General features: G+C 43.1%; 1 protein-coding gene and 1 pseudogene across 1 annotated transcript; one reads left to right on the forward strand and one right to left on the reverse strand.

Annotated features, from left to right (window-relative positions):
* The first annotated feature begins 29,026 nt into the window (after window positions 1–29,026).
* Window positions 29,027–97,454, forward strand: LOC124619693. Its single transcript, XM_047146244.1, has 7 exons — window positions 29,027–29,127; window positions 39,007–39,150; window positions 52,875–53,371; window positions 68,247–68,346; window positions 74,469–74,582; window positions 90,335–90,490; window positions 95,160–97,454. The coding sequence occupies exons 1-7, from the start codon at window positions 29,044–29,046 to the stop codon at window positions 95,217–95,219; spliced, it is 1,155 nt and encodes a 384-aa protein (XP_047002200.1). The 5' UTR covers window positions 29,027–29,043; the 3' UTR covers window positions 95,220–97,454.
* LOC124620421 lies at window positions 76,195–76,312 on the reverse strand (annotated as a pseudogene).
* Window positions 97,455–144,179: the final 46,725 nt, after the last annotated feature.

A 144,179-nucleotide genomic window follows, 5' to 3' on the forward strand; every position in this document is an offset into this window, starting at 1 on the left:
GACCGTAGCGGTCACGCGGTTCCAGACTGAAGGGCCTAGAACCGCACTGCCACAACGGCCGGCAGACTCATCAGGCAGGAGACTTATTGGTCACTGGTTTGTTCTGCAGCAGGAAAATTTTTAATGTTTCTAAATTGTGCAGAAGGTATGTCAATATAAAAGAGAAATGTGGAGAATGAAGGCTGTAATTTGACCACGTCAGTTCGAATCCTGCCTCGGTCATGGATGTGTGTGACGTCCTTAGGTTAGTTACGCTTAAGTACTTCTAAGTTCTAGGGGACTGATGACCTCAGATGGTGAGTCCCATAGTGCTCAGAGCCATTTGAACCATTTTTTGCAAAAAACGTTACAAAACATTGCATCTACACTCCTGGAAATGGAAAAAAGAACACATTGACACCGGTGTGTCAGACCCACCATACTTGCTCCGGACTCTGCGAGAGGGCTGTACAAGCAATGATCACACGCACGTCACAGAGGACACACCAGCAACCGCGGTGTTGGCCGTCGAATGGCGCTAACTGCGCAGCATTTGTGCACCGCCGCCGTCAGTGTCAGCCAGTTTGCCGTGGCATACGGAGCTCCATCGCAGTCTTTAACACTGGTAGCATGCCGCGACAGCGTGGACGTGAACCGTATGTGCAGTTGACGGACTTTGAGCGAGGGCGTATAGTGGGCATGCGGGAGGCCGGGTGGACGTACCGCCGAATTGCTCAACACGTGGGGCGTGAGGTCTCCACAGTACATCGATATTGTCGCCAGTGGTCGGCGAAAGGTGCACGTGCCCGTCGACCTGGGACCGGACCGCAGCGACGCACGGATGCACGCCGAGACCGTAGGATCCTACGCAGTGCCGTAGGGGACCGCACCGCCACTTCCCAGCAAATTAGGGACACTGTTGCTCCTGGGGTATCGGTGAGGACCATTCGCAACCGTCTCCATGACTCTGGGCTACGGTCCCGCACACCGTTAGGCCGTCTTCCGCTCACGCCCCAACATCGTGCAGCCCGCCTCCAGTGGTGTCGCGACAGGCGTGAATGGAGGGACGAATGGAGACGTGTCGTCTTCAGCGATGAGAGTCGCTTCTGCCTTGGTGCCAATGATGGTCGTATGCGTGTTTGGCGCCGTGCAGGTGAGCGCCACAATCAGGACTGCATACGACCGAGGCACACAGGGCCAACACCCGGCATCATGGTGTGGGGAGCGATCTCCTACACTGGCCGTACACCACTTGTGATCGTCGAGGGGACACTGAATAGTGCACGGTACATCCAAACCGTCATCGAACCCATCGTTCTACCATTCCTAGACCGGCACGGGAACTTGCTGTTCCAACAGGACAATGCACGTCCGCATGTATCCCGTGCCACCCAACGTGCTCTAGAAGGTGTAAGTCAACTACCCTGGCCAGCAAGATCTCCGGATCTGTCCCCCATTGAGCATGTTTGGGACTGGATGAAGCGTCGTCTCACGCGGTCTGCACGTCCAGCACGAACGCTGGTCCAACTGAGGCGCCAGGTGGAAATGGCATGGCAAGCCGTTCCACAGGACTACATCCAGCATCTCTACGATCGTCTCCATGGGAGAATAGCAGCCTGCATTGCTGCGAAAGGTGGATATACACTGTACTAGTGCCGACATTGTGCACGCTCTGTTGCCTGTGTCTATGTGCCTGTGGTTCTGTCAGTGTGATCATGTGATGTATCTGACCCCAGGAATGTGTCAATAAAGTTTCCCCTTCCTGGGACAATGAATTCACGGTGTTCTTATTTCAATTTCCAGGAGTGTAGAATGACAAACAGTTTTTGCAGCAGTTCAGAGGGAAAAAGGTGGATACTTTGAAGAGACTAAAATCTGAACTGTGTTGTATTATACTTAATGATGAACGATGGAAATACTTATTTTGTTGCTCAATTTAGTTTGTAAGATGTGTTTTTACATTGAAGTATTGAAGTAAAGTTTCTATTATTAGTGATCGAAAACTTTTGACTTGTGATCCACCTACAACGCCTGACAACATGCGTCAGCGTATTGTCAATGCATGTGCGAACACTACGGAAGGCGAACTACTCGCTGTTGAGAGTAATGTCGTTACACATATTTCCAAATGCAATGAGGTTGACGGACAAACATTTTGAGCATTAATTGCATTAATGTGGTATTTACAGGTAATCACGCTGTAACAGCATGCGTTATCAGAAATGAGAAGTTCACAAAGGTACATGTATCACATTGGAGCAACCAAATAAAATGTTCAAACGTCCCTAAGATCTGTATTTTGGTTTAAAAAACCTACCTGTTACCAACTGTTCGTCTAAAATCGTGAGACATATGTTTGTGACTATTACAGCGCCATCTATCACAAAGCGAAAAAAGTGGTCCAACTAAAACATTTATATTTCTTTACGTACTACACGAATATGTAATAAAAAATGGGGGTTCCTATTTTTAAAAAATGCAGTTGATATCCGTTTGACCTATAGCAGGGCCATGTAGCGGGCCAACCGTAGCGTCATCTGGTTTCCCTCTTCAAGCTAGACAAGTTTCGTCTTTGTAGTTTTTTCGTTTGATGCTTATCTCGTGAGATACTTGGGCCGGTCACTATCAATGGACCACCCTGTATAGATATGTTGTGCAACTTATATAGAATATGAATAAAATTACATTATTACATTATTTTGGGAACTGTGTTTCAGCTTGTTCGTTCTTCATCTTCCACTGACGAAGTTCTCTGCATGAAAATGGAAACATACTTTGTATTACAATGGTCTATCGGAAAGTTTATTTCAAGTTTTTGGCAAATTTATCTTTACTATACCGTCTTGAGATAAAATACTAGCAGAGAATTTCAGTGTACGTGAATGCTTGTATAAAAATTCTTCAATCTTGAATCCAGTTATCTAAATTTAAAATAACGCATTAGGTATCATTACTATAAAATTACATATTATAACCCAGGTGAACAATAAATTACAACGTGATAGTAATATTTTATTATTAATAAGCCAGTTTCAGTAGTATGATTTTTTTTTTGGAAATCGGTAAAGCTGAAGACCGATAACGTAATTTACAAGGACTATAATTGTACTGAACGATGACAAAGAGCACTGCGGTGACATAAACATTCAGTTTGTTCTATTGCTATTCCTACAATATCAGAAACATGTTCCCTTCTAACGGAACAACAGCCTTTCGCGCATTTCCTCGTAATATTCAACAACCTGTGGAACACGTTTGGCTTCCCCACAGTGCGCTATTGCGAGATCTGCTACCAACTGTGCATCTATGGAACATAGTGTAACGTTATCTTGTCTGGTTCGCTCTACCAGCAAAAATATAGACCAAACTGGAAATACCGTGGAACGGTTAGACACATCACAAGACACCATGAAACACAACTGTGATTATTTCTATATACGACTGCAAGTACGAATTGTCAACAGAGGACCTACAGAAGATAAAAAGATACCCGAAATTTGTATAAGGCAGTGTCTCCATAGGTGATTGATTACATACAGCTTGGGTCTTGTATGATATACAAATAAAAGTACATTCTTTTGCGAACATTGCTTCAGACTGTTAACCCACGTATGTTATATTCTGATAATGATTCACACAGAAACGGAAATTCTTTTTTCAAAGCTGCAAGACTCTTGACAGAAATTGAGGATGGTTCATGATATTGATGCGTTTGGGAATCCTGTGGTCTACCACCGACAGTTTTGAGTCTTCGTTTGATTGTTCTGGATCATAGCACGCATGGCATTCATGACTACGGAACTTCATTACCACTTGTACAACTTCCTCGCCGATTTGGAAAACTCTCAAAATACCATATATTTTTGGATATGTTCGTGGTGCCTAACACTACACGACATCCAAAATCCTTCCTTACACTGCTTTATGGATAGTGTGTGGTGAGGTGGTTCCCGAGATATAAATTGATAACATGTTTTTTGGTGATGATCACGAAGTCTTAAAGAGAGAGAACTTCTGCAAAAGGCGGTAAAATGGGAGAAGGCACAATTATTGTACATGCTGAATATTTCAGTTTTAAGTAAAGACAGACTTACTGAATTCACCTCCTAAAGAATGGAAATTAAATGCAAGCCCAAGTGGCCATTCGGTTTGCGGCACTGTAGGTGACAAATAGCCGTGAACGTAGTTATTATTCATACAAAGGAAATTATTTTGTAGTAAGTCAATCAGCCTTTGTATAAAGGAGTAGGTTTGATTTTCAAAAGATAAAATAACAAACGGTAGAGCGCTTATGGTGGTCAATCATGGTGTCGTATATTATCCGCCCTGTGAATTTTCCGCCCTGTGAAATTTCCGCCCAGAAAAGGTCGAGGTAGGGCCCACTAATCCCCTGGAGACGCGAGCTAGCATGCTCAAGTCGTACGGTAATAGCCATACTATATGTTGCATGTAACAATTTCAGTGTTATTAGTTCTGATACGTATCTGTTTTTACGTTATTGATTGAAAGTAAAAAAAAAAGATTGTATTAATTTATGCAGAAATTTGGTTTAGAGCACATACACGGTGACGTTGCCCAAGTGGGGCACAAAATACGCAAATGAATAAATAAACAAATAAATAGCGGTCAGGTTTTTGAAGGGCCATTTGTTGGCTGGTTCAACGCTGAAATTTGTTAAACTTATGTCAGAGAAGCAGTCGACTCAAAGGACATGAAAGAAGGCGCAAAAATATTGTAGTTCAAGAGTGCATTTATAGAGGATAAAAAAATTGACGACTCAACAAAAATTAAGAACCTATTAAGGAGGTGGTTCTTGGTAAAACTGAAGGACTTAAAGAAAACGTAGAAAATATTGCACATAACTGTCATGCGAAAGAAAACAGTGCATTAGTTGAAGAAATAGCAAATGAAGAAGAACCCAATAATAGTAGTAGTAATATTTGCTTTTCTGACATCTGTCGGTGACCTCGTCTGTCTTAGAAATCTAACAGTTGAATCATCAAACTAGTAAGTGACAAAAAATTTAAAAACAAACATTCCTCATTCGTTTTTGTGTAACAGACAATGAGACAAAAAAAAAAGCGTTAACCATCAGTTAACGTCTGACTCCTTCTCTATCAGCCACAGCCCGAGAATGTTTTAAGAACTTGGATGGCACATTCAACTACAAATCATAGTTTGTACTATTCTTGTTGTAGTTTCTTTACCACAGGCACGAGTTTGAACAACGCATATAAATTTGTTAAAAGTTTTCTAGCGTGGTTGAATTTGTAAACCTTAAAACCTTAGGACCAACTGTATATAGAAATACCTTACACCTTACCTAGACAGCACCTCAAAAGGGAGATTGTTGCTATCGGAATTAGTAAATAAATAAATGATTTTGTGAGGATGATAATTGGTGAGGATGACAGAAGTCCACGTTGGGTTCCAAAATACGTAGCTAATCCACTGCGTAAACGTCAGTCTGAATCAGAACAAAATATTCGACGTGTAGGTAACAAAATAGGAAATTAATACAGTTCTGTGTGAGCTCGAAACTGATCACGGCAACTATCGCCAAGTCATTCAATAACTTAATATTTAAATAGCTCAGGAATCTCATCTTTGCAACGTTAGTGCGCGTCTTTCTAAAGTGAATGGGAACTCACAAAAAGCAAGTTTACATTCCAAAGATATGCTTAATTTTAGCTCAGTATATGATCATTCATCATTACAACCTAGAGAAAACCAATTTTGCGTTTGGTGTATCATGTCACGTCCACAGTTGTAGTCATTAGAAATTTAGATTTCGCTCGGATTGTTGGTTAGGGGAGAGGTGTGGGTGGTGGGGGGGGGGGGGGGAGGTTGAGGCTGGGGGGTGGAAGCTACCATGACCTCTTTAAGGAACCTTCACAGCATTTGCGTAAACAAGGAAAACCAAATACAGTAGACTGTGGACTGCCAGATGATTGAGCCCTGGTTAGCCATTGCGCTAACCTCGCTTGGTACGATAAACAACAAATAGACAGTAGATAGAACAAAATGAGACTTCACACAGACTTTAGAATATTACAGTACATAAAGAAGATCCGGTTCTTTTACAGCACCAGACAGCAGTCATTGTCAGTAGATATATTTTCATAAAAGTGCACTTATTAAATACACGGAAATATTATGTGGCATTATGTTCACACACGTGCAGTGTGGCTTAATTTTAACTCTTAATTTGTAAACACTTCTAAGGCATGGGACTAGTGTCGCTTTGGGCTTAGATCCGTTGTAAATCACATACCTGCACTTTCAAAAATAATCTGATTCCCGTCGCACTTTATCCAGGCTTTGAACTGGCCAAATGGCAACAGTAATTTTATTGTTATTTAGGCGTGTTTAAAATCAGCTTATAAGTTTGTCAATTTTTTTATCTTTTTTGTTTTTGTTTAATTTCTTTTGTTCTTTTTTTATTTTTTTAAGTTTGCTATTTACATTTCACATCTTTTTTATTTCTATATGTATTCCGATACATTGTTTTGTCAATGTTTTGAAGGTAGGAGATAGCCTTCAAGAAAGCCCTTATATCACCATCCTCCTCGTACTTTTTCAATATTTTCTCTCGCCTTCGTCCCGTTTCATGTACACTATTTTCTTTCTTTTACCTTCCATAATCAGCTCTGTTCTCATTAAGCGCACACTGAATTTTCTGCTTCTGTTTTCATGCAAGTAATTACATCACTAATTTTAGGTTTTGGTTTGGGAAGCATATTATTAATTTAGTTCAGAGTTGGTTGTTCGATGGAGTCGTTTGTAGCAGCTCCAAAGGCTGACAGGATTTTCTTCATTTTCAGTCCATCTCCCTACAAAATAATCGAAAAGTTAGAAAGCCTAGGAACATCCGGAGCCTGTGAATGTATTTCCAGCCAGCCATAACATTCGTCCTCAGGCCGTAGAAACGCCATCACAGCACACATGCGAATTTGTTGTCTCACTTCTTCATTTTCTTTATATTCGCGAGTGAGTCCAAGATCCTGTACTTTCCCCCAAAAAGACATTCTCACGTGGAAATAGTATCCATCCTCTGAGGAAGTTGGTAACATTTGTATAATTACAGAAATCGCCGCTGACTCAAAATCTAGAGTCACCCTTGCAGGGTTCTATTCTGGAATATTTTCCAGCACATTTCTGAAAAGTCGGACGTGTGCCCTTTCCTTTTATTTGGTAATAATTCAAATGCAACTGGGTATATATTAGTCTCATTTTTATTACTTCCAAAATCTGCATTTATTGTATATATCTGTGAAAACTGTTTGCTACCACACTTGAACGTACCATCCACAAAAAAGTCTCGTTTACTTCTTAGAGCCTCTCTACCTGCTCTTCCACTAAAAACTATTATCCTGTCTCCTGATTTATCGTCGCTTAACAGGAAACTGCTGCCATCATCCACAGTTAATAGCTCTGCTTTAATTTCAGTCTCTTCTGTTGTCTCTGGATCCCTCTCACTTCCCTGCGACTTTGCCCTTTGCTTGTATAACGTCCTCTTCGTTGTTCGCTGCTCTGGTATTTCTGTCACAGTACCTTCGATTATGCAAGCTACCTAGCTCCTCTGAATAGATTTTGGAAATAGACGTATTTTCCTCTTCGTGCCCTCTTCTTTGCCTGGTTCAGAGTCCTCTGTACTTCCAACTTTGCCTCATCCGGAGCTCCACATTGATGATCGTGCGAAAAGAGCTCTGTAGAATCCTTGGTTTTAAACTTTCCTCGGCAATGCTTCTCTTTCTGTTTTGAACAGCGCCAAATCACAGTCCCGCTTCCTTTATTTTCCTATACAAGTAAGAATAACCTTCATTAGCGGCAGCAATGCTTACCACGAATTGTCGTAATTGGTAATATCCAAGTGGCACGATGTGTAGTCTACGAAAACTAGAGCGATACTAACAGGCAGACGGGACTGTGCGGGCGGGGTTCGGCAGAGTCCAGGGAACAAGTAGAGCAAGGTGATTAGGACGGCCTGGCTGCAGGTAGGACGGGACACAATGTACACAGTTACGAGGCGGAGATTTCGCAGATTTCTAGTGGGGCGGAAAGTTCGCAGGGCGGAGAATTCATACATTCGTCAATGATTGCGTTGTCAAGCATGTCGTTCCTATCTTGAATTAAATGAGCAAAAAATCACTTGTTACATAGAATCAATAAATCAGAAACGAAAGACTGTAAGTTTCACAAAATAAAACCAATTTTTTGAAAGAAAGTGCTCTAGTTATTTCTAGCAAAATGTCTACATGAATGCTCTTACGACTGTATCGCGTAGTGCCAAAAAGAGGAAGATGGAAACAAATAACAGGCGCTTTTTACATCTAGAGAAAAATTATAACTTCGTAGACAAAGAGTAGCGTTCCATAAGAGATTTACAGATTATAATGTTTATAACGTCTTTGTCATCTTTGGCTTGATACCGTTTATTTAGAGTAACTGGCGTAAGTCTGCAAACACCTTACCTGAAATGATATCAGAAGCTATTATGCTGAAGTCCATAAGCAGAAATACTGCTTCGCTGTTTCATGAAAATGTGCGTTATAGTTGGTTGACAGAAAAAAATATGATAAGTATATCTAACATCAAGTGAGGACGATGTGGGTAGCTATCGTCAGGAATCTATTTTCAGTATGACGATAATGTCTGTGTTTTAGCTACGCCCTATATTTTAATAATAATAATTATAATAATAATACTGTACAAAATCGTATTTATTTCAGTACATCAAATTATATGTCAACGTAAACAGAGAAAATAAGTAGTAAGAAATTTTCAATTACTTTCAGAAACCATACAAAGAAATAAGGAAGACACTATTATATTCCCCAGTCTTTTAGCTAAAACAACCTATTTTCAACATAATCTCTGTTCAATGCGACGGCATTACGCCACCTTACTGGGAGGCTTATATGCCAGCATGGTACCCCTCTACTGGTGAACGTCAGCGTCAGCATCTTGCTACATCAACGACCTCCCCATCATACATGAACCGCTTCCTTCATTGGGTCAAACAGATGGATGTCCATGTCTATGTCTACGTTGTGTGTGTGAATTCTTATGGGACTTAACTGCTAAGATCATCAGTCCCTAAGCTTACACACTACTTAACCTACATAATCATAAGGACAAACACACACACCCATGCCCGAGGGAGGACTCGAACCTCCGCCGGGACCTGCCGCACAGTCCACGACTGCAGCGCCATAGACCGCTCGGCTAATCCCGCGCGGCGTCTATGTCTACGTCATACTCCGCAAGCAACATAATAGGATGTGGCAGAGGGTACTTTTCGTACCACTAACTCAGCCCTCCAACACTGTTCCACTCGGGAACAGCAAGCGGGAACAATGATTGTCGGTAAGCCTGTGTATTGTCTCTAATTTCTCGAATTTTCTCCTCACGGTCATTACGTGAGAGGTATGTGGGGGGATGTAATATGCTGCTCGACTCTTCCCAGAAAGTGCTCTATCGAAATTTGAATAGTAAATCTCTTCGTGATGCTTAACATCTCTCTTGTTACGTCTGCCAATAGAGTTTGTTGAGCATTTCCGAAGCGCTCTCGCTACGGTTAAACCGTCCCTTGACGAAACGTGCCGTTCTTCGTTGGATCCTCTCTATCTCTTGTATCATACCTCCATGGTAGGGATTCGAGACTGTTGAAGAATACTCAAGGATCGGACGAACAAGCGCCTTATAAGCCACTTCTTTCGTGAATAGCCTACATTTCTTTAAAATTCTTCCTATGAATCTGAGTCTGGCATCTGCTTATCTCACTATTTGTTTTATGTGGTTATTCCACTTCAATGTCGCTGTAGACAGCTACTCCTAGATATTTTACGGTAGATACTGTTTCCAGCGGTTTGTCATCGATAGCGTAGCTGTACACTAGTGGATTCCTTTCACTATGTTTGCACAATATGTTATATTTATTTCCGTTCAGGGTTAACTGCTAGAGCCTGCACCATTCGTCATTTCTCTGGCGGTCATTCTGCAAATCGTCACTGTGTCCTGGCGTTTGTTATATGCAACCGCATCATTCTCTAACAGCCTTGAAGAGCATCCCACGCTTTCTACCGGATCATCTATAACTGTATTGCAAATAGTAACGGTCCTATCACACTTCCCTGCGGTACTCCGGAAATTACGTTTACATCTGCCGTTTATATTCCGTTAAGAGCGACGTGTTGAGTTCTACTGTACCTGCAAGGGAGACCTGAATCAAGTCGAATATCTGCTCCGATCCTCGGTAAGCTCGAATTTTTGTCACTAAACAGCAGTGCGGGACTGTGCCAAATGCCTTCCCGAAGTGAAAGAACATGGCATCAACCAGAGCGCCATTGTCTACGGCGCTGTGGAACTCATGGAGGAATATAGTGAACTCACTTTCATGTTGATCTTTGTAGACGAGATTTTCATTCTCCTAAAAAGTCATAATTTTTTAGCATAAAACATGTTCCATACTTCTACAAGAGATTGACATCAACGTTTTAGGGCTATAATTCTGTGCATCTGTCCTGCTGCACTTCTTGAAACCGAGAATGACCTACGCATTTTTCCAGTCGTTAGGTATCTATCGTTGCTCAAGTGCTCTACGATATATTACTGCTAGAAGAGGAGCAAGTTCTTTCACATAATCTTTTTAGAATCTTATAGGTATCTCATCTGGTCAGGACTCCTTTCCACTACTAAGCGATTATAGTTGCATTTCTGTGCCGGACGCTGTGGGCGAGCGGTTCTAGGCGCTTCAGTCCGGAACCGCGCAGCTGCTACGGTGCAGGTTCGAATCCTGCCTCGGGCATGGATGTGTGTGATGTCCTTAGGTTAGTTAGGTTTAAGTAGTTCTAAGTCTAGGGGAGTGACGACCTCGGATGTTAAGTCCCGTAGTGATTAGAGCCATTTGAACCATTTCGCATTTCTGTTCCAGGGTCGGTTATTCAGCGTCGGCCATTTTGACGTTCGTACGACGAATGAAAGGAAGGACCGTGTTATGATCTGCGGGGAAGCAATTTCGGAAGACCGAATTCAGTATTTCAGCCTCCTCTCTGTTCCATTTCGGTACCAGTATGGTCACTGAGTGAATTAGTAGATGATTTTGACACTGATCTTCCATACGACCAGAACCTCTTAAAACACGGCTATTAAACCATGGTATGAGATCCAGGCCTTAGAGAGGATGAGGAAGAGCAGTTCCATGAAGTTCAGTGAGCCCCTCTTGTGTGCGCAGACTTGCGTGAGACCTTACATTGTTACGGTGAAGGAGGTGTTCCTTTGCATTTTGGTGGCGACGAACACAATGCGGGAGCAACAGCTGCTTGCGGCCGGCAGTCACGGGGGAGATCGACATCTTGGCGTGACCTTCTTGCGGTGATGACAGACCGCCTCGCCCAACGACTGAACGTCCATTTCTTGACTGCCAGGTCTCCGCAGGCATTCTGCAAGAGCCTATGACTATCTGCGATGCTCTGGTTTTCCGCCAAAAGAAACTCAATGACAGATGTCTTCGTGGACCGCACCTCCGATACTGAAATCATGAAGCCTACGTTAGCGCAGTCACCTATTGGAACTTCATGAAAGTATTGGGGCTGAAGTGGGCATATTCCACCACGTCCCACAACAAATTCAAAATTTTTTCAACAGAAACTAGCACAGAAGAAATTATGTTTCATTGCTTACTGAACGACCCTCTCATTATAAAAGTGTATGTACGTATGTTCCACATCGCTGGTCGATTTCAACCACACGTGGTAACGTACCACTTACTGCCTGGAAACAACCGCGTTGGTAGTAAGAACCATCTGCCTATCTGTCTGTGAAAAGGCTGTCGCGTGGGGTGGGGGGGGGGGGGGGGCAGGGGGGTGTGAAAAAGAGGAGTAGCCCACGACCCGTGAATACCCAGAATTTATTAATCCAGTATCTGAGGAAGAGAGCTCTTTGCATCTTCTCTACTTCTTGCCATTGAGACTTGTAGCCAAATTTTGGGTGAATACTAAAGACGTAGTAAAACATCACTGATATCATTCGATGTAATACCTTTTATAATGCATCAGTTGAAAAGTATCGAGTATAAAAATATGTGTGTAGGGATGTAGGCATTCAGTACGAAGATGTAGGGACGCTTTTCCGTGTCCCTACCTGTGGGTCTCACACACAGTGGTGCAGAGACGGATCCATTCATTATGAAGTACGAGAAGTCTAATTTGCACCACGAAAGGAGGAACAATGTGCCACAATAGGAGACTTCCAGTTTCTTTGTAGAATGATTCTCATCGTACATTACTGATTCACATCGTAAATTGGTCTGAAGAGTAGTGGTATCAAGTAGTGTCGCAGAAATATCATGGATGCAGACCAGATGGGTGATGGTGGCGTCCAGATGTGGAGAGTCATATGGAGTTTCATACTTTCGTTGATGGCCAAAGATATATCTCCAACAGAGTTGGTGAAGTACAGGATCCGGGCTCTGTGGCCGAGCGGTTCTAGGCGCTTCAGTCTGAAACCGCGCTCCCGCTACGGTCGCAGGTTCGAATCCTGCCTCGGACATGGATATGTGTGATCTCCTTAGGTTGGTTAGGTTTACGTAGTTCTAAGTTCTAGGGGACTCATGGCCTCAGATGTTAAGTTCCATAGTGCTTAGAGCCATTTGAACCATTTTTGAAGTACAGCATGCGCGGCTTTTCAAAAATTGAATTATGCCAGACGTCCTCCACATGAACGAGAATATTCGTGTAACGCAGGTTGACCTGCACCGTATGTGCAGGAAGTGCGTGATGTAACGAACGTCTCCCAGCTTGCTACCATTGACTGCTGCGTCGCTGCCGTGTATGTGCAGTAGGGAAAATCGCATCCTTTCAGAACTATTTTTTTTCTTATATGTTTCCAGGATTGTTGCTTTCCTCTTTAAAAGGATTATTTATGATTCCAGATACATTTAGACTGAATGCTTTGGAACCTGTGTTATAGAATAAATGGCTTTTGATTGAGCTACATCTTGATGTCTATCGTTTAAAAGCTCCCTGTTCAGGATACACGCTTTTATATCTTTAACTCTTGGAAGGCAGCTTGACCGATTATGAAGGGTATGAAACAGAGAAGTTGTGTGAGTGTTTGAGATCTTAAAAGTGATCTTCCACTAGTACATCTTTAAAGAATCGAATCCCTTGTATGCCGGCCGCGGTGGTCTCGCGGTTCTAGGCGCTCAGTCCGGAACTGCGCGACTGCTACGGTCGCAGGTTCGAATCTTGCCTCGGGCATGGATGTGTGTGATGTCCTTAGGTTAGTTAGGTTTGATTAGTTCTAAGTTCTGGGGGACTGATGACCTAAGATGTTAAGTCCCATAGTGCTCAGAACCATTTTGAATCCCTTGTATATAACGCCATATCTTGCGAATTGTGTGTCGTATAACGATATAATTTTGAAGGTGCATTTAATTCTATATGTAGATGCTGACTGAAAAAGTGTAGCGAATACAGATAGTAACAAAGAACTAATATTTTAAAACGTCGTGCCTGATGCTCGAGTTTCACTGCACGAACAGCGAAAATTGAGTAAGCGATATTCTTCATTATTTTGGGTGCAGTGTAAGCGAGAAAAACTTTCGAAAGATTTAAAAATACGTGTAAAATTTGTTGGATGTCGATAAGTGCTTTAATTCTCTAAAGCTGGACGACTCATCAAAGACTAATTAATGAAGACAATGAGATCTCGGGAATACATTTATCTGGCTAACGTATTTGAGTTCTTATCAATGCAAGTTCACAGGTTAATGTGACAAGCTGGTGCATTAATAAACGGGGTAACCGCCAGAATGTTGAATGCAAGCATGAAAACATCCATGCCGGAGGTCAGTTTGTGGGATGGGGTTCCATTCCGGTCGCACTTGGTTGGTCAATACAAGAACGGTTATTACTGGTTGTGGATGATGCTGGAGTTGTCATCTGATGACGCCGCATGGATGCTCGACTGGAGATAGATCTGGTGTTCGAGGAGGCCAAGGCAATATGTGGACACTCTATAGAGCATGCTGGATTACAATAGCGGTATGTGGGCGAGCGTTATTCTGATACCTCCTGAAGCGCTGTTCGTAATTGGAGGAACAACAGGCTGAATCACAAGACTGATGTTCAGTTTTGCAGTCGCGGTGTACGGGATAACCACGAGAGCGCTCTTGCTGTCATACGAAATCGTACACCAGACCATAACTCAAGACGCAGGTCCAATGTGGCTAGCACAGACAGGTTGGTTGCAGGTCCTAAACTAGCCTCTTTATAACCAACAAACTGCCATCACTGGCATCTAGGCAGAATCAGCTTTCATCTCAAAGCACAACAGACCTCCGCCCTGCCCTCCATTGAGCTCCCGCTTGACACCAACGAAGTAGCAAAAGGTGTTAGTTTGGAGTCAGTGGGATGAACGCTGCAGGCCTTCTCGCAGGGCGCTGTCCTTGAACTAACCGATTGTTAACAGTTCTACGTGTCACTGTGGTGAGAACTGCTGCTCAAATTCCTGTTGCAGACGCCATACGATGCAACAGAACCAGACGCCGACCACGATAGTCTTCCCTTCCGGTAGTGCCTCGTGGCCATCCGGATTCCGGTCTTCTTGCATCAGTACATTTCCGTGACCGTCGCTGCCAACTGTCATATATAGTGGCTGCATTCCTGCCAACCCTTTCTGCAATACCGCGGAAGAAAAACCCAGTTTCTCGTAGCCCTATTACATGACCTCGTTCCAATTCAGTGAAGTGTTGATAACGGCGTCTTTGTCGCCTTGATGGCGCTCTTGAGTAACATCACTCACCATGTATAATCTCAAGGATGATGATGATGTTCGGTTTGTGGGACGCTCAACTGCTTGGTCATCAGCGCCAGACATAATCTCAATTTTTACACAGTCTAATTTTTCACGCAATCCAATCGAGCCACTGTCACGAAGTATGATGATGATGATATGACGAGGACAACACAAACAACAAGTCCCAGGTTAGATTAAATCCCCAACCCGGCCCGGAACCGAACCCGGGACCCCTTGATCCAGAGGCAGCAATGTTAGTCACTAGACCATGAGTTGCAGACATCTCAAGGATATCTGACGTTCACGACTGTTACAATGTTGAAGCAAACCTGATATGCATTCTCATAGTTCCGGTACTAGCACTACTCTTAAGCAACAGGCGAGAAACTGGAACAGACATCACCTTTCAGAGCAGAAACAGCTTCCTATCAATGTACACACATATTTAGTAAATATAATACTTGTGTTCCTGTGCTGAACTTTACATAAGATTATACCCCTTTATGAGTACACCATGACAGCATTTTAAACTTTTATATTCAGTCAATAACCCTACCAACCTTTGAACATGAAATTTTTGCTTATCTGGTATCCGCTAGATGTGCATCCTGCAACTGGCACCATGTACCGAGTTCACCATTTGGTCAAAAACCCTAATTCAGAAACCCTAATTCAGAATGACCCACATCATAAGAGTCAAAATCGTGGCACCGTGTACCGAGTTAACCATTTGGTCAAAAAACCCTAATTCAGAAACCCTAATTCAGAATGACCCACATCATAAGAGTCAAAATCATGGCACCGTGTACTGAGTTAACCATTTGGTCACAAAACCCTAATTCAGAAACCCTAATTCAGAATGACCCACATCATAAGAGTCAAAATCGTGGCACCGTGCACCGAGTTAACCATTTGGTCAAAAAACCCTAATTCAGGAACCCTAATTCAGAATGACCCACATCATAGGAGTCAAGATCTTGGCACCATATACTGAGTTATCCATTTGGTCAAAAAACCCTAATTCAGAAACCGTAATTCAGAATGACCCACATCATAAGAGTCAAAATCGTGGCACTGTGTACCAAGTTAACCATTTGGTCAAAAAACCCTAATACAGAAACCCTAATTCAGAATGACCCACATCATAAGAGTCAAAATCGTGGCACCATATACCGAGTTATCCATTTGGTCAAAAAACCCTAATTCAGAAACCCTAATTAAGAATGACCCACATCATAAGAGTCAAAATCGTGGCACCGTGTACCGAGTTAACCATTTGGTCAAAAAACCCTAATTCAGAAACCCTAATTAAGAATGTCCCACATCATAAGAGTCAAAATCGTGGCACCGTGTACCGAGTTAACCATTTGGTCAAAAAACCCTAATGCAGAAACCCTAATTTAGAATGACCCACATCATAAGAGTCAAAATCGTGGCATCGTGTACCGAGTTAACCATTTGGTTAAAAAACCCTAATTCAGAAACCGTAATTCAGAATGACCCACATCATAAGAGTCAAAACCGTGGCACCGTGTACCGAGTTATCCATTTGGTCAAAAAACCCTAATTCAGAAACCCTAATTCAGATTGACCCACATCATAAGAGTCAAAATCGTGGCACCGTGTACCGAGTTAACCATTTGTTCAAAAAACCCTAATTCAGAAACCCTAATTCAGAATGACCCACATCATAAGAGTCAAAATCGTATAGACGGTACATGTGGGATAACTCTAAACAGAGTAGGAGTGCTCGGTAATGAGCGTTTCAGGCTGGCCGGAGTCTTTAATGAGTAATGCGTGCGTGGCACGTTTTCCAGACTGCATTTATTTTTCAGTGAAGAAGTGCCTGCCTCAATGAGGTAGGTGTTGCCACCTTGAGAAATGGAGAAATGTATCCGCGGTGGTCTTTATTACAGTCTACAGCTCAGATCTCGTTTTCAAAGAAGAAGTGTTACTTCTACCCGGAACTTGCAGGTGTACATCAGCAAGATGTGTCCGAATAGCCGAACGAATATCTAGATTGAAGATTAGCAGTATGTGTCGTAAGTAGTAGAAGAAATGTTATGTCGGGGAAGAAACGTAAGACGAACTGCACTGATCAAACTACGAATGATTTGCAAATGGTATCTTCATCTACATGATTACTCTGCAACTCACAATTAAGTGCCTCGCAGAGGTTTCATCGAACCACCTTCAAACTACTTCTCTACCGTTCTACTCTCGAACAGATCTCAGGAAAAAGGGACACAAATCTTTCTGTGCGAGCTCTAAAATAATTGTTGAGAAAGAAAAACTTGAGGAGACAGTTACATCGTGTAGCGGAAGATTCGTAAAGAAGCAACAGTCAGTTTTTCACAGAACGCGCATTACGAATAATAAAATGTAGACATTACTGATACACCTGTAATTACAACACTTGGCATAACAACGACCGCAATCATTGGGACAATATGATTTTGAATTCGAAGTAAAGTTCTGTGAATGGATTGTGTTGTAATCCGAGCACTGAGGTAAACAGTCACCATTTTAAACAATGCAGTGACCTTAATTTAGTGCTGTGAAGTTTAAGTGAGGTAACGGTATGCCAAGCAAAAAGTAATTATTGCTGGCCATTAAACCCTTATCGCAAAGTAATTTTCGACTCCTTGCTATCTGCACGATCGTGAAACTAAAGATACGGTACACTCTACATCCAAAAAGATAAAGAATATGATGAAACGAGATCAAAAACAAGATTACCAACAGGATGCTAAACAAAAAGTGCAAAGAATCAGCTACGATGCCACATCGGGGACATATTTTTCGTTATAACAGGAGAGTCGGAACTTTATGGAGTGGCTAATTAATTTTTGTGTATTGTAACCTGACCCCTTCACAATGAACACTAACATCAATTTGTACGTATTCAGTGCAAATAACACACGACTGCCGAAAATAGTAGTGCTATAAAATAGAAAAGATTTTATTTAGTTTCCGATGGAAGACGATGTCATTTCCGAGAAACTGCAAGCTAAAAATGAAACAAAACGACTTGCAGTTTCTTTTTAAAAATATGGTTCCCGTATTCACCCTTTATAAACTCAACTGCGTAAAACTAATAACAGGCTGTTAGACAGACTATTGAACACTGTTGTGCTAGCGTCTGATGTTAATGGGAGAACATTGAACGGAAAATAGTAACGGATACAACCGTCGGGGAAAGAAGTCAAAGATATAGACCAGACTGTTGAACATGTTGGTGAGATACAAGAAAATAATTCATGACTACGTATTTTAAAACTCCACAGTACCTTTGTTGCCATAGTTTTCTGCATGAACGCTGGATTTGATGCAGCTTTCCACCTAGTCCATCCTATGCCAGTCTCAATATCTATGCGTAACTACTACAAACCATATTCTACTTGGACGTATTAATTTTAATCATATTTCTGTCTCCCACTACGATTTTTGCCTCCTTCCTGTATACCGCCCCTCCCCACTTCCCTCTCCAACAGTTCCATCCATTACCATGTTAACTGTTCCTTACTACCTTAAAGTCAGTCGTATCAATCCGTTCATTTTATTAGTCAACTTGTGCCCCACATTTCTTTTCTTCTTCTCGATTATATTTATTATTTTTTCGTCTACCACCCGATCTACCGCTCTAATTGTCAACATTATTCCGCAGTACCACGTTCCATAAGCTTCTGTTGTCTTCTTATACATTTATCCTGCACATTTCTCTTCAGTACAATGCTACTGCCAAGACAAATATTTTCATAACATACTTCCAAATACTTCAATTTGTATTCGATATTTATAATTTCTCATTTTCAAAAATGTTTCCTTGCTATTGTGAGTCTGTATTTTTTACGCCGTTTGCTTCGGCCTTCGTCACTTACTTTGGTGCCAAAGCAGCAAGTTCCATATACTACTTCTTGTGTCACATTTCCTAATTCAATCTTGCCGGAATCACCTAATTTAATTCGACCACGCCAATGTACAAGGGGACACTGCACAGCGGAAATAGAATTGAAAACAAAAATGTTGAGGTGTATGAATATAGCAAGAAAGCAATGTTTATATTGATACAAGAAGGAGAACAATGCCAAATGACTTCTGCCTCGAGGAAAACGGATATACTGCGCAAATATATCATTGAAGCAATTACTGTACAACATGTATATGAAGTGAGAAAAGGCAACTGCAGGTGATGGAATTTCAGAAGGGAAAATCTGAGGAAAGGTAAACCATCAGGAAAAATATGATCTCACTCTTTAGTATAAAATCACTGTTATAAAAACTGTAGCTACAGAAAGGGAGGAAGAGAGATTCTTTTGACACAGAAAGAGGTCAGAAACACGGAAATGTGAACGCGATAAACCAGTAGCTCCTCACAGTTGTAAATATTAATAGCACCAATTACGGGAGATCATAATGAAGACTGCTTGTTACGAAACAGTACCCACAATAAACGTAATTGCTGTTTAAAAGTTAACGAGGAACTACTTAGTAAGTATAGCCGAAACTCCACTGCTTGCTCCGTAAATTAAAGCTGTCCGTCACTGGAAACAGAAACGAGCAGACTAGTGGCTCAGAAATGCTCAATAATAAGTCATACGATATTTGAATGACGTTTCCCTGATCTCTCCGCTTGTCAGCCATCAATACAGCACAGTACTTTGCAAGTTCTTAGCTGGGACGTGTTCATTTGTCATAAATCTGTGGAATGACAATACGGAATTATTTAGACCAGCACTTAGTGGGAGAAGGCACACCAACGCAGACATTTGTAGGTGCGTTACCCCTCGCCACAGATACCTCGCTCGGTCGTACGTCGACTGACGTCAGCGAGCAGTAGCGCCCTGCCATCGTACGTCAACATCTTCGAGCTGCAGCACTTGAAAGGTACGACGATTTTTTTGCGATACTTGTCGCTATTGTTTTCTGACATACGTCTAATTGTATATTAGAAAATGAAATTCACTAATATCCATTTTCAATTGAAATTGCAAATTATTAGAATCATTTGTAACATATTGACATTCTTCTTCAGTTATGCAGGATTTAAACTTCCGTCATTACACTGATTTATCTAGATTATTAAGGCATGTATACGTTGAATGTACGACTTTTCAATAATCTGTGGCAATGTCTGGTAGCAGGAAACAAAAATCAGAGCACTATTTTAGTAGAAGGTTTAACGTAGAAGATGCTGATTATTAGAATCATTTGTAACATACTGACATTCTTCTTCAGTTTTGCAGGATTTAAACTTCCGTCATTACACTGATTTATCTAGATTATTAAGGCATGTATACGTTGAATGTACGAATTTTCAATAATCTGTGGCAATGTCTGGTAGCAGGATACAAAAATCAAAGCACTATTTTAGTAGAAGGTTTAACGTAGAAGATGCTGATTTCATATACAAAAAGTTGTCGTTTTCTTCTCTTATGCTAGTAGACAGTGCCACAGAGTTCCTTATGTCATACAAACAGTATTTGCATGCCTCGTTGATTCACACAGATCCATTTGGTCGTGGAAGTTGAGCACTCCAAAATGCTTAGAAAATATATTGTGACTGGTTACAGTAATTTGTAGCTTCCATTACTGTCCATAAAAGACACACTAATGCTTAAACTAAGATGTTATTATTCAAAATAACCATTTCCTCTTACTACCTGATAATATTACTTTCCGCTTTGATATTTATTGTAGACAAAAATTAGAGAACACGTTTTTAAACTCGAAAGGTTGCAGCCATACAACGTTCAACATGATAGTCTAAATATTAGGTTACTGATGCTACCACCATATTACAATCCGAAATAATTTTACTAATTTCGACTTGTACTAATGGTATTATTATTATTTAAAACTACAAATATTAAATTTGTGATTTTCAGATAATTTTATCCGTACATTTAGTCCATGAGCATAACCGAGCGTAGAAAGCATCAGAAATCCACTGATTTTTATTTTTAGTTATCTTCAGTGCTTGACAAATTTTGCTCATGATTTCATTTTAAAATTAATAAGCCTACAAATGTTTGCACTTGACAGGGCATTTATTACTTCTATTTCCATTCAATTATACCAACACCGTTTGAAACAATATTTTAATATATTCACTAATCAAAACTGAATGCTGCATGCTGAAAAACATTATCTAGAGCTTTCTGAAAGTAATAAATTCTGTTGCCGGCTAACTTAAATTACTAACTGGCACAACTGCTGCATGTTACTGCCGACGTGACCTTTAGTTGGCAGGAGTAACCACAGTGATATACATAAGGAAATGCTATTACTGTATTATACAGTATCATCAAAATGTTGATAAAATTTAAGTTATAATTCAATTTCATGATTCTACAAAAGTCCAGGTACAGAGTGAAGCTTTACAAAATACAGAGATATGTTTTAAATAGGAATTAGGCTAAATATGTCTTTTACATAAAGTTTTGGAAAATAAAATGATCAACAATTAATTCCAAAAGACATTTATGTTTCACAATTAGCAACACCAATTTAGATGATAACATAGTGATGCCTAACTCAGATAACTTGCTGGTGACAAAAGAATGAAAACTCGTCTCTACATACTACTGTCGGCTCCGTAGCAATCTGATTACATCCCATTTCATCAGTAAAGGAAACTTCTCAGGATCAATGTTCAAAACAAGAAAAGCCAGCAGTCACAAGCAATGAAACAGATAAGTTCTAGTGGAAACAATGAAGTTCATTTTCTTTCTAAGCGATCTAAAAACCTTAGTCCATTATGTGATAAAGCTGCCTTCTGTTAATAACACCTGCTTTTTATGTATTGCGCACTCTACTACTGCACTAAATAACTACACTGGCCTTCAAAAGTCGGAAACTGTTGCTGAACCACCAGGCACACGCACAGGAACTTAATTTAGGGTTCATTATATTATTATTGTAACCAAAACATCACTTCTTCATTCTCCATGGACGACAAAACTGTAGTGAAACCGAGATTTTGCAGAAATTAACCACTACGCTGTGCGTTTTTCCGAACGTTAAGACCTCTCTTATAGCCTCTATTCGCGCGTATGTGCGTGCGCGCGCGCGCGCGCGCGCGCGCGCGCGCGCGTGTGTGTGTGTGTGTGTGTGTGTGTGTGTGTGCGTGTGTGTGCGTGTGAGGGAGATGATGAGAATAAAGGAGAAAGAGGTGGGGAGGGGGGTTGCAGGGACAGGAAGAGAGAGAGAGAGAGAGAAAGAGGGAGATGGTAAGGAAGAAGTGAGGGAGATGACAAAGAATATGAAGAAGGCTGTAACCACAAAACACAATGATGAAAAAACATTACCACAACGATGAAGTACTGTGACGTAATACGCTCTTTCGCAAATCGACGGAGGTTCTGCAACATGTGTTGTCCACCTACTGCTGCAGATCTGCACACGTAACTCCTGACTGCATCTACTTAAGAGATCTCAGAAAAGCAGTGGTAAGGAAACTGAGATTTCATAACTACACGTCGGAGGCCGCTATAAGTACAAAAAACTGAAAATAGTCTTGTGAACTGTAAAGAATAAATCGGAAATGGGTTGCTGTTCAAATTTCTAAGTTCAAATGTCCTTTTAAACTTGCATTAGGATTTTTTTTATTGCTATTAAGCAAGATCATCAGGCAAGATGTGTTCAAATCATTAAAGTTCCTGTTCACAGACCTCGTGACACTCAAACAGCCAGAACTTTTCCTATCCAATTACGCAATCATTTACGAGAGTAACACAGTCAATAAACTGCCATTTACTTTGGCACTCGGCATTTAGTGGTTGTCTTTAAATAAAGGTTTAGCTCGCCATAAATACTCAGTAAACAAAAATTTACTTAGTACCGCCACGCTTTTGGTTCAAAGCTTACACACGCGATTTTCTCCAGAGCAAAATATCTCTCGACTCTTAAAATTTCGCAAATAGTTAATGGTAAAACCAGCTACCTTTACCACTGTACCGAAACGCGGAAGACACAATGTCACTTCATTTTACACATAATGCGTTCGGACACTTTGAGCAGGACCGGCTCCTTCGAAAGCTAGTCCACCGGCTCCTCCTTCTCTCTGCCTCTACAAGCCCCTCTATCTCACGCGTTAGGTGGCAAACCGTCTCACCTCTTATTGGCTGTACAGAAATACGGCCAATCAGAACTCACTTTCAGGGCGCGGCTCGCGCCAAAATCTAGCAAGAACCAACCACTGTTCTCAGCTCATTGACGCCATTAAAATAAGCAACTCAAAACTCTCTTGTTAAACAAATAAAATGAAATAAACCTTAAGCTGTACTTTACGTCTGGAATTTAACTATATATTCGCGAACATTCTGGCTGTCTCTTACATATTCAAACATACTTGGACATCCGTCTCCACTAGTAGGAGAACCACTGGTGGATTCGTTCCCACGATACAAAGCTGGAACACTTGCAAGTTCCTATAGAGAATTACAAACTGAAAATCTCTGATATTTGCGAATGTCCCACATACACTCACACAAGTACTCTCTTTCACACTCACTCTAACACATAATTACGAAAGGTTTTCTAAACTGAGAACTTTCCAAATTTGAATCTAAACACCGAGGTGTTAACATATCTTTTCAAATAGTCACAGTTGGTGAACTATTAACATGTATATATTGACTTAGTTTTTTAAGTGTCGCGGATAGTCACGTTTTTTACTGATTTTTCCTTTTTTAACTTCCAAATTATGACAGTTATTGTCTTCAGATTTTGACAGATTGTCCTTTACACAACAGAAGGTTATGTACCTAATATGAAGTTCCTCAGGCTATTTCTAGACTAGTGATTAATTTTTATAGTTCCAGAGAATGTAACTACTCTGTAACCGCTTCTCCGCTACTTTCACACGCTGCAGTCACGCCATATGGTCATTACACATGTCTGCAGGACACAGCTCGCCCGTTGCAGATCGAATAAGATTCTGACTGCTTACACTGGAGCTCACGTACATTCATACAAGAAAGCTTTCATAGACTAATTCGCAATCACGCCCTAGCTGCGACACCTCAGTATGTCATAGCTCCATTTATGATCGGGAGAAAAGGATACAAGGCGTGAAAGTTTTGAGAACGAAGGGTGAGTTATGAAACAGACCATTTAAAATTGGACTATTTCGTAGATTTCGGGATTAATGACAGAGAACGAAAGTAAAAGAGTGGAAAGAGGGGGAGATTGCTGATTAAGAGGAAAAGGGTAATCTAAACGAAATCCGCTTGATATTTTTTATTAGTTTTGGGAGGGCAGAGTTAAAGGGAGAAACACAGAGAGAGAGAAACACAGAGAGAGAGAGAGAGAGAGAGAGAGAGAGTGGGGTGGCAAAGGGGGCGGGGGGGGGGGGGGGGTGAAGAGGAGGAACTAAAGTTCTGTTCCTTCTTATGAGAATCACTATCCCAAAATTTTTCTTGGTAATTTGAGAATCATTCCCCGATAGATTTATTTTAGCGGTTCGAAATCTCTTCTGAGGAAGTATCTTTCGCTATTTTTAGAAATACAGAACTATTCGAATAACAGGGTAGGCTACATGCAGTAAGGCCAGCTATTTCGTTACTCTCAAGCCTGTTAGTGTGGGTAAACATTCTTCTAAATACCATGGTCGTTTTCTTTCTGATGAATTGGTTCGTTGGTAAGATAAAAAAGGTTGCTTATTCGGATCATCACACCACACAAAAAACTAATAGACGTTGAGAAAATTGACGAGAGAGTGCTCCCGATGATAGTATGAATCCATATACCTGCGGCTGGCAAGTTTCTAGCATTAATCTGCATTGAAAAACTTGTAAACCTATGATTTCATTGTGCAAAAGACGAACATTTTAGCAAAAAACTTTTACATGTAATATGACTTTCATTTGCAGCTATTTTGTATTAAACAGTTAAACAGAAGCCCTTTTATTGCCTTCGTGCTTCATATACAGACTGTAATGGGTACACGTGTAGAAATTTCTATTGGTGACTCACGACGGTGTACTGAACAGCAGAACCTCAGAATAGTAATTTTGTCTATTATAAGTCTTTGTTTTTTGGATTGGGTAGTACCCCCAAGTACATGTGGCAAGAGCACGCCATTAATAGTTATTTTCCCCTGGGCGGCAAGTCAGGTGTTGAAGTGTGGACGCGTGGAAGAAAAACGGGCAGTCTATAGTGACAATGGTAGTTAATTTAGTGATTCCGTTATGACCGTGCAGAAAAAATCACGTAGTAAATTATGTGGCTTGTTCCCGGGAAGACGGTTCGACGCAGAGGAAAAACAACCAACACACGTATTAGGGTACCACATAAAAAATATCTGCGCGTTACCAGTTACAAAAAAGTAGTTGAAATGGCTCTGAGCACTATGGGACTTAACTTCTGAGGTCATCAGTCCCCTAGAACTTTGAACTACCTAAACCTAACCAACCTAAGGACATCGCACACATCCATGCCCGAGGCAGGATTCGAACCTGCGACCGTAGTGGTCGCGTGGTTCCAGACTGAAGCACCTAGAACCGCTCGGCCACTCCGGCAGGCATACCAATTACAGCCTTTGTCTTGATATGCAGCATCTGTTGCCGCTTTTCGAACCATCAGTCTGATGCACAATCTGTCTCATAGGCAGCAGGTGTACTAGGGCGTACTTTCCCAGAAACTAAACAATCCTGAGACCTGGGGCATAGGAAGTTTCAGAGTGACCGTCAGCTATGTCACATTTCCTAACTATATGCCTCGCTTCCTCTGACTTCAAACCCAGGATCAGATTTTCTGCTGCCGTTGCCAAATGGTCTGAATTTTCTGCCGTTTCGTCTACAGTGACCCTATCCCTTTGCTGTCGAGTTTAAAGTGCAACTTGTTATTTCACTGAAAGGTTTTTAGATTATGAGAGTATTTCATAACTTGCGGGACGTTATTGGAAGCTCCCTTGCTACCTAAACATTTACCATTTTAAGGCGCTTTCCCTAACTTGCTCTAGGTAACTGCAAGGATGGTTTCTCTGAAACAGCGCAGTCGATTTCCTTCCCCATCCTTCCATCCTTGACATAATCCGAGCTTGTATTCCGTCTCGTACGACGTCCATAGCCAAAGGGCCTTCCCTCCTTCCTTCCTTCCTTCCTTCGTTACCACTTTAAAGTGTGACCTATTCGAGTGTCGACAGTTAGTGATAGCAGTTCAAAGGTTTTCAAAGACATTAGCTACAGTGGGCATTGAAATGAGTCAATGGCAATAGGTAAAAATACATGCCAGACCAGGACTCAAACCCGAATCTCCCACATACTACGAGTGGTCACCGCCTCGGTCATCCGAGCATGCTTCCCATCCGTCCGAAATATGCACTGGATATACACGTCATATATTAGTGACTGGAGCCTATGTACCACAGATAGGTGGACTCGCATAAACTATGCGATGCTCCTGTTAGTCATCAGTGAACATACGGGGCATGAGGTGCATTGGCTTCGTAATGCGGCATGTACGTTTATAGACAACACAACAAAAGGCGCTAAGTGTTGGTATAGAGTGTTACCTTATATGGAAATTGAACAAATAGAGTAAAGACAAGAAAAGAGTAGATGCTTATGAAACGCAGTGCCACAGAGGAATGCTGCAGATTGAATTGGTAGATGCAGTGAAGATGCACCGACTCGAACTGAGGAGAAAAGTTGTCATAGGCTCCCTATAATGGGGCACATGCTAACAGGACGCATCCCGAAGCAATAAGAAACACTTCGCTAACGGAGGAAAGAGTGGAATGTGAAAACTGTAAAGGGAGACCTAGACTTTATCATAGCAAGGCGGTCCGAGGAAGTAACGGAACCCAGCATGTTGTCCTCGATGCCGAGTATTCATCAGAGACAAGATTATCGTTAGGCGCTCCCCAGGAAAAAGCTATAGGACACTTATTATTTTCGATATGAATAAGTGATGTGGTGGACAGGGTGGGCAGTAATATGCGGTTGTTGGCTGGTGATGTTATGATGTATGGGAAGGGGTCAAAGTTGGGTGACTGTATGAGGATTCAAGATCACTCAGACAAAACCTCTAGTCATTGTGCTGAATGGTAGCTAGCTCTAAATGTAGAAAGATGTAAGTTAATGCGAATGAGAAAAAAAAACAAACGTCTAATGTTCGGATACAGCATTAGAAGTGTGCTTCTTGATACAGTCACTTCGTTTAGATATCTGGGTGTAACGTTACAAAACGATTTGAAATGGAACGAGCATGTAAGGATTGTGATAGGGAAGGCAAATAGTCGACTTCGAGTTACTGAGAGAAATTCGGGAAAGCGTGGTTCATCCGTAAAGAAGGCCGCGTATACTGCGATCTATCCTTCACCACTGTGCAAGTATTTGAGATCCGCACGAGGTCGGATTAAACAAAGACGTAGAAGCAATTCAGAGGCGGGATACTAGATTTGTTAGCGGAAGTTTCGTACAACACCCAAATATTACGTGGATTCACTGGAAGCTTAAATGGGAATGGCTGCAGGGAAGGTGACATTCTTTTCGAGGAACACTATTAAGAAAATTTAGAGAACCTCCATTAGAAGCCGATGCGAAAGTTTTCTACTGCTACCATCATGTATTTCACGTAAGGATCACGTGGATTAGATACGAGAAATTAGAGCTTGTACGGTGACAAATAGGCAGCCGTTTTCCCCTCGTTGTATTTGCAACTGGAACAGGAAAGGAAATGACTAGTACCGGTAGGCGTTATCCTCCGTCACGCACCGCACGGTAGCGTGTGGATTATATTTTTAAATACATGTGCAGTGTGGAGCAAATATTAAGAGTTGGTAAGTCAGACCCAGGAAAGAGTGTAGAGCTGCATCATACACTGCAACAGGTATAGACATGCGTATTCAGCTACAGAGATGGGCAAACAGTCAACGTCTACATAAGACAACAAGCGTCTGGCGCAGTTGTTAGATGGTTACTGTTGCTACAATGGGAGGTTATCAAGATTTAAATGAGTTTTAACTTGGTATTATAGTCGGCGCACAAGCGATGGACACAGCATCTCCGAGGTAGCGATGAAGAGGGAATTTTCCCGTACGACCATTTCACGAATGTTCCGTGAATATCAGGAATCTGGTAAAATATCAAACCTCCGACATCACTGCGGCCAGGAAAAAATCATGCAAGAACGGGGCCAATGACGCCTGAAGGGACTCGTTCAACGTGGCAGAAGCGGAACCCTTCCGCAGCAGATTTCAATGCTGGACCATCAACAAGTGTCAGCGTGCGAACCATTCAACGAAACATCATCGATATGGGGTTTCGGGCCAATGTCCAATTCGTGTATACTTGATGACTACACGACACAAAGCTTTACGCCTCGCCTGGGCCCGTCAACACCAACATTGGACTGTTGATGACTGCCTGCTCGGAGGGGTCTCGTTTCAAATTGTATCGAGCTGATGGATGTGTACGGGTATGATGACAACCTCATGAATCTATGGAGCCTGCATGTCAGCAGAGCGCTCTTCAAGCTGATGGATGCTCTGTAATGGTGTTGGGTGTGTGCAGCTGGAGTGATATGGGACCCTTGATACGTCTAGATACACGGCACTGACAAGTGACACAGTACGTAAGCATCCTGTCTGATCAACTGTATCCATTCATGTCCATTGTGCATTCCAACAGAGTTGGGCAATTCCAGCAAGACAGTACGACACCCCATACTTCCAGAATTGCTACAGAGTCGCTCCAAGAACACTCTTCTGAGTTTAAACACTTGTGCTGGTCACCAAACCACCCAGACATGAGCATTATTCAGCATACCCATTTAACGTGCTGTTCAGAAGAGACCTTCACCCTCTTGTACTCTTACAGATTTATGGACAGTACTGCAGGATTCATGGTGTCAGTTTCCTCCAGCACTACTTCAGACATTAGCCGAGTCCATTGCAAGTCGTGTTGCGACACTTCTGCATGCTCGCGGAGCCCTTTTCGATATTAGGCAGGAGTACAACTTACTTTGGCTCTTCAGAGTGTAAGTTAGTGTATAAACTACAATAGTGATTACGGCGTTTCGTCTGTCACTTTACGGCACCCCTGTTCCATTGTAGATCCGTTGGCGGCCCTACTAGTGCTTGGGATGGCGGACACGGCTCGCCAGAGCCAAGAGCTGCTCGGTCCCAGCTCGGTGGCGCTGTCGTGGACTGGGATCTGGAGGCCCCCTGGCGGACGCAGGCCGGGCTTCCGGCTTCTGGGCGCCATCTTCATCGCCACCACCGATATCGTCATCAGCTCTCTCGCTGCCGCCCAGATGCTCTTCGACACGCCAACCGACCCCGAAGTCTTCCGTGAGGTTTTCTTCATCTGCACCTGTGGCTTCTCGTGGTTTGTGAAGGTGAGCCAACCTAAGCGTATCTGTGCGCCAACTAATTTCCAACCTGCTGATCGCAGTGTGTTGTGTATTGTTGCACATTTGGAGTCCCTAGCTGAACACGCGTGCAGCCAAGTGAGACGTGAGCAGGAGGTAGTGCGAAACTTTGTGAGCCCCTCGCTCATCGACCACAGATGGCAAGATGCATAGAGAACACAGTTAGTTTACATTGGCAAAACGAGACTGCCGAGGAGTCGGAGAAGCTGATGGAACAATGGAGCTGTGGGAATGCAACGGTCAGCGTTGGGTCTGGGCGGATGCCACACAGATATCTTTTTACTGGGGCATCCAAAATAAATGGCTCCTGGCATCCAGGCAGGAATAGTGCAAGGGGGTTTCGATTATGACGATTCTAAAGCAGGGCATAAGAGTCAATTGTGCCACTCAGTGTCCCCAGAAATGCATTTGTGCTGGCATTTATTACTTCTGCCACAGACGGCCCCTGCCAAGCAGACTACACTCAAGTTACCCCTATGTACCATAAAACATACACAAGCACTGGCAGGCGCAACCAAGAGGAAAACAATTCTTCAAAACAAACAGAACTTGCTAGAGACTAATGCGAACCTTTTCTACAGAGTTCGCCTCACAGATATAGGGAAAGTTGGAGTACTCCACCGACCTCCCCCAGCTTTATAAGGCCAGCGCAGCAGCAGTACAGCCAGTTCCTCGCCGAGCTAGGACCAGCTCTGACGGACCTCACCGACACTCTTGATGAATGGTCGTCTACAAGTTATTTTGTTTTTTTGTGTATGTAATGATTGTTCGAGAAGTGTAGTTCAGTTTCAATAAACGACATTATACTGAATGTTCTACAATACTGAGTATTCTACAGCATTAGTGTTCAAATGTATGTGAAATCTTATGGGACTTAACTGCTAAGGTCATTAGTCCCTAAGCTTACACACTACTGAACCTAAACTATCATAAGGATAAACACACACACCCATGCCCTAGGGAGGACTCGAACCTCCGCCGGGACCAGCCTCACAACCCATGACTGCAGCGCCCTAGACCGCTCAGCAGCGTTAGTGTGTTAGAAGGATTTGAACTGTCAAAACACTGTGACGCCATGTTGCACATGTATTGGTACAGGAGTACTCAAATAGCAGTACTTGATTTGAATAGGCTTGATGACACTGTGGTGTGGTCTGATTGTGTTACAACTCCAACTGAATAGAAAAGACACAGTGATGGGACATAGAGATAAGATTTGTAATAGTATATCCTTGGCTGTATGCTAGCTTGTTGTGTCAGTGTAGAATGTTTTATTTACATGTGTTGACTGCCTGGTGTGTGCTTAAGGCTTCGGTTGTAGTTGATTGTGATTGTCTTTCCTGATAAGCTAGCATTGTGGTCCAGCATTATTTTTTCTCAGGGATAAATGCATAGTTATTGTCAATAATACATATAAGTTACTTGAATAGTAAGGCAAAGAGAGCATGGCCTCACATTGCAGGTTGCCTACATCAGGAGCAAATATACATTCAGGGGCAAATCTGTTATTCTTTTTTGACTGACAGGACCTTCACCTATTGTTCTGCTAAGTGGGTTATGACCACCTGGGGAAAATCCGTCTTTCTGATTGACAGGTCCTTAGCCTATTGTTGGATTAATTGGTTTTCCATGTCACACCCCTCTCCTCCCCCCCCCCTGCCCATCCTCCTCAGAATACTGCTTCCCCACCCCATTGGGAACTCCCCTCGTCGATACTAGCACATTAGACATATCAATTTGATTGTCTAATTAATTGAATAGATCAATTAATTAACTGCTGCTACTCTGGGGAACCTCCCAGACCTCCCCCTCCTCCTCCAACACCTTGACATATGTGGGACGAAGACTCAGATCACTGGTGATTTTGTGGTAGACCGACTGCAGTGTATAGCATATTGTTTACAAACAGTTTATAAAATACAAGGCGGTGTCTGGAATACAGTTTATTTAGAGAACTTGTCTGGAAATAGATCGCTGTGTGTTGAGTATTTAAACAATTTCGGCGTTTTTTCCATTCCGATCGGGTACGGAACACGTAAATACACTGTCACAGACAGCCTAAACGAGTCTGCACCAGTGTTGTTCGCGCTGTAAGAGGCCATTTGCAAGGCTAGTAGCGCATGTGGTCCCAAAATCGCCTCACTGCACCTGAAAGCAGGTAAATCTTGTTGATTCACCTGTAAAATTTCATAAATGGGTGTTCGAGTGGTCAACAGAATCTCTGCCCACAATATTAGAGATCCTCCTCGATATCGGTCACTTTCCACAATGTTTGGGTCCTGAAATCGTGTTCCCCGTGCCCTCCAGATGCGAATCCAGCAAGAATCGCTCTCCAGACCAAGTAGGGACTCATCTGTGAAAATAACATTGACGCACTGTTCAGTCGTCCACGAGGCAAGCTGACGTCTCCCCTCTATACGTTCTCTTCTGTGAAGACACGTCAGAGGCACACATACAGCATATCGCCGTTAATAAAGGCCAGTAAGTCGAAGCCTTCCCTACACCATTTGCCTCGATACAACACGTCCAGAGGATGCTGCGAGGTCAGACGCCAGATGCAGTGCAGTAGTAAGGCGGTACCGTCGTGTCCTTACGGCCAAATAGCGGTCCACTCTTTCTGATGTCACATGAAGTCGGCCCCGTCCTGGTCTCCAGGATACAGTTTCGGTCTCTATAAACTGTAGCCTCATCCGAGAAACAACAGAACGATTCACATTAAGCCATCCGGCCACATCAGTTTGCGACGTCCCTTCACAGCAGACAGCTTGTAGGCGTCTTCTCTCTGTCATACTGCATTGTCTGTGACTATACGCAGCGATTGTGGGTGAGGGACTAACCTGCAAACATTACCCGCTTGATATGTGCCCTGACGTAACTGCTTGCGTGGTTGTCCGTTGATCGGAATGCCATCTTCCGTGCAGAACACGACTGTAACGACATCTGTTGACAGTTTGTATGGTTATATCATGAATTGGACACAGGACGGGGAAATAGCAGTTTGTTGCTTTGGTTTTGGACCCCTGTGTGAATATACACTACTCATCATCATCATCATCATCATCATCATCATTTAAGACTGATTATGCCTTTCAGCGTTCAGTTTGGAGCATAGCCCCCCTTATACAGTTCCTCCATGATCCCCTATTCAGTGCTAACATTGGTGCCTCTTCTGATGTTAAACCTATTACTTCAAAATCATTCTTAACCGAATCCAGGTACCTTCTCCTCGGTCTGCCCCGACTCCTCCTACCCTCTACTGCTGAATCCATGAGTCTCTTGGGTATCCTTTCTTCTCCCATGCGTGTAACATGACCCCACATCTAAGTCTGTTCGCCCTGACTGCTACATCTATAGAGTTCATTCCCAGTTTTTCTTTGATTTCCTCATTGTGGTCACCCTCCTGCCATTGTTCCCATCTACTAGTACCTGCAATCATCCTAGCTACTTTCATATCCGTAACCTCAACCTAGTTGATAAGGTAACCTGCATCCACTCAGCTTTCGCTCCCATACAACAAAGTTGGTTGAAAGATTGAACGGTGCACGGATAACTTAGTCTTGGTACTGACTTCCTTCTTGCAGAAGAGAGTAGATCGTAGCTGGGCGCTCACTGCATTAGCTTTGCTACACCTCGCTTGCAGTTCTTTCACTATGTTGCCATCCTGTGATAATATGCATCCTAAGTACTTGAAACCGTCCACCTGTTCTAACTTTGTTCCTCCTATTTGGCACTCAATCCGTTTATATTTCTTTCCCATTGACATTACTTTCGTTTTGGAGATGCTAATCTTCATACCATAGTCCTTACATTTCTGATCTAGCTCTGAAATATTACTTTGCAAACTTTCAATCGAATCTGCCATCACAACTAAGTCATCCGCATATGCAAGACTGCTTATTTTGTGTTCACATATCTTAATCTCACCCAGCCAGTCTATTGTTTTCAACATATGATCCATAAATAATATGAACAAGAGTGGAGACAGGTTGCAGCCTTGTCTTACCCCTGAAACTACTCTGAACCATGAACTGAATTTACCGTCAACTCTAACTGCTGCCTGACTATCCATGTAAAGACCTTTAATTGCTTGCAAAAGTTTGCCTCCTATTCCATAATCTTGTAGAACAGACATTAACTTCCTCCTAGGAACCCGGTCATATGCCTTTTCTAGATCTCCCTGATCCACTCATAACACTTCTCCATTATTTGCCGTAAGCTAAAGATCTGGTCCTGACAACCTCTAAGAGGCCTAAACCCACACTGATTTTCATCTAATTGGTCCTCAACTAATACTCGCACTTTCCTTTCAACAATACCTGAGAAGATTTTACCCACAACACTGATTATGGAGATACCTCTGTAGTTGTTACAATCTTTTCTGTTTCCATGTTTAAAGATTGGTGTGATTACTGCTTTTGTCCAGTATGATGGAACCTGTCCCGACTCCCAGGCCATTTCAATTATCCTGTGTAGCCATTTAAGACCTGACATTCCACTGTATTAGATGAGTTCCGACTTAATTTCATCCACCCCAGCCGCTTTATTGCACTGCAATTTATTGACCAATTTTTCGACTTCCTCAAATGTAATCCTATTTCCATCATCATTCCTATCCCATTCTACCTCGAAATCTGAAACATTACTGATCGCATTTTCACCTACATTGAGCAACTCTTTAAAATATTCCCTTCATCTGCCCAAGGCATCCGCAGGATTCGCCAGCAGTTTTCCTGACCTGTCCAAAATACTTGTCATTTCCTTCTTACCTCCCTTTCGAAGACTGCTAATTACACTCCAGAATAGTTTTCCAGCAGCATGACCCATAGTCTCCAACCTGTTTCCAAAGTCTTCCCACGATTTCTTCTTGGATGCTGCAATTATCTGTTTGGCTTTGTTTCTTTCTTCAACATAACTTTCTCTGTCTACCTGGGTTCTGGTATGTAGCCATTTTTGATACGCCTTCTTTTTCCTTTTACAGGCTGCCTTGACTGTATCATTCCATTAAGCTGTTTGCTTCATCCTACTTTTACACACTACTGTTCCAAGACATTCTTTAGCCACTTCTAGTACTGTGTCCCTGTACCTTGTCCATTCCTTTTCCAATGACTGTAATTGACTCCATTCAACTAACTGGTACCTTTCTGAGATCGCTGTTACGTACTTGTGCCTGATTTCCTTATCCTGAAGTTTCTCCACTCTTATCCTCCTACATATGGACCTGACCTCCTGCACTTTCGGCCTCACAATCCCAATTTCACTGCAGATTAAATAATGATCAGTGTCATCAAAGAATCCCCTAAATACACGTATGTCCCTCACAGCCTTCCTGATTTCCTGATCTGTTATTATATAGTCAATGACAGATCTGGTTCCCCTGCCTTCCCAAGTATACCGGTGAATGTTCTTATGTTTAAAAAAGGAGTTTGTGATTACTAAGCCCATACTGGCACAGAAATCCAAGAGTTGTTTCCCGTTCCTGTTGGCCTCCATATCCTCTCCAAATTTACCCATAACCTTTTCATACCCTTCTGTTCGATTTCCAATCCTGGCGTTAAAATCACCCACGAGCAGAACACTGTCCTTGTCCTTTACTCTAACAACTACATCACTCAGTGCCTCATAAAAACTATCCATCTTATCTTGATCTGTCCCTTCACAATGCAAATATACTGACACAATACTAATTTTCTTGCTAGACACTGTCAAATCTATCCACATCAGTCGTTCATTTACATACCTTATTGCAACTACTCTGGGTTCCATTTCTTTCCTGATGTAAAGCCCTACACCCCATTGTGCTATTCCTGCTTTGACTCCTGACAGGTAGACCTTGTATTCTCCCACTACCTCTTCTTTCTCACCCCTTACCCGAATGTCACTAACAGCTAAAACGTCCAGCCCCATCTTACTTGCAGCCTCTGCCAGTTCTACCTTCTTCCCAGAGTAGCCCCCATTGATATTAATAGCTCCCCATCTCATTACCATTTGTTTGTCAAGTCGTATCTTAGGAGTCCCTGGCTTGTCAGTTAGAGGTGGGACTCCGTCACCTCCATAGGTCCGAGGCATTTTGCTCTGATTGTTGCCAGCATCATATTTAAAGTACCAGGGAAGCAGGTTGCTAGCCTTACTTGCCCCGAGTCCCATTGGGTTTTACCCCTAACGTCTGAGGGACTAACCGGTGGATTTGGTAGTCTTTGCCGTATGAGCACAAAGGTGACCACGACTCAGAATATGTCCAAGATGCCCAGCCTTATTCCGAAGTAACTGGTATCCCGACTGTCGGGACCACTTACTTGGCCACTCATACGTTGCCCGTGGTTCATGAACTAGGACATGACTACAGGAACCCACACCATGAACCACATATATACACTACTGGCCATTAAAATTTCTACACCACGAAGATGACGTGCTACAGACGCGAAATTTAGCCGACAGGAAGAACATGCTGTGATATTCAGATGAGTAGCTCTTCAGAGAATTCACACAAGACTGACGCCGGTGGCGACACCTACAACGTGCTGACATGAGGAAACTTTCCAACCGATTTCTCATACACGAAGACCAGCTCACCGGCGTTGCCTGGTGAAACGTTGTTGTGGTGCCTCGTGTAAGGAGGAGATATGCGTATCATCACGTTTCCGACATTGATAAAGGTCGGATTGTAGCCTATCACGATTGCTGTTTATCGTATCGCGTTGGTCGAGATCCAATGACTGTTAGCAGAATATGGAATCTGTGGGTCCAGGAGGGTAATACGGAACGCTGTGCTGGATCCCAGCGGCCTTGTATCACTAGCAGTCGAGATGACAGGCATCTTATCCGCATGGCTGTAATGGATCGTGCAGCCACGCTTCGATCCCTGAGGCAACAGATGGGGACGTTTTCAAGACAACAACCATCTGCACGAACAGTTCGACGACGTTTGCAGCAGCATTGACTATCAGTTCGGAGACCATGGCTGCGGTTACCCTTGACAGACAGGAACGCCTGCGATGGTGTACTCAACGACGAACCTGAGTGCACGAATGGCAAAACGTCATTTTTTCGGATGAAACCAGGTTCTGTTTACAGCATCATGATGATCGCATCCGTATTTGGCGACATCGCGGTGAACGCACATTGGAAGCGTGTATTCGTCATCGCCATACTACCGTGTCACCAGGCGTGATGGTATGGGGTGCCATTGGTTACACGTCTCGGTCACCTCTTGTTCACACTGACGGCACTTTGAACATTGGACGGTACATTTCAGATGTGTTACGACCCGTGGCCCTACCCTACATTCGATCCCTGCGAAACCCTATATTTCAGCAGGATAATTCACGTCCGCATGTTGAAGGTCCTGTACGCGCCTTTCTGGATACAGGAAATGTTCGACTGCTGCCCTGGCCAGTACATTCTCCAGATTTCTCACCAACTGAAAACATCTGGGTGATGGTGGCCGAGCAACTGGCTTGTCACAATACGCCAGTCACTACTCTGGATGAACTGTGGTATCGTGTTGAACAGCTGTACCTCTACACGCCACCCAAGCACTGTTTGACTCAATGCCCAGGCGTATCAAGGCCGTTATTACGGCCAGAGGTGGTTGTTCTGAGTACTGATTTGTAAGGATATATGCACCCGAATTGCGTGAAAATATAATCACATCTCAGTTCTGGTATAATATATTTGTCCAATGAATACCCGTTTATCATCTGCATTTCTTCTTGGTGTAGCAATTTTAATGGCCAGTAGTGTATAATGTGTGGATCCTGTCATTCTATGGAACCAGCCCGGTTCGAAACTGGGACATCTGTTAGTGTTTTTACTTTGCGTTAAGAACTTATCTTGGAAACGATGTCGTTACCCATCCTTTAGTTACACGTCCGTGTGGTTGTCGTTCTCCTCTGGGACTGATCCATTGCGAACCCTGGATCGTAATTTTGTGTTTTTAATTTATATAACGAACCTGTCTTTGTACTTCACAGTTTTATCGTTGCTCTATTGTGAGAACTGCTCTGACGTTATCTTGGTACTGTTGTAGCTACTGCTGGTTGTCTGTGGTTGTCTGGTGTTTCTCTTTTAGTGTTTTTATTTTATATTATATTTCAGTATACACGCTCGTGGTAGCGTTTAAGATGTTAATTTTTATTTTTAGATGGCCGCTTTCGATCTTATAAGAAATCACCTTCCTGTGGAGTAGAAAATAACTTAATGGCTTAGTTACAATCGGAACGGGCACTAAAATAGAATAATGTAGTCACAAAGTGCATCTGGTGCACCTTTGATGACTGCAGGAACCGTTAGCGTGGAGCAGGTCCATCTGTGCAGGCGTCGAGAATATTGCTAAATACGGCTCGCTTGCCGGAGGTTAAAATAGCTGTAGCCCCGCCCATTGTCTCTTGGATAACGTTACTGGTAGGCAGTGGCCGTGAGAACTGGTTATATTGTACGAAGAACATGTAGTAAGAGTCTAGTCCTTGAGAAAACACCGAAAAAGTTTTGATGTTAAAAGACGACGAAATAAACAGTCACCACCCAATGACAGTGCTCATTTAAACGTGAGCTGCCTTCTGGTAAACGTAAATGTGCCAAAGACAGTCGGTAGGTCATCAGCTTGATAACTAAGGAGACGATATACGTTACACCATTACTCAAAGATATTATGAATTTCCATGGCAAGAGGGACACCAGCTACTAACTAAGGCAATGACGTGGAATGCGTAAGTACCGTCAGCTGTCAACACGGGTGCGTTTGTACTGAAATAAATTGTAATATGTTCCTGAAGTTCGCTGTCAAAAAATGGCAACTGCATTCGGATTAAAACAAAATATTTATAATAAGAAATCACGTTCTAATTTCTGTAAACTAGGGCATTACAGCAGTGTAATAATACCTGATTGTGTTTACGGAGCAGAAACTTTAATTTGAAACAGAAAGAGGGATACTGAAGAAATTCAAAAGAAAGAAAGATTATTAGGAAAATATTAGACCCCAAAATTACCGATGAAGAAACTTATAGGCCGGGAAGCAATAAGGAAATAAAAGAATGGATTGTCATAGATGGTGACATGAGAAAATGAAGACTTAAATTTTATGGGAACATTAAAGGAATCTCATCCACTAGGTTGACAAAACAAACAGCAGAATTCTACAAAGACAGACGTAGCCAATTAAATGGATCGCTGAAATTAACGATGATCTTAAAATAGCCGGTATAGCTCAGGCAGGCTTTATAGATTCAGACAAAAGATATGTATTTGGATAGTCGGTCGGAGGGAAATTAGAAAACGGATTAGAACACCGTGGTCTGATGAGAGAAAGAGACTTCATTCTGAAAGGATGAAACAAATTTGGACACTAAGGAACGCAAGCCATCAAACAGGACATCCACTGATTGTACCTCGCGTGGTCCTGTTGGACCCATACGTCAATAGTATTGATAATATTCCTGGAACAACACCCCGAAAAAAGCTTGTATTTTATATTAAGAACTTACATTTGTACATCGAACCACTTTTGTTATTCTACTGTAGAAATTGTAATTACATTAATATGGCACTATTCGTTACCCTAAAGCCACAAATAAAAAACTTTAATTTTTTTAAATAAAAAAAAATATATATAAATCACAACGGCGTCTAGACAAACGGCCGTGTGCTCAAACAAAACCGAGTCCCGAGGCACCTCGAAGCTCTTTTCAGTCTGTCGTGTCACACACTGGCCACACTTAGACCCTTATTGCTTCTAGCTAATGCATCATATTTGAAGACTGCTTGTATTCTTCCATCTATTTATTGCAGACTGGTTATAATTGCTAGTGTTTAGATATTATCTAATACGCCGTATTATGTTGGCAGATGGTGTCGTTTTTGGTGCAATGGAGGCGACTGCAGCGAATGGTGATGAGTCTGCTGGATGCGAAGATACGGTTTCCCGACAATGGAACAGGCGTCCGGGAGAGATACACCAGGACCGCCTACAGCGTCTGGAGGTGGTGGCAGGTCAGTGCTGTCAAACGTTAGTAGTCAGTATCGGGCCAGAGGCGCGACAGCACTATCAGATGCTAGCGGTGTGCCCACACACAGATGGTAGCTGCATCGTGGACACAAGGTATAAAAGGGAAACACATCGGCGGAGCTATCATTTGTACTCATGTGATTAATGTAAAAAGGTCTCCTTCATGATTATGGGAGCAAGACCGGAATTAACAGGCTTAACGTGGAATGCTAGTTGCCGCTAGACGCAGGGGACATTCCATTTCGGAAATCGTTAAAAAAAAAAAAAAAAAAAAAAAAAAAAGCACTCTGTCTTCAGGCCAAAAGTGGCCCATCGGGACCATCCGACCGCCGTGTCATCCTCAGAAGAGAATGCGGATAGGAGGGGATTGTGGTCAGCACACCGCTCTCCCGTTCGTTGTGATGGTTTTCTTTGACCGGAGAGTAGCTCATCAATTGGCATCACGAGGCTGAGTGCACCCCGAAAAATGGCAACAGCGCATGGCGGCCTGGATGGTGACCCATGCAAGTGCCGGTCACGCCCGACAGCGCTTAACTTCGGTTGTCTCACGGGAACCGGTGGATCCACTGCGGCAAGGCCGTTGCCGGGAAATCGTTAGGTAATACAATATTCCGAGATCCACAGTGTCAAGAGTACAGTGTCTCGAGAATACTAAATTCCAGGCTTTACCTCTCACAACGGACAACGCGGTGACTGGTGGCCTTCACTTAAGGACGGAGTTCAGAGATGTTTGGGTAGTTGTCAGTGCTAACAGACAAACAGCTCTGAGTGACACAACCACAGAAATCAATGTGGGACATAGAATGAAAGTATCCCTTAGGACAGCGCATCGGAATTTGGTCTTAATGAGCTGTGGCAGTAGACGACCGGCTCGAGTACATTTGCTAGCAGCACTACATTGCCTGTAGTGCCTCTCGTGGTCTCGTGGTCATATCGGCTCGACCATAGACGACTGGAAAACCGTGATATGATCAGATGAGTCCCGACTTCAGTTGGTAAGAGCTGGTGGTATGGTTCGAATGTGGCGCAGTTCCCACAAAGTCATGCGCCAAAGTTGTCAACACGTCACTGTGCAAGCTGATGGTGGCTCCATAATGTTGTGGTATGGTGTGAACCGATCATTGAATGGAAATGGTTGTTTTCGGCTACTTGGAGACAATACGCAGCCATTCATTTATTTCGCTTTCCCAAACAGCGATGGAATTTTTATGGATGACAATGCCACATGCCACCGGACCACAACTGTTAGCAATTGATTTGAAGAACGTTCTGGACGATTCGAGCTACTGATTTGGTCATCCACATCGCCCGACATGAGTCCCATTGAACATTTATGGAACATAATCAAGAGATCAGTTAGTGCACAAAATTCTGCACTGGAAAAGTTTAGCAGTTATGGACGGCTATAGAGGCAGAACGGCTCAGTATTTCTGTAGAGGACTTCCAACGACTTGTGGAGTCCCTGTCATGTCGAGTTGCTGCACTACAACGGGGAAAAGGAGGTCCGAAACGAGATTAGGAGGGACCCCGTGACTTCCGTCACCTCACTGTACCACTACAATCGTAGACGGATACACGAAAACAGCAACACATCTCGATTCCTCACCGTGTCATTCTGCTTTTTGCAGGAGTCCAAGTAATGATGCGAGCCATATATGATAAATTTAGTGGACTATGATGTCGACAGTGTGAAATAGGGAACTTCGTGTTGGACCATGGATTGCATGCGGATGGCCGAAGTGGTTATGATAACAGCTCACTATAAGCTGGACATCAGGGTTCGAGTCCCAGTACAGCATAAATTTTCCTGTGTCACTGTAGGGTCGTGGATCTATGAGGTGCGACAATAAAGTAATGAGACTGATTTTCTTTGCAAGATGTGGCAACCCTGCAAGCTTGCGTAGGCACAATATCTTTGACCTTGGTCTAAAAGCTGCTTCCAGTCCAAGCGGCACATCGATGCAGCTACTCAGTCATGCTGTAATAAGTTAACACGAGTTTGTGTCTCTAGTAACGGAAATGGTACAGCATAATATTGCGCGATGGTATGCCATTTCCTTTTGTGTTTAACTGGGTAAAAACGTGACGACTGAACATCAGTCAAGAAATGGTTCGTCTAATAATATCTGGAGATCTTGGTATGAGAATGTGCCATCCCATACTGCTCTGTCAGTATCGTAATTTTTCACATCAAAACAAATTTCAGAACTACCACAGCCACCTTATTCACCAGATATCGCCCTGTGCGACTTTTCTCTATTTCAAAGAGTCAAAACGGCGGCCAAGGGACACCATTTTCAAGATGTCCAGAAAGCTGTAACGAGGGTCTTGGAGGATATTACAGAAGATGACTTCCAGAAATGTTACCATCAATGGCAGAAGCGCTGGAAAAAGTGTGTGCAATCAGAAGGGAACTACTTTGAAGGAGATAACACTAAACTTGACTAAAACGGTAAGCAACATTTTTTTTTTCACATCAGTCGCATTACTTCATTGTCGCACCTCGTATACCTATACAGCTGACGGCGAGGAATTCGCTGTCAGCGAATTAACTTCGAAGTGTTTCTTATAGCGGTGTATCATCAACAGTGTCACCTCTTTGAGACATGCATATCAGTCTCTCAGACAAAGGCAGGCTCATGACGATAACAGACACCTAGATTCTTAGGTATCCCTAATGCGGGGATCCAAGTGATATACCGAGCATTGGGTGCATTTTAAAGATGTACACTGTGCGACATATGGAAGTTTGGGTCGGTCCTCGCAACATGTACGGATAACTGCAGTGGTTAAGGCAACCGCTCGCGGTAGGTGGGACATCCGGGTTTGAGTTCCGGTGCGTCACAACTTTTCAAATTTCACTACTGGATAGTAGATCTATACGTAATACAGTTGATGTCAAGGAATCGCAGACAGTGTCTTAATTTGAAAACAAATCTTTTTCACATAGAAGGGCAGCTACTTCTCACGGCATTCCGAGGTGTTTTTGTCTTTAACTGACTTCCTTTCGCACGGAATTCACAGAAGGCGAGTTTTCGGCGAAAAAGAAAGTTCCCTTGAAGTTTGTTTGGCTCGGGGCCCATACTCGACACGCCACGTTAACTATTTCTGGGAATCCTGTCCTGGGTGTGCGTATCTCAGAGCGCGTAACATTGTGTGAAACTAGCAGGAAGGCACCTGGCCATTGCCGGCATTGAAAACAGCAGTGAAGGCGCCAACCACCTGCCTTTAGCATCGCTCCAGCTTGCGGTGTTTCCTATAAAAGTCGTCCTGGAGCCCCCAAGGCGGTCTTCTTAACATTGGGTAACTGATTTTGCTCATGTGGCTTGGCTCTTCCTACACTCTTCTAAGCAAAAGAGAAAATTACGCTACTGGCCATTAAAATTGCTACACCAAGAAGAAATGCACATGATAAACGGATATTCATTGGACAAATATATTATACTAGAATTGACATGTGATTACATTTTCACGCAATTTGGGTGCGTAGATACTGAGAAATCAGTACCCAAAACCACCACCTCTGGCCGTATTAACGGCCTTGATACGCCGGGGCATTGAGTCAAACAGACCTTGGATGGTGTGTACATGTACAGCTGCCCATGAAGCTTCAACAGGGTACCACAGTTCATCAAGAGTAGTGACTGGCGTATTGTGATGAGCCAGTTGCTCGGCCACCATTGACCAGAAGTTTTCAGTTGGTGAGAGATCTGGAGAATGTGCTGGCCAGTCCAGCAGTCGAATATTTTATGTATCCAGAAAGGACCCTAAAGGACCTGTAACATGCGGTCGTGGATTATCCTGTTGAAAGGTAGGCTTTCGCAGGGATCGAATGAAGGGTAGAGCCACGGGTCGTAACACATCTGAAATGTAACGTCCACTGCGAACAAGAGGTGAATGAGACGAGTAACCAATGGAACCCCACACCACCACGCCGGGTGATACGCCAGTATGGCGATGACGAATACACGCTTCCAATGTGCGTTCACCGCGATGTCGCCAAACACGTATGCGAACTTCATGATGCTGTAAACAGAACCTGGATTCATCCGAAAAAATGACGTTTTGCCATTCGTGCACCCAGGTTCCTCGTTGAGTACACCATCGCAGGCGCTCCTGTCTGTGATGCAGCGTCAAGGGCAACCGCAGCCATGGTTTCCGAGCTGATAGTCCATGCTGCTGTAAAGGTCGTCGAACTGTTCGTGTAGATCGTTGTTGTCTTGTAAACGTCCCCAGCTGTTGACTCAGGGATCGAGACGTGGCTGCACGGTCCGTTACAGCCATGCGGATAAGATGCCTGTCATCTCGACTGCTAGTGATACGAGGCCGTTGGGATCCAGCACAGCGTTCCATATTACCCTCCTGTCCCACCGATTCCAAATTCTGCTAACAGTCATTCGATCTCGACGAACGCGAGCAGTAATGTCGCGATACGATAAACCGCAATCGCGATAGGCTACAATCCGACCTCTATCAAAGCGGAAACGTGATGGTACGCATTTCTCCTCCTTACACGAGGCATCACAACAACGTTTCACCAGGCAACGCCGGTCAACTGCTGTTTGTGTATGAGAAATCGGTTGGAAACTTTCTTCATGTCAGTACGTTGTAGGTGTCGCCACCGGCGCCAACCTTGTGTGAATGCTCTGAAGAACTAATCATTTGCATATCACAGCATCTTCTTCCTGGTCGGCTAAATTTCGCGTCTGTAGCACGTCATTTCCGTGGTGTAGCAATTTTAATGGCCAGTAGTGTACAAGCAAAACATCCACCAGTAAAGAGAAGTAATTAATATAGAGGTAGATTTATTTCTGACAATCGCCGGTGTTATTCACTGCAGTCATTAGTTATTTATTAAATGACGGGAATTAAGTTCAGACAGTAATGAATGCAAATCAAATTATGATTAGCACATGAGGCGCACCTGCTCGGCAACAGACTGCAGTTTATCAATATGTTCATTCTTTCGCGTGGTAAGAATGATTGTTCGGAAACTTCCGTTTTAGGTCTAATTTCCCGTTGCGGTCGTTTTGCGAGATGTAAGTGGTAATAAACATGTTGCCTGACACGTAATGTCTCTAATTTACAATTGTGAACCTCCGTAACCCACAACACCTCTCACAGCACCTGCTACAAAAAAATGGCTCTGAGCACTATGGAACTTAACTGCTGAAGTCATCAGTCCCCTAGAACTTAGAACTACTTAAACCGAACTAACCTGAGGACATCACACACATCCATTCCCGAGGCAGGATTCGAACCTGCGTCCGTAGCGGTCGCACGGTTCCAGACTGTAGCACCCAGAACCGTTCGGCTACTCCGGCCGGCGCACCTGCTACAGGAGATGCTCTGAGTAACCGATTATGTGCATATCACTAGCTTTGTATCTTCTATTAACGTAGCCTTGTTACGCGCCCACGCTGTAAAGCAATACTCGCAAAGAAGTCGATCGAACAAGTGCTTCCTTCGTGGATGGAATATATTTTCTTAAGATTCATCCAAACAAATACGGCCCCTCGGCATATGAATTTCGTTTATGAAGCCCTTCCTGTTTCGATCGCTCCTGAGGATAATCCTAGAAATTAAATACTGTTACCACTAGTTGCGTTAATCGTACAGTACAGGATTTGTTCTCCTTTGTCTATGCAGTACGCTATATTTGTTTACACTAAGCCTCCGTAACAATCGGAATTGACTACGGTCTTCTGGTGTTACTACCACCTTGGCGATAACGGCATCGACCACGAACAGCCTGCTTCTGCATCTTAACAGACACTCCGCAAGCCACTGAACAGTGTATGGCGGAGGGTACATCGGAACAGTATCAATGAATTGTTTTCTTATTCCATTCGCAGGTACTGATAGAGTGAGAAATGACTGCCTATATGCCTCTGCAAGTGCCATAACCTCTCTTATCTCATTCCTCGAAACGCTACGTCAGGTATACGATGATGGAGACATAATGTTATCACAGCATTCGTTTAAAGTTGTTGTTGTTGTGGTCTTCAGTCCTGAGACTGGTTTGATGCAGCTCTCCATGCTACTCTATCCTGTGCAAGCTTCTTCATCTCCCAGTACTTACTGCAACATACATCCTTCTGAATCTGCTTAGTGTATTCATCTCTTGGTCTCCCTCTACAATTTTTACCCTCCACGCTGCCCTCCAATGTTAAATTTGTGATCCCTTGATGCCTCAGAACATGCTCTACCAACCGGTCCCTTCTTCTTGTCAAGTTGTGCCACAAACTCCTCTTCTCCCCTATTCTACTCAATACCTCCTCATTAGTTACGTAATCTACTCATCTAATCTTCAGCATTCTTCTGTAGCACCACATTTCGAAAACTTCTATTCTCTTCTTGTCCAAACTATTTATCGTCCATGTTTCACTTCCATACATGGCTACACTCCATACAAATACTTTCAGAAACGACTTCCTGACACTTAAATCAATACTCGATGTCAACAAATTCCTCTTCTTCAGAAACGCTTTCCATGCCATTGCCAGTGTACATTTTATATCGTCTCTATTTCGACCATCATCTGTTATTTTGCTCCCCAAATAGCAAAACTCCTTTACTACTTTAAGTGTCTCATTTCCTAATCTAATTCCCTCAGCATTATCCGACTTAATTCGACTACATTCCATTATCCTCGTTTTGCTTTTGTTGATGTTCATCTTATATCCTCCTTTCAAGACACTGTCCATTCCGTTCAACTGCTCTTCCAAGTCCTTTGCTGTCTCTGACAGAATTACAATGTCATCGGCGAACCTCAAAGGTTTGATTTCTTCTCCATGGATTTTAATACCTACTCCGAATTTTTCTTTTGTTTCCTTCACTGCGTGCTCAATATGCAGATTGAATAACATCGAGGAGAGGCTACAACCCTGTGTCACTCCCTTCCCAACCACTGCTTCCCTCTCATGCCCCTCGACTCTTATAACTGCCATCTGGTTTCTGTACAAATTGTAAATAGCCTTTCGCTCCCTGTATTTTATCCCTGTCACCTTTAGAAATTGAAAGTGAGTATTCCAGTCAACATTGTCAAAAGCTTTCTCTAAGTCTACAAATGCTAGAAACGTAGGTTTGCGTTTCCTTAATCTTTCTTCTAAGATAAGTCGTAAGGTTAGTATTGCCTCACGTGTTCCAACATTTCTACGAAATCCAAACTGATCCTCCCCGAGGTCCACCTCTACCAGTTTTTCCATTCGTCTGAAAAGAATTCGCATTAGTGTATTGCATCTGTGACTTATTAAAGTGATAGTTCGGTAATTTTCACATCTGTCAACACCTGACTTTTTTGGGATTGGAATTATTATATTCTTCTTGAAGTCTGAGGGTATTTCGCCTGTCTCATACATCTTGCTCACCAGATGGTAGATTTTTGTCATGACTGACTCTCCCAAGGCTATCAGTAGTTCTAATGGAATGTTGTCTACTCCCGGGGCCTTGTTTCGACTCAGGTCTTTCAGTGCTCTGTCAAACTCTACACGCAGTATTGTATCTCGCATTTCATCTTCATCTACGTCCTCTCCCATTTCCATAATATCGTCCTCAAGCTCATCACCCTAGTATAGACCCTCTATATACTCCTTCCACCTTCCTGCTTTCTCTTCTTTGCTTAGAATTGGGTAGCCATCTGAGCTCTTGATGTTCATACAAGTGGCTCTCCCTAGTGAGATAAGCCTCTACATCCTTACATTTGTCCTCTAGCCACCCTGCTTAGCCATTTTGCATTTCCTGTCGATCTCATTTTTGAGACGTCTGTATTCCTTTTTGCCTGCTTCATTTAATGCATATTTATATATTCTACTTTCATCAATTAAATTCAATATTTCTTCTGTTACCCAAGAATTTCTACTAGCACTCTTCTCTTTACCTACTTGATCGTCTGCTGCCATCACTACTTCATCCCTCAGAGCTACCCATTCTTCTTCTACTGTATTTCTCTCCGCCATTCCTGTCAATTGTTCCCTTATGCTCTATTAAAGTACTTTCTTTAAATTTACCCTCTAGTGTTTCGAGAGAAATACGTCGGATTTTTTACAGGGATTCCCCAAGCTTCTCTGTTAAATTTTTCGAGTGGGATGTACTAACTTTATATGACCCTTTCTGCATTACGCCGCTTCCAGCACTATCCAGTGGATCACTTACATAGATGCAGCTACTTCACAGGCCAAACAAAACTAACCGCAGCAAAGCGATTTCATCAGTAGTAGTGTTTTGTAAACCACATCTTTTGCGTAGCAGTTACAATTCCTAAAGTGTCCGACTACGAGTAAAAGTGCGGAATCTGCTTTTCTTACATTCTGTTATGTAGTCATTCCTCATTAGGCAGTTACTGTTTGCAGTGATTTCTCTGCAACAGTGTAACAGAAGAGTACTGGATTTATTCTTCAATGTATGCACTATGCTACATTTATTTACATCCAGTATCAACTTCCAGTCTCTCTGCCAATCTTCGATCCTCTGCAATTCGCTACAGTCAGCCGGTACTCTATTTCGCTTATCTGTGACCAGCCTTAGCATACTACAATAACAAAGTGCCTATTGGCTTCTGTCGCGGGTTCTTCGGCCGACGTTCATCTAATGATTTTTCTGACGTTTCGCCAGCACGAGTGGCTTGTCAAAGCTTCACCCTCCATTGCCGGTGGTGAACTGGAGCCGAGCTCGCGGCCGCAGACTATATGTGTCTGGCGCGCTGACGTCCGAGGTCTTCTCCGCGGTCATTTCCGGTGCGGTTCTCCTCTTGCTACCTGCAACGGTCGTTCGCTGCAGTACGGGAAGCCAGGATCCGTTTACCTTAAAGCTTTCCTCTTTCTTGTTGAAACTGTTCGCGTTTTTTTGTATTTCTACAGCTTCTCTGAACAAGCGCGTTTGATAGTGCTTCTCTACAGCCAGAACTTCCGCGTCGGCGAATTTTATTACGTGGTCGGTCTCATTCAGTGCGTGCTCTGCCACGGTCGATTTCTCCACCTGCCCCAACCTGCAATGTCGCTTATGCTCTTTGATCCTGGTGTTAATTGATCGTCCAGTCATTCCGACATAAACTTTTCCGCATGTGCAAGGTATACGGTATATTCCCGACATTGCAAGTGGGTCTCTTTTCTCCTTCGCCGATCTAAGACACTATTTGATCTTCCTTGTCGGTTTGAAAATCGTCTTTACGCCATGTTTGTGCAATATACGGCCGATTCTGTCCGTCACTCTGGGAATGTATGGCAGAAAGGCCGTACACGATATTTCTTTTTCTGGTTCCTTACTTCGCCGAGTGTTTGGCTCTGTTACACTTCTAATGTAATTTGTGGAGTACCCATTGCTCCACGGAAGTTCTGGCTGTAGAGAAGCACTATCACACGCGCTTGTTCAGAGAAGCTGTAGAAATACAAAAACACGCGAACAGTTTCAACAAGAAAGAGGAAAGCCTTAAGGTAAACGGATCCTGGCTTCCCGTACTGCAGCGAACGACCGTCGCAGGTAGCAAGAGGAGAACCGCACCGGAAATGACCGCGGAGAAGCCCTCGGACGATGGCGCGCCAGGTACATATAGTCTGCGGCCGCGAGCTCGGCTTCAGTTCACCACCAGCAATGGAGGGTGAAGCTTTGACAATGCCAGCCACTCGTGCTGGCGAAACGTCAGAAAAGTCATTAAATGAACGTCGGCCGAAGAACCCGCGACAGAAGCCAATAGGCAGTTTGTCAACAAGTAGCCACGAAAGCCTTAACAATTTTATACTACAATAAGCAACCTGCATGTGTCTTGTGGACATACCATTACTTTCATATAGATAGAAATTGCTTACAAAACATTACTAAAGGTGTAAATGTCGTGTGACTAGGGCCTCCCGTTGGGTAGACCGTTCGCCGGGTACAAGTCTTTCGATTTGACGCCACTTCGGCGACTTCAGCGTCGATGGGGATGAAATGATGATGAGGACAACACAACACCCAATCCCTGAACGAAGAAACTCTCCAACCCAGCCGGGAATCGAACCCGGGCCCTTAGGATTGACATTCTGTCCCGCTGACCACTCAGCTACCGTGGGCGGACATTACTAAAGGTAAAACCGCTTTACGTGATTGGTTGTGGCTGCCATGCAAGCAGCTGCATTCACGTAAATGATCCAGTGGATAGTCTTTATAGCTCCATGATGCTGTGAGGCTCATATCAGACTGTTAGATTCCTTTCTTAAAAGTGACAGAAAAGCTCGTGGAATTGCTGGAAAAAAAGATTTCCGCAAATACCCATTCGGTGGATTTAAATAAACTGCTTTAAAGGAAGACTGTGATACCATTGTGCCACCATCGTCGTATGTCTGACGTACCATTCTTGAGAATGAGATAAGAGAGGTTAAAGCATGTACAGAGACATACAGACAACTATTTTCTTCCTGTACCAGTACATGAGAGTGGAATATCAGAGAAAAACTATAACACTTTTATTACGTACGCTCTGTCATGCACCGTACACCGTGGAGTATGTGATTAGTTTTGTAGTTGTAGGCTGTTCGTGGACGGTGTTGTTTCCTATAAGGGGATAACAGCATCAGAAAACTGTAGTGAGGTGCAGAGGATCAACGACTGGTACCGAGACTGAATGTAAACAAATGTGACGTACTGCACATAGGGAGAAGAAGACATCCTGCACTGTACGACTCACAATATGGTTGAAACAATGACTGCCACATTATACGTAAGAGTAATCGTCAGGAGCGATCTAAAGTGGACTGAATTTATAAGCGAAAAGCCTATGCCATGGGCTCAGATTTGTTTTGTTGAATCATAATGAAATATAATCCATTCACGAAGGAACAGGGTTACAGAACACTTGTTCAACCGACTTCTTTGCGAAAATTGCTTGTCTGCTTGGAACTATTACCAGGTCACGTTAATAGATCCAAAGTTAACGACATACACACAATTATTTATTTAGGGGGTCTCCTGTAGTAGATTCTGCGAGAGAAGCGTTCTGCATCATGGAGACGACTTACTTTTGAAAATCCGATAGAGTATGCTCCAAGCAACACAGTACTTCCTCCCACATACATCCCACACCAGGAAATAAGAGCTGCTAATACGGAGGTTTACCGCATATCATTCCTTCCACGCAAAGGGAGTGTGGGCACGTGGTTGTGTGGCTGTGTGGTGCAGGTACCCTCAAACACATATTGTAAGGAGGTATGCGGGTGTTACATATCTGATTTTCGGTACAACCTTTGTATAGACACTAGAATCGACAAGAGAATGCTTTATGGAGCTTCTAGTGTTACAATACGCACATTTGTTTAGTTCCTAACTACTGCAAAAGTAAAGAATTATTTTGTGACTCCGTGTTATCTTTTACACATAAGTTGTAAATGTAATCCTTTCTTCCATGTTTCTTGAGGAATAACGTACAGTTAATATGATTTGTAATGAAATCTCCTATTGTGTGCACGTGCACTGTCAGAGGAGATGTACGCTACTGTATCTGAAATCCGATATAAAAGGAAATCATATAGACCATTCCGCTACAAAAATGGCTCAAATGGCTCTGAGCACTATGGGACTTAACTTCTGAGGTCATCAGTCCCCTAGAACTGAGAACTACTTCAACCTAACTAACCTAAGGACATCATATACATCCATGCCCGAGGCAGGATTCGAACCTGAGACCGTAGCGGTCGCAGATTCCAGACTGTAGCGCCTAGAACCGCTCGGCCACCATTCCGCTACCAAACAGCACATGAACAAAATGTATACATTAAAACCGTAAATTTTTATATACTGTTAAAGTATCTTTGCACTGTGTGTGAAGAACCTCATAAGAAGATACTTTAAGACTAAGTAATGCTCATCTCAGGCGTGATACTAACCAATGTCTATTTATTAGTAACCTAAATTCCTGTACAATCCCCTATTAACTACAGGATATGCTCTAAATAGAAATGTGTAACTTCTGTTATAGATCTCATTCAGTTTTGTACCTCGTCACCCTCTGTCGGTCAGTGAATGCAATAACAATTATTACTACAGTTTAAAAATGTCTGTATGCGTCTGTGCAGAAGAAACTTGGTGGGTTTGCTGCCGTGCAACTGCTAGTTGTAATATGTAAGCCTGTGAGGACAATGCTACAGATTTATTGTGCTTAAATAATGTGTAAACATAACACTACATGACGTAAGAACATTTTGTCAAAGAGGATTATGTTCCGTTGTAAGTGGGAGGTGACACCATTTATTGGTACTTTGACCGAGACATTCTACGAGCATTGTGATTTATACACTCAGATACATCGCAGAAGTCGATCATACACAAGAAAGTAGACGTTTACTGTGCAAGTATTTCATCCTCTTAACGTTTGTGACTGAAATGTGTGTAATTCTTTGTACAGGGATACCGAGCTAGAAGCAGTACATATCTGAGGGTGCTGGGATGTTAGTAACATCTTATTCTTGGGAAGCACTGAGACGAATAAGAGACTAGTTAAAAAATTACAGCGCGGTGAAGACTGGCGACCGCTACCTATATGTTCTGTCTCTAATGGCCTTCATGAAGAGAAATTTATCTTTTCCTGCTGGCAGTGGGTGGGACGGAACTTAACGCCTGTTTATCAAGATGAATGGCAAAAGCCCTCTGCACGCACTCACTCGCACTGACAGTTGCGTAGCTGTGTATGTGGCAGGAGGGCAATAGTTGCAGTGGTAGCGCACCATGGCGTGATGTGTTGCCTATATGGCCAGCATCAGCACAGCATGGGTGCCACAGGAAGCCTTTCGGGCACTTTGTTTGTTTACAATACAGATGTCGTCACTGTTCCTGTTCTAACCCAGTGGTGGTGGTAATATCACAAATGGGCTGCCAGCAGTGCGGGCCAAATTATTGAAATGTGGAAGCAAGGGAGACCAGTGTGATTCTGTGATGTCCTGCAGTGTGTCTTTTAATATGTACATTTCTGGACAAACGTCCCTGCACATATAGACGTTTTCAGTTTCCTGCTTTCTTAGACATCCCCAGTAACGTCATGGTGTCAAACTTCTCTTAAGTAGCCATGTTTGATTGAGATGTCATAGTGTGTGATAAATTTTCTTAATTAAGACGAGGATATCTTGGAAAAGCATCCAACGAGTGTATTGAATCATGAACTGTAACCATTAAGGTAAGGGTGATGGAAGATATAAAAGCTAGCATGTTACGATTTTAGCAGACAGAGTACGTTCTAAGTGATAATGATGAAGATAAGATTGACATCTAGCAGCTATACTGAGTCATAAATTTGATATCAATGACATAAATATAGAGACACTCATGTTTTGATTGCAGCTTACATCCTGGTTTAATAAACTGTCGCCATTATGATAAGACAGACATAGTGGGACATAGATTGCTAGCCATTAAGATTGAAAATCTGGCAGCCATGCTGGCTGGGTCACTACCTGCAGTAAGTAGTGTAATGCTTCATCCCCAACTTTTTAATCTCCCATCATTCATACGTCACTCCAGTGCTGTAGAAGATGGGGGCACGTTGGATCCTTGATCCTGTCTATTTGGGATTTCTAGCAGACATGCAGTCTGTGCCAGCTTGTACTGCGTCCCCATACGACAGATTGCGTACATTTCGAGAGCTGGCACTAGACGTTAGGTTTACAAAACAGTGGAGAATTCGACAGAACTATGTCAGACTTCTTGTACTGGATCTGAAGTTGAAAAGTGAACCTCTGTGTTTCAGGCACTGCCAGCGGTGACGGTGGTGCTGTGGATGGGAGACCCACTCATCCAGACCCTCATGTCGCCACCAGCCGAGAACGGCACCAGGCCACTCATCTTCTGGATTCCCGTAGAAGTGCAACATTCGCCTGCCTACGAAATAACCTACGCCATCGAGGCGTTCTGCGTAGGATCTGCTTCGGAGACGAGCATCCTGCTAGACATATTTCTGATAATTCTCTTAGTCTATGCAGCAGGTGAAATAGCTGTTCTGAATGAGAATATCGCTGGAATGAGGCTTTCGAATACTCGTGAGCGAGAAAAAATAGAGCCAGACAAGGGGGTACAAGCTCTAGAAAGGAGTTTTGATGAAGTGAGCATATCACAAACAGCCTACGTGTTCAGCGAGGACAGTTCAGACAGTAAGCGCAATCTTTTCGTTCTGGATAGAAATGACACGTACTGGAAACTACACAGCAGTTTAGTGAAGAACATACGACATCATGAAGTTATTCTAACGTAAGTATCTGTTTCATTTAAGGTCTAAAATATATTGTAACATTTGTGACAACTCACTCATATAAACCATACAAAATATCTGAAAACCAGTTGTGTAACATGCATAATTGTAAACACATCTGGTGGTGGTGAGGGAGGGGGGGGGGGGGGTGCGGAGAAGGTGGGGGGACGAGCAGTGCTGAAAATATAAGCCTTCTTAAAATCACGTGTACTTAATGCTTAGATGCTGTCTATCAGGTATTCGAGATGTTGCTTCTCAACCCTGTTCAGATGTTCGAGGTGGCTCTCCTAAGGTCTTCAAGTGTGCGATGATGCTTTCTGCAAGCAAGTGTTAACCGGTCACAAGCTGGATCAATCTGGCTGTTATCTGCAGAGGTCACAGCCCACTCCAATTAGTGGGTTACTTCCTTTTTGTGGAAAGCATTCGCTTGGTGAGCATGGTGCGCTTTATCGTGTTTTATCGCCTAAATACGGTCTGCAGGACTGGACAAATGCATACAGAATCATGTTGTGATACTGTACTGCATCTTAAAATACCCTCAACATCCTACAAGGTTGGCTCCGTATTCTACGACTATGATCCGAAGACACGCAAAAAAAAAAAATGGTTCGAATGGCTCTGAGCACTATGGGACTTAACTGCTGTGGTCATCAGTCCCCTAGAACTTAGAACTGCTTAAACCTAACTAACCTAAGGACATCACACACATCCATGCCCGAGGCAGGATTCGAGCCTGCGACCGTAGTGGTCGCGCAGTTCCAGACTGTAGCGCCTAGAACCGCTCAGCCACTTCAGCCTGCGGCAACACGCAAACCTTGCATTCTCCAGTGGTGAGAACCCACGCCATCAATCCACCTTATATTTCCGGGGTTTTCTTGTACACCTTTTATGCGAACGATGGTTCTGTGGATTCACAAAGACACCTAGGAACCCAATTGACCGTGGAGCCTGCTGGGTACTGGCTGGTGCGTTACAGCCCGAGAAAACCAACATGTAATTCTGTCACATTCTGTTAGGGTTACCTGCGAGTATTAGTCGGCGGGTAGCAAACAACTACTGGCAAACACTCCTAGACAGGTACAAAGCGTTGTTGCAGTGTGTGGAAATTTTATATTTGTGTCCTCATCTCGTTCCAAATGATTTCTTAACACTCTAAAAGCAAGCCATTCGGTCAGTATATGGAGGTCAGGGATTTCAGCCATATGGGGGCTTTCCCATATTGGTAGCCATAGGCTGCACAAACTAGAATCGGAACAAAAATGGTACAGAAAAATTGAGACGTGTATCACTGTCATTTGCTGGTCGTACCTACTGAGATACTACTGTATTCATTGAAATATTTTTCCCTGAAATTATACACCCTTTATGCGCTGCTGTAAACTGGACTAGAGAACTGAAGGGGTAAGAGATTCAAGGTGCTGTGCAGGAACTTCAAGCTCTGAGCAGGTATAAAGTGCTAAATAAACTGGTATAGGCATGCATGTTTAAGTTCAGAAATATGTAAACAGGCGGAAAATGGTGCTGCTGTCAGCAACGTCTATATAAGACGACAAATCTCTGGCGCTGCTGTTGAATCGGTTACTGCTGCTGGTGTTATAGTTGGCACACGAGCGATGGGACACAGCATTTCCGAGGTAGTGATGAAGTGGGGATTTTCCCGTACGACCACTTCAAGAGTGTACCGTGAACATGAGGAATTCGGTAAAATACGAAATCTCCAACATCGCTGCGGCCGGAAAAGGATCCTGCAAGAACAGGACCAACGACAGCTGAAGATAATCGTTCAACGTAACAGAAGTGCAACCCTTCCGCAAATTGCTACAGCTTTAAATGCTGGACCACCAACAGATGTCAGCGTGTGAACCATTCAGGGAACATCATCGATATGGGCGTTCGTAGCCGAAGACCTATTCGAGTACCGAAGATGACTACACGACACAAAGCTTTAGGTCTAGCCTGGGTCCGTGAACGTCGACATTGGCCTGTTCATGACTGGAATCGTATTGCCTGGCCGGACGAGTGTCATTTCAAACTGTATCGAGCGGAAGGACATGTACGGGTACGAAGACAAGCTCATGAATCCATGGACCCTGCATGTCCGCAGGGGACTGTTCAAACTGGTGGAGGCTCTGTAATGGTGTGGGGCGAGTCCAGTTGAGTGGTACGGGAACCCTGACACGTCTAGATACGATTCTGACAGGTGGCACGTACGTAAGCATCCTGTCTGATCACCTGCATCCATTCATCTGAGGGACGTGGGCAATTCCAGCAGGACAACACGAGACTCCACACGTCCAGAATTGTACAAAGTGGCTCCAGAAACACTCTTCTGTGTTTAAACACTTCCGCTGGCCACCAAACTCCCCAGGCATGAACATTATTGAGCACAGCTAGGATGCCTTACAACCTGTTGTTCAGAAGAGACCACTCCATCACTACTCCAGACATTAGTCGAGTCCATGTCACGTCGTGTTGCAGCACTTCTGCGTGCTCGCGAGGGGCCCTACACGATATTAGGTGCATGTACGAGTTTCTTTGGCTCTTGAGTGTACTTACAAAGCTTTGTTGGGAAGGTACAGCAGTGAAAGTATCGGGTTCAGTACTGCTGTTATATATGCTTGAAGCCGTAAACATTGCCCCAAAATGTTACCAGTTGTCAGTATTCCCCTACCTTGCAGCTCCAAAGGTTCTGCAGCCTTATATCGCCTTTGCCCTTAGAATTCATGATAACTGCCACCTAATCGTATACTGAGTACAACCAGTGTGTATCTGCCTTTTAGACATATGGTATGGTGCGAGGATGTCCTGCTGACATCCACCCGCTGTGGCCCCTCGTAAGAACAACTGCATTTCACACAGCGCTGTGGAACTCTCGATCGTCCTAGTTAGCGTTACACACTATTCAACGTGCCATTGTTCTTGCCAGATATGGTTACGATATTCCCTTCCTAAATCAGTATACCATTAATTGCAACATACATTTCATCACTTTTGTTGCTGTTATGGTATTGTTGTGATTATCATTCCGAAGAGTGGTTTAATCAAGCTTTCCTTACTGCTTTAACCTGTAACAGCCTCTTCATCTCCGAATAACTACTGCAACCTACATCATTCTGACTCTGCTTACTAAAGGTATCTCTTGGCCTCCCTCTACGGTTTTTACCCTTCACACTTCCGTCTAACACTAAATTGGTGACCCCTTGAGATCTCAGATTGTGTCCTGTCAACCGATGCCTTCTTGTAGTCAGGTTGTACCACAAATTTCTTTGCTCTCCAATTCTATTCAGTATTACCTAATCAGTCGTGTGACCTATCCATGTAATCATCACCATTTTTCTGTAGCAGAACATTTCGGAAGCTTCTATTCTCTTTTTGTCTAAACTGTTTCACTTTTATGCATGGCTACACTCCATTCAAATAGGTTCCGTAAGGAATTCCTGACACTTAATTCTATATTCGATGTCAATAAAGTTTTATTCTTCTGAAACGCTTTTCTTACCAATTTCAGTCTGCATTTTATATACTCTCTACTTCAGCCATAATCAGTTAATATCGGTGTCCAAGTAACAAAACTCATCTACTACTTTAACTGTCTCGCTTCCTAATGTAATTCCTTCAGCGTCACCTGATTTAATTCGGCTGTGCTTGATTATTGCTGTTTTGCTTTTATTGATGTTTATATTACATGCTCCTTTCAAGACATTGTCCATTCCTTTCAACTACTTTTCATGGCCCTTTGCTGTCTCTTACAGGATTACAATGCCAGCAGCAAAGCTCATAATTTTCATTTCTTCTTCCTGATCTTTAATTCCTACTGTAGGTTTTTCTTTTTCCGCATACTTTTCTTTTCATTTCTCCAAATACTTTATAAATACCTTCTTTCCTCTTTATTTGCTGCCTTCGCAAAATAAAGATGTTGTTTCCACAGCTGTGACCACAGTCATACCACCAGAAAACACTCGACGCCTTACTACACAACATTCACACGATAAGGTAAACAAAAAACACATAATCTTCAACACACTGCGAATCTAAACAAAACAAATCCACACCTCACTACAGTACCAAGACAAATCTGTAAAGTATTGTTGTTCATCATCTCCTCAGAAACTACTCTATGGATTTCAGCTAAACTTGGTATACACATCATTTGCTATCTGGAAAGAAGTGTGAGAGTAATAACCATCTGTCTCTCAAAGGGGCGGGTGTAAGGCTGATAGAAATGTGTAACGCAATGCGCGCAAATACGCAGCATATATTCATCCCGTCTTTGAGAATGAGAGCACTTAGTAACTTTGCACATTATTTGAAAGCTTAATGGAACTTTTCCTCGCTGACACATATCAGAAAACGAAGAAACAAAGGAAGTTTGTCGCTTACTACGTTATCGCTGTTCGTGCAGTAAAACTGCCCATCGCGCACGACGTTTTAATTTTTACTTAATTTACTGCTAAGTCTATTGGCAACACATTTTGCAGAAACTATCCACTCTACCACGGAATGTACCTGCAAAATTATATCACTGTCCGTCACGTAGTTCAGGAGATACGACGTCGTAAACACCGAGATGCGTGAGAAACAGCCGCATTATACATGACGGGTTGTTTCCTTCTTACAACTAACTCTGTTCGCAACATATTTCGAAGACAGTATCCACACACACACCTGCATTTTTAGATATTTATTCGCTGACTGATAACCACTTGATGTCGGCTGTTTTGGGTATACATCCACTAGCCAGTAGTGAAAGTTGAAAATTTGTACCAGATCGCGGCTCTAGTCCGGATTTCCCGCTTATGACCATCGGTCACCTTAACAACTTTGGCCATCCGCACCAGAGTTCCATGTGTCAAATCTTCTATGTAGTCCTTTGCATCGACTGCCTCCAACCAGCGCAGCGCCGCAAAACAGTATCAAGAAGGCACTAACCGCGCGCCAATGGGAAGAGCGAGCAGCGCCACGCCAGTCCACGCTGGTGTTTGTGAAAAAGGCCCTAAAATATCCACTAAAATCATCTGAAAAGGGTTACTGGCATCCGGTAGCCTTTGCAGTGGAATATGCTGATCGTTTTTGACATCCCATCAGTGGGTACATTCCTCAATGACACTGTGTCCTAATTGCTCATCAGTGTACTGCTTCATCAGTAGCTGTAGTTGATGGGGCACCTGATGTAGCTTGTGGCATAATGGTCATTCATTCATTCAGAGTTGTGATTTTGTGTTGCATCACCAGAGTAGCTGGTAAATACCCATGAGGACTAAATAACCCCTTAAACTCTATTAATGATTAGTCCATCACTGCTTCCTCTATTCATTATAAGTGCTTCACTTTCTGAAGTTATACTGGTGGCTTGCTTATAGTTAGGGTCCAAATTGATCCTACCAAGATAATATTTATCTAGAACATTTAAATTAGCGACCGACAATCTTTAGAGAAATCCATGCCCTTGGTCCAAAAACTATCAACACCGACTGGTACTAACCAGTCACTGCCTACCATCCATAGAAGTAAAATGCTCTGGTGGAAAAAATAAAATCCTGCTTTGTGTAATTCGTGTTTTTCTCCCAGTGGCACAACCACACACACTACCTTTTAGGGTACTTTGTTACTACGCTAATCCTTGCAGTTTCCATGTAACCTGCAGTAATGTATTACGCAAACTAATCCTTAGTGTGCTTGGATACAGCCTAATTGGTTTATCTTTTAAGATAGGTGAACCTTGTTGCAGTGTGTCACTGATAACTGTTTTCCCCAGATGGAACAATGTCCCACGAAGTTCACGTTTCCCAAGGTCAATTTTAGCGTGAAGTCATAAAGGAAATGTAACTTCAAGATGGCGCAGTGACAGTCACCTATGTGAGATAAAATTTCAATACCTTCGTAGAACTTTTTGCCCCCAACTGAAAACTTAATATTGTGAAACCTAGCGAATGTGTACCGTACCCACCAACGCCACATAACATATACTGAGGAGGGTTTAACTGGCTCTTGCCCACGACGTCCCAACCTACCACAAACACGTGTGCATCTGTTTGTATTAAAAACTTCCATCCACTATGCCAATCAAGCAAGATTCCGTTTCTGCATACCCTACAGTCACGTTAAAAATTATTAGGAGCACCGATCAGCGCTTCTGGCGTTATCATTGTTGTTCATCAGCTGATTATTCCTAATAAGTCCTACCATATTATACCCTTCACTTTGCCTACAGCCCCAATCTCCATGTCCAACTTTCAGACACCTGCAGGTACCGGAGTCTCGATATAATAGTTTCATGGACTATTGCAGAGACAGAACGGTCGTTTGGCAAATGGACAACCAGAAAGTGATTAAACGAATTACAAAAGGCTGTCCACAAGGGTCGATCTGCGGCCCCATCTTCTGGGACATAGTTAAAGAACCGCTCCTACAGCTACTAGAGGAGCACATCTTGACAGATGCCGTTGTCGCTTATGCCGATGATCTACTCGTCGTAGTTTCAGCAAACAACCGTGCCCAGCTAGAAGAAAGAGCCAATGGAACACTTCGGACAATAACCCAGTGGGGAACAGACAATAAATTAAAGATAGCAGAAAACAAAACAACTTATACATTGCTAAAGGGTACCCTGCGCAGGAACCCAGTAGTCATAATCGGAGACACAAACATAAAAAGACTAGCAGTCACACGCTATCTAGGAGTATACATTGATGAACGATTGAACTTCCACGAACACATGCGAATATGCACAAAAGAAGCAGAAAAGATACTACACAAACTGGCTAGGTTAAATTCGGAACAATTCAGACTACCCCTGTCAGTGACACGAACATACCATTGCGCTCTCTTCGAGTCAGTCTATGCTTTGCTGCCAGTACGTGGGCCCACAGATTAAATCTCTCAACCAACAGAACCATTGTACGTCGATGCCAAAGAAGTGTTCTACTTCGACTAACAGGGGCATTCAACACAACATCAAATGACGCACTATTTGTCGTCATGGGAATCTTCCCCATAGATATCACCATCAGGTACCGCGCAGCAATGTACTGGCTTAGGATGGGGAGAATAGACCAGGTTCGGCAGATCACTGGTGTACCGATTGAGACAACACGCCAGCTCAGAGCATGACGAGTGGATACCTGGCAGAGCGAGTGGGCTAACAGCGATAAGGGCCGCCGTGTACACAACTTCTTCCCTGACATCCGGAAAAGACTAAAACTAAAACATATCGATCCCAGCCGCGGTATGGTACATTTCATCACAGGACATGGCCCTTATCTCGAAGATCCAGCAAATAGAATACTTGCGCAACAGACCCTACCGAAGGCAAGTCGGTCCAAACAGACATCACGATGCCCAGGGGGACACAGATATGATTAGCACCACGAGTGATGAAGAAGAAACAGATATAGACCAGGGCACCAACACAGATATTGAAGCGTCCAGCGCGGATGATCCATAGTGTCAATCAAGTCAACTTCAAAGAACAGAGTGGAACAACCGACAAGAGGCGCACAAGTCACACACAATCCTAAAAACAGATTGCACCTTATATGTAAATAGTTAACAGCATCTCCATGTCTAATAAGAGCTTAGAGTTAGGTACCTCTTCAAGGGACCTACGCCTTCCGTTAAGAGGCAGCGCACAGTCTGGATGGAAGGATCTTAATTGTGGTCCCTCTCTTTTGAGCCCAACCCGACGGATACCTATGGTAGATCGGGGAAAACCACCGTTCTAGCTGTGTTGCTGGCGCGGCCGGAAGGTGCTAACTGCCACACCACGTATCATTGTGAGTCTCATTGGCACAGCGTGAACTGTTTGTACAACCAACCTACACAGCCTATACCTCAACCTCCACTACACTAATAACTTCTGATCTGAAGCTTAAAGTTAGGCACCTCTTCAAGGGACCTACGCCCCCTGGTAAGAGGCGGCGCACGGCCTGGATGGAAGGATCTTAATTGTGGTTCCTCTCTTTTGAGCCCAACCCTACGGATACCTATGGTAGATCGGGGAAAACCACCGTTCAGGTCGTGTTGTTGGCGGCGCCGGGAGGTGCTTGTGCCTGATGTACTCTACTAGGAGCCCTGTAGACTCAACACAAACCGTTAGCGCCATTACCTTATTACGTTTTCCACAAGTACCCTTTCATTAGCAACTTTGAGCCAAGCACAAAATCAGTTACCTCTCTATTGTACATCGTAAATAGTTTAGCAGGCTGGACATGGAGGTCTTAGTCTTAGTTTCTAGCTTTAACGTACCCTACCTCTTCTAGTTAAGTTAGTTTTTAGGATGGTAGATGTTAAAGGCATGGTGAGCGACGGCCAGCGTCTTGAGGGTCATTCCAAGACCCGGGTCGCCGCCCACAACCAGGTGACGGGCAATATTATACCTATCCCTTCTCTATTCAATTCTCTTCCTTCCATCTTCCTAAATATTTAATTTCGTTTTGTTTATTAATATCTCACTGGATTTTGTATTAGTTATAAGTTTTTCTAAAGCTGCATAAAAAAAGATATCAAATGGATCTAAACAAATAGAGCCCGCCTCCACGTGGCGGGACACGGGCAACGGTGTGAGTGGGGCCGGGAGCCGGTGTGGTGTTACTTTCAGTCACTCCGGACCCCGGATCCGGTCACAGCGGCTAAGTGGCAACATACGACCCACCATAAGAAAGTAGACGGTGGGTCGGCAGCTAGTGAAAAAAAAAAGTGTCCAACTTTCCCACAGTTCTTACAGTTTGCCGGCCGATGTGGTCGAGCGGTTCTAGGCGCCACAGTCTGGAACCGCGCGACCGCTACGGACGCAGGTTCGAATCCTGCCTCGGGTAAGGATGTGTGTGATGTCCTTAGGTTAGTTAGCTCTAGGGAACTGATGACCTCAGCTGTTAAGTCCCATAGTGCTCAGAGTCATTTGAACCATCTTACAGTTTCGCTGTACGTCAGAGAAATATATTTTTCTCCTATCACGGACTCGAGTTACCCCCACTATTTCTCCTAAAACCGTTGCTGTGCCTATGGCCCCAGCTAACTATTTCGGAATTTCCGCCTGCAGTTTGCTTGACAAAAATATGTTCAAATGTGTGAATTCCTAAGGAACCAAACTGCTGAGGGCAGCGGTTCCGCAGCTTACACACTAAACTGTAACTTATGCTAAGAACAATACACACACTCATATCCGAGGGAGGACTCAAATCTCCTTCGGGAGGGGCAGCACAATCCATTAGATGGTGCCTCAAACTGCACGGTCACTCAGCTTGGCTTTTGCTCGACACATATGCTGATAATCCCCGGAATGACTCTGGTCATTCCCTGAAAACTCGTTGGACAGAGAAGGTACTGTTCGTGGCCAGTACGTGCACCTGATCTGGCCGTACTTGTTTCTTTTGTGAAGCCGCGTGAAAAGTCAGGTTTACAAGACTCCTGTCGAGACTGAAGAGGATCTCCTGGGAAGAACTTTCGCTGCTGGCGACACTGTTCAAACGACATCGGGGACATTAGAACCAACAGAAAAACTCTCCTTTCTGAGAAGAGAAAGGCGAATTTGCTCCTGTTCAAAACATTCTTACTGGAAAGTGGGTTGCCTCATCCTACTTCCTCAGCACCTATAAAAATTTTCCAAAAAATTTGGCACGTGAACATACTAGCCCTCTTTTTAACACACAACTATCACTCCCACAATCTCCCCAAACTGTAACTCAGTCACACCCACTAGTCCATTGCTGTAAGCCCCTAATACCCATCCACTCTAACTTGTCAGTTCTTGCTCAGTCAGTTATTCAGCCCAACTCATTGTCATCATCTCTATGAATATCTCTAACTTCCACTGTCGCTTGTCTCACAGCCACAACCTCCTCCGTTCTGTCCTGCTACTACTGTCTTCTCTCACTGTCACTGTCTCTCTCTTACTGCCGCAATCTCATTCATTCATTCCCACTGTTGCTGTGTCTTCTCACTGCCATTATCTCTCTCTTCCTCATAGTCATTGTGGTAGAGCCTGTCTCTCATTGTTACTGGTTCTCACCTACTTCAGCTTTCACCTTCTCTTTATTTCTCTCCCACAGGTACTGCGCCATTCACTACTTTCGTAGGACTGTTCTGTCACTGTCAACCAAGCTCCACAATCATGGTTTCGCTCTCTTTCTCTCATACTGCCATTGCCTCCTACACACTCTCTAAAGTACAAACACTGTCCACTATCTTCTAGTATTTATTACCTCTCTGTCTCTTTCCCACTGCCATTATCTCCTTCTCCCTCAGTAAAAAAAAGTGCAACTATGTTCACACGTCAAAATTTTTGGGAACATTCTTAAAGGTGATGAGGAACCTAGAATCAAGCAGCTGCTACCGCAATTATCCGTCAGAGTATATTAAAAAGGAGCATATTCGCCTTTTTGTGCTCTAAGGGGAGCATTTCTCCCATGGTTCCGTTTTTTCCTTCAAACACCAGGGTATGTCGTTCACATTAAAAGAGCTTTATGGGTCAGTAAAATTTTGATAGTTTACTAACGCGGAATAGAAATAACCAAAATTAATTTTAAACCTAAGAGTGTATTTCACATGCAGAAAAATTTTGCCTTTGGCTGTATTACAACACTCTCTCATCTTAGATTGCTACATTTTTACCGAATCCCCCTATATATTGACTCTGAACATCCTCAAATTATCGTCTGCACTCGAAAACCAAACCTTCTAAGTCAGCAGGAGGCTCTAAAAGTTATCCTAGCATGGGACGCCACAATGAAAGTTAACCCTTGGGGTGACTATATAAATTGATTCAGAAGGTATGCAAAATTTAGTTTACTAACAACATTTGTTTTTCAAAAGAAAAAACAGACATAAATTATAGTTATTGATTGAATGCTGTAAACAACTAACATACGGGTTAAGAGAAAAATGGACACGGATCGTGGGTGGCAGAAATGAGTCAGGTACTTGGCCCTAAAATGTGGATTACGCAATCTGAATTGATCTGACACTGAGCAGACTTTGATTGATAATCTACAGAAGGTTCTCAATATACGAGGTGCGACAGTAAAGTAATGAGACTGGTTTTCTTTGCAAGAAGTGGCAACCCTGCGGGCTTGCATAGGCAGAATATCTTTGACCTTGGTCTATAAGCTGCTTCTAGTCCAAGAAGCACACTTTTGCAACTGCTCAGTTATAAGTTGTGCTGTAATAAGTTAAAACGTGTTTGTGTCTATCGTCACGGAAATGGAACGGCATAATACTGCGCAAAGGTATTCCATTTCTTTTTGCGTTACATTGGGTGAAAACGCGACGACAACTTACGGTAAGCTTCAGAAGGCTTTTGGAGAGGTGGTTACGTCAAGAGCTCACGTTTTTCGTTGGCATAAAATGTTTAGTGAAGGCAGAACGAATGTTGATGATGAAGACCGCAGTGGACGACCATCAACCTCAAGGACGGATGTAAACTTGGCCAGGATGCGTGAACTCGTACGATCTGATCGAAGATTATCCGTGAAAATGACTGCAGAAGAACTGGACATCAATCGAGAAACGGTTCGTCTAATAATAACTGAAGATCTTGGTATGAGAAAGATTTCTGCAAATATGGTCCCCAAAAATCTCACGCCACAACAGCGAGAAACACGGAAAAACATGGCAGCCGAACTGTTGGAGCAAACGGAAATCAATCCGGATTTGTTGAGCCGTGTTATCACTGGTGATCAAAGTTAGTTTTTTCAGTACGATCCAGAGACAAAACGCCAAAGTTCTCAATGGTGCTCAAAGGGATCACCCAGACCATAAAAGGCTCGCATGTCAAAGTCAAAAGTGAAATGCATGCCTGTGTGCTTCTTTGATTCCAAGGTAATTGCTCATAAAGAGTGGGTGCCTCCTGAACAAACAGTTAACCAATATTACTACAAGGAAATTTTAGAAAGATTTCGTAAAAGAGTTCTTCGTGTCCGTGCCTACATTGCTGATAACTGGATTCTGCATCACGATAATGCACTGCTCTGTCAGTAGAGCAATTTTTAACCTCAAAACAAATTTCAGCACTACTACTGCCACCTTATTCATCAAATATCGCTCCGTGCGACATTTTTCTATTTGCAAAAGTCAAAACGGCGGTCAAGGTACACCATTTTCAAACAACCCAAGATGTCCAAAAAGCTGTGACGAAGGTCTTGGAGGATATTACAGAAGATTAGTTCGAGAAATGTTACCATCAATGGCAAAAGCGCTGGAAAAAGCGTGTGCAATCAGAAGGGAACTAATTTGAAGGAGACACGACTAAACTTGACTAAAACGGTGATCAACATTTTTTTTTCACATCAATTTCATTACTGTCACACCTCGTAGGTGCAGCTGAGAGCAAGTGGTGTTTGACATCTGTACTCCCTGATAAGGCCAGTGCAGCAGTATGTTACCCTGTTTACTTTGTGCAGTGATGTAAATTCCAGCTGTCGAGAAATGCACGGCGGTGACGAGACGTCGAGGCAGCATCTGTGAATCGACCGCGGCCACGGAAGAAATGAAACAATCTTTCTGTCCAGCGATCAGACAGACGGATCGCAATTCACTCTCTACCAGAGCCCTGAAATCACGGTAGATTTCAGTGTGTGACACACCCGTTGGCTGGTCGTACCAAGAACCAATTTGGCTCACTTATACGACAGAGGGCACAAGGATACCCAACATCGAGACTGGTAAACCAAGAACAAATAAGTGTGCCCTCAGCAAACGAATAGTCCGAGAAATTTGAAGCCACAGTGTTGGTACAGTAAGAAATTCACCACAGACTCTCCAGTCTAACTACTTACAAGTGAAGTCAGTCTCAGCACAGGTCCCAAGCACCAACCACACATTCCAGAGCTTCGACCAGAAGATGCTTCCAGACCGTTATGCAGTACAGACCTGTTATGCACTACATTTTATACATTGAAGGATTACTTAGATAAAACGGAGCAGGGGTTTGATAAAAAATGTTATACATGAAATGAAATGGTGGTATGGTATTATTGGCTGGGAGGCCCCATTCGGGGAGTTCGGCCGCCATATTGCAAGTCCTCTTTAGTTGTCGCCACTTCGGCGACTTGCGAGTCAATGATGATGAAGAACACACACCACCCAGTCCCCTGCAGGTATTCGAACCCGGGCCCCCTGCGTAGTAGGCGGTAACACTACCGCTACGCTCCGGAGACGGACAATGTTACACAAATAAATAATAATAATAATGATTATAAAGCGTCCAACATTCCACATAACACCTTCACTTTATGTTTTTTTCCCTTCTTCTTTCCTTTCTAGAAATACTTACCCCCAAGCTATGCACAGCACAATAATAACACCTCTTCCTCTTACTGAGGTCAATATCTCACTTATTATGGAGGGATACTGACTCAATTTTTCAGGATAGCAAATGGGAAGTTGCGGTACAGAAAATGGCCCAGAGATCACCAGTGTGTGTGTGTGTGTGTGTGTGTGTGTGTGTGTGTGTGTGTGTGTGTGTGTAGTGAGTGAAGTGTTATGAAACAATGTGTGTATATTGTGTGCAGTGACTGATAGTGAGATATGAGTGAACAGTGTGACATTACATTATTTAATAAGTCATTTGTAAGAAAAGTATTTCATACCAGGAGTAAATCTAATGATTGCCTTCGCACCTCTCTAGATAAAAAATTTCCGTTTTCCCGCAAAGTGCACGAACGACACTGCCTTCACCACGTCTTGCGCCAATCACATGGCTTTAGAGGCGCTAAATCTTCCCTTCCAGACGACAGCACAAATCCTGTCGAACCAGGACAAGAGTTAAGAAACCTTCATCTCTGTAAAAGAAAGAAACCGCCAATTGCCGGCTTTCTTTTTAAGTTTTCGCAGAGGTGGAAGATGTTTTACCCCGAAGTTGTGTCGCTTCCCATGGCAACAAGCGGACAGATACAATCTTAAAGATCTTTACTTAAATCGCCTGTGCCTTGGAGCATGTTAGTCGTAGCTATGGGGTGTGATAAAGATTCTCTCAACGTTTCTCAGACGCTGGAGTTTCTTATACAACCGAGGCGGCTAATGGAAGCGGGTCATAGGCATATTTCCAATACTGGCGAACACGAAATCTTGTGAATTTTTATCATGCATGGCTCTACACACAATGCCCGGTTCATGACTCCACTATGTAGACGCATCCCTACAGTCCATTGCCCCCAGCCCAGCCTTCCACTGGCGCCATGGCAGGTAGCAAATTTTCTTCTGGAGACCTATCTCGACTAGGGGCTGCTCTGTCTGCCCTGTCTGGCTGTGGACCTGTCCGGCAAGATTTACTGAGGTGTGGGCTCGCCGTCAATTGCATTCAACTTCCAACATGCTGTTTCTGAGAGCTAAGAACCATAAAAATACCTCATGCTTTTATCGCCCTACCAGGCTCCATCAACATCTGCTCAGTCGTTAACTTTCTAGAGTCTCGCTCAAGGTGTGTACGGTTGTAATTAAATCTTTAATAGTTTTCCGTATACAAAAGAGAAGTGAGAGAGTAAGTTGTCCCCTCCCAGCCCCAGCAGATGGCACCAGTTCAGATCCCGGCACCATCAAATTCTAGGCATGACCCTAGGCCAGCGGATCGAGGAAGCAGTGAACAGTTACATTATTAGTATCGGTTATTATACAAAGTTTGATGATGAGCGATTATGGAACTAGTTGTGATACATACCAATAAAGTATACATCAGGTGTCATTGGTTCAAATGGCTCTGAGCACTATGGGACTTAACATCTATGGTCATCAGTCCCCTAGAACTTAGAACTACTTAAACCTAACTAACCTAAGCACATCATTCAACACCCAGTCATCACGAGGCAGAGATCAGGTGTCATTGCATAATGTGTATCTTATTGATATATGGAGCACAGCAGTAAAATATGTTATTATTTTCAGGTACATCAACGATCTGGAAATCGTGCTGAGCACATCTATCTATGTCCTGTTGCTTACGAATGCACTAAATATTTGTTTGCATTCTTTTGGAATTGTAGCGGTAAGTGAGTATGTCTTGCTATATCGATGAAGGTGGCTCGTAATATGGTTTGTGTATGTAAGCGTTCAAGAGAGTAATTTGGTAAGGAAGTTAAACTTCAATACCGTTAATATGTCTGTATACTGAATATATGTTCCGATTGGCAAACACGTTTTTAGAACTCATATCAGGTGCAAAAATATAGTTAGAACATGTGTATGTGTCTTCTTTTCAGGATTCACGACTAAATGAAATGGCTGAAAACCGAAATCTGGAGTTAACACGCATGTGTTATGGGGAATTTAGAACTCTGTGGCACTAAAATAAACAAGATTTAGCTGGTTTTATTTTAGTAAAGTGTTGTGTGTTGAACAGTGTCGTTACTTGCCCTCTACGAACGGTGTCAGTAAAATATCTATGAAGAGAACGTCATTGTATACGGAATTTCTACCACTCTGCCAGTTGCACACATTGGTTCACTCTTTGAAGAACAGTGACGTGATACTGTCCACTGAAACTGGCATCATATAGAACCTGTTGATGGAGAGCCCATCGCTCGGGGTGGCTGCACCCCTATATCACGGCATACAGTAGCTAGGAACCCTAAACATGACTACTCTTAGGAATGACACAACTGGTAGCTGTCGTTACAGAGGCAACTCTTCGTATGAACGTCGACCAAGGCAGTGCCAGAGTAGTAATCTGATGCAAACAGCGTGAATAAGTACACTTAGGAGACGCAATCACTACTCTTGTCCACTCTGTTATGGGGTATTACTGCGTATGGGGTACTTTCCAGACGGGATTAAATGTGTACGTTGAAATAATTCAAAGACCGGCAGCTCGTTTTGGTCTTGTCGTGAAACAAGGCATACAGTTTCACAGACATGATACAACTGAGGTGGCAATAACTACAGATCCCTTCTAGGAACCTTTCAGCTATTGATGAAAACATCTAAATGCATTATTGAGCAACCTCAGACAGTAAGTAGTTTGTGGGGATTTCAGTGTAGACAGTTAGCAGTTTGTGGAGATTTCAATGTAGATTTCTCAAAAGATACGGACAGAAAAAATGAACTGGAATTATTATTTGAGTGCCTCAAACTAATTTCAATAGTCATTTTTCCAACTCGTGTGCAGCAAGATAGTAGGACACTGATTGATAACATTTTTATAGACAGTGCTCAGACTAAGAAAATTAATGTGTTCTCTATTGTTAATCGACTATTGCTCATACTGCACAGTTAATGGAAGTAAACAACATGGCACCGTGCAGGCCTAAGGAAGGTTCATAAAGAAGCAGTGAGGCTTATTAATGAGAACAGGATAAAATGTTTTAAGAGTATGTTGAGACAGGTGGTATGTGATGAGATGTTCATAGAAATAGATGCTAATGTCAGATTCAATTTTCTCCCAATTTATGTCAACATTTGGAAGCTGCTTTGTTAGAAAGTTAGGTGGAAGATGAATTAACAACAAGTAAGTCACCGAAACTAAAGGAATCAGAATCTCGCGTAAGAAGGAGAGGGAAACTTACATAAATGGTAGACTAAGTCAAGATCAGAAATTGCTTGTATACTACAAAAATTAGCGTAGTGCTTTAAGAAAAGTAAAAAAAAAAAGAAAAAAACAGAAATATGAACGTCTCAACAGAAATAAATAATGCAGATAACAACATAAAAATTATACAGGATATTGTAAAAAGGAACAATCAGTCAATGTAGAATATTCCATAACAAACTAAATGACAATGTTGTGACTGATAATTCACAAGTTGCCAGCAATTTTTACAATCACTTTCTAAATGTAGCAGCAAAAATATAATTCAATGGCTCAACTGAAGAACCAAGACAATATATTAAAAACGTAATTCCACAAGTAACTAAAAGTAGCACCAACATCCTTCACTGAAGTTAATACGATTACAAAAATTCTAAAAAGCAAAAGCAAACGTGGTTTTGATGAAATTTCAGACAGAATTCTCGGAAGTTGTTTAACTTAATATGTAAAATCTAATAATTACTAAAGAATTTCTTACCTTTTCCCAAGATATGCGAAAAGCAATGTACTCAAGAGTAGTAGCAGGCTTAAGTAGGAACAGTTAGCGTATCACTAGATTTCAGGAGGGTTGCTCAAATAAGAATCATAGTTATTCATTCACTCATAAAATAGTGCAGACTTTACGTAATGAAATCTCGGCAGCTGGTACTTTTGTTATCTTTTAAAGAAGGTTTGATTACATCTCACGTTACTCGCTTACAAAAGCTTAAGTTTTATGAAATTAATGGCTTTACACACAGCTGGTTTGAATCGTACTTAACCCGACAGTGCAACACCTGGGATCTCGACGTCAGTACTTGCAGCTAGTTTCACCAACCCTTACAGTTTCCATCGCTTTTCATTTTTATTTTAATGTATATTATGGAAGGAAGTGTTACTAAGTAAGTAGTATCATTACCAATCACTCTACTACATATTTTAAAAGAAAAATTCTACATTTTGGACAAAAACATTGAAACGCCCGCAAAACCCGCTGGGAAGAACAGGTGATTAGGATTGTGGAAAGTGCCAAATAAGGTGTCGGTCAGCTTCACATCAAACTGTAATTTATTGTAATTTAATAACACATTTGCAACCAAAGCGGCACATAGCCGAACTTTTACAACTACGAGTTTCAAACTCCAATTCCTTCACGGCTGAAGGCCTCCAAACAAGAAAACTTAAAAATCAAGAAGGTAAATTTCAAGTGACTGAAGACTCACAGTTCAAATTTTAAATAAAGTAATATATATATATATATATATATATATATATATATATATATATATATATATATATATTTACGAAAAACTACAAAGAACGAAACTCGTCTAGCTTGCAGAGGGAAAGCAGAAGGCGCTGTGGTTGGCCCGCTAGATGGTGCTGCCATAGGTCAAACGGATATCAACTACGTTTTTTAAAATAGGAACCCCCATTTTATTACATATTCGTGTAGTACGTAAAGAAATATGAATGTTTTAGTTCGACCACTTATTTCGCTTTGTGATGGATGGCGCTGAAACAGTCACAAAAGTATAAGTACGTGGTATCACGTAACATTCCGCCAGTGCAGACGGTATTTGCTTCGTGATACATTACTCGTGTTAAAATGGATCGTTTACCAATTGAGGAAAAGGTCGATATCGGGTTGATGTATGGCTATTCTGATCAAATCGCCCAACGGGCGTGTGCTATGTATGCTGCTCGGTATCCTGGACGACATCATCCAAGTGTCCGGACCGTTCGCCGGATATTTACGTATGTAAGCAAACAGGAAGTGTTCAGCCACATGTGAAACGTCAACCACGACCTGCAACAAATGATGATGCCCAAATAGGTGTATTAGCTGCTGTCGCGGCTAATCCGCACATCAGTAGCAGACAAATTGCGCGAGAATCTGTAATCTCAAAAACGTCGGTGTTGAGAGTGCTACATCAACATCGATTGCACCCGTACCATATTTCTATGCACCAGGAATTGCATGCCGACGACTTTGAACGTCGTGTACAGTTCTGCCACTGGGCACAAGAGAAATTACGGGACAATGACAGATTTTTTGCACGCGTTCTATTTAGCGACGAGGCACGTCAAGTTATTTTGAATTGCAAGCTCAGAGCGGTCGTGCAAACCGTATATTTACCGCCGTCTCCTGTGGCTGCGATCAGTAAAGCTAACGTCAATTGTAAAGGTGCTTGTGTAGTCAGGCTCCGTCATATTAAGTACACGTATGTTCTGACGGTCGAATGAGAGTCTGCACAGCTTCTACCGACAGCTGTTATCAAAATAATACGCGTATTCAGTGGAGTACTTGGTGGATACAGTCTTGGCATACAGGAAAAAAATTTTCAAGGAAAATTTATTTCTTTCAATTTTTAAAAACCTATCTAGTTTTCTTGTTTTTGCTTTTTCAGTCCACGCACTTTCCTCGACAGGTCACAGTTAATTCCACTTCAGAGATTTTAACACAACAGATTTCTCCAATTCCTTCATTTACCTTGTTGGCGAAGTTTTTGACATTATTTTTTTGCTGAAAATGGTCTGGCAGAAGAGCAAAAGAAAGATGCCTAAAAATTCTCTTCTTCTCAGTTGCTCTTTCGTATTCCTGTTGAAAAATAATAGACACTGAAAAGTTAGCGTCTTGGAAGCAATTGTCAAACGTTGTATCAATATGAAAATATTCTCTGGCTTACAAACCACCTGCATCTACTGACGGGTTAACAAACAGAATGAAAAAGAGGGTTCTGAATAATTACAACAATGTTGGAAGGGCACATACCAAGTGCGAGTCATATTCTCCTCGGAATGTTATTTTATAATAACAATTTTTTTTCTAGAATTATTTTGTTTCAGGTTTTCTCCTTCCTGCCCCCTTTGTAATACGTACATTTGTGCTTCAAGCAAGTAAACATTGCACAGAAATAAGTGATCTTATTTGGAATTCCGTTGGTGGATTTAACATACATCACCTCTGCATCTGGGCCACCAAACCACACACTGACGTGAGGAGGTGTCTTTCACAGAGATGTTAGTTACCTGTTGTGCTGGACGTCTCTGTCTCTCTCTCTCTCTATCTCTCTCTCTCTCTCTCTCTCTCACTCTCTCTCTCTCGGTGATCCAGCTAGAGGCTGCATTGATATCCATAATATGTCTCTCAAATGTTTGCGTGTGTGCGTTTGTGAGCGCATGTGTGTAACGAAGAAAAGCTAATAAAACTTTTGTAAAATGGTTGGATTTTCATAAAAACAGAAACTCAATTCTTGGATTACATAGCAAGAGAAAGATGTAAGGTGACGGTATTTGAACATTTTTATAAATGAGCACGAAACACAGAGGTGCGTGCGTGTATGTGCGGGACGGGGGGGGGGGGGGGGGGGCGGAGGCGCTCGCGCACGTGTGCTAAATGACACTAGTGTTCCAAATTCAGGTGAAGATGCTGAAGTAATTATCTTTATCATACCAGCAATTCAAGTTAAAATTACTTGTCGTTTGGCATGGAAATAGTATAATATTGCCAATACTGCTTTGGAACATGTTGCCATTTTACACAATCAGATAATACTTTTGGAAACAGTATAGTTTTGTCGAATATGTTCAAATATGGCACCATTTTTGCAGTTCACTTGAAGTTTACGTAATTTTTCTACATGGATGTACAACAGTACTGCCAACATTTTCTGAAGAGGGTACTGATTTATTCAATTCAGGACAAGTTCATGTATGTTTTTTAAGCTGTGTGTGCACATGTGAGATGACAGGTACAGCATTTTACATAAACATTTGATAAGTTATACAGGTCGCTCGGATAATTTCTAACAACACACTTCTTGGACTGTAATATCAATCGGTCTGTTAAGTATAACTTGGCTACCTGCACCGTCTTGGATTATTTTTAAAATCTCCCACCAGCGCCATCTTTCCTAATTTCCCATCAGCACCATGTCCCATATCTAAATTTCCCACCAGTGTAATTCGCATTTCCTAATTTCCCTCGAGCGCCATCTTGTATTTTCAAATTTCTCATTTGTGCCGTCCTGGATTTTTCGGCATCTACACCGCTGACTAGCGGCAAAAGCTCGAACTTTTTGCCGGGTAATACTTTGCTATACCACTTCCAGATCAAAGTAAGTTCGTCTCTAAAGAATACTAAATGCGACAAATGAAACGAACAAAGTTGGAAACAGCTCCCGGAAACACATCTAAGAAGCTAATGCATCCTAAAACAGAAAATAAACCAAATACGAAACTGTTTATTTCTGATCAGTACATGAGAATGAAACCGAAGCATAACATACACTTCAAAATATATTTTCACGTATTTCTATTTGATTCGTAAGAGATGAAGTGACACACCAACAGAATCTTTCATGTAGAGTGTTAGGTGTAACTGCCTGAATCATGTTTATATTACAAATCTCCTTGAAGTTTCTGTAGTGATTAAAATTAACTACCATTTCCGTTGAATGAAATAGTCTCACGTTTTTGGACTTTTTACCTTACTTTGTCACATGTGTTACATAACGGCATTCAAATAAAATGTTGTGTTATTGGTGGCTACGTGCATTAATTTTGCATACTGTTCTTATTTTAAAATTCCGCCCTTATAGGTGATGCAGGAGGGAGCAACAAGCTCGACCGTATTTAAGGAAGTGATCTCGTTTGCATCATTCCTGGCTCAGACAGGCTTATTCTGCTTCTTCGGACAGCTAATAATCGATCAGGTATTTAACATTTGCTATTACAACTTTCCACTATTTGTACTGTCTAGAATAAGAACTTTGATGTTTTTCAGTGTCGCTATATTTCTGTAAGAGACATCAAAGTACTTGGAAGAGATATTGAATGGAACGAATAGTGTATTGAAAAAGAGGTAATTAGATGAACATCAAGGAAAAAGTGTGAGGTAACGGAACTTAGTCGAAATAAATGACGTCCTGGTGAGTGAATTAGATCAGGAAATGAGGCACTAGACATAGTTGTTGTGTTTTGCCAGTGGCATAGCGAAATAACTGATGAGGCCCGAAACTGAGATGATATTGAAATGCAGACAGGCCATATCACGAAAAGCATTTCTGAAAAATAGGATTTTTTCCAGAAGACTACTCTTCTTTGATATCACAGTCACAATTCGTAATTTAAAACCAACAATCGAGGAACATGCTCATACTAACACGTACCGAGCCTCAACACGTCATCATCACCGTCGTCATTACCATCTTCATCGCCAGCATGGTTACTATCATCAACATCGTCAGCATAATCGATAGGATTAGGCACTTTAAGACTGTGCCATCTCCATGATTTCGAAATTGATCCGCGCAAATTTTCGATGCTCTCTTGGACTCAGATTCCGTCTAGCTGACTGAAGTCATAACCAAGACAATGTGAAGTACGGTAAATAACCACGTCGACCCCACGTAGGTAATGCGCGTCGGCCAAAGAAGAAAAGATGTTTGGTTTGGTTTGCGAGGCGCTCAACTGCGCGACCATCAGCGCCCGTACAAAGTCCCAATTTTTACACAGTCCAGTTTTTACACAGTCCATTCTAGCCACTGTCACAAATGATGATGATGATGATATGATGAGGACAACTCAAATACCCAGTCTCCGGGCGGAGAAAATCCCCAACCCGACCGGAATCGAACCCTGGATCCTGTGATCCAGAGGCAGCAAAACAAGAATGCATGTATCTTAGATTTATATACATATATTTGAAAATTGTGTACTTCATAATTAACTACAGATCTAAGGAATAACAATGTAAATAATTATATTTGAATTTTGTTATGGTTTTTTGGTCGCCTAAAGAGAATAACTTCATTTTTCGTAGCTCAGACGATCTGTGTTCTCTCAGGAGGCCTGACATATAACTTGTAGATATGGTAGTGAGGGCCGAAACCGGCATTGGTGGAGACTGTATCACCATTAGTCACAGTCTGGACAAGGAGTTAATTAATTTAGCTGGCATCAATTACGTGCAGACAAGAGGATAGTCCGCTCTAGATTTAAATACAACAGCCAGTCAGAAGGCAAGTAGTTTCTGCTGGCACAGTTTTCCACAACGGCTGCATCATGGAATCAGAACATGCCGTGGTTACCTCATTCCACCTAGTGACGTCTTCTATAGTAGCCTCCTTAGGCCAAGGATATAGCACTCCGTCTTCAGGCCATCCGACCGCCGTATCATCCTCAGCAGAGGATGCAGATAGGAGGGGCGTGTGGTCCACACACCGCTCTCCTGGCCATTAGGATGGTTGTCCGTGACCGGAGCCGGTACTATTCGGTCGAGTAGCTCCTCAATTGGCATCACGAGGCTGAGTGCACCCCGAAAAATGGCAACAGCGCATAGCGGCCCAGACGGTCACCCATCCCAGTGCCGGCCACGCCCAACAGTGCTTAACTTCGGTGATCTGACGGGAACCGCTGTATCCACTGCGGCAAGGCCGTTGCCCCTAAATGATATAAGGACGAACAAAAAGTGCTCAAACCTCAAAGACAAGATCATTTTATTGATAAGAAACTTGATTGACAGGTAGTTCATCCTTGTAGGAGTGTATGAAAACAATTTCAGACCAAATGAGACACACTTGTCGCAGTAAAGGACACCGATATTTCGTATCGCATGGGATTGAAATGATCGCCCCCTCTGGTGGCAACGGAGGCGTGTATTGTCGCGTATACAAAATCATACGGGTGCCGAGCAGCAACCTGCGACAGATTGTCCCAAGTATATTGCATCTCGCTGGAACTCAGCAATGATTTTTGCAGACCCTGAATACCAGTAAGTGTCAACCATGTCTCATACGCGTTCCATAGGCGAGAGATCTGGTGATCTTGCTGCCCGTGGCAGTTGTACATCCCAAAGAGAACGTTGTAACACAGCGGCCGCATATGAACGTGCGTTGTGTTAATGAAAAATGCATCACCTTCCTGTCAAATAAATGGCAGTACCACAGTGATAAAAACCTATCCAAGGTAAGGGCCACAGGTTATTTTATGTTACGGATACACCAGATGCGACTGCGACTTGTAATTGATACCCGCCCCTCCCCCTCCTCCCCCCTCCACCAATAAAGACTGCGGTGTTTGGGGAGTACTCAGTAACAGGCCGCGCACCAGGTTTACGCAGTACGACTGTACATTGCATCACTCGCATACAGTGAATGCCTACTCTCACCACTGAAGAAAACATAGTGTTATTCCACTGTCCATTTGACTCTTTCACGGCACCAGATAACCATACTTGATGGTATCGTGGTAATAGGTGGTATCCTGGCCGAAGAAATTGGTCTGTACGTATGGAAATGTTCCACAGGCTGAAATCAGCGACAAAGCACTGGTGCATTGTGGCCAACACGTGCAGCAACCCATCGATGCGTCTATCCGGCTTCTCAAAGACCCATTGGGTTCCCCTTCAAATGGTCCACGCTGTTCTACAGTGGCACGTACAAGGGATAGGCAAAATAATGTGAACGGTGGTAGTAATGGGATGGTTGTGTTTGACGGTCAAAAACGCAGTTGCGGCGCGTGTCCCGCTGGACTGTGAATGTCCAGTACGGACTACGCCTCAGTGCAGGTTGTTTAAGAGTAGTGCACACTTCCTATTTCATTCAGAGGACGAGGTCGACGTGAAATGAAAGACCTAACAGAGTTCCAAAGAGGGCAGATTTTGGGGGCCTGGTTAGCTGGAGCATCATTAACCCAGCGAGACAACTTATTGAATGTTTCAAGAGCAAAAATGGTCACGACAGCCAACACGAAATGTGGAAAGACATTATCGTGTAAACGTAATAGCGGGCGCAAACCTAAAATAAATGACAGAGATCGTCGTACGCTAACAAGAATTTTATCAAAGCAACACAAAGCTACGGTTGCTAAAGTGACTACAGAGTTCAATAGCCATCTTAGAGACCCCACATCTATCGACATTGTTCGCCGAGAACTCCATAAAGCGGAGATTAATGAGCTGCTATACAAAAACCATTAGTAAGGACAACCTATGCGCAGAGGCTTACAACATGGTGTCAGGAGCATAGATCCTCGACTGCTGATCAGTGAAAACACGTCATATGTTCCCACGAGTCAACATGCGTGACACATGCCGCATTTTGGCTCAAGCTTCATCTAAGAGGTCCAACTTTAACATCACCTCAGCTGAAAGAAATGCTCTATAAGAACTGAGAGGAGACGAAGACATCGTCATCTTACCTGCTGACAAAGGAAATGCTACTGTGCTTCTCTCACGCACACAATATAACATAAGGTATACAGACTATTCGACGATCCTGCATATAGTAAATTAAAAAGTGATCCGACGGGTAAGATCCAGAGGAAAACTGTGGAACTCATCAGGAAGAGATCGATTCCAGCGAAAGTCGCTAAGGGTTTGCGTCAACAGGCTGCAGTTCCTCCTACACTCTACGGCCTACCCAAGATTCATAAGAATGGGGTGCCTCTCCGTCCCATTGTAAGTAACATAGGAGCACCTACTTATTTTTTTGCCAAATACCTGACTTCACTATTGGGACCTTTCGTAGGCAAGTGCGACCATCACATTCGAAACTCTGAAGATTTTATAGGGCGCCTGAAAACCCTTAGATTGCAATCATTGGATCTGTTAGTAAGTTTCGATGTTGTGTCTTTACTTACAAAGGTGCCTCCAGGAGCTCATTAGCAACAACTTTGAGGAGGACATAGTAGCATTATTCAAACACGTGCTTACTTCAACATACTTCTTATTTGATGACCAATATTTTGAACAAGTGGACGGTGTTGCCATGGGGAGCCCTCTGTCTCCTGTGGTGGCCAATTATTTTATGGAGGACTTTGAAGAAAAAGCACTACAGTCAGCCACTCTCAAACCCTTTTGTTTTTTGCGGTATGTGGATGATACATTAATGGTGTGGTCACATGGCCTTGATACTCTACCTACGTTTCTTCAGCATCTGAATTCGCTCCATCCGAATATAAACTTCACAATGTAAGTGGAGAAATATGGTACTTTACCTTTTCCTGGTCTTGGTATGAAGGAAAGCAGATGGAACCTTGGGACACTGCGTCTACCGCAAGCCAACGCATACAGATCTATATCTGCAGGCCACAAGCTGCCATCATCCTGCACAATGCGGTAGTGCATTGCGTACGTTAGTTCATAGAGCACATGTGGTATCTGATCCTGAGAGCCTGTCGAGTGAAATACAACATTTGAAGAGAGTGTTCCGACAAAGCGGTTATTCTGAGAGACAGATACGTAATGCATTCAGGCCCAGAATGAAGATACGAAGACACCCACCACTTTCGCCTTTTTGCCGTATTTTGGTGTCATGTCGTCAAGAATCGGAAGAGTTCTCGGAAGATACGGAATTATTTGTGCTTTTCAACCATCTGCAGAACTGAGAAACCTGTTGGGTTCGGTTAAGAATGGCCTTGGACTGAGGAAATGTGGTGTGTACAAGATTCCTTGTCAGTGTGGGGCAGCATATATAGGCCAGACATGCCGCACAGTACAAGAACGCTGCGATGAACATCAGCGTCATACACGCCTTCGTCAACTGGAAAAGTCGGCAATTGCGAAACACTGCCTGAATAAAGGACATCATATGATTTATGAAAAGACGGAAGTTTTATCCCCGGCATCATCCTTCTGGGACCGTGTCATTAAGGATGCAATACATATCCGTACAACCGATAATCTCATCAACAGGGATACGGGATTTCGACTGAGCACAGCCTGGAACCCTGCATTGGCTGCTGTTAAATCACGACCCGAAAATAAAGATTCTTCGACAACAGGCCTGCTATGATACCGTCAGTCGTACCTAGCCACGAGCAAGGTTGAACCACCTAAAGATGTCGGACAGTTGCTCCGAAGAAATATTGTGGAATTTGCACAACGTGATCCGACGGCAAACCCGTGAAGACTATTTACAACACATCCGCCGGGAAAGTCACAACATTTTTCTAATTTCCAACATCGGGTCGGGTTTAAGTCTGGAGAACGCCAAAAGAAGTCTACAATCCTGATCGCTTGATCAAATTGTTAGGCAAGGGGGTGAAAGTATGATGGTGTGTGCCGCCATATAATGGTATTCCGCAGTTCCCATCATTACACCCATGGCCGTGTTACAGCCAACGATTATGTGAACATTTCCGAAAAACAATGTCATATTTCAGGACGATAATGCACCAACTAACACAGCCAGGACAGTACAATCGTGGCATGAGGAGCATGCAACTGAACTTCCCTTGCCAGCACAGTCCCTTGACTTGAACATTATCGAACCCTTGTGGGCGGTATTGGAGCGCAGACTCCAGAGTGATTTCCGCCTCCCTCGTCACTACAGGAGTTAGAAGAGGTTCTGACCGAAGAGTGGCATAACATTTGACTGGGAACGATGCAATCATTATATGCCGGTATTCCAAGATGAATCGCAGCTGTATTACGGGCAAATGGGGGTCCAACCCCTTATTAATAAACCATTCCCAAGTAAGTACAGTTGTTCACATTATATTCCCTATTCCCTGTAACTATTGGTGCGGCATGACTCTACCCTAGAAATATTGTTGCAAACACCGTTGACCTCTAAAGTCATCACAGTTACTGAATTCACGGTCAAAGCAGAGGGCGCACAGACCGGCGTCCTGAGCGCCATCTGATCACCGACTGTGTAAGTGAATCACTGTCACTACAACCCCTCAGTATGCACATATTATACTCTGGTACAACGGAATGTAGACCTTGAGGGTGTTCCATTTTCTCTGTGGCAGTTTACTTATAGAAATTCAGCTGGTCCTACAGCTGGGTTTTATGCAACCCGCAACACCTTCAAATACCAAGTTCAAGATTCTGATAGTCTGTCGCTCGCTACTCACAAACTATCAGTCCTACAGAAAAAAATCAACATGATCTTTTTGTCGGAAATTTAATGTAGTTAAATTTTTTACTGGGAGACGTTTTCGCTGGAGTCCACGGTTTTCGAGTTATTCAAGAAAAACGTGTATGAAGGCTACTTTTGAACGTTTCTCTTGAATTATTCGGAGCCTGTGACCTCTAGCGAACTAGCGAAACGTATACCAGTACAAAATGTAGCTAAATTAAATTTCCCGAAAAAAAAACATTCTTTTAAGCTTAAAGTTTGCACATAGCGAGAGAAAGAATATGGAAGTGTTACATGTGGTATTTGAGGGCGTTGTGGGTTTCATAAAACCGATAGATAGTCAGCTGAATCGAGCTGCAGACCGCGCATACCCCTATCTCTGCCGTGCTTAAGGCAGAAACAAACACCTAAATACCAGAGTGTGATGGAGGGCAGAAACCAGAGTTTCTCTCATTACGTACTGTGTGAAGTGGAGCCGAGAGTTACATTCTTTCTAATTTATAACGGAAATCAAGCATTGATTTTGACAATTGGACCACCTGTTTCTTTACTACTACGCATGTAGTAATATATCTAACCTAATTTCTACGAAATTCCCAATACTAATGCATTGGTTACCGCTTTTAACATTGGGCCATATGAAATGGCTACAGTTTGAAACATTGTATTGACAGTTATTTCCTTTTACAAGCGACAGAATTACAGTTCTTCAGTAAACTCCTGTTTTTGACCCATTATGAGTCATTTAGCAAACCGCATTCATAGGGGTAGAAGACAAAATATCAGTGTGGTATGGAGCATTTCGATTTCTGCCTTCCTCTTTTTTTCTTTCGGTTCTTAGCACGCTGGAGATTAAAAAATTGATGGCACAGCATAATCCTTCAGTCTATCCCCGATAATAATGACCCGAGGGTGAAACAGATTTGGGAGAAAATTGGCTATAGCTTAGGCTTACAATTTTCATTTTTCAAAGCAAAATTTCAAACTAGTCTTCCTACTTCATTAGTAGGAAAACTACACTCCTGGAAATGGAAAAAAGAACACATTGACACCGGTGTGTCAGACCCACCATACTTGCTCCGGACACTGCGAGAGGGCTATACAAGCAATGATCACACGCACGGCACAGCGGACACACCAGGAACCGCGGTGTTGGCCGTCGAATGGCGCTAGCTGCGCAGCATTTGTGCACCGCCGCCGTCAGTGTCAGCCAGTTTGCCGTGGCATACGGAGCTCCATCGCAGTCTTTAACACTGGTAGCATGCCGCGACGGCGTGGACGTGAACCGTATGTGCAGTTGACGGACTTTGAGCGAGGGCGTATAGTGGGCATGCGGGAGGCCGGGTGGACGTACCGCCGAATTGCTCAACACGTGGGGCGTGAGGTCTCCACAGTACATCGATGTTGTCGCCAGTGGTCGGCGGAAGGTGCACGTGCCCGTCGACCTGGGACCGGACCGCAGCGACGCACGGATGCACGCCAAGACCGTAGGATCCTACGCAGTGCCGTAGGGGACCGCACCGCCACTTCCCAGCAAATTAGGGACACTGTTGCTCCTGGGGTATCGGCGAGGACCATTCGCAACCGTCTCCATGAAGCTGGGCCACAGTCCCGCACACCGTTAGGCCGTCTTCCGCTCACGCCCCAACATCGTGCAGCCCGCCTCCAGTGGTGTCGCGACAGGCGTGAATGGAGGGACGAATGGAGACGTGTCGTCTTCAGCTTTGAGGGTCGCTTCTGCCTTGGTGTCAATGATGGTCGTATGCGTGTTTGGCGCCGTGCAGGTGAGCGCCACAATCAGGACTGCATACGACCGAGGCACACAGGGCCAACACCCGGCATCATGGTGTGGGGAGCGATCTCCTACACTGGCCGTACACCACTGGTGATCGTCGAGGGGACACTGAATAGTGCACGGTACATCCAAACCGTCATCGAACCCATCGTTCTACCATTCCTAGACCGGCAAGGGAACTTGCTGTTCCAACAGGACAATGCACGTCCGCATGTATCCCGTGCCACCCAACGTGCTCTAGAAGGTGTGAGTCAACTACCCTGGCCAGCAAGATCTCCGGATCTGTCCCCCATTGAGCATGTTTGGGACTGGATGAAGCGTCGTCTCACGCGGTCTGCACGTCCAGCACGAACGCTGGTCCAACTGAGGCGCCAGGTGGAAATGGCATGGCAAGCCGTTCCACAGGACTACATCCAGCATCTCTACGATCGTCTCCATGGGAGAATAGCAGCCTGCATTGCTGTGAAAGGTGGATATACACTGTACTAGTGCCGACATTGTGCATGCTCTGTTGCCTGTGTCTATGTGCCTGTGGTTCAGTCAGTGTGATCATGTGATGTATCTGACGCCAGGAATGTGTCAATAAAGTTTTCCCTTCCTGGGACAATGAATTCACGGTGTTCTTATTTCAATTTCCAGGAGTGTATAACTAGTTCCGAGACTATGTAAAAGAAATTATCAATTTTATATTATTGTACAGTATTGGAACTGAATAAACCTCTTCAACAAAGTCATGCAGCCAGTAAAAAAATGACTTTATTACTTAGGTTCCTCACTTGACGCGTTTCGGATTTATTTCCATCATCATTTATCTGTTACTTCAGCAAATACTTTGCACTTAATACCTCAAAAAAGCTTACAACATATTTTTAAGAAAATGGTATTAATTACCCTTATCATTCAGTTCAAATATTTGTACACAAATAAAACCTCTGAAGCACACGGTAACGGCGTGGCAACGAAATCATTCCATAGTTTCAGGCTATGAATTTGCTGACTTATTCTCAATAACTGTGTTCCCAAATTTGGTTGTATTTTTATAAAAACATTGCCTGTGGGAACGAAATGACGCTCCCTTTCAAGCAACTTTAGGTGAAACCAAACACTACACAAGGTTTCGCCATTGTAATAGAGAACCATTTACTAGAAGTACGACGATCAGGCCTCATCCCACATTGTGACGTCGTAGTCTATTTGTGTAGCCTTACTCTATTCAGGTACAATCTATAGCAATAATGCAATTGGTCAGAGAGGCAGAAATGTTACAAAACGCTCTAAATAAATAAATAAGCAAATAAAAAGGACGCCTCACGAAAGATTTAGCCGAGTGAGACGGAAATCGGTAGATGTGATGGACATGTACAGACATATAAATGATTACAATTCCGGAATAATTGGTTGATTTATACAAGAGAAACAGTTTCACAATCTGAGAAACAGCTTCACAAGTAGAGAAAGTTGAACAACTCTGGCCCTTGGCATTGATTGGCACAGTTGTTGGATGTTCTCCTGAGAGATACCGTGCCAAATTCTGGGAAATTGGCACGTTATATCGTCAAAATCCCGAGCTGGTTGGAGGGCCCTGCCCGTAAAGCTTCAAACGTTCTCAATAAGGGATAGATCCGGTGATCTTTCTGGTCGTGTTAGGGTTTGATAAGCACAGAGACAAGCAGCAGAAATTCGTAGCGTGTGCAGGTGGGCATTACGTTGCGGAAATGTAAGCCCAGGATGGATTTCCATAAAGGGCATCAAAATGGTGCGTAGAATATCCTCGACATACTGCTGTGCTGCAAGGTTAACGAGGATAACAACCAAAATGGTCATACTATGAAGAGAAGTGGCATCCGAGGCCACCACTGTTGGGCGATAGTCAGGTTGGTATCCCACCATTGTCAGGGGCGTGCTCCAGCAAGTCTTCGCTGATCCTCTGGTCTAAGTTCGAAGAGGGACTCATTTAGGAGCGGGACTCGTCACTGAAGACAATTCTACCTCAGTCAAAGCAGTTGCAGGCAGAGGAATGGTCTGGAGACGCCTTGGACAGCAGTGGGATACCAGGCTGACAGTCGCCCACTATACGTACCGACAACCAGGGCTGTTTGTCTGGTATCACATTTCTTTTCATAGCTGGACCCCTTCGGCTGTCATCCACGGCATCCTTACAGCACAGCAGTACTTCGACTATATTCTACGCTCCGTTTCGTTGCCCTACATGGCAAGCCATGTCTGGCTTACATTTCAGCAAGATAGTGCACATGTAAACACTGCGAGAGTTTCTACTGCTTGTCTTCGTGTTTGCCAATCTGTACCTTGACCAGCAAAGTTGCCAGATCTCTCCCCATTTGAGAACGGTTGGAGCATTATGGACAGGGCCCTCTAATCGTTTTGGGATTATGACGACCAAACGCGCCAATTGGACAGAATTTGGCACTGTGCCCTACCTGCTACTACAAACAGCACAGTGGCCACAGCATAGTGGCCACAGCATAGTGGCCAAGATAGACACGAAGCCCATGCCTACTACAGTAGTACAAGTTTATATGCCAACTAGCTCTGCAGATGACGAAGAAATTGAAGAAATGTATGATGAGATAAGAGAAATTATTCAGGTAGTGAAGAAAGGCGAAAATTTAACAGTCATGTGTGACTGGAATTCGACAGTAGGAAAATGGAGAGAAGGACACATAGTAGGTGAATATGGATTGGGGCTAAGAAATGAAAGAGCAAGCCGTCTGGTAGAATTTTGCACAGAGCATAACTTAATCATAGCTAACACTTGGTTCAAGAATCATAAAACAAGGTTGTATACATGGAAGAATCCTGGAGATACTAAAAGGTATCAGATAGATTATACAGGGTGAGTCACCTAACGTTACCGCTTGATATATTTCGTAAACCACATCAATAGTGTAATTGTTTAATACAAACCATACAAAAATGCACGGAAGTATGTTTTTTAACCCAAACCTATGGTTTTTTTAAATGGAACCACGTTCCTTATGTTAGCACATCTGAACATATAAACAAATACGTAATCAGTGCCGTTTGTTGCATTGTAAAATGTTAATTACATCCGGAGATATTGTAACCTAAAGTTGACGCTTGAAACCTCCGACGTTCAGTTGCCACGGTCGGCGAGCAGCATCTGCAGGAACATGTTTACGATGACGACCGTGTTTACGAGTGTGTCTGTAGTGCACTGTTGTGGTTTGGTCTAGCTGTCGCAGTGTCCGCATGTAGCGCTTGCTGCTATTGTTATTCTGCATTCGTCTCCGCACACAGACCAGCTGTAGTACACCGTGTTACCAGACGTCTGTGATAGTGTAGTGTTGTAGGAGCTGTGACCATGGTGTATTAGAACTCTGAAAAGGCGGAGATGATACTCATCTATGGCGAGTGTCGACGAAATGCAGCTGAAGCCTGCAGGGTGTGTGCAGAACGGTACCCGGACAGAGAGCATCCAACGTGCCGCACATTGCAAAACATCTACCGCCAACTGCATGCAACAGGTATGGTCGTAGCACGCAAACGGGTCCGTAACAGACCCGTCACAGGAGAAGCGGGTGCAGTTGGTGTGTTAGCTGCTGTTGCCATGAACCCACACATGAGTATACGGGACATTGCGAGAGCCGGTGGACTGAGTCAAAGTAGTGTCATGCGCATTCTGCATCGTCACCGCTTTCACCCGTTTCATGTGTCGCTACATCAGCAATTACATGGTGATGACTTTAATCATCGAGTGCAATTCTGTCAATGGACATTAACGGAGAATGCGTTGCAGTTCTACCTGTTTACCGATGAAGCAGGTTTCACAAACCACGGGCAATGAATATATGGTACATGCATTACTGGTAAGTGGACAATCCTCGCTGGCCCAGACAGGTAGAGCGTCAGCGACTGTGGACTGTAAATGCATGGTGCGGAAACATTGGCGACCACCTCATTGGTCCTCACTTCATTGCAGGCGCGCAAACAGCTGCAACATACATCGCGTTTGTAAAGAATGATCTGTTAACGTTGCTCGAAAATGTCCCACTGGAAACGCGTCGACGTATGTGGTATCAGCATGATGGTGCACCTGCACATTCCGCAATTAACACTAGGCTGACCCTTGACAGGATGTTCGACGGGCGTTTCATAGGACGTGGAGGCGCATAAATTGGCCAGCCCGTTCTCCTGATGTTACACCTCTGGACTTCTTTCTGTGGGGTACGTTAAAGAGGAATGTGTACCGTGATGTGCCTACAACCCCAGAGGATATGAAACAACGTATTGTGGCAGCCTGCGGCGACTTTACACCAGATGTACTGCGGCGTGTACGACATTCATTACGCCAGAGATTGCAATTGTGTGCAGCAAATGATGGCCACCACATTGAACATCTATTGGCCTGACATGTCGGGACACACTCTATTCCACCCCATAATTGAAAACGGAAACCACGTGTGTACATGTACCTCGCCCCTCATGGTAATGTACATGTGCGTCAGTGAAAAAGACCAACAAAAAGGTGTTAGCATGTGGACGTAATGTGCTGTTCCAGTCTCTTCTGTACCTAAGGTACATCACCGTTCCCTTTGGTTCCCAACGTAATACGGTGCTCTCCGATACACACGATCTAACAGCGGAGGAGTATGCCGGCCGCGGTGGTCTAGCGGTTCAGGCGCTCAGTCCGGAACCGCGCAACTGCTACGGTCGCAGGTTCGAATCCTGCCTCGGGCATGGATGTGTGTGATATCCTTAGGTTAGTTAGGTTTAAGTAGTTCTAAGTTCTAGGGGACTGATCACCACAGATGTTAAGTCCCATAGTGCTCAGAGCCATTTGCACCATTTTTTTGCGGAGGAGTGGTACTCAAGCGTCAACTTTGGGTTACAATATCTCCGGATGTAATTAACATTTTACAACGCAACAAACGGCAATGATTACGTATTTGTTTATATGTTCAGATGTGCTAACAAAACTAACGGGGTTCCATTTAAAAAAAACGTAGGTTTGTGTTAAAAAACATACTTCCGTGCATTTTTTTATGGTTTGTATTAACCAATGACACTAGCCCCTCTCCTCACGTTCGGTCTGTGGAATCGATTCGTTAGTATTTGATATGGTTTACGAAATATATACAGCGGTAATGTCGGGTGACTCACCCTCTATAATGGTAAGACAGAGATTCTGGAACCAGGTTTTAAATTGTAGGACATTTCCAGGGGCAGATGTGGACTCTGACCACAACCTATTGGTTAGAACTGTAGATTAAAACTGAAGAAATTGCCAAAGGTTTGGAATTTAAGGATATGGGACCTGGATAAACTGACTAAACCAGAGGTTGTACAGAGTTTCAGGGGCAGTATAAGGGAACAATTGACAGGAATGGGGGAAAGAAATACTGTAGAAGACGAATGGGTAGCTCTGAGGGATGAAGTAGTGAAGGGAGCAGAGGATCAAGTAGGTAAAAAGACGAGGGCTAGTAGAAATCCTTGGGTAACAGAAGAAAAATTGAACTTAATTGATTAAAGGAGAAAATATAAAAATGCAGTAAATGAAGCAGGCAAAAAGGAATACAAACGTCTCAAAAATGAGATCGACAGGAAGTGCAAAATGGCTAAGCAGGCATGGCTAGAGGACAAATGTAAGGATGTAGAGGCTTATCTCACTAGGGGTAAGATAGATACAGCCTACAGGAAAATTAAAGAGACCTATGGAGAAAAGAGAGACACTTTTATGAATATCAAGAGCTCAGATCGAAAACCAGTTCTAAGCAAAGAGGGGAAAGCAGAAAGGTGGAAGGAGTATGTAGAGGGTCTATACTAGGGTGATGAACTTGAGGACAATATTATGGAAATGGAAGAGGATATAGATGAAGATGAAATGGGAGACACGATACTGCATCAAGAATTTGACGGAGCACTGAAAGACCTGAGACGAAACAAGGCCAAGGGAGTAGACAACATTCCATTAGAACTACTGACGGCCTTGGGAGAGCCAGTCCTGCCAAAACGCTACCATCTGGTGAGCAAGATGCAAGAGACAGGCGAAATACCCTCAGATTTCAAGAAGAATATAATAATTCCAATCCCAAAGAAAGCAGGTGTTGACAGATGTGAAAATTACCGAACTATCAGTTTAATAAGCCACAAATGCAAAATACTAACGCGAATTATTTACAGATGAATGGAAAAACTGGTAGAAGCCGACCTCGGGGAAGATCAGTTTGGATTCTATAGAAATGTTGGAACACGTGAGGCAATACTGACCTTACGACTTATCTTAGAAGAAAGATTAAGGAAAGGCAAACTTACGTTTCTAGCATTTGTAGACTTTATAGAAAGCTTTTGACAATGTTGACTGGAATACTCACTTTCAACTTCTAAAGGTGGCAGGGATAAAATACAGGGCGTGAAAGGCTATTTACAATTTGTACAGAAACCAGATGGCAGTTATAAGAGTCTAGGGGCATCAAAGGGAACCAGTGGTGGTGGTGGTGGTGGTGGTTATTGGGATGTTTAAGGGGGACTAAACATCGAAGGTCCCAGGAAGCAGTGGTTGGGAAGGGAGTGACACAGGGTTGTAGCCTCTCCCCGATGTTATTCAATCTGTATATTGAGCAGGCAATGAAGGAAACAAAAGAAAAGTTCGTAGTAGGTATTAAAATCCACGGAGAAGAAATAAAAACTTTGAGATTCGCCGATGACAGTGTAATTCTGTCAGAGACGGCAAAGGACTTGGAAGAGCAGTTGAACGGAATGGACAGTGTCTTGAAAGGAGGATATAAGATGAACATCAACAAAAGTAAAACGAGGATAATGGAATGTAGTCGAATTAAGTCGGGTGAAACTGAGGGAATTGGATTAGGAAATGAGACACTTAAAGTAGTAAAGGAGTTTTGCTATTTGTGGAGTAAAATAACTGATGATGGTCGAAGTAGAGAGGATATAAAATGTACACTGGCAATGGCTAGGAAAGCGTTTCTGAAGAAGAGAAATTTGTTAACATCGAGTATAGATTTAAGTCTCAGGAAGTCGTTTCTGAACGTATTTGTATGGAGTGTAGCCATGTATGGAAGTGAAACATGGACAATAAGTAGTTTGGGCAAGAAGAGAATAGAAGCTTTCGAAATGTGGTGCTACAGAAGAATGTTGAAGATTAGGTGGGTAGATCACGCAACTAATGAGGAGGTATTGAATAGGATTGGGGAGAAGAGAAGTTTGTGGCCCAACTTGACTAGAAGAAGGTATCGGTTGGTAGGACATGTCCTGAGGCGTCAAGGGATCACAAATTTACCATTGGAGGGCAGCGTGGAAGGTAAAAATCATAGAGGGAGACCAAGAGATGAATACACTAAGCAGATTCAGAAGGATGTAGTTTGCAGTAGGTACTAGGAGATGAAGGAGCTTGCACAGGATAGATTAGCATGGAGAGCTGTCTCAGGAGTGAAGACCACAACAACAACAACAACAACAACCCCTGAGGAGGACATGCAACAACTGTTATCAGTCAGTACCGACACGAACAAATGCTTGCACGAGGGCAAAGATGGAACCGACAATTTACTGACTTGCTCAATTTGTGAAGCTTTTTCTCTTGAATATCTCAACCAGTTTTCCTGAAATTGTAATCATTTGTTTGTCTCTACATGCACGTAACATCTACTAATTTCGGCCCTGTTTCGATAAATCCTTGATCGTACATCCGGTTTTCTTTTCTTTTTTGTCTTAGCATTATTATGAACAATCAGATGCCATAAAGTGAAGGGGAAGCCTTCTGCTTCCACTTATCACGCCGTATCGTATGGGCTTGCTGTTGCAGGCAGACCGGCTGCAGTTCTCTGCGTTCAGCTGTGACTGGCCACAGGCAGACGAGTCTTTCTGCAGATCGCTACGCATCTTCATGCTGCAGGCGGCGTGCCCGCTCAGCGTGAGGGTCGGAAAACTCGTCGAGCTGTCCAGGAACTCATTCCTGCAGGTACCTGCTTCAAACACATGTAATCTTAAGTGCTCATTTCCACGTGCTGAAAAGAGCCCATGGCAAGAGTCGAAGGAGGTCCGTGGCGTTGCGCGGGAGTGCCTAAACAACCCCCTCCCCCCGCTAAACTGCCCCCCCCCCCAACCAGATTGCAGCTACATGTTGCTTGGACCAGAAGGAAGGTATACAGGATGTAACGGGTGTGATTGTAGATATTTTTATTCGTGGTTGAGAATGGTGTACTGAACAATATTACATCAGTATTTATGTCATTTTCATACTAATCATTGTGGCCATTTCAACTCAACTCACATGTTTTTGGGCTGGTGAGTACCTCCAGCCACATGTGGAAAGAGCAGGCCATTGATGTTTATTTTCCCCTGGAGAGCAGGATAAATGTTTAAGTGTGGAGGTGTTGACGCGCACCTATTAGTCTACACTGACAGGCAATATGATCACGCAGAAAACATCAGATCTTATAGTTTGTGACTTGGCTGTGGGAAGACTGCTCGATGCAGAGGTAAAATGGCCAACAAACTGATGTGTGTACATATCAAGGTATCATATCTGAAGGTATACCTGTTAAACACTGCATATTCCTGCATGAAAGCGCACACAATAATACACTAGTACTGCGACAGAAGATGAACAGTTCACTAAGACATGGGACTTCTAGAGGTGAAGAAATTTGCAACTCTGCACTTCATAGCTTATAACACTACCGCCTGCCATTTTTGAACAGAAGTTACGTCACCTCAAGTGGGTAACACTCAGCCACTCGCTATAATGCCGATCTCTCCCCAAGTGATTATCAAGCCTTTGGTCTCCTAGAAAACGCCTTGCAGAGTCTACGACTCCTATAGGACGAGGATGTGCAGCACACAGTTACGGACTTCTTCACGCAGCAGGACACGTTACTTTACCAATCCGGTATCTGCAACGTGGTGGGTCGGTGGGAGGATACCGATTCTCGACTTTAGGGCCTTCGAACTTTTTGATCACCCCTTATATTACACCCATCTGACATTAGTTATGAGACACGATCACAACAAACAAAATCCTGGAGCGTATCTAAATAATGGGAGATGTTTCAGTCTATTGCTCTGTTTTCTGAGTAAATGTGCCGATAATTAACGTGCGGAAGCCAAAATAGGCAGCGACGTCTCTATAGTCTGAATTTTTTCACAATAATTTTTGCATTTAAAAAATAAAGTCAGATTTCCTTGAAAGTAACAACATAAACGTGTTATATTATCCTCCCTCACACCCCCCCCCCCTTTTCAATCGCAGCCGAGGCAAATATATCTTCAGATTCCTCTCCAATTTTAAGTGGCTAAGGCTCTTGTAGATTATAAACATATTTCATCTGTATTAGTTCTGTTGTCTGTACCGTGCATAGAAAAAGACCACGATAAACATATTAGAGTGCTCCGTGTGTCACTTCCATCTTAACTCGTGAGTTAATGCCGAAACTTTAAACAAAATAACAGTTAAATATAAATACGTACTTTGATAACTCCAGTCGAGGTTGAAACGTTCAGCAACTGCCTTTTCCAGTGCGACACGCTCTGAACAGTAGATGCAACGTACCTGCAAGCAAAACAACATTTATGAGTAAAATATTGATAGGCTACGAGAAAGCCGCAGAGTGTTCACCCAAATGAACCCACAGTCAGGCTCGATTCTTGTGGAGCTCCTCCCGCTCATGTTTCTAACTCTTTAGTGCCGCTTTAGAAAAGGTTTATATACTACTCATGAATGAACTTTCAGCTGTGATTTATAGATTTTTGAGGACGTCAGTATATCTTCGAAACCGCGATTAAAAATGATTTCTGTGAATGAACGTAGCCGATCGTACTTTGTACTAGCTGAGAAACAAGGCGTTGCTCCAGTATCTATTTATAGCTGTGCCTGAGGCTTCATACATGTGGCATTTACTTTTGGCTTATAAAGTTTCTTTGAATACAACTTTTGAATGAGTATGATTGGGATTGGATTGGATTGTTTGGGGGAAGACACCAAACAGCGAGGTCATCGGTCTCATCGGATTAGGGAAGGATGGAGAAGGAAGTCGGCAGTGCCCTTTCAAAGGAACCATCCCAGCATTTGCCTGGAGCGATTTAGGGAAATCACGGAAAACCTAAATCAGGATGGTCGGACGCGGAATTGAACCGTCGTCCTCCCGAATGCGAGTATGGTTGGGGACATGTTCGAAGAGCTTGTTTGCTTCACTAACATGGGTAAGAGCGAAGTAAGGCTGACTCTGTGAAAACCAACTGACACTAAGATCCATGGGCGTAATACACAGTATTTGGCGTTGTGCTTCGTTTATGATCATGACATAACATGAGTTCACCGGGAATTGTATACGTTAAAAGTGAAATGATATATTATTATGAATTCACGGCATTTGGTGTACGAAAGCTCACTTGCTTTTGCCACTTTCTATCAAAACTACCGTTTCTATGGTGTTATGTTTGAGAGAAGTAACTTAATGCCTTTGTGAGTGAAGGGTTCTGAGGAGCGAGATAATGCACGAAGCTCTCTTTCGGAGTTACGTCACACCAAAAGGAGTTTCTAGAGAGTGCGTTAAAGTCTGACGTTCTGGAGCTGCAGTTGGTCTCGTTTCGTGATCTTCATTGGATTCTTCAGACCACATGGTCCCCATAAGGCTTTTAGCCATTCTGGTGTATTCAGAAAGGCTTGACCCTTCTATGGACATTTTTATTCATGAACAAAACGAAATCAGAATGAAATGAGTAGGCACACAAATCACAATGCAAATTTAATAAATTCGTTTTTCCTAACGGAGAATATAAATAAAACCTGTCGAAAGAAGCAATGGAGTGTCGTTACGCTTTTAATACACGAAATGAAATAATTAAATCCATACATACTAGCCAAATAAATTAAGTGTTAGTCTGTATTGGTAAAGATAAGATTACAATGTTTAATCTGTCACCAACGTAAGCTTCCGAAAATACATATGTCACTGAGTTAAAAAAGCTAACAGCACCACCTACTCATTGTTTGGCATACCAAAAGACTAACAGTGTCCCATCTATTAGTTCTTTGGTTTAATAGGCTGTGATAATTAAACATCTGCACTACTATGCTATGCAGGCGATATTAGACAAAATTTTAAATTGCAATATCTGTATTTCCATGTTTCGATTTTGATAAAAATAGAGCCTGTATGTTTCCCCAAGCCACGCACAGTTTATCTATGAAAACGTCATGAAAATTCATCTAGTATTTTTGGAGATCAGCGTGTGCAAACAGACAGACACAATACTTTTGTAGTTGTACTATTCCTGCAGGGTAACGACCTTAGAAACAATATTAATAGTAAACTCAAACTTTTTGATGTCGCTGCAGTTACTTATAATGAAGTTCTAACTAGAGGAAGTTCTGCGAGTACAGAGTCAGATTTTGATAGGATTTAAAAGTGGTGCGGAAACTGGTAACTCGGTGCAGTGTTCAGAAAAGAAAAATTCAGCATTTTACAAAATGTACACATGTAGTGTCTGATGACTGTAGGACATAATTGGAATCAGTCAATTCTTACGATTACCTATACTTAACAAAACGGGGGGGTATCAAGGGGAACGGTCATGCAAGTTCAGTTGTAGATAAAGCATCAGACTTTAATTCTTTGGAGGAGTACTAGGAAAATTCATTCAGTTTACAAAGCAGATTGCTTGCAAACTTCTCCTGCGTCCTAGAGAATATTTCTGAAATGTCTGGAACTCGAGCGAAGTATGACTAACAGGGCATATTTAGCTTATACACAGAAAAGCAGCAGGAATCTCTTAGGGTTTGTCTGACAAGTGAGAGGGCGTCGTGAATATGCTCATAATTAATATGATAGGAGATAGACTATCATCTTTCGAAAGCCTGCGTATAAAGTTCCTAACACCGGAATGGAATGAAGAACCTAGCAATATGCTACAGCCGTCTACTGTGTCACTGCAGTATGGACAGCGGAAAGTGGATTTGATTTATTATGGACGGCACAGGAGCACTTGCGCAATCATTATTCCTACGCTCCAGAGGTGAATGAAAACTGAAATATGTTGTACTTTGGGAAGCACTCTTTGCCATGTATTTCACAGTGTTCAGCAGTGTATAGTTTTCGTTGTAACGAAGTATTTGACTAAAATCATCATGGCACTGGTAACTAAGTTTCATACAATGTAGTGTAACACCGGTATTTCAAAATGTCAAAATTATTGTATGTAACAGATACAGTGAAATGAGTAAGACTTTGATTTTAGATCTGTAAACTTCCCAGTGGGTAATTTCGTTTAGGTTCGTCCCGATAAATGGAGTTAACTTCACTGGAAAAAGACTCAGTCTGTGTATGACCATCCAATGCTGTTTCAATAGTAAGTAAACCGTGTGTTTAGATGGAAGCATATCGATACTGGATATAAAAACCACTCCATTCCGCTGTACAAATTAGCCATACTGCGAGGCCGTTTTCAGCAAAGATATTCCAGTTGTGTGCAAAATAAATGATGTTGCAAGTCGTAACCTAGTAACTTTGCTTTGTAACAGTATTCTATTGGATTTTTGTTTTTACTGTTGTTGATGTACTTCCAAGCTTACAGTCTGAAATATAACTTTTATGTTTCAGAATTGACTAATGCAGTTTCTGTTGTTGCAGGCGATGAATGCTTCATACACAATATTCAACATGCTCTTTAATCTACAGACAGCAGATTAACACAAGAAAAGTTCACGCAACTGCTGTATCTGGAGCTTTGGCTGGTCACAGACCCTGCTAGAACGGAAAGATTTCATCTGCTACAAAATAAACTTTCGTATTAGGAAAAACTATTTATTTGCATTAATGCTCAAGATTAGTATCCTCTTGCTTCTGTTGAAAAAGTATGGTATTCACAACATATTCTCACAGGCAAATAATCAGTCACACACCATTTGACGGGCCATATTCTACGGTGTTATAAGATTCACGAGGTGTTCCAAGTTGTAACGTTTACTCTTATCGGTCCAATGTTGGCCACTAAATTATGTTGTGACGCTCCTGCCCCAGCAGCCGTTTTAATGGCTGCTAACTGCTGAAAGTAAAGCAACAAAAATCTAATTTGTAGAGTTCGAAACAGACTGCAATGATAATTTTTAAAGTGCAATTATTGAAACGAAACAACGGATTATTAATTTACATTTACAAGCAAACATTTTATCACAGGAGAATAAACAGTCACCCATCGTTTGATAGCGTAATTGTTCGGTGTTAGAAGACTCCTTAGGTGTTCCAAGTCGTAATGGTTACTCTTATCGGTCCCATGATGGGCACCAAATTATGTTATGACGCTCTTGTCCTATCAGCCGTTTTAATGGCTGCTGCCTGCTGAAAGTAAACCAACAAAAATCTAATTTTTAGACTTGGAAACAGATTGCAATGGTAATATGGAAGCACAATTATTGAAACGAAACAATGGATTATTAATTTATATTTATGATCAAATAAATTAAGTAGTGGCTCATAATATCATACAGCCGATAGCCTGTGAAGACGCCATACTAATAAACCAAAACATTATGATCACTAACAACTGCAAGATGAGTGCTGTCTGGTAACGTTATGGCGGTAAATAAAGAATACGAGCAGAGCAAAGCCGAGCAGACAGTAAATCTGGGGGTGATCCGGGCATCAAATGGGGAAATCCACTAATTAACTTTGAACACAGAATGGACTATAGGATACAGGCTATCACGCTCGATGTTTGCTTTCGTTAAAACTGGCTCTAATGACCTCTTCCTTCCTTCATTCCCTCCCTCCTTCCCTCCTTCCTTCCTTTCTTCCTTCAGTTGAAACTTCTGAGCTGAGAGACCATGGTAGATGCATAAAACAGCTCAATGATGTTTGGTCTGCGACCATAGGAGACAGCTGCTGTCTTATATCCCAAAATGTCTCACGCAGTTAGATACGAAATGTCAACGAATAGTGTTGTGCTGCCTTTAACATTTTTCGGTGAGCATGTAAGCGCAGCATACCATACAGTATACACATACCATATCCATGTCACAAGAAACGCCTCTTCCTCTGTCCTATGCCATGCCTCTTTCCTAGAAAATAGATAAGAACTTTTAACGATCTTAAGGCACGCTCCTTGGCCAGTTAGAGAGCTTTTAGGAAAGCATACCTATATTCAGATTTTCCAGTCACGGCCCAGTGCTGTAGCAACTAATAAGATTTTTTCTGCTTCTTCTTATGTCACGACCTTTGGATAATCATAGTTTCTAAGACAACAGACATATTTAGTTCATCCAATCAATACCGAGTATTTTACCATTTTTCAACTCCATACTAAGCCATGCTAGGTAGACAGTAAGAGAATTTTTAAGACAAAGAAATCATCTTTTCCTCTTCTCCAGTCACAGCCCAGTGTTTTACGAACCGTTAAAATGAAACAATCAATCATAGCCTGGCTTTTTTCCAGCCATTAGAACAAAACAGGCAATCCCCATCCTGTCCTCTGTACTTCCCATTTGTCAGTGAGCAAAGTACGATCACCGTACTACACTTCCTGCAACGTACATTTAACTATTTGCATATTTAAATTGCCTGTATTATTTATCAAAATACACACAGAATTACTTCTATGACACTAAAAGACACACGCATGCCCCGAGTGGCATGGGTTAAACTACACTTGTCTGTGAGTGAAGATAGATAATAGTACTGCAATTGGTTCAGTCCACAATGGACTTCCAAATTAAGTATAAAAATTTTATTTTTATGTTTATACTATTCTATGACAGTACACATGCACCTGGCTCTCTAATTGGCACTGCTGCTGCACACTTGCTTTCACAATGTTATTCTTACATCTAGAAGGTTCATCAAAACTACGTTAAAGGAGGAACTTAGAGTATCTCCACACCTATTTTAATTACTGAAAAATGCATTGACAATACTGGTATAATGTACAACAATTCCACATCTATATTATTTATCAATAATATGTAACCACACACACAACGTTTATGTCAATGTTATTTCTACACATGTAATGTCCGCGAAATACATAAAGATATTTTCAATATTGGTGTAACTTACAGCATTTCCACGTATAAAATGTTTCTATTCTGTATCAAAAATAAGTCAGTAACACACACAACAGTTGTGTTAAATGTCACTATGTAATTTCTGTGTCTAAAATACATTAAAAAATATGTAAATATATTGACAATAATGGAGTAACTTACAGTATTTCAGCACATGGCAATGTTCCACTGCTGTGAAAAAAGGTTTACAGGCTATTTCTCCATAATCAACTGCTAAAAAATTGCATGTTTATCCACCAACGTCACTTTTTCTAATATTTTAGCGCAATAGACCGAAGTAGAAATGGTGCGATTTGACAAGATCATTTTATGTCCCGAAGCACTTAAACTGCACATTTTCGTAAAATGAAAGTACAACATCGAACTGCTCCAAAGATGATATATGAACACTACATGCTTTGATGTGTTACAGATTACGATAGACAAGGTTCCACACAGAGAGGAAAATTCGGTATTTCGAGTGTTCGATCTTTGTATCAAAACATTACTTTCTGTATTATTTATTAAAATAAGTAAAGATTTCTTCTGTAGCAGTACGAAACACACGTGTCACTTGTCGGAACATGCTGAAACATGTCTATGCAGTAGGGGATACGATGGGAATGGGGGAGTTATGTAGAGATTTTGGGAAGTTAGAAGCTAAATGAAACATGTCTACAAAATTGGAAGTGGGGGGGGGGAGAGGAAGGGGAAGGGAGTAAACATCCTGGCAGGGTGAGTTAAACAAAATTAAATCTAATACTATGTGGGGAGAAGTCAAATGAAAATGTTTGCAGTTGACTGCTAACAATTTCGATAGAAGAGTCGCCGGATATCACATCATCAACGATTAACATAAAAATAAAGAATTACATCCTATGGCCTGTCGGCTGATAGGAAGCTATCTGATTAGAAGAAAACTTACATCACTGAACTGTCATGAGAAACAGTGCCCATGATATATAAGTAGGGCTGATGGCGTTTAATAATGTATATTCAAGTGATGTGACGTTAACTAATTACCGAAATAATATCCAGATGAATGCTATTACTGCATATGTATTAACCGAGAACTATGCACACAAAGAAAGAATTTAACATTGCGAACGTCTTCGTTAAAAAATAACAAGAAATACCTGAAGTATCATACTATTTCAGATGCAGGTAATGGACCAGCAAGGTACAGGGAAATACCGTGTAGAAACAGCGTTACTTCCAGAGACCGTAACTGACTCAACATTGAATGATGTGACAGAAATAATTGCATAGCATCAAGGAAAGTTTAGACGTGCACCACAATCAGTACATCCAACAGACAAGTTAACGATCAAGTCGACGGTAGCTCAAGATTCACTGTAACGAACATCAGTACCGAATTGCGAAAGAATGGCTGTGAAACGTCTCAAATTGGCCGAAAGGTGTTTACACTTCACAGGACACCGACTTCGATTAAATACTAACAGCGCAGCGTGAATGCTCACTACACTGGCTGCTTCCTCGTATCTGGAACGAAGAATCAACCATCCATCTTAGAACCAGGAGCCGCTATGTTCGCTGCGCCGCTCTCCAAAACCGAATGACTTCTCTACGCTTTCCGAAATCGAATGTCTTTTGTTCGCCCTAAAGAACTGAATATCATCTGTACTCGTTCGTTTCACTAACTCTGGCGTGTCAACAAGCATTGTTTCTCCAAAAACGCATGTCAGCCAACCGTGGTTCGTGCTCATTTGTGTCACCTATCAGAAAGGAGGATAAGGCAGCTTCCCTCCTCTCATTATACGAGTCCCAGAAAGAGTCTTAACTCTCCCCACTGTTTTGGTAAACAGTCTTGACGTCAGTACGTCTGTCGGGCCCCGACAGCTTCCTATTGAATCTGCGAGATGTCAACCTTCGACTGACGCCAATATGTCGCCTGAGGGTGTAAAATGATAATTAATTTCTGAGCTACCTTTTGGGGTTAGTCAGCGAGTCTGCAAGGGGCGTGTCTCCAGAGTTCATCAGTAAAGTGCCGTCCATGGTGCATACACGTGGGAACAAGTGTTGGTGAACCCGTGCGGGCTTCAAAAGCGACCATGACAGGCAGTGGCTCTGTTGAGTACCTTAGTTTTAGTTATCCACTAGGAACAACAGGGACATCTTACTGGAAGGAGCGCATGATTCACCTGTAAAATTTGGCAATCCAAATATCATTTCATACAAACTAAAAATTGTTATTTAATAAGATTTTACTTTCTTGTTCCTTGACTTGTTAAGAGGAGTATTCTGCTGTCTGTCTAAATTGTATTAAAAGGAGGTAATTACAAGAGTCACTGCAGATGTTTCTTCCCTGTTCACACTGAGATACTCGTGGAAACCGATGTTAACATACGCTGAAGCACTGCAGGCGGGTCTCGTTCAAAGTCAAACCAGTGAGACGCACGGCAGAATCTGTTATTACTCTACCCCTTTCTAATCTGTTTCACATACGGTTTTTACATTAGTGGGATTAGGAGGGAACTGAAGAGTTCCGTCGCAGATTATTGTTTAACAAACATGTAAGCCTAAAGAAAACAATGGCACACTTCTATTCAAGAGGTTGATTGTATCCATAAGCGATTAACAAGCGGCCAATTGAAAGTTTAGAAAAGCCAAAAAATAACTTCACCAGCAATAAGTAAACACAATCAAACCACAAATCTACATATTATTTATCCAAAAACATAAGATTTCTTCTGTGACAGTACAAAACACACGAGGAAATATTGTCTTAACTAAACTCTCCTTTAACATTTAAAAAATACACTTGTCTTACATATTGGCACTACTGGTTCAACTTACAGGTTAAAGTGGAGTAGACAATAAGAAAATTTAGATTATTCTACTACACTTCAATGAAATCATAATTCTTTGCATTCCTTATCAAAGTATGTAAAGATTTGTTCTGTTATTGCAAAACACACATGGCACTGGTGCTAAGATAACTTTCAGCATAAAGTTCACTTGTCATGTTGATAAATCGGATTTCTGCTGGTTATTCGCGCCTCTCTCTCTCTCTCTTTCTCTCTCTCTCTCCCTCGCCGGCCAGGGTAGCCGAGCGGTTCTAGGAGTTACAGTCTGGAACCGCGCGACCGCTGCGGTCGCAGGTTCGAATCCTGCCTCGGGCATGGATGTGTGTGATGTCCTTAGGTTAGTTAGGTTTAAGTAGTTCTACGTTCTAGGGGACTGATGACCTTAGAAGTTAAGTCCCCTAGTGCTCAGAGCCATTTGAACCATCTCTCTCTCTCTCTCTCTCTCTCTTTCTCTCTCTCTCTCTCTCTCTCTCTCTCTGGTATTGAGACCTCCCCTGAGGTGATCTACAACATCGGAGTGTTTGTCAGTTGTCGTTTACTCCACAAGGATAAGATAAAAATTATTTGTCTGGGTTTAAAAGGATTGATTAAGACTTGTTTGAGCTCGACAGGACAAAATATTGTGGATGCTAGGGAACTAGCGGTGCGGGGAAGAAGAATGTATCATCTTCTTCTTCTGCTTGACTCTTAGTATAGCAGCGATAATGCGCTGACAGTCATATTCGGTACAGACAGGGAAGCGGTTTATGAGATCCAAGTCCCTCTTAGGAACGACGGCGGTCAGATTTGTAATGACCCAACCGAAGTCATAAGGTTTGTGGGGTAGAGAAGGTTTAGGAACACTGGAATCGGTGAAAGTGTAGGGGATACTGTGGTGTGCGTACGTCTTATCACGCAATGATTTCGCGACCATCTTCAGTAGTGCTGGAGCGGTCGTCTCTGCTTCTGCTGGCTGCGTATTGACTACCTCTTCTGCATCCTGTTCTTGGCCCGGCGCAGCAGTTATGACTTCATCTCCCAGCAGCGGCTGTTCCGCCTTGTCCTCGGGAGGGCGGGCGGCCAGGTCGTTGTCTCTGGCCACGTCACCCCACGTTGCTGGCGGAACTGGGTCTGAATGTTGTTTCTGTACGCCCTCCCCTTTCGAGGCGGGAACAAACATTTCTGTCGCCACCTCCATGAGCATCTCCCCCCACAGCGCCCTCGTTACCGCAGGGGACGGGAGAGCGTCCGTCTGCGTGGCGATGGCGGCGGTCGTAACGTCTCGCCTCTTGCGAGACTTGCAGGCCAGCGACTCGCGGGTTGCACGAGCTGAAGGCACACCTCGTCCGCCTCGGCCCGAAGTACAGCCCTCTCCTCTGCCATGGCAGGTTTGAGAGCGGCGACTGCGTTGGCGACAGAATCATCGATGTTGCGAATGGTGTCGGGACTGCAGCAACACGGCCCTCCACTCACGCCAACACCGGCAGAAGTGCCGATGGCATGTTGCCGCACCTTGGTCCACTGCCACCTCGTCTTGCGCGGTGATTCGCCGTCGGTGTGTGTGCCGCCCCTTCCCGCGGCCACTGACAACGGAACCTCCCCATCGCACCCCCCTCAGATTTGTTATAAGTTGGCACAGTGGATAGGAATAGAATAGAAAAGCAACTGGAATCACTCAACAGAGGAAAGTCCACTGGACCTGACGGGATACCAATTCGATTCTACACAGAGTACGCGAAAGAACTTGCCCCCCTTCTAACAGCCGTGTACTGCAAGTCTCTAGAGGAACGGAAGGTTCCAAATGATTGGAAAAGAGCACAGGTAGTCCCAGTCTTCAAGAAGGGTCGTCGAGCAGATGCGCAAAACTGTAGACCTATATCTCTGACGTCGATCTGTTGTAGAATCTTAGAACATGTTTTTTGCTCGAGTATCATGTCGTTTTTGGAAACCCAGAATCTACTATGTAGGAATCAACATGTATTCCGGAAACAGCGATCGTGTGAGACCCAAGTCGCTTTATTTGTTCATGAGACCCAGAAAATATTAGATACAGGCTCCCAGGTAGATGCTATTTTTCTTGACTTCCGGAAGGCGTTCGATACAGTTCTGCACTGTCGCCTGATAAACAAAGTAAGAGCCTACGGAATATCAGACCAGCTGTGTGGCTGGATTGAAGAGTTTTTAGCAAACAGAACACAGCATGTTGTTATCAATGGAGAGACGTCTACAGACGTTAAAGTAACTTCTGGCGTGCCACAGGAGAGTGTTATGGGACCATTGCTTTTCACAATATATATAAATGACCGAGTAGATAGTGTCGGAAGTTCCATGCGGCTTTTCGCGGATGATGCTGTAGTATACAGAGAAGTTGCAGCATTAGAAAATTGTAGCGAAATGCAGGAAGATCTGCAGCGGATAGGCACTTGGTGCAGGGGGTGGCAACTGACCCTTAACATAGACAAATGTAATGTATTGCGAATACATAGAAAGAAGGATCCTTTATTGTATGATCATATGATAGCGGAACAAACACTGGTAGCAGTTACTTCTGTAAAATATCTGGGAATATGCGTGTGGAACGATTTGAAGTGGAATGATCATATAAAATTAATTGTTGGTAAGGCGGGTAACAGGTTGAGATTCATTGGGAGAGTCCTTAGAAAATGTAGTCCATCAACAAAGGAGGTGGCTTACAAAACACTCGTTCGACCTATACTTGAGTATTACTCATCAGTGTGGGATCCGTACCAGATCGGGTTGACAGAGGAGATAGAGAAAATCCAAAGAAGAGCGGCGCGTTTCGTCACAGGGTTATTTGGATACCGTGATAGCGTTACGGAGATGTTTAACAAACTCAAGTGGCAGACTCTGCAAGAGAGGCGCTCTGCATCGCGGTGTAGCTTGCTCGCCAGGTTTCGAGAGGGTGCGTTCCTGGATGAAGTATCGAATATATTGCTTCCCCCTACTTATACCTCCCGAGGAGATCACGAATGTAAAATTACAGAGATTAGAGCGCGCACGGAGGCTTTCAGACAGTCGTTCCTCCCACGAACCATAAGCGACTGGAACAGGAAAGGGAGGTAATGACAGTGGCACGTAAAGTGCCCTCCGCCACACACCGTTGGGTGGCTTGCGGAGTATAAATGTAGATGTAGATGTAGATGTAGGCCTTGAAGAACTGAAAACAGGAAGAGGTTGTATGGAACTATGAAAAAAAGCAGGGAAAATATACAAACTGAGTAGTCCATGTGCAAGATAGGCAACATCAAGGAAAGTGTGAGCTCAGGAGCACCGTGGTCCTGTGGTTTGCGTGAGCAGCTGCGAAACGAGAGGTCTTAGGTTCAAGTCTTCCCTCGAGTGAAAAGTTTACTTTCTTTATTTTCTCAAAATTATGACCCGTCCGTTCGTTCATTGACGTCTCTGTTCACTGTAACAAGTTTAGTGTCTGTGTTTTGCGATCGCACCGCAAAACCGTGCGATTAGTAGACGAAAGAATGTGCCTATCCAATGGGAACCGAAAACATTTGTCGCAAGGTCATAGGTCAACCGATTCCTCCACAGGAAAACACGTCTGATATATTCTATACGACACTGGTGACGGCATGCGCTCACATGACAGGAATATGTTGTCTCGATCCACCTAACTTGTACACTTGGCGAATGGGTAAAAAGATTCTTCTACCCTGCCCGATTTAGGTTTTCTTGTGAATGTGATAATCACTCCCAAAAAAAGTGATGAAAACACAAGAGATTGTCACATAAACTGCAACAAATGAACGCAACAGCTTCACAGTCGCACAGTTTTCCCTGTGCTCTGTCAAAACATATGTTTTTCACGTTTTCAAATTTTTCCCTGTGTAGCGTCCCCATACTACGGCGCAGTTACCTCGCATCGGACGGACGGACGGAAGGACGGACGGACAGATAATAATTGTCTGAAAATAAAAATTTTCACTCGAGGGAAGACTTGAAGCCAGGACCTCTCGTTCCACGTCCGCTCACGCGAACGATGGGACCACGGCGCTCCTGAGCTCACCTTATCCTTGATGTTGTCTATCTTACACATGGACTACTCAGTTTGCATATTTTGCTTTTTTTTCCATAGTTCCTCACAACTTCTTCCTGTTTTCTCGATTGATCTGTGTTCAGTTTTTCAAGGCCTGTCCACTGTGCCAACTTATAACTAAATCTGACGGGGGTGCGATGGGGAGGTTCCCTTGTGAGATAACTGCAGCCACGGTAGTTGGCGGCGTGTGTGCCGCCGCAGTTGGGACATGTAGCGGCGGCGTCCCTAGACTTCGTGCACTCGGGTGTGAAGTGAGGCTTAACACACTTCAAACACGCGAGTACGCCGATGCAGTCCGCGGCGAAATGCCTCAGCTTGTGACAGCGGAAGCGCTGCACAGGCTTCTTCCTCTTCTACTTGCCGTCCAGCCCGAGCGCTTGGACCAGGAGACTGACGGTAGCGGTAACTTCTTCTCTTCGTCTTCCCTTCCAGCGTCCAGGCACGCTGGCCCAGCGAGCACGAACAGCTGCGATGTGACCCACAGCGAGTTAGCAGCAGGATTCTTGTGTGTGTTTTTCTTTCTTTATTGTCATTTTGAAACCACATACAAGGTAGGCCGGCAGCGGAAGAACTACGTCGCTCTTCGGCCACAGGTAAGACATTCAGTACAAGAGGAGACACCAAAAATCGAAACAGTCACGGTGGATAGACAACAGTAGACAGACAAAATTAAAATACATGAAGTCGTTCACAAGTGCAGAGTCCAAATAAAAAACGTTCAGCACTCGGACACGAACACAGACGACAGAAATGACACGTGAACGATGGAGCACAAACGAGGAAACACTGAATCATTAACACGATAGCCCACACAAACACTAGGCGATGATCTCCGGCGCATGAATGTTCACTGTTCGTGTACAAGTCTGGGGACCTGCCAAAGAGGAAAAGGTGGGGAGGAGGGAGAGGGGAGGGTGTAGATGCCAATGGCAGAGGGAAGAAGGAGCTAAGAAGGTGGGGGGTAGGGGAAGCCCAGGGGAGAGGAAGGAGGGGTGAATGGAGGAGGGACAGAAGGGAGACAGGGTGCCCGTGGGAAAAAACACAGGTGGTGTATGGGAAGGATCAAAGTTGGTAGGAGGGGTAGATGGAGGGGATGAGGGCATTATCGGGAGGGGGAGTTGGCGGAAGCCACCTTGGGCGAGGGTATGGGGAGTGGAGAGAGGGAGAGGAGGTGGGACGTGGGAATACAGGCGCTGCAGCAGATGGCGGTGGGAGAGGATGGGAGAGACAAGCAGGTGAGGGGGATCAAGTTTGTGGGAGGTGTAGAGAATCTGTATCCATTCAAGGAAATGGAGGAGGTGTGGGGATGCGATGAGGTCATACAGGATACATGTGGGGGAGGGGTGGCGAATACGATATGTGAGGCAGAGTGCATGGTGTTCAAGGATTTGAAGGGATTTGTAAGAGGTAGGAGGGGCGGAGATCCAGGTGGGATGGGCGTAGCAGAGGTCAGGGTGGATGAGGGATTTGTAGGTGAGGAGGATGGTGGAGGGGTCCAGACCCCATGTGTGGCCAGAAAGGAGCATGCCTTCGCTTGGATAGTCCAGAGATGAGGGTTCCAGGACAGGCAACGGCCATGGGTGACGCCAAGGCACTTGAGGGTGGGAGTGCGAGTGATAGGACGGCCATAAATGGTGATACAGAAGTCGAGGAGACGGAAGGAAGGGGTGGTTTTGCCTACAATGATCGCCTGGGTCTTGGGATTCCTGTGTGGAACGAGTCTGGTATTTATGCCCACGCTACAGCCATTGCTATTCGTCGGCGCACACCACGGACAGACTCAAGACGGGGCACGGACTGCAGAGGGAGCGCCTAGCACAACGTGGGCATAAATACCGGACTCGTTCCACACCGGAATCAGTATCGGACAGCACCTCAAGAAGAATGAGGGTCACGCAGTAGAAATATCGTGCAGAAACCCGATTAATCAACATGACAACGACTCACCAGGAAAGCCTGAAGAATTATAATAAAGTTCACTTGCTAACGACAGTACTTCAACCTTCGTGCCGCACATTAATTAACAGATAGCTGCCTCAAAACGAAATTTTTCTCTGCATAGTGAACGGCAATTGCTCTTAACTTGCCGTATTACCATACAATATCTCCAATAACAAAAAAAGTTGTACTACTGGGAGGTAAATCAAGGTCAGTTGACATGTGAGTTGAATTACCTCACTCGTGGTAAGTATCTGTTAACGTGGGTCGGCTGACTTACTGACTGCCACTGATGGTGACCACCTTTATCCCAAGTGCACGATTTGGTTACAGATAATTATCAAACTAAACTATACCAAATTAATCACTTTTTATATTCTATTACAGAAAAACGTCCACCAAAGTTTTAAAAAAATTACCTGTTTCTGTATTCGACTACAGATACTCAAAGTGAAGGTTACATAATACTGAGTTTAACCGATGAAAGCAGAAATTCAGAAATGAAACAGGAAAAAAGGAATACAAACATCTTAGAATTAGATTGTCAGAAAATGCAAGATGGGATAGCTAGAGGAGAAATGAAAGACTATAGAAGTATGAATAACTAGGACAAACATACCAATCACCTATAAGAAAATTAAGAGGACTCTGGAGGAAATATAAGAATCTTTATAAATATTAAGAGCTCAGATGGAGAGCCAGTCCAGAGACAAGAAGGGAAAGCTGAAACATATAGGATATACAGGGTGTTACAAAAAGGTACGGCCAAACTTTCAGGAAACATTCTTCACACACAAATAAAGAAAAGATGTTATGTAGACATGTGTCCGGAAACGCTTAATTTCCATGTTAGAGCTGATTTTAGTTTCGTCAGTATGTACTGTACTTCCTCGATTCACCGCCAGTTGGCCCAATTGAAGGAAGGTAACGTTGACTTCGGTGCTTTTGTTGACATGCGACTCATTGCTCTACAGTACTAGCATCAAGCACATCAGTACGTAGCATAAAGAGGTTACTGTTCATCACGAACGTGGTTTTGCAGTCAGTGCAATGTTCACAAATGCGGAGTTGGCAGATGCCCATTTGATGTATGGATTAGCACGGGGCAATAGCCGTGGTGTGGTACGTTTGTATCGAGACAGATTTCCAGAACGAAGGTGTCCCGACAGGAAGACGTTCGAAGCAATTGATCGGCGTCTTAGAGAGCGCGGAACATTTCTGCCTATGACTCGCGACTGGGGAAGACCTAGAACGACGAGGACACCTGCAATGGACGAGGCAATGCTTCGTGCAGTTGACGATAACCCTAATGTCAGCGTCAGAGAAGTTGCTGCTGTACAAGGTAACGTTGACCACGTCACTGTATGGAGAGTGCTACGGGAGAACCAGTTGTTTCTGTACCATGTACAGCGTGTGCAGGCACTATCAGCAGCTGATTGGCCTCCACGGGTACACTTCTGCGAATGGTTCATCCAACAATGTGGCGATCCTCATTTCAGTGCAAATGTTCTCTTTACAGATGAGGCTTCATTCCAACGCGATCAAATTGTAAATTTTCACAATCAACATGTGTGGGCTGACGAGAATCCGCACGCATTTGTGCAATCACGTCATCAACACAGATTTTCTGTGAACGTTTTTGCAGGCATTGTTGGTGATGTTTTGATTGTGCCCCATGTTCCTCCACCTACGCTCAATGGAGCACGTTATCATGATTTCATACCGGATACTCTACCTGTGCTGCTAGAACATGTGCCTCTACAAGTACGACACAGCATGTGGTTCATGCACGATGGAGCTCCTGCACATTTCAGTCGAAGTGTTCGTACGCTTCTCAACAACAGATTCCGTGACCGATGGATTGGTAGAGTCGGACCAAGTCCATAGCCTCCACACTCTCCTGACCTCAACCCTCTTGACTTTCATTTATGGGGACATTTGAAAGCTCTTGTCTACCCAACCCCGGTACCAAATGTAGAGACTCTTCGTGCTCGTATTGTGGACGGCTGTGATACAATACGCCATTCTCCAGCGCTGCATCAGCACATCAGGGATTCCATGTGACAGAGGGTAGATGCATGTATCCTCGCTAACGGAGGACATTTTGAACATTTCCTGTAACAAAGTGTTTGAAGTCACGTTGGTACGTTCTGTTGCTGTGTGTTTCCATTCCATGATTAATGTGATCTGAAGAGAAGTAATAAAATGAACTCAAACATGGAAAGTAAGCGTTTCCGGACACATGTCCGCATAACATATTTTCTTTCTTTGTGTGTGAGGAATGTTTCCTGAAAGTTTGGCTGTACCTTTTTGTAACACCCCGTATAAACAAGCGTTGTGGAATGGATATCATCTCAAACACAATGTTATAAAACAGAACACAAACTGGACGTAAATGAGATGTGAGATATGATGTTGGGACACGAATTTGTTGGAGCACTCAAAGACCGAATTGTAATATGGCTTGTGCAGTAAAGTATATTTCGTCAAAGCTATTGAAATTCTTGGGCACCCGAATCGTAATAAAAATATTTCATCTGGTATGCAAATTGTATGAAAATGTCTCAAATTTCAAGAAGGATGTAGTAATTCTAATTTCAAAGAAGGTACGTTTTGACAGTTGCGAATGGGAGCATTGAAGTGCAAAAGAAGTTCTTCAGTCCAATGCTGAACATGAAAAACCGGTGGCTCCATCTGTTTGAGATACCATTATCTCTTAAGAAGCTCACACACTGGCCGACACTCTCGACAAAGTTTAGTACCTAACTAACATTTTCCATCTCTCAGTGCTGACCAAGGCATTCGAGGGGTGTTCCTTGGTTGTAACGTCAATGCTGGAACTGGAAAACACGGATGAGTGTCACGGCGACTCCGTATTGAGCTGTTCCCGCAATGACGGCTACCATACCACGATACTTTTGCATCTGTACATAGACACCTCCGAGAAAGTAAATTCTTCAATTTCAGAATACTTACATGTTAGAGACATTTTCCCAGAAAGGAAGGCAATTAGTGTAACGAACTGAATAAATCATATTTACGTTATTATCCATTAACGAGTCACAGGAGGTTCTAAGCACCGAAAACGCCCCTAAACAATCTAAGATTTTTATTATTATTTTTTTTTTTTTTTGTATACCTGAAGAACGATTAATTACAGGCGCTGGTGTGAGTACTACCATGAGATCAAGAAATCAGCTCACTCTACTAAATAGTGACGGGCTGCTAGGAACCAGTCAGGAGGATTCATCCCAATAGAAAGTTTCTTATATCATAGCTAGTGCTGATCGCCGATGAACACCATAGTTAACTGTTACCTTCAAAATAATATTGGGTTGCAATGGTTTGAGAAGCACTTCATTGACATGAGGGTGTGCTGGTGTGACCGTCAGGACACCTGAGATAGTTTAAGGTACCATCTTGTGAAATTTTTTTGACATGGACCGAGATCTGATCAGTCCCTGTACATTGTGATCGGGGCACCCAGGACTTTCATTGTCTGACAGAGTCCGTCATATGACGCGTGGCTGTGACGGGTCAAAAGTTGGTTCAACAGATAATTCGATAGCTCACGAGTCTAAGTAATGAATATAAATAAAAATAACTGTCCCGAATTCACGTTCCTCATTCTTTCTTCCACTGAAGTCTGTACAATAGTAACAGCAAATTGGGTCACGGAGTCGATCCAAATTCACACACAGCGATAAACGACAGGTTGAAACTTCATTATTATCAGCTATTACAATTTAAGACTTGTAACACTGCTAGACAGATCGGAAAACTTACCGACTCCGATTCTAAGACAGTTTACATAGAACCTTTACGCAAACAAAGACAGAAAAAAACGGGATATATTACTATGTTTTGATAAACGCCCACAAATATATTAATAATATACACTCCTGGAAATTGAAATAAGAACACCGTGAATTCATTGTCCCAGGAAGGGGAAACTTTATTGACACATTCCTGGGGTCAGATACATCACATGATCACACTGACAGAACCACAGGCACATAGACACAGGCAACAGAGCATGCACAATGTCGGCACTAGTACAGTGTACATCCACCTTTCGCAGCAATGCAGGCTGCTATTCTCCCATGGAGACGATCGTAGAGATGCTGGATGTAGTCCTGTGGAACGGCTTGCCATGCCACTTCCACCTGGCGCCTCAGTTGGACCAGCGTTCGTGCTGGACGTGCAGACCGCGTGAGACGACGCTTCATCCAGTCCCAAACATGCTCAATGGGGGACAGATCCGGAGATCTTGCTGGCCAGGGTAGTTGACTTACACCTTCTAGAGCACGTTGGGTGGCACGGGATACATGCGGACGTGCATTGTCCTGTTGGAACAGCAAGTTCCCTTGCCGGTCTAGGAATGGTAGAACGATGGGTTCGATGACGGTTTGGATGTACCGTGCACTATTCAGTGTCCCCTCGACGATCACCAGTGGTGTACGGCCAGTGTAGGAGATCGCTCCCCACACCATGATGCCGGGTGTTGGCCCTGTGTGCCTCGGTCGTATGCAGTCCTGATTGTGGCGCTCACCTGCACGGCGCCAAACACGCATACGACCATCATTGGCACCAAGGCAGAAGCGACTCTCATCGCTGAAGACGACACGTCTCCATTCGTCCCTCCATTCACGCCTGTCGCGACTCCACTGGAGGCGGGCTGCACGATGTTGGGGCGTGAGCGGAAGACGGCCTAACGGTGTGCGGGACCGTAGCCCAGCTTCATGGAGACGGTTGCGAATGGTCCTCGCCGATACCCCAGGAGCAACAGTGTCCCTAATTTGTTGGGAAGTGGCGGTGCGGTCCCCTACGGCACTGCGTAGGATCCTACGTTCTTGGCGTGCATCCGTGCGTCGCTGCGGTCCAGTCCCAGGTCGACGGGCACGTGCACCTTCCGCCGACCACTGGCGACAACATCGATGTACTGTGGAGACCTCACGCCCCACGTGTTGAGCAATTCGGCGGTACGTCCACCCGGCCTCCCGCATGCCCACTATACGCCCTCGCTCAAAGTCCGTCAACTGCATATACGGTTCACGTCCACGCTGTCGCGGCATGCTACCAGTGTTAAAGACTGCGATGGAGCTCCGTATGCCACGGCAAACTGGCTGACACTGACGGCGGCGGTGCACAAATGCTGCGCAGCTAGCGCCATTCGACGGCCAACACCGCGGTTCCTGGTGTGTCCGCTGTGCCGTGCGTGTGATCATTGCTTGTACAGCCCTCTCGCAGTGTCCGGAGCAAGTATGGTGGGTCTGACACACCGGTGTCAATGTGTTCTTTTTTCCATTTCCAGGAGTGTAGATCACATGACTGAACAGGGTAAAATAGCACTGAAATAGTTGGAAAACGTGGATACAAAATAGTTATTACTGGAGCAGGAGACTATGATGGATAAATTAATGAAAATACACGTAAGTAATCAGACGACAGATTCAAAGCGAGAAAAGTGAAAAACTAGAACATCTAATTAGGGATGTATGGGAAAGAAATTGTCTTGTAAAGGCATAGAGCAATACAGTGTGACGGATTACCTTAGTGGCCGCCTGGAGAAGTAGAAAGTCCACATGCAATCGTAATTAGAAGTAGCCATCATAATTGCGAGTTATGTGATTGTCACAACAAACGAGCAACACAGTCATTAATCTACCTCCGGGTAACTGGCAATCTTTTATCGATCTCCTAGTGCCTGCAATACTCAGTTACACGATTTCAACGTGGCAACTAATCAAGAGGACCACGTGGTCCGGTGACTTGGTACGCCAATCACAAACAAGTGTTTTGATGGCACAGGAAGTCGGTTCCCAGTAACCCAGAACTCTTGCGATGGATGTTATTGAAAACCTCAGGCTTTGAAGAAAACAGCTGAATGTAAAGGGACATCTAGATCTCGTAGTCAACCTAATTGTCCTCATTTGCACAATTTAGGCCCTGCTGTTTAGTTGCGTTAAGTTGCTAGACACCAGCTACTTCTAGCGGCCAGAAATGCATTTCTGACGCCTCTCTGGTGAATTCATGTGCATTTAAACTTATCGCATGGGGCAGCCACAGAACCGAAATCGAAAATTATCATTTTCTGAATTAATCGCAACAATGACTAGCACATATTATGGACAAAGACTCTGTACCATGGTATCATTGTTGTATATATAGTATCTCCTGTCAACCCTCAAAACACATACAAGATCACAAAAAAAGTGTAATTAAAATTAATTCATAACGGTCATTGCGAGTCACTGTATACAGTTAATGACAGTTTGTCGAAGACTAGGATATAAAGAATTTTGGTGCGTCAGTGTGTAGCGCTCAGAAAGCTGAACGTATGTATCGAGAATATTTCGCAGAAGGCGTCGTTGTCATTAGAGGTAATTTATTCCTATTGATAGAAATGTACGAGAAAATGGGTCTTCCTAACCGTAGACAGTTGGCGAAGATTCTCGACGAGCGATTGATCACAGACAGAGGAAATAGTGTTGGTGTGAGAGAAGTGGAACTAATAAGTTACTGGTCAACTTGCCAGTGAAATGCTCATTTCAAATAACACAGAATGCAGAGTACTAGTAAGCCATCAATTGCGCCACCATCAAAAAAGCATTTACAAATGAATTTGATCCTGGAGAAGCATCCAGTCAGAGGGTTATAGCCGGCCGCTGTGACCGAGCGGTTCTAGGCGCTTCACTCCGGAACCGCGCTGCTGCTACGGCCGCAGGTTCGAATCTTGCCTCCGGCATGGATGTGTGTGATGTCCTTAGGTTAGTTAGGTTTAAGTAGTTCTAGGTCTAGGGGACTGATGACCTCAGATGTTAAGTCCCATAGTGCTTACAGCCACTTGAACAATTTTTTTAGTGGATTATAAAACGCAGTAATGCCGACGCGTATGAAGGTGCACTGCTGAAATGTGTTGCCACAGTAGCTGGGGACTCTACGTCATGCTGTATGCAAAAGAGAGTGGTTTTAACAAAGCAGTGCACAATCTCACTGAATGTTGACGTTCGTAACAGCTTCAACAAAAATAACCAACTCCTTGGACTGTAAGGTGAGTCATCATTTCATGGTCAGCGCGTTTACCAGACAGTGGGATTTCTGAGCTTTCTGTACGTCACATGTAGTAGGAGTATGAAGAATTCATTCTGTTAATCAGTTACACTTATGCAGTGGTGTGTTAGAGACGGCGTCCAATTATAATGGTTATCAATTAATATCAGTAAGTCGGATACATCCTATGTGAACAGATTTCTCATTAGTATCTCTTTGGGCGTTCCCCTCTCTATTAATGAGAATCGCGAAACTCAAAGAAACTGAGCAGTGGGTACTAGTTTATGTAAACATGTCAATAACATTCAAAAAAATGTTTCACTCTATTCTCATACTGTCGCAACTACAGGTGCCATTATAGCCTGTTGTGTATGACATATACACATATCAACAAAGCCTCTTGAGTGAAATCACTTACAAATTTATGTAGCTGTACTGTTTCTCTAAAACCGCTTACTTACAACACGTTTGATTTTATTGCTTCATACACTACTGCTAACTCAGTACTGAACCTAAGCCTCACTACGTGTCAAAAGTTCTCATATATTTCTGGCATTTGTTGTTGTTCACATTGCTTGTTTATTGCTTTTTCCCAAAGGAATGTAAATAACAACAAATGTAAAACTGCCGTGAACAGGTTCATTTGGTGAATTGTTCGAAAAACTAGACATACTAACAATAGCCTCACAACTGATTTACTATCCTATCACATTTATTGTGAATAACCAGGCACAATAATAGGAACATTCATGAATGTTTATTTATGCACAGTAGAAGCAAAGTATGCAACCATAAAATATTGGCTGACATTATATCTTATTACTACATAAAGAAGTGAAAAATACCTTCCAGGCCAATGAGAATAGTGAAGTATTTTAAGGCATTACAGAAATTAGGCAAATAAAATAGAAAACATGCAATGCTCACGAATGAACCAAGTTTCCAGACAGTGTTGGCCATACAAAGAAAGTTACAGAGTAAATCCTGAACCCAAGGAGACATTTCTTTGGATCATCCGTCTTCTAACTGGTTTGTGTGGCCCGCCACAAATTGCTCTCCTGCACTAATCTCTTCATCTCAGCGTAGCAAGTGCACCCTGCGTCCTCAATTGTTGTTGACTGTATTCAAATCTCTGCATTGTCCTACACTTTTCACCTCCGACATGTCTTTTTATTGAAATGGAGGTTATTCCCTGACGTCTTAAAATATATGCTCCTGTAACATTTAACTATTTTACAGAGTTATTAGCACTGCCACAGAAAAAAAAACTACGTTTAATGTTGAAACGGCTTCTCATACAGACATAAGTATAAAACCACTCATGTGTAACCTTCTCCTCTAAACATTGTCTCCTGTTGGAATGTTGGAATCGGTAGCTTCTCTAAGAATTCCTATCAAGCTACTCACAAAGGAGGTTGTAAATTTACATTCGCTAATGTAACGTTACTCCTTTTCCAGGAATTTTAAAAGTTTGTTTGATAATGTACTGTGTATCTGATGGATACAAGTAACCTTTGGGTTCCAGGCGTTTTATGTGGTGAAAACTATTTATGAGTGAGCAACAGTGTCATTAGGCACAAAGTTACCTTCACCAAAAGTATGACTGCGATTTGGTATTTTGTATGTACCTCACTGTACTTAGGAAAAAAGTTTCTAATGTACAGCACAACCATTAACTTTGATTCTTACTTTATCAACTCCAAAGGAATTATGCTACAGCGCCCAGATACGTTAATACTTCCTCTATTCTTGGTGTACATAATATTACTCAAGTTCAGGCAAAGAAAAATAGACCTTGAGGGGTCTCTGCAGTTGGGATCTGAAGAACCAGCTATTATTACAAGTTGGTTAAGCAAAATTACCATGTTACGATACTACTACAGTATCCACACATACTCTGAAATTATCCTTCTTTCATTTATGGATCAATTCAGCAGTTAACTAAATGGTGGTCTTTAAAGTGCACTTTGCCAGAGAATGGTAAAAACTTTCAACTCCTATGAAATCTTCACTGAAAACTGTCCGAAAAATAAGAGAAACCTAATTGTTTAAATACTATTTTGATTATAGCCGTGAATTTAAGCAGTTAATCTTTTATATGATAGTATAGTATGTTCTATAGTAACCACTTTCAGTGTACAACTTTATTTTATATTATGAGAACAGGCTACGCTCAAGGTTATTTGTCAAATGGCAAGATTTTTTGTTTATGAACAAATAACTTTCTTTCATATTGCTGTTTTCGTTAAGCAAATCTTTCTTTTCATTTCATAACTATCATGTGGAGTTCAGCAAAATTGTAACTTCCAGAAACCTTTAGATTTAATGCTTCATAAACGACATTTAATGATTACATAACAAAACTGTTTCAATATATTTTTCTAGATTAAGTTTCTAAAATTCTAGTTCTTTACAATTTTACAATACTCAGAATCATTTTCACTAGTACACGATGTTGTCCACACATATGTCTTAGGAAAATGAAGTTCTTTGAATCAGCGTATGGTAGTAACAAATCATTATTTCTAAAAACACACATACAAAATTTTGTGGTTGAAGCTGTTACCGTTCTAAATATTCTGATCCCTTTGCTGTAGGCAACAGATGTGACCTTTCTGTATAGTGGCTACACAATCCACGCAACAGCAGCCAATGCTCATAATGTTGTGGGAGTAATATATATATATATATATATATATATATATATATATATATATATATATATATATATATCCCAACTGCAAGTGCTGAGCTACTATAAAACAGCAGGCTGTTTAGACAATGATTGATATGATTGATACATAAGCCACGCTCACCCTAAGCCTAAGATGTTGGCACTATCTCTGCTGCCTACAGACTAACTTCACTCTTGTTTGTTCTACATAGGTGCAGCGTGCCAAACCATTCCACCTACTTACTTTCTCGCTTTTCCATCCCGTTTCACAAGGGAATTACTGCCTCTTTTATATTTCACCTATACAACTGTAACACCCTTAACGTGTACCAATTTTCCATCTTGAGAATATTTCTGTTAACACATTTATCTTATTCAAAAGTAAATTGTTTTCAAAAAAATTCTACAAAAATCTTCCACAAATAAATATGCTTTATAGCAGTTCTGTTCAAGGTTATTTACTTTAACAGATAAGCCAGAAAACTTCCGATCGATTTTTATAAGATGGATAGTAAAGAAATTTTTTTAGAACGTTACATATGCATGAGGGACAATTGTGTTACACTATCATCCTGTCCCTTCTTCTTGGCAGTGTATCGGAAATGTTCCTTTCCTCGCCGATTCGGCAGAGAACTTCCACATTCTTTTCGTATCAGTCCACCTAATTTTCGACATTCTTCTGCAGCACCCGATCTCAAATGCTTCGATTCTCCTCTGTTTCGTATAATGAGATAAACGAAAGAAACATATCAAAAATAAAGACACTAGACCAGCTTAAAGACATAAATTACTTTCAAAGACCTGGAAAGGAAAATGTGAAATATAAGGAAAGATACAAAAATATCGCATTTGCTAAGAAAAAAAAGTTGCAAGTTCTTAAATTAGTCGTAATAAAAGAGATCGTATACCGGTTAGTCATAAGACTAAACAGAGAGAAACCGAATACATCATGTATTATGTTCTAGAACTCTCACTTCTTTCATGGTGTGATCTCTGAAGATCATTTGCTAATATTCCATTTACATATCAATGAAAGAGGTTTGTTTAAACTAAGTTATCGAGCCAAATTATTTCATTTCATAATTGGATTTTTTTAATCAAATATTACTATGACAGCAGTACTTTTTCCTTCCAAATATGTCAGATCAACAAAATCGAACAAATAGGGTTTCTATAGCGGATGACAATTCATTCTATATTTTCTTATTTCAGTGAGTAGAATGTAGAATAGCGTCAGAGAGCCTTAAACTGCCTGCACAAATGGACCTCTGAAGTCTTACACTAACAATCAGAGATAAAGATATTGCGATCGAAATACGATACATCACAATACCATGCTCACTAACAAGTTATCTAAGTACAAAGTTTAAACATCCTTCTTATGAACTGTAACTCGTCAATAACAGGAATATCAAATACAAAATTATGCAAAACTGATCAGGCTTGTTCGTCACCATTTGAGGTCATTAGCACTAACAGCTGTGTATGCCTGTCAGTGCCAATTAAATCTTTTCAGACGACTCGCAGGTGGAACTATTTCACTTCAAATACCGCTATAAATTGTTATAAATATGATAAATTCGAATTATGAAATATGTAAGAAAACGACAATGGAAAATGCAACTCACAATACAAAGATCAGTTTCGTAGAGTCTATATCCAGACTGCATAACAGCGAACAGTAGTTATCAGAATGCAACTAATTAACAAAGGCAGAAGTGAGGCACGGAATATCCATTTTTATAACGAATGAGTACAGAATAAAAATATTGTAATCTACGAATTAAAATAAAAAATACAAGCACATGGTCTGACATTGTTGCTGAGGCACCCTCAGCTCCCACCATGTGTATGAAGTAGGGTCGATGCAGCCATGCGAGTGAGCATATGGCCATGGCGAAGACAGCACTGCAGATGGTAGTTTTCCATGCGGAAGTAATTCAAACGGATCCATCGCAACAAAGCTTTCAAAATCCAAACTTGCAACATATTTGTCAGAGATGATCTTCAAAAATATTGATAAAGCAGTTACGATTAAATTCACGTTGGTCATTTTGCATTACTTCAGGACTCATTTTTCTTATTACTGTTAATTTCTATTTCCTCCAACAAATCAAGCATCGTGACTGTTAGTGACTTTTGGCTTACAGTTAAGGACAATATGCGCGGTCGCGTATTCACCAGCAATGATGCTGTTGCATCAGCAATTGTCCAGTGGTCAAACCAGAATTCTAAAGACGCCTTCACAGAGGCCATGGAATCATAGCGTCGTCTTTGTGAAAAATGTATTCGGTAGCAGGGTGTATACAGTTGTTGGGAGATTACATGGAACAGTGACACAAGTTTTGCAGCTTTGTGTGATTAGTTTCTAAAAAGAAAGTCGTAGGTGTTTTAACTGGAATACACTTCGTAGGCCAGTTTGTCAGGCTACCGATGATCTTATGATGGCACGTGAATTAATTTTCATTATAATTTGATTCATCATTTTATGTTTTTTGTTAGGCCAGACGAGAGATGTCTAACAGTCCTTAACGAAACCTCAGTGTGGAGAGACTGTCAGTAATTTCAGTCTGTCGTAATTGCAATTATTTCAGTAGTTAGTATTTTTTGCCAAGCTGGCGATTTCCTTTTTACGGGAGTCCTTTGAACGGCAATTCGCGCATGAGTGCAACAGTGAGGTGTCAGAAAACAGCTTCTGGTCACTAGAAGAATTACGTGCCTGGCAGCCTAACGCAGCCAAGCAGTCAGCTGAAAACTATGCAAATCAGCTCAATCATGTCGGCTGCGAGAAGCAGAGCCCTATGCACAGTCAAATGTTTTCTTTGAAATTGGAAATGTTAAACAACCCCTACAGTAAGAACTCTGGCTCTTGGGATCCGAGTTGTTCTGTTGTCATAAATTCAGTCTCCAGACCACATGATCTCATAGTTTAGGTGTCATATTGTGGCAGTTTAATTGAGAGCTACAGGCACACGAAGGTAGGTTTGTCGGATAAACAGTTATTGACCTTGTTGCTCACTATTTACGAGAGTTAGATCATCCAAAATTATTAGGCCACTTGTAATTAAGATCGCGTCTGAACCGCTGACGACTCGTGCTAACGCTAAGGCAATGGCGCCGAACGAGTGCCTTTATCGATCCTGGCCCCTTTGTCGTAACGTCTTTGGCCCGTTGTCTGGTAACAGCGGCTCCGGTATGTTTCATGAGGATAAAGGCTCGCATGTGAGCTACGGCAGTGAGGTTGGTTGAGCGCCTACTGCATTACTGAAACTTGTGGACGTCGTTTTGCTGATGGCTGCATGTAACGGCCGAGGGACTAGCTTAGACAGTTAGTTACGCTGAGAGTACCGAGGCAGACGTGTTGACTGCAAACGGGGCGGCCGTGCTGTTGGGAGCGGCTGCTTGCCTCCTGCCTGGGCAGTTGCAAGTCGCTGGTTAGAGTCCGAGTCCCTGAATTCGCTGCCTTGCCTGGAGGACAGATGGTTTGTAGCGATTCCAGTTTCATCCAGGAACATCGTAGAAACTACGGTGAAATATGCTTTACAACCATCGGGTGTGGTGGAGGGAAATTTTGGAAATTCCCGATGTTCTGCCGTAATGTCTCGTCATCCTAGTTGTCGAGACACACTATGCTGTAATGCTCTATGGTCCTGATCTGTGTGGTCGCACTGATTTATGGTCTGTTCGTTTGATAAACAAGTGTGTTTTTTCTTGTCAAATTTATGCTAATTTCTGCCTCAAATTTGGGAGAGGGTTGCCTGATCAGTACACATGCAGTAGGCTGGCAAGCGGATACAGTCAGCTTGTAATCGATTTTATTTGCTTTTAAACTGAATATGAAATTGCCTGTGGTCGGTACCACTGACAGAAATACTTGTCACATGTATCATTACTTGCATTTCGACTTCTTCTGTGCCACTTCAGCGTTAAGTGGTATTTATATTTTGATTCCTGTGGCCTCTCTCGCTGGTGGTCGTTTGTGACTGTTCTTTGTGTACTCTTTACTTTTTTTTCACTCTCTGAATACTAAATACTGCAGGCAGCCTATTACTGTTTATGGTCGTTGACACTGTAAGGAATCTATCTTAGAAGACAGCTATTGGAGGGCCTTGTTACCTAAACGTTTCTGTACAAGAAGTTTTATCTAAGTTTTGTAACTCATATGAAACGTATTTGGCTACCTGAGGTGAATGTTTAAATTCTGATGACTTTTATTTTGGTGATTTAATATTACTGCTGTCACACCTAGTTGCCAAATGCTATTTTTCTAATTTTATCTTGGTTGCCCTCTAAGGCGAACCACAAATTGTAACTGTTTTCTAAATGTTTTGGAGCACATTAGTCGCGGTGAAGGTGCTTACTTAATTTACTGTGTTTCTTTTTCCTCTTGCCTCTTAGCCAGCTAACAGTAGCAGTGGTTCTTCGTATCTTATAGTTTGTACCCAAATTATTCTGAGTGTGTTCCAGGAAAAGTTAACAGTGTGTTAATTGCTTTTCTAAACTGTCAGCCTAGAATATCAAGAGTTAAAACATCCCGTTTTCTTTGATGTTTCATCTCATTGTTAAACAAACTCCTTACCGTCTCAGTAATCTACCATGTCCCACTGTCATGTGCTACCATTATACAGTCTTTGTCACTCGTCCTCAGTTACGTGTTTTATTTCTTCATATTGATCGTTTCTTTTAGTATTTATGTGTGTTTCTCGTGACTGATCTAGAATTGACCCTCGATCCAGTAATAATTGCTTTGTATCCAGACATTTTTGCCCCCTATTCCAGTATCTTTTTACTTGTTCTGTCGTGTGAACTTTATTATTAACATGTTTGAGGGTGTTTATCAAATTATACAATATTTGTATTTGTATTTCACTCGTATTTAATTATAGTTATGATACCCCTTATTTGCTTAATCTATCATCCACCATGCCCTATACACTTATCTGGAAACAAGGTCGAATCAGGCTTGTAGCTGCATGTGAATTAGATGCTTTAGTCAGGGCAGGGAGTAGTTTAGTTGCTTTTCGCTTGCAAGTCATACAGATGGGAACATGGTCTCAGCTTTCCGCAAGCTCACTGATATGATTTAACTTTTTTGAAGGAAAGAAAAACTCTTGTTGCACCTTTTACAAAGCTATTCAGTTACGCAATATTTCCTGTACGAAGTGTCACAAAGAGAGGCTCATCATGCTGTCTGTTTTAAACGTGTATTCCGACGTTACACGCAGTACCTAGATGTCGGCAGAAATCAATAGGTGAGACACATAACCACAATATATAATAATTTGAGAAAATCTGGTATAAGGATTCACTTTCCTCTTCAGTCAGTGCTGTGATAGTAGAAAAAACACCTCCTCAGAAAGTGGGTAAAATAACTTTAATCTCTGATGTACTGTAGCAGAAAGGCACCGATAAATTTACAAGTGTAAAAGATTGTAAACTTGGAATATACAAAACTAAAACTATTCCTATTGTTTACAGAACGTGCAACCATGTGCGAGCGCGGCCAAGGGTGTTTCTAGAATGAATTTAAAAAATGATAGGGCTGTTAGAGTGGGTCATAATGAGCAATTTTCACATTGCAGTCCCTGTCAGCATCCCTTAACGTTCGGCGCTGGACGTTACTGAACAATGTTGGGCACCGCCAGGAAGGTAGGCGTACAACCCGCCATCTGAGTCGACAAGGTAGGAGGTATGCAGGGCATGGTTTTCAATTATTATCTTGTGAGATCTAGGTAAAAGACAGGTGTGGTTGACGTTTCATGACCGTTAGTTGCAAACAAATGAAAAAACTAACAGAAAATGCGCCTTCCAGCCAGAAAGCAAGCCGTAGAACGACGCCTGAATGATTATCGCATTCTTTTAAACACCTGTGACATACTGGAGTTTGCATCACTTGAGGAACACGTCTGAGATGTTATTGACAATTTTCTGCATTGTCTGTCGCTGACGTTAGAACAGCCTCACCTTTGTTTTCCGCTCCCTTTTCCTTTCTTGGTTTTCCTTCTCCTCTTGTTCCTCTGCTTCGGCGTTTGATGTTCCTCTTTCTCTTCTTCCTACCTGTGTGCTCCTGAAGGCCAGCCCACGCCTCTGACGTGTAACAGGTGACTGGGTAATGCGTAATTCCCAGCCCCGGGTCGACAGGTAGGGTTCGCACGTAGTTCCTAGTTCAGGCCAGGCCCATGGAGGGGTGATTGCCTGCGCTGCAACCTTCCTAAATTGCCGATTGGTCCCTCTGTCAGGTGTTCAGGAGGGGTGACGTGAGGTGTGAACAATCACCTAAGACGTGTGCGCCCCCTTGTGAAGAGGGCCCCCAGTTGGAAGGAGCGCACCATCGAGGACGCTGGCAATCATGGGGGATTTTCTCGCATTGAGGCAATCATCTTCCTAATCTACGTCTACGAAACGTAGACGTACTGATCAAAGACCCTACCCGCTGCTCCACGGTTCCTCGTGGTCTCACGCACTGAAGACGGACAGTCCTTCACCACGGTAAATCCGTTTATTATTCAGAAAGGTGTTGATGCAATTGGCGGCCTTGTGAAATCCTGCTCTCGGTTACGGAATGGCAATTTGCTCTTAGAGAGTACTTCCGATTCTCAGCCACAACAACTGCTTGCTGCTTCGCTTCTCCACGGGTACACAGTTCGTGTTGAGGCCCATAGAACTTTGAATTCTTCACCGGCAGCAGCCGAGATAACACCCTTACATATCTTCCTGATCATCACTCTCCTCCAATGGAACATTCGCGGCCTTCAATCTCACAAAGAGGATTTTCAGCTGTTTTTAGCATCGCCGCATCCCATTGTACCTTGCCTTCAGGAAACGAAATTGCGCTCTCACGATTGCTTTGAGCTTTCACATTTCTTACCGATTCGTCTTGACCTATCCCCCGAGGAGGGCATTCCATTTCGTGGGGGCCTCATGCTGCTCATATGGGATGACATTCATTGTCAACCCGTCTCCCTGACTACCCATCTTCAAGCTGTTGCAGTTCGCATTTTCCTTCCCTACCTGCCTTTTTCACTCTGTACCATTTGTGTCCCTCCGTCATTCGATGTCACCAGGGAAGACTTCCTTCGGCTTATTGGGCAGCTACCTCCCCCAGTTTTGCTACTCGGTGACTTCAATGCGCATCATCCCCTTTGGGGTTCTCCCGGGACCAGTCAGAGGGTTGCCCTCTTGGCTGGTCTTCTTCACCAACTTAACCCCTTCAGCCTTAACACTGGAGCACCCACTTTCCTTTCTGACTCGTCGCACACCTATTCCCATTTGGACCTATCCATCTGCACTGCTCAGCTAGCCCATCGTCTTGAGTGGTCCTTTCTTTCTGACACCTACTCGAGCGACCATTTTCCGTGTGCTATTCGTTTGCTGACTTCTACCCCATCCACGTGCACGCCCAAATGGTAGCTTACTTAGGATGACTGGCAGCTTTACTCGTCCCTGGCGACCTTTGAAGAACAAGATTTCACTAGTTGTGATGACCAGGTGGAATAGTTCACAAACGTTATCCTTCCTGTTGCAGAAGGTTCCATTCCTCGCACTTCTTCTTTACAACGTCATTTCCCAGTCCCTTGGTGGACTGAAGCATGTCGCGACGCAATTCGTGCACGGATACGTGCTCTCAGTGTTTTTAACCATCATTCTACGATAGCGAACTCCATTCATTATAAACAGATGCGTGTAAAGTGTCGTCGCGTTCTTCGAGATAGCAAAAAAGCTAACTTGACTTGATTCACTAGTTCTTTTAACAGTTCCACCCCTTCCTCGGTCGTGTGGGCCAACCTCCGATGGCTCTCTGGGACCAAGATCCATTCCCCAATCTCCGGATTAACAGTAGCAGGCGATGTCATCGTGGACCCTATTGTTATCTGCAACACCGTGGACCGCCATTTTGAGGAAGTTTCGAGCTCTTTCCACTATCACCCCGCCTTCTTCCATCGGAAACGAGCAGAAAAGGCTCGGTCGATCCCCTTCTTTTCTCTGAATTGTGAGTGCTATAATGCCACCTTTACTTTGAGGGAGCTATATTATGCTCTTAGTTCATTCCGATCCACAGCCCCAGGGCCAGCTGCCACCCACATTCGGATGTCGGACCACCTTTCTGCTGCGGGCAAGCACTTTATGCTTAACACGTATAAACGCATCTGGACAGAGGGCAGATTTCCCGGGTGCTGGCGTGAAGCCGTCAGGACAAAAACCTTCCTTCTAGCTGCCACCCCATCTCTCTTACCAGCTGCGTTTGCAAGGTGATGGAACATATGATTCATTCCCAGCTGGTATGGTGGCTCGAGTCACGCAACTTACTGACGAATCCACAGTGTGGATTTCGAGCGCTGCGTTCTACAGTTGACCATCTTGTTACTTTGTCCACCCATGTCATGAATGGTATTCTGCGGAAATCCCAGACAGTGTTTTTCGATTTGTAGAAGGCCTGCCACACCTGCTCGAGAAGTGGTATACTCCGTACTCTTTACCTGTGGGGCTTCCGCGCCAGCCTACCGTATTTCCTTCAGGCATTTTTAACAGATCGATTTTCAAGGTGCGTGTGGGTTCTGCCTTGTCGGACACCTTTATCCAGGAAAACAGTGTGCCTCGAGGTTCTGTCCTGAGCGTCGTCCTCTTTGCTATCGCCATTAACCCTATAATGGTCTGTCTCTCACGGGGCATCTCCGGCTCTCTTTTTTGTTGACGATTTTCCCATTTATTGCAGTTCTCCACGGACCTGTCTGACTGATCGGCGTCTTCTGCAATTTCTTGATCGTCTTTGCTCCTGGGACATCGACAATGGCTTTCGCCTTTGCACTTTCGCCTTTGCTCTGACAAACCCGTCTACATGAATTTCTGGCGACGCAATTGGTTTCTCCCACCATCCTTACATCTTGGACCTGTGGCCCTTCCGTAGTTGAAACTACGAAATTCCTGGGGCTCATGATCTCTTGGTCCTCTCATGTGTCTTACCTGGCAGCCCGCTGTACTGGGTTCATTAATGTCCTGTGTCCTCAATGCGGCAGGCATACCTGCTGAGAAGAAAGTCACGGCAGTATGATAGTGGTAGTTCATCAGCTTCAGCTTACAGACTCTCAACTGTGATAGTGTTAGAGGCGCCCGTGGCAAAACGGATGACACAATGGTGGATGTATTGAGATGGCGTAACATGGATGGACGAGCTACTTCCTGGGATGCCGATCGAACCATTCTCCTTCGTTTGTACCGGTCCCTTGTCCTTGTAAATTCGACTATAGGTGCTTTATTTGTCTGCTCGTCCATCCATGTTACGCCATCTCAATACATCCACCATTGTGTCATCCGTTTGGCCACGGGCGCCTCTAACACTATCCCAGTTGAGAGTCTGTAAGCTGAAGCTGATGAACTACCACTATCATACTGCCGTGACTTTCTTCTCAGCAGGTATGCCTGCCGCTTGACTGCCAAGCGTGGCCACCCATTCCATACCTCCTTCTTTGGTGATTCCTTTGATTGACGGTATGGGCACGTCCCTCTTCTCTTTTACTTCCTGGTGTCCACTTCCGGCACTTACTACGGAGGCTTAACTTCACCCTACCTGCACCTTTCCCGGTGGGTATGAACTCTTCACCACCTTGGCTACGTGAAGCGGCCCATATAAACTCTGACCTTCAGTCGCTTCCTAAGGACACTACTCCAGCCTCAGTCCATCGCGTTCAGTTTCACGACCTTTGCATGGAACTTTGCGATAGTACCTTTGTATACACTGATGGCTCTATAACTGACTATGGGATTGGGTATGCTTTCATCATTGGCACCCATGCCATTCGATATCGGCTTCCGGCATACTGCTCAGTATTTACAGCCAAGCTCTTCGTCCTGTATCAGACCACGGTGTACATTTGACGACACAGCCATTTCAATTGTGTCCCCCCCCCCCCCCGCCCCCCTCAGACGCACTCAGCGCCCTTCAAAGTCTATGTCTGTTGTACACTGCCCATCCATTAGTGCAGCGGATCCAGGAAAACTGTCACTTGCTCACTCTTGGTGGAGCCAGTTCATGTTTCTGTGGGTTCCTGGTCACATCGGTCTGGCAGGAAACGAGGTTGCTGCTGCCAAGGCTGCAGTCCTTGTACCTGAGTCCGCTAGTTCCTATATTTCTTCCGATGATCTCTGTGTTGCCGTCTGTCAGGAAGTGGTGTCTCTTTGGCATTGCTTCACGGGAATAAGCTCCGGCTTATTAAGCCTCTCTCAGTGGCTTGGGGGGGGGGGGGGGGGAGGGAGGTGTTGTGTGATGTCCTTAGGTTAGTTAGGTTTAAGTAGTTGTAAGTTCTAGGGGACTGATGATCATGATGTTAAGTTCCATAGTGCTCAGAGCCATTTGAACCATTTTTGAATCAGTGGCTTGGACGACCTCCTCTCGGCCCTCCCGGCGGGACGAGGTCATTTTAAGTAGGGTACGCATTGGGCACAGCCTTTCTAGCCATCGTCATTTGCTAAAAGGCGCTCCACCACCACTTCGTACACATTGCGCCAAAGTTTTAACTTCCGCCACTTCCTGACGGACTGCCCATTTTTTAACCGTTTACGCTCCCGCTTGGTTTTGCCGTCAAGTCATCGGCCGTTTTAGCAAATGACGCGGGGGCTGTCGACCACGTTTAACTTTTTATCCGCGGAAGCACTACGGCGAAGGCCGTTTAATTTTTAGTTTTGGACCTCCGTTTCTGTACAGTGTACTTTTTTAGCCTTTTCCTCACGTGCCTGTTTTTAGCTGTCTTCTACTATGTAAATTGGGACTGACGTATACTCGCTTTTTAAGTCCACTCTGTCTTCGTGTTCTATAATTTTGACTTTGGCGCGTACTACCCCAGTTGTTTTTTGCGCCCTAAAGCGAAACAAAACCAAAACAAATCAAAGCCTGCCACAATTCGCGCTATCAGGTCTTCTTCCGTTTCAATAGGTATGCAAACAGGCTTAAGATATCTCCTGACAAAAAAAAAAAAAAAAAAAAAAATCAAGTTGTGTCAAGTCGGGAGAACATGCAGGTCATGCCACCGCACCCTATACTGTCCTCACCAAAGGTCTCATACAAATGATTTTTCACGGAACGAGCGCGTGTGCGAAGTGCTCAGATGAATTGCAATTTCAATCCAGAAAAACAACTTTAGGAAATACTTTAGCGACTCCAGCGGATCATTCCCAACCGTAAATGAACGATCTCGATGAGACTTGGCAAGTTTTCAGGCATGTAGTTGTAGACGGCTGGTAAAATAAAACTGACTAGCAAAATACAGGATGAGTCACTAACTAACTATTGCCACCAAGAATAACTCCGAAAGTATGATAGGAGCTCAAAAGTTTGTGGGACAAAAGTTGCATGGGACAACGGGGGCTATAATATGACTTTGGTTTTTTGTTGCTAGGTGGGGTCGCTTCAGAGGTATGAAGGTCAAATTTGCTTTTTTAAATGGTGTGCTATATTTTGGTACTTATTTTCTGATAGCAGCTATCGAGACGAATCCAATGAGGTGTAATAGTAAGATCTTTGAAGGTCAACTAACATCAAAAAGGTGGCATGAACGTCCAATGAGGTGTAATAGTAAGATCTTTGAAGGTCAACTAACATCAAAAAGGTGGCATGAACGTCCATTTACAGAAGGTGTTCCAAGTGATGATCACTGGTATCAGTGCAATGCTGCAATCTTCTTATCATGGATTGAGAGGTATTCCTTATCACATCAGCACTTATCGAAGCACATGCTCTGACAATTCTCTCTCGCATATCTTCTGGTGTAGTTAGAACGTCTTTATAAACAAAGTTTTTTACGAATCACCACAAGAAAAAGTCCAGAGGCGTCAAGTCTGGCGAATAAGTCGGCCATGTCACATTTCCTCAGCGTCCAATCCAATTTGGGAACTTTCTCTGCAACTCATTTCTAGCCATCAGCGAAAATTGTGCCGGACAACCATTGTGTTGATACCACATTCTGTTCCTTGTTCCTAAAGGTATTTCTTCCAATAACAGACCTAATGTTTCTTGCAGGAATGTGGTGTACTTCCTACCATTAAGATTTTCGTCGATGAAATAGGGGCCTATAATTCTGTGCTCCAGAAACCGACGCCATACATTCACCGATCACGATTTTTGGTGTGCTACTTGCCGCAGCCAGCATGGATTTTCAGTTGCCCAATAATGCATGTTATCAAATTAATATTTCCATGGTTCGTGAATGCAGCCTCGTCAGTAAATAAAATCGAATTAATAAATTTGTCATCCCTCTGAATCTGAAGTTGAGCCCATCGGCAGAATTTAATGCGGCGCATACAATCCGTGCCAGTTAATTCTTGGTGGAGACCGATATGGTAAGGATGATATTTATGACGATGCAGAACACGTCCAACACTACTCTGGCTCATGCCAGATTCCCTTGCGATTTGACGCGAACTGACACAACGATCTCGAACCACAGTGGCAAGAGTACCAATTTCCGTTTCCTCGTTAGTAACGTTCCTTTGCCGGATATGTTTCCTGTGTATTAAAGGTCCAGTTGTTCTCAATTTATCATACACATATTTAAATGTACGCTGTGTAGGATGAGTACGTGGAGGATATCTTTCAGCGTGTAAGTCTCCAGCTCTCTCTCAATTTCGTCGGCATTCACCGTAAATGAGAAGCATATTGACTTATTCTTCGAAGGAATACATCATTCACATTCGCTTGATTCGACGATACTAGTCTTACCGTTCCTACGAGGGAGATTCGGAAAGTAAGTTCCGATCGGTCAAGAAATGGAAACCACTGTGAAAATCTAATGAAGCTTTGCACATGTGTGTTCGACAGTGTCTCTAGTATGCCTGTCGGTTGCATCACTTCGCTCGCTTCAGTTCTGAGAGCATGTTGAGCACATAAAGATGTGTAGAAAATAGTGTCTCCCACCAAGTATGAGGTCCTCGTGAGAGTTCTCACCTGATTCTATGCAGCCCACATTACAGAACTATCATACGGTTCCTACTTCTTGACAATTCTAGGTCGCAATCTGAAGGGGCAATGAAGATGCTCCTGCAGCGTTTTCGAGAGGTAGCGTTTGATCACCCGCACTACAGCCGGTATTTGGCTTCCTCTGTGTTTCATCTCTGCTCACATTAATTACTGTCTATGAATACAACATTTTCGTACAGACAACGAGCTATAGATGAGGGTACAGAATTGGCGGAAAGCACAGGCGGCTGCCTTAAAGTTGGTACAACGCTACGAGAAACGTCTAAGTCGGAGTGGTGACTATCTAGAGCAGTGGCTGGAAGATGTAGCTGACGTTTTCTGGCAAAATATTTCTGATTATCACACTGGTTTCCATTTCGCGATAAATCGGAACTTACTTTCCGAATAGCCCTAGCATCAGTGTTGTACTGCGGAACAGTCGAATGATGTTTACATGTCAATGACACGTTAGATGGATAAGCCGTATTCGGTGAATATTTACTGTTTGCACGATATACGAGAGAAAAATGTCAGAGTATGGGCATCGATAAGTGCTGAAGTGATAAGGAATGCCACTCAATCCATGATAAGAAGATTGCAGCATTGCATTGCTACCAGTCGTCATCACTTCTAACACATTCTGTAAATGGACATTCATGCCACCTTTCTGAACTTCGTTGACCTTCAAAGACATTACTGTTATACATCATTGGATTCGTCTCGATAGCTGCCATCAGAAAATAATCACCAAACTATAGCATCCCATTAAAAAAAAAAGCAAAAGAAAGAAAAGAAAAATTTGACCTTCATATCTCTAAAACGACCCCACCTAGCAACAAAAAACCAAAGTCATAATATGGCCCTCGATGTCCCATGCAACATCTGTCCCACAAACCTTTCAGCTACTATAATACGAGGGTCACTCCGAAAGAAATGCACACTATTTTTGTAAAAATACACTTTTCATTCTGCATGTGTGAAAGTATTACACTTATACAGTGTGTAGATACATTCTTCCCGCTTGTTTTAAAACTTAGTTCAACCTGTTCCCGTGAATGGCGCAGTCGCAGCATGTGTTCAAGATAGCTGCTACACTTAACTTTCGTCAGTCATAGAATTCCAGCGCTGTGAAAACGAGACAGTGGGAAACATCCACAAGAGGTTGAAAAAGGTGTATCGAGATGCTGCTGTCGACCACAGTACTGTTAGTCGGTGGGCAAGCAGGTTACGTGATCAAGGAGGGCACAGCAATATTGAGGATTGTCCTCGCAGCGGCAGGCGTCGTACTGCACACACTCCAGACAATGTGCAGAGAGTTAACGAATTGGTGACTGCTGACAGACGCATCACAGTGAACGAATTGTCACGCTACGTTGTGATAGGGGAAGGAAGTGTTTGCAGAATACTGAAAGTGTAGGCGTTAAAAAAGGTTTGTGCCAGGTGGGTTCCCAGGATGTTCACAGTGGCTCAAAAAGAAACAAGAAAAACGGTATGCAGCGAACTTTTGGAACAGTACAAGAATGGTGGAGATGAATTTCTTGGAAGAATTGTGACAGGTGATGAAACATGGCTCCATCATTTTTCACCAGAGACGAAGAGGGAATCAATGGAGTAGCATCATGCAAATTCACACAAAAAAAAAAAAATCAAGACCACACCTAATGCTGGAAAAGTTATGGGTTCGCTGTTTTCCGATTCCGAAGGACTCTTGTTTGTGGACATCATGCAAAGTGGAACCACCATAACTTCTGATGCATATGTGACTACACTGAAGAAACTTCAAGCTCGACTGAGTCGTGTTCGACTACAACGGCCGAAGCAGGATGTTCTGCTGTTGCACGACAATGCACTGCCACATGTCAGTCAAAACATCACGGAAGCGATCACAAAACTCGGATGGACAACACTGAAACAGCCGCCTTACAGTCCTGAACTGGCTCCATGTGACTATCATCTCTTTGGGAAACTGACTCTCTTCGTGGAACAAAGTTTAAAGACGATGACTCCCTTGTGCACGCTGCCAAACAGTGGCTCCAACAAGTGCCACCTTAACGTAGGCAACCCAACATACATATAGACGAACAAGGTGCCACCCAACTATTCGTCCCCAACCAATACTAAAAGGGTGAAAGCTTTCACAAACAGCCGGTTATCAATACCCATGGTGATAGACGTGGGAAATATTGTCTTTAAGTTATCGAAAGTTTGGCAGTGTGCCACAGTGTGCGGCAGCTGCCGGAAGATGACCTCAGCACGGAGACCGAAACGTTCTATCGGAATATTCTGCACTTTAACGTGGTACTCGAGAACTTTTAATACCGCCAACAATAGAAGCAAAAGGTTTTATTCTCATTATGCCAAAGTTTCTCTTACACGTAGCGCTCAATCACACAAATATAATTTTTGTTTGAAAAAGTTCACGAAAGGACGTAACATTTATTAAGGAGGGTAGGACGTCAAATGGGCCGACTTGGAGCAGGAGAGGCATCACAGGACATTTTAATTTCCACTGTCTATACTTTTACAAATAAATTCATAAAACTTTGTCAGCGTGACCAGGAAAGATTCAGGATTTACGCTCACAGCAGTGGAAGTTCGAAAATATAAAAAAATAAATTTTTTTTACATGTGAAATTTCATCATTTTTTTCACTTACTAATGGCAGCATTTGTTGCTAGACACGTTGTCTAGGGGTAGCGTCTTTGATTCATAATCAAAACGTCTTCGCTCCCGGGTTCGATCCCCGCCACTGTCTAAATTTTGATAAATAATCAGTATTGGCGGCTGAAGACTTCCGGCATAAGAAGTCAGCCTCATTCTGACAACGGCCTTGTCAAAGAGGGCGGAAGAGCGGATAGAGGTTCAGGGCACTTTCTTGTCCTAGGGGTGGGAAATTGCCCCTAAAGGCGGAAGAATCAGCAATGATCAACGACATGAGGATGCAGAAGGCAATGGAAACCACTGCATTAAAGACACGTAACGTGTATCCACGGGACATGTGGCCTGTCATTGAAGAAGTGTCATGATGATCTCTCCATTGGCAAAAGATTCCGGACTAGTCCCCCATTCGGATCTCCGGGAGGGCACTGACAAGGGGGAGGTTACCATGAGAAAAAGATTGACTAATCAACGAAAGGATAACGTTCTACGAGTCGGGGCGTGGGATGTCAGAAGCTTGAACGTGGTAGGGAAACTAGAAAATCTGAAAAGGGAAATGCAAAGGCTCAGTCTAGATATAGTAGGGGTCAGTGAAGTGAAGTGGAAGGAAGACAAGGATTTCTGGTCAGATGAGTATCGGGTAATATCAACAGCAGGAGAAAATGGTATAACAGGTGTAGGATTCGTTATGAATAGGAAGGTAGGGCAGAGGGTGTGTTACTGTGAACAGTTCAGTGACCGGGTTGTTCTAATCAGAATCGACAGCAGACCAACACCGACAACGATAGTTCAGGTATACATGCCGACGTCGCAAGCTGAAGATGAACAGATAGAGAAAGTGTATGAGGATATTGAAAGGATAATGCAGTATGTAAAGTGGGACGAAAATCTAATAGTCATGGGCGACTGGAATGCAGTTGTAGGGGAAGGAGCAGAAGAGAAGGTTACAGGAGAATGTGGGCTTGGGACAAGGAATGAAAGAGGAGAAAGACTAATTGAGTTCTGTAACAAGTTTCAGCTAGTAATAGCGAATACCCTATTCAAGAATCACAAGAGGAGGAGGTTACTTGGAAAAGGCCGGAAGATACGGGAAGATATCAATTAGATTACATCATCGTCAGACAAAGATTCCGAAATCAGATACTGGATTGTAAGGCGTACCCAGGAGCAGATATAGACTCAGATCACAATATAGTAGTGATGAAGAGTAGGCTGAAATTCAAGACATTAGTCAGGAAGAATCAATACGCAAAGAAGTGGGATACGGAAGTACTAAGGAATGACGAGATACGATTGAAGTTGTCTAACGCGGTAGATAAAGCAATACGGAATAGCGCAGTAGGTTCAAATGGCTCTGAGCACTATGGGACTCAACATCTTAGGTCATAAGTCCCCTAGAACTTAGAACTACTTAAAACTAACTAACTTAAGGACATCACACACACCCATGCCCGAGGCAGGATTCGAACCGGCGACCATAGCGGTCCCGCGGTTCCGGTCTGCAACGCTAGAGCCGCACGGTCACCGCGGCCGGCAATAGCGCATTAGGCAGTACAGTTGAAGAGGAATGGACATCTCTAAAAAGGCCCATCACAGAAGTTGGGAAGGAAAACATAGGTACAAAGAAGGTAGCTGCGAAGAAACCGTGGGTAACAGAAGAAATACTTCAGTTGATTGATGAAAGGAGGAAGTACAAACATGTTCCGGGAAAATCAGGAATACAGAAATACAAGTCACTGAGGAATGAAATAAATAGGAAGTGCAGGGAAGCTAAGACGAAATGGCTGCAGGAAAAATGAGAAGACTTCGAAAAAGATATGATTGTCGGAAGGACAGACTCAGCATACAGGAAAGTCAAAACAACCTTTGGTGACAATAAAAACAACGGTGGTAACATTAAGAGTGCAACGGGAATTCCACTGTTAAATGCAGAGGAGAGAGCAGATAGATGGAAAGAATACATTGAAAGCCTCTATGAGGGTGAAGATTTGTCTGATGTGATAGAAGAAGAAACAGGAGTCGATTTAGAAGAGATAGGGGATCCTGTATTAGAATCGGAATTTAAAAGAGCTTTGGAGGACTTACGGTCAAATAAGGCAGAAGGGATAGATAACATTCCATCAGAATTTCTAAAATCATTGGGGGAAGTGGCAAGAAAACGACTATTCACGTTGGTGTGTAGAATATATGAGTCTGGCGATATACCATCTGACTTTCGGAAAAGCATCATCCACACAATTCCGAAGACGGCAAGAGCTGACAAGTTAGAGAATTATCGCACAATCAGCTTAACAGCTCATGCATCGAAACTGCTTACAAGAATAATATACAGAAGAATGGAAAAGAAAATTGAGAATGCGCTAGGTGACGATCAGTTTGGCTTTAGGAAAAGTAAAGGGACGAGAGAGGCAATTCTGACGTTACGGCTAATAATGGAAGCAAGGCTAAAGAAAAATCAAGACACTTTCATAGGATTTGTCGACCTGGAAAAAGTGTTCGACAATATAAAATGGTGCAAGCTGTTCGAGATTCTGAAAAAAGTAGGGGTAAGCTATAGGGAGAGACGGGTCATATACAATATGTACTACAACCAAGAGGGAATAATAAGAGTGGACGATCAAGAACGAAGTGCTCGTATTAAGAAGGGTGTAAGACAAGGCTGTAGCCTTTCGCCCCTACTCTTCAATCTGTACATCGAGGAAGCAATGATGGAAATAAAAGAAAGGTTCAGGAGTGGAATTAAAATACAAGGTGTAAGGATATCAATGATACGATTCGCTGATGACATTGCTATCCTGAGTGAAAGTGAAGAAGAATTAAATGATCTGCTGAACGGAACGAACAGTCTAATGAGTACACAGTATGGTTTGAGAGTAAATCGGAGAAAGACGAAGGTAATGAGGAATAGTAGAAATGAGAACAGCGAGAAACTTAACATCAGGATTGATGGTCACGAAGTCAATGAAGTTAAGGAATTCTGCTACCTAGGCAGTAAAATAACCAATGACGGACAGAGCAAGGAGGACATCAAAAGCAGACTCGCTATGGCAAAAAAGACATTTCTGGCCAAGGGAAGTCTACTAATATCAAATACCGGCCTTAATTTGAGGAATAAATTTTGAGGATGTACGTCTGGAGTACAGCATTGTATGGTAGTGAAACATGGACTGTGGGGAAACCGGAACGGAAGAGAATCGAAGCATTTGAGATGTGGTGCTATAGACGAATGTTGAAAATTAGGTGGACTGATAAGGTAAGGAATGAGGAGGTTCTACGCAGAATCGGAGAGGATAGGAATATGTGGAAAACACTGATACGGAGAAGGGACAGGATGATAGGACACCTACTAAGACATGAGGGAATGACTTCCATGGTACTAGAGGGAGCTGTAGAGGGCAAAAACTGTAAAGGAAGACAGAGATTGGAATACGTCGAGCAAATAATTGAGGACGTAGGTTCCAAGTGCTACTCTGAGATGAAGAGGTTAGCACAGGAAAGGAATTCGTGGCGGGCCGCATCAAACCAGTCAGTAGACTGATGACCAAAAAAAAAAAAAAAAAAAAAAAGGTACACTTTTCTACATAAGTAAGAGAGATTCTTAGATGAATTTTGCACAGCGTACAAACCATACTCAAAGGTGTATGAAACTCTAGAATTTTACAAATCTATTAAAAACTGTGGTAAAAGTTAACTAGAAAATTTGTGATTTTCGAAACATGAAGTTTAAAATATAACTGCTCATTCGTTTTTTCATAAATTAAATACATTCTAGAGTTTCATACACCTGTAAGTATGGTTTGTATGCTGTGCAAAATTCATCGAAGAATCTCTCTAACTTATGAAGAAAAGTGTACCTACAGCAACAAATGCTGCCATTAGTAAGTGAAAAAAATGATGAAATTTCACCCGTAAAAGAAGTTTATTTTGTTATGTTTTCGATCTTCCACTGCAGTGAGTGTGAATCCTGAATCCTTCCTGATGATGCTGACAAAGTTTTATGAATTTATTTGTAAAAGTATAGACAGTGGAAATTAAAATGGCCTGTGATGCCTCTCCTGCTCCAAGTCGGCCCGTTTGACGTTCTACCCCCCTTAATGTGTTTGCTGACGTCATTACTAAACGAAAGGCTCCACGGAATTGCTCCAAATTATGGTAAGAGCACGTTCTCTCTCTCCCTGCTGTCCGCTTCGACCAGAAGAATCGAACGAGATCCCAGTCTCCGTAACACAAAACATGGAGCAGCTGTCGTGTTTCATTTGCACACCAGCAGCAAACGGCGCGCAAGTTGTCTCCGCGAGAGCGGAGGAACGAGGGCGAAACAGGTTGCGAGACAGGTGGGTGCGCCACGGAGATTCGCTTTTGGAATTCATCCGCGCCTCGCCGCGCTACTCCTGTGTGAGACCTGGGAACGTGCGCCGGAGTGCTCGCTGGTGCCGCGTCCCAGGTGTGACAATTGTTCTCGCAGTAACACACCGGGAGAAACACTGGGCGATGGCGGCAGATGTGTGACTGGAGAGAAACTTGACAGACACGTCGGAAACGTTGGCACCGCTTGTTGACGCTCTCTGCAGTAGAAATAGCACCGTCTCTTGTGTTGTATAAGGAGTTTATTTCGAATGACGAAACATCAACGTTTGTCGATAGTGGTAAAATACCGACGTTATTAACGTCACGAGGTCTTCTTTTGAATCCAGCTGGTGCAAGTCGATTCTTCTTGTGGACGTGGGACAGGGGCTAACAATGTAAGTAAACGGGAATGGAAACCAGAGTCCTATTTTGTAAGTATTCGTTACTCAGACAAGTCAACGCTACATTTGCTTCATCTTCAGGTCCTGTTTATGAAAAAACAACTTATATGTTTACAATGCCTTTGTGTAATGACTCAATTAATGTAAAAAATGAGGCACCACAACTGCATAACATCATACAAAATACAAAACACAACCAAAGTACCCTATGTGTGTACACATCAATACTTGGAAAAAATTTATATCCTTTTTCTTTGTTATACAGAAACTCGAACCATACAACGGCTAAACGTACATGGACATAAAAACACAGTATAAAAATATATCATAGTAATCATACGTGTGGTTACTAGTCCACGTGAAAAAGCTGGAATCTTGTAAGGTAACAATTGGCTTACTTTAAAACTATGACAGTATAAAACAATATGGCTTCTAACAATTGTAAATTTTGAAAATGCCAAAACGTTGAACATATCACAACTGAAAAATATACAGTAATATACAACAAACATGAGATGTAAAAGGTTGTAGTAGAGGTGTAAGTTATGAAAAACGGCAGCAAAGTACGCACATGGTGCAGGTAAGCCACAAGCGATGTATAAATCTGGCAAAAAATACGTAAATACGATGCTGGGGATAGACGCCCCCAAGGAACAAAAGTAACAACCTGATCAAAGTCTTTGGTAAAAATACAACATCCGTAAATTTTTGTGAATGTTGGAATCTGAGGTGTCACGTGCACCATCTTATCTGAATGTTATAAAAAAAAAAAATAATAAAAAAAAACAAAGTGAGAAAACTAAAATGAAAATTAGTGTCCGTAAACTATCCTTCTGTAGTAATCGTCATTTAATAAAAATCATCCTACGTAAAATTCATTAAATGATGTCAAGGCCGATGTATCTGCAGCAGTACCAGGACAGTGCGGTATCATTGTATCTGTTGTTCGTGATGCACTATGGCATCAAAGTAGATAATTTTCAAAGCTCCACGGACTAAAGCTTTACCGTTACCCGGCTTCGTAAGAATAATAGGTTCTATTTCTCTATATGTGTTGGTAAGAAGCAGATTATATCTTCGCGAAAACTATATATATGTGTTTGGGTACGAAGAATTATATATTTCAGCCTCAGTTTACTCAAATGGTATCGTTACCGGTTTAGACTTTTTACGAATTCGACAGCAGATGATGTTGACTTAAAACTTTTTCCAGTTCATAACGGCTTGGCGCAGCAACCAGTATTTGTGATGTGAAGAAACAAGTAGTCTTAGTTGCAGAGTTTTTGTATTATTTCCCAATTACGTGTTTCACCTTTAGTTAGGCATCTTCGGCTTCCCATATGAAATAAATACAAAATTTAATAATATTGACGTGACTCCATTTAGTGAGATTGGATTACCAAGAAAATATTGAACAACTTATTGATGTTTTCTATCGATTGGATGCCACTTATGATATGTGTCCCTTCCAGATCTTAGAAACACTGCGCGGTGTCCTATACAATAGCATAAAACAAAAAAATGTCCCTAAAGGTATTCTTAAAAAATATGTAACCTTCTTCGTCCCTAAATTGACAACTCAACCTGGAAACGAGAAAGAGGTAGCAGGTTACTTTATTACGGCACGTAGTGCATTCCAGTGCAAACCAAGCGGGATCAGATCTACATTAAAGCCATACATTGTGAACATGATAGACGTATAGTACCTATTCTGGTTGCACACATCACACCGGATATGAAAACACATAAGGCCGATAAGAGTAGTGCCTGCAGCTCTCGGCAGATGGCGCCTGCAGGCTGTGAGCTACGATAGTGTTCAATTGCTAAATGTTGTCATGACAACAAACCATGACAGTTATTACTGGTAACTAATGTTCTAAGAATTGCTGATAAAATGCTCACAGTAATAACCACAATAATAAGGGTCAATAAAAATTAAAAACTAAAGTATATAAAAATACTTGCTATAATATGAAAGCATAAAACTAGAAGGGAGCCCCGAATAAAACTTTTGAGTGGCCCAAGTAATATTATAGCCAATAATATTGTGGATACCTGGCTCTCCTCAACACCCGAACCTACAACCGTCTCCCTCCCCGCGATGTACGAGTTTGTGCCATAGCTACCTGTTTTAATTTGTCGTATAAGTACAACTCAAAAGTTAAGGGGAGACGCCATACTTACCAGTGGTTTGGTTCATATCTGGAAAGTAGGAGACAGAACGTTTCCTTAAATCTCAACAAACAGGGAAGAAGTTTGTATCAGACCGTTTGTCAATGTAAAATGTAACGTGGAACAGGTTTCTGTTCCTGTTACTTTAGTTTCATTGATATAAACCAATCATCTTCCACTAAACGTGATACAAGAGTCGAAGAGTTGGTCTCTTTGCTGATGGCGCCAGTGTTATTGTAAAAGACGTGGGCCGCAGTGTAAATGTCTGTCTAGTATGACGTTCGATAACGTCAGCAGACGGGTTTCAGAAAACAGATTTACGCTTGACACAATAAAACACACTGCATATTGTTTCCGACACGGATTTAGTTTAAAGGTTAAACTGTGACCTTATGACACGGTCCTTCTATTCTGTTCAGGACCTCCTTGGAGCAGCTGTAAACGTTTCTCTTTCTCCTGTTAAACCCACCCAGATATTCGGGCACGTTAAAGCGCCCTCATCCCGTACAGGGAAGTACGAGAGCTATTCGGAAAGTAAGATCCGGTAGGTTGCGAAATTGATACGAAAGTGAAAATATTGTGAAACTTTGCACAAATATGTTGGGCAGTGTCTCTAGCATGCCTGTCCACCGCGTCATGTCGCTCTTTTCCGTTATGAGCACACAGTGAACATGTAAAGTTGTCTAGAACAATAGTTCTCCCGCAAAGTGTGGGTGCCTGCTGTCAGCTTTCATCGGGTGTTTTGCAACCCCAATCAGGACGCCCCAGTAGCGTTTTCTATGGGAAATATTTGGTCACCCACCATACATCCCAGACTTTTCTCCTTCTGATGTTCACCTCTTCTCACATGAACAGCTGACTAAGAAGAAAGCATTTTGACACAGACAGCAAACTGCAGTCCAGCGTAGAGAAGTGGCATAAAGCACAGACGGTTGCCTTACATGATACGACGGCGGTACTGGAAAACTGATTCAACTTTACGACAAATGGTTCAAATGTCTCTGAGCACTATGGGACTTAACAGCTGTGGTCATCAGTCCCCTAGAACTTAGAACTAGTTAAACCTAACTAACCTAAGGACATCACACACAACCATGCCCGAGGCAGGATTCGAACCTGCGACCGTATCAGTCGCGCGGTTCCGGACTGCGCTTTACGACAAATATCTAAGTCGGAGAGGCGACTGCAATGCAAATAAAATACTTTTGGTGTACACTGTGATTTCTATTTTGCGACTGATCGGATCTTACTTTCCGAATAGCCCTCATACATCGGCCCTGGTTCGAGTCTGCCCGGCGGAAAAGTTGTAGGACTCGAATGCCGGCCAGACGTGAATTGGTTTTTTGGCAGTTTCCCATATCCCACTGCCTAAATACCGGGTTGGTACTCACGTCCCGCTTCAGATACACGCTACACAAACACTTCGCAATCTCTCTCGCACTTGCACAGACAGATGAAGTACACCGACCCCTTCCAGAGTGGTGTAGAGGAGACTAATGGCCCTAGATATATAGTATCCCTAAACTCATAATCGGCAGTAGCAGCAGCTGTAATGTGTTACAGTATTTACTCACACACTTACTTAAAAACTTTTCTTTTGAAATTTCTAATTATTTTTCTGTAAAATAAATACTGATTACAATGAATAAGTAGGCTTGGCTCTCACAGTCTCACGCAACCTGATGCATACATGAAAATAAACAAAGCAAAAATAATCTCTTGTGAGTAAAACGCTCTACTGATGTCATTGCATAGACTCGATATACTCTGTTAGCCTAACCTATAATGGGTCAGAAACACTTACGAATATTCTGGTGTAGGGTATCCCATAGGCTACATTTTACCAAGACCACATATTCAATTTTTCCGTTTCGCTTGGTGTCCCGGCTTACTATTACTCCCAGGGAATTCTGTGACATGAATGACTCGCCAATGAAAAAACTTTTTCATTTTCCTTAGGGGAATTCACAACTTTATTCTGATTTATGGGCCAGCTCGTTCCAGTATTTACACCTCGCTGATATTTTATACTATTATTATATGTAAGATCACACCTGGGGCATGGCCGCAACTGTTTCTGTTGCTGAAGCATTTGCATTTGTATGATGTGTGATGCGGAGTTTGTGACACCCCAGTACCATACCATTTTCCATCATGAGAACGTTTTCCGTGATGTTAACAGAAAATTTTCTGGCGGCATGGTGTGTGTGTGGGGGGGGGGGGGGGGGGGGGGGGGAGCGTACGATGTACGCAGTGGATCAAAAAGTTCTGTCAGAAGGTAGTGACATCCTGAGAAGCAAAACTAGCAGAACTGTGGGCTAATAAATGAAAGACGATCAATTTTTGAAATATATTTGGGACTTGAGTAACCTGATGCAAAATGCAGCAAAGTGAAGTCGAGTCAAACTGCACGCTGAGAGCACAATACGGAGGTAGCAGCACTTTGGTTATTCGTATGTTGAACGTAACAGTAGCCCAATCGGTTCAGCAAAGTTACATTTAGGGTATGGGGAAGACAGGTAACTCACTGTTTTATCATGTGAAGGAGCGTTGAAGAAATCACTTATAGTACGGAGGAAAGATGTGACCAAGGAGTTCACTGTGTTTTTAGTGGCAATCCATAAACCTTTAAGAACGCAAGGACTACTATGATGGCAGTAAAGTACGTTGTCTCGTGTCGACTTAAGATCCAAGGGGACTCATCAGGAAAGATAACTGAAAGGACAATATGGTGTGTAATATCCCGTTCCTTGATCAGATCTATGTAGCTGTGTGCAAGCAGACGGCAACAGCTCGGATTCTAGGTAAACGATATGTCAGTTTCGTTGGTTTGCACCATATCTGAATAACGTAGACAATCCCTGAAAATGTATTTCAATCCAATGAAAAGTACAGACTTTTCAGTAGGCTCAGTCTTCGTTGTGAAAAGTAAGTTGAGTGCCAAAATCTGACTAGCAAAAAGTATTTACAAATCTGATCAGTCTGCTCGAATACTAGTTTTCGTAGTACTATCAGTTTCAACTTGAGGCACTGACATTACGAGACTGGCATCATTAGAAACTTTTTTTTTCTGTTTAGGATTAACGACAACCAAGTGTGGCTACACCCGAACTACGTAAAGAGATGAATTTCCTGTTATTTCCAATACTTTGGCATCCGCAAAATACAGGAGAGAAACGTGCAAGAAACAAAGGAAATAACGTTTAGTCTCAGCAGGAATTACATTGTGTGGCAGGCGAAAAAATCACTACGGCAGAAACCGAAGTAGGAAACGGTCGAAGTCGGCATAAAAAAGAGCAAAACTGGAGAGGAAGACGCTACAACGTTTTACAATCGGTTACAAATGCCTGTGGGAGCCTACCTTTGTTTTGTTGGCAGTCATACGTTTTTCCAGTACTGGAAAGGGGACAGGTGGTTAGAAAGGCCGGAACCAGGTCAGAATGAATCGGGAGGAAGTTAGTTACGACCGGATGGAACAAACTTGCCGTTTAAATAATCCTGCGGCCCACGAAACCTGCGAATAAAATTAACACGTTGCGGAAGCAAAAACGCGGTATTTCGTGGCAAAGGCTTCCACACGCCTTCGGGAAATTGCCTCGTGATGCAACTCAGATGATAGGGAAGGCTTTTATTAGCGCTTAAAACTGAACTGCTAGCAACAAGTTTGAGAATCAGTTGTGCACTGTTAACATGCTGTCCAAGTGAATGAGACACGCATGAATTATACCTGACTGTGACCTGTTTTCCAAATGATTTTAAAAAATTCAGGCAATTTCAAAATGAATATTGTTATTAGAAAGTACATTTCATGCACAGCGACACACCGAAAAGAAATACAAAGAATGAAAAATTATAGTTCTGTTGTTTTACACATTTTATTCTACATAACTCGACTTGGCGATGTGAACAATATCTAAATTGTAATCGACTGCATGTCATGCACTTTCCAGCATACGGTACGTGGAGTCAGCGACGGGAGTGAATCAGACAGGCCCATTTTGCGTTCTGGAATTAATGTTGGCAAAGGAACCACATACACATGATCCTTAATGCATTCTAATGATAAAAAATGCTTGTGCGTCAGGTACGAGGAGTTAGGTAGCCAAGAGCAGGACAAAGTGTCGTCGTGTGCGGTACGACTCATCCAAAGATTTGGAAGATGTTTTTTAAAAATGTGCGAACCTCTATATACCAATTTCAGGGTCATCCATCTTGGTTAAAGATGTAATCCGTGGAAGTAGTACCAAGCTTTGGTTTCAGCCTCTGCTCAAGCACATTCAGATGTATGTTTGTTGAAGCAGTTAGCCTAATGAAGAAAAACTGATTGTATAATACGAGGGTTGGAACTTAAATAGTGGCAACTATTTATTCGCAACCGCTAAAAGGGAGTTAAATGTGTGCATCTGTTACTGCCCTTCAAAGTAGTCACCAGCGTTGTATAGAACCCGTTGCCAGAGATGTGGAAGGCGGAGTATACCGTTAGCAGAGCCTGTTCTATTGCTTGTGCGAATGGAGCGGTCTAAAGCCTGTCGAATCTCTGGAACACTTCTGAAGCGAATGGCACGAAGTGGTTCCTTCATCTTCGGAATCAAATCAAAATCACAAGTACTTAATTCCGGTGAGTATGGTGGATGGTTCAGTACTTCCCAGTCCCATCGACCGAACAGAGCAGCCACAGCTTGAGCTGTAGGCAGCCGCGCACTGTCGCGCAAAATGATGGGTGGGTTGCGCAGAAAGTGTCGCCGCTTCTTTCGCAAAGCTGGTCGCAGGTGATGCTCCAAACCCGAACAGTAATACTGTCCTGTAGCTGTACCGTAAATATGCCCTCACCGTCCTGTACTTGTGGCGTGGTTTCAAGCAGCCATTCACCCTGATGATGGCGTGTAAGGTCACAACGGTCGACCTGGTATAACAATAAATGTTATTCATTTGCCCAGGCGAAACCTCAGTGAATGTTTGCCCGCTGCAATCCTAATTGACGATGTCGTCGGTTCTACGCGGGAACACGTAAGGGTCGTGTGCTGTGGAGCTCCATGTTCCACAATGGACTTTGAACTATGTGCTCCGAAACACTTGCGCCTGCAGCAGGCCTGTACTCTGACGTTGGATCTGCCACGGATCGCTGCCCAGCGCACGACCCTCGATTTCTGCGTTTTCTGATGAGACGTCGAGGTCCCACACGATACGGCCTACTCGTTATTTCACCAGCCCTCAACTACTTTCCATAGACGTTCACGACAGTAGTCGCCAAAAGACGACCAGCTTAGCCGTTTGAGAAATGCCCCAGTGTCATAGCAATGTGCCCTTTATCAAAACCGCTTGTGTCAATGAATATCCGCTACGACCCTGTAGTGTTAAATTTTCCACTACCACCTCATTGGATTTTGAAATTTCCGACCACTGCCATGTTGTATTCTTCAATTTCCTGCCATTTCCATCTAGGATTTTTCAGCGAATGTGGCGCTCACTAGCGGCAAAAACTGGAACTGTGCACTGGAATTCCCACAGATATACTGGTTGATGACAAAAATCAGTACACATGACTGTTTG

This window comes from Schistocerca americana, chromosome 6 (genome assembly GCF_021461395.2).
Source record: "Schistocerca americana isolate TAMUIC-IGC-003095 chromosome 6, iqSchAmer2.1, whole genome shotgun sequence".
NCBI classification, from domain to species: Eukaryota; Metazoa; Arthropoda; class Insecta; order Orthoptera; family Acrididae; genus Schistocerca; species Schistocerca americana.

Excerpts from the sequence above, each read along its gene's own strand:
- LOC124619693 (XM_047146244.1), top strand. The coding sequence starts at position 29,044 with ATGCTCTTCGACACGCCAACCGACCCCGAAGTCTTCCGTGAGGTTTTC. Across the intron at positions 39,151-52,874 it reads GCGTCTGGAGGTGGTGGCAG|GCACTGCCAGCGGTGACGGT; the intron begins GTCAGTGCTGTC and ends TCTGTGTTTCAG. Across the intron at positions 74,583-90,334 it reads GACAGCTAATAATCGATCAG|GCAGACCGGCTGCAGTTCTC; the intron begins GTATTTAACATT and ends TTGCTGTTGCAG.